The sequence below is a fragment of the Mya arenaria genome, chromosome 4 (assembly GCF_026914265.1).
Source record: "Mya arenaria isolate MELC-2E11 chromosome 4, ASM2691426v1".
Taxonomy (NCBI): Eukaryota; Metazoa; Mollusca; class Bivalvia; order Myida; family Myidae; genus Mya; species Mya arenaria.
This window is the reverse complement of record NC_069125.1, coordinates 12,291,675-12,415,567: the sequence shown is the minus strand read 5'-3', so window position 1 is coordinate 12,415,567 and position 123,893 is coordinate 12,291,675. Positions and strand designations below refer to the sequence as shown.

Genomic DNA, 123,893 nt, shown 5'->3' with positions numbered 1-123,893 from the left:
TACATGGTGATTGCCATTTGATACTTTTTCTTGTCCGGAGCATAACTTGAAAACTACTGATGGGATTGAAATAAAACTTGGTTTAAAGATATATGGAGGTGAGAGGAAGTGCACAAGCACCATTATCCTATCTTCTTCTTTTTTATAGTAGCAGACACCCCTAATGAAAACATCCAATGAAAACTCTTCGATTGTAATGCTTTAGCCTATATTGTTAAGCACTGGACAACATTTTTTAGGGTTTCATCGTAGCAGTTTGAATTGTTCCAGAAGCATTTTTTTCTTTAATTTTTTCAGTATCTAACATTTTTTACAGAAGCTTATATTTTATTTTCATTGAACAGTAATACTCACAGAGTTATTGCCCTTTGTTATTTTTCCTTGAGTGGAGCATAACTTGAAAACTGATTGATGGGATTCATACAATGGTAAAGCAAAATGAGAGGAAGTGCAGTGTACAATTAACATCCTTCTTTGTGTATGTTGTATGCAAATGTGAAAACCCTTCTTTGCCTATGTTGTATGCATTACTCTATTTCTTTGTTGTATGCATTTCGCACTGCGCCCAATTACTCTATTTCAGCTAATCACAGAGTTACTGCCCTTTGTTACTTTTTCTTGTCCGGAGCATAACTTGAAAACTACTGGATGAAATTTAAACTTTGTACAATGGTAAAGGCTAAAGCACAATAAGAGGAATACAAGAAGAAAGTATGAAGATCAGAAATGCAGTGTACAATAACCTCGGAGTTATGGCATTTTTTCAAAGAAATAGTTTGCCATTCCTGTGTCCATGCAGCATTCGGGGGTAGTCTAAAATAATAGAAGTGTTATACGGGATTCTTCCAATCCCTACTGTAACGTCTAAACGGGAATGTGCAAAAAATGTTTGGGATGTTTGAAATTGTTTTAAGTGAAGTTTTTATGGTTAAAATTGATCATAAAGAGTTATATTAATATTTTACCATGTAAGTGAAATGTTATTATGCACTAAACAAGCATTTAAGTTGTTTACCTTTCTAATAAAACAAAGTTGACTGACACAGACAACAATTATGCGAAGGGGAACAACTCGATACAATCGTAATAACTCGGCCTCCTCCGACAATGCTTCGAGATCGACCTCGTTATACAATTGTAACAACTCGGCCATGGCCGAAATGTTCCGAGCGATTTAAAACGGTGCCCTGAAGCCTTGCAGGTGCCCTTCATGTATATGTATTGTTATGTTTTGACAGAATGAAATGAAGAAAAGCCGCCAAACTCATAATTATAAATTGGATATTTATTTTTTGTGTACGGAACTAATATAAAATAACATTATCTGGTAATATTTCTTGTTTTTATTATATTTTATAGACGCTATATGCTTTAACCCGGAATCCTGATCGGAACAACTACCCACTTTTGATACTAAACAATTTGTACGTGATGGATTTGCCATATCAAAAATCTAAAAAAAAAATCCGTCAACGTACAATTATTTGGACTACATTCGGGGTTATTCGTCACTCCTGTGACAGCTCTAGTTAAAAATTAAGTATATTAATGATGGTCAAAACAAGTTTCATTTCTTAAATCGGTATTTCCTTCTCTCTTGATTTTATAGCAATATATTATAATTAGTACCTTTATTATTGCAAACAAAATGGTGAAGAAGAATAAAGTTAATTCAAGGAAATATAACACACATTATAGGGGGTTCAGTTTGCGACGTCAAATATGTAATTGACGTTAAATTTTACAAAAGATGGACTTTTATTTTTGTTAACTGCAAACGATTGCCTGACATTTTCATGACATGTTTTACATTTCTACACCGATTAAGACTTCTTTTTTATGTAAATTTTAAAATAAACTAACTTAGATTTTACAAATACCGCCTTGTAAAGCAATGTTACTATTCGCCGTTTTTTTCCGAGCTCCGTTTTAAACGGTCACGAAATTCACGCGTTTGACGATGGTGTAACCGAGGCACACCGAGGCAGCTGCCTCGGTTAAAATTTGCAGAGCAAAAATTAAAAAAAAATACATAAAAAGGCAATGAAAAATAAGTAAATTTGCACTCGGAATTCGAGACCCAACTACAATATAACAGAACTATGAACAATTAATTAACCATTATATTGTGATGCTGAATGCACTCGCTTGAAAACTTTCGTGCATCATAATTAATTTATTGCTGAATGGTGTTTCGGGGTAAGCAGATAACAAAACGAATTTTTTCGTTTTATGCAGTGTCTGCGTCTTATCATATAAATTTACGGTGCGCGTTCGCCAATACTTGCGGAAAATATATACTGATATACTTCGATAACATATTCGTCCGAAATGTCTATGAATCAATCTCAATATCGGCGGATTTTTCAATTAATAACTGTTCATGGAATAACCTATAATGAAAATGTTGAACTGTTGATGCTACAGCAGTTAAGTTTGAGCGTTCAGGCACTACCACCAAGACCGTCAACAGTGGTTGCAGTTCCACCAACACAGGAAACAACCGAAGTGGTTTACAATTTACCAGAACCAAACCTCCCTGCATGAGTGCGATGTATGCAAGGATTTTCATCTGGATTAATGTACAAAATTAATAGAAATTGGATTAAAAAAAATATACAAAACTGGATGAATTAATTTGAAGACACCAAGTCATTTATACTTGTTTTATAAACAGTTGGTCTATATTACTCTCGTTCATTGGAGGTGTTAGTTGAATGATACCACAGTATGTTTGTCTTAGACAGAAATGGATTTTTCATGCCGGACTATCTTTTAGAAGCGATCATCGACTTCAGGTTTGTTTCTTTAACCATTTTTGACGAAATGTGTCGAAAAATTCACATTCAGTGAACAGTGAACCTAAACCATCTCTGTGTCACGGGCTTATTTTGGACTCTTTTGCACGCGACGTTAGTGTTGGTCATTAAACGATCTTATATATCATTTAAACTGGCTCTTGGTTCGTCTCAGATCATTTGCTTAGGACAATTCTGAGTAACCAGGGGGGCTCTAAAAGACCATAAACACACCAGATGCAAGGAGTCGATGGGCAGGCCGACCCCCGCCCCCCCCCCCGGACCCATATTAACTCATCGTACTCCCACCTTGAATCAAATTGTGTTAACAAATTTAAATAAATGAGCATCAATTTCGTACAATATCAACCCTGATAAACTGGAAATATAGCCGCTCCTATAGTTATAAGATTTTGCACTATTCAATCTATATATATTCAGAATATAATATCAAGTTTCAAGAGGAATTTCCGATTACGCAATAATCGGAAGTCGGCCATCTTGGAGGCACTTGCGCAATAACGCTTCCGCATAGATACAGTACAGTGCACAAATACAATACCACAGCTGTCAATTGGTAAACATCCTACGGCAAAATGGTGATTAAATGTGCTGTTTTGGGCTGTTCAAATAGGAAAGATCGTGAAAACGACTTTCAATACTATAGATTGCCTGCAATTGTCAGCAATCAGGGCATACATGCCATATTTTTTGGAGACCATTCCATGAGATTTGGTCAAAAGGCTTAAAATTTAGGGGGATTTGGAAAGTATTCCGGGGGATTTTATATCGAAAGTATAAGTTCACGAAATATCAATTTTTTGTATTTTATTCACATAATTATATAAAAATATTCATTCAATATTGCAATGACAACTGAACTAACATCAATTCATAATATATTATGCATATAACACTTCAATGTATTTATATAAAATGTTAAATAATAAAAAAAGTAAATTTTTACAAAAAGCACTACTAAAAAAAATGAATTTTTAGGCACTTCACAGAACTAAGTAAGCACTACTAAAAAAATTCATTTTTAGGCACTTCACAGCACTAGGTCCACATGACAATCAGGATAGCAAACACATGCACAATTAATTGCATGAATTGGTTGATTTATATAGCATGTCCTTGGAAGGAACAATTAAATGAGCTGCAAATGTTATGTTCATTAAACTTTACACTCAGCAGATTGTGAATTGTTTCTGAAGTCAATCTTGACCTTGAGTCTGTCTGAATTTTTCTCAATATGCTGAAACAACGCTCAGCTCAGCGTTTCAGTTTGATGGTGACTGTACTGATATGAATTTAGAATAATCCATCATTATCAGAAACACTACAGTATACCGTAACATTTTCACACGTCGGAAAATTGTCCAATAGTTGCGTGTTAACATCTTCATTTGTAATTTAATGTCAACACCCTTACAGGGTTAAAAACAAACAAACAATTAGTGACACCTGTACAAATTTATTGCGACCTTTCGATCGTATAACGCAGAGATCAAAGGCGCTATTATGGCACACTGTGTAACAATCAAAACATGTACCCTACTGATTGGCAGTTTGTGCAAGGCTGTATACACACCATCAATCGATAATCCAGATGCAAAATACAGCGCATCAAATTCCTTACCGTAAACACGCGGATCAAATCTCGGGTAATAAAACCAGTGACAACACGCTCGTAAGCGGAGGTTTAAAAAAAAAAATCTTTTTTTTTTTGGAAATTCCGGGGGATTTGCATCTCCCGCCAGGAGACCGGGGGATGGACCGAAATTCCGGGGGATTTTTTCCCCCTCCGGGGGATATGGCATGTATGATACAGATCATGTAACAACGTTCCTGCGCCTCCTCATAAGCAGAAAGGAACTTGGTCTGAAAACAAGGTAATGTGAAAATAACTTTGTTGAAAAATAACTAAAAAACATAGGAGTTGTATGTGAAAGCAAGCTAGAAATTCCCCAATGAAAGCTTTCATTAACTCCCATTCTGTTCACAACATTGTTTTTTCTATAAAAAAAAATCCCTTTTTCCTCTCAAACAAAACAAGATTGTACATGAATTCTGGAAGTAGTATTTGTTATTGGTCCCAAATGAATTGTACGATTTGATTCCCCATGGCGAATTTGGTGATAAATATAAGATAGCTCTTCCTCTGTAAAGCATGTTGGTCAATGCAAGCTTTGTCATTTGAACCAATCTTTTAAAAACCTTTTTCGCCCAAAACCTGTCAAATTTGGGAAGATAAGCACATAAAATTAACGATTGGTTGCTGGCACAGGTATGTTGAAAGAGTTATGCACCAGTCAATTGTAACCACGGCCCCTCAGGTCCGGGGGTATACTGGGGATAGCTGGGGAAATGGGCCGTGTTTTTACCTTTCAGATGGCCCTGCAGTGCCGGGTGAATGCGGTGGTTTTGTCTTCACACAAAATATAGCAGGGAATGGGCCTTACCTAGGGTCCCTGGAGTGCGGGGGCATTTGGTGGGGATTATACCATCGATTTGTCCCCGCAGCCCAGGGATTTTTCCCCGGGGTTGGCTGGACCGAAAGTCAAAGTCCCCACTATTCCCTGGACCTGGGGGGGCCATGGTTACAATTGACTGGTGCATTACCTGCTCAGAATGTTAACCTTTGCACCTTCATTTAGATTTAAAAACAGTATACAATTGTATCTTATTTTATCAATAGAAATAATACATCTCTTCTGGAAAATCCACTCCAGTAGGAGTAAACATATTGAACTTCATCTAGAAAAATGATTCCTCGCTTCGTGATCGCACAATATTATGTCTTATGTAACAGTGATATATTGAACATGTTTAAAACAACTTTGGGACGTTCATCCATTTAAATATTCCACAGCTTATTTCAGAATTGGTCCACCAGTATTAATATGATTTCAGCTCTGACCATAACATGAACCATAACCCTTAAAGAGAAATACCTAAATTTCCTGAAGAAATTTTGAAATAGACAGTATATGTTTGAGAGATAATTTAGAATCTATAGCAATTCATGTGGCAGATGGATTGTACACTCTAGCCAAGACAAACATACTGGGAAAATACATCAGATTAACATGTCGCACTTAGCTGTTCAAAAAAAAAGTAGACAACTCAGGAGTGGAACAGAACAGTTGAGTCAGGTTCTGAATTATGTTGAAATAAATCTTGAGGAAGTAAACTCTTGCGTTCCAACAAGGTCGGTTTATCATTTTGTAAACTACATTTTACCTGAAGAGCCCTATAGAAAGGATTGATATCTAATTCGTCTATATCGGTCATCATTCAAATTATCTCATTCATATGAATATATGAAGTTTGTATGTATTTATATTCATTTTATGAGTTTTTTTTAAGAAAAACTAAAGAAATAATTGATTATTTTAAGCCTTTAATTCTATGAAGTCACACAGGTGCACATGCTGGTCTCCATGATTGTCTTTGGAACATGGAAAACTTTCAGAAACTATTGGCCCGATTTCAAAATATTTTCACAGATATGTTCCTTATGTGACCCTTTTATCAATGTTTTTTTTATGATTAATTATTTGTTTTACAATCATTGAAGATATCACCTTCTAACTTCCTAAACTTATTCACACTTACAATGTGCTCTTTTGTAACAAGTTATATAACTCCAATATAAATATTGTAAGAGTAATGGCCCTTTGTAACATTTTAAACAAATACATATTTTCATGATTTTATAAGCCTCATTAAAAAGGGACATATTATAGCCTCACCTGCGGGTTCATGCGGGTGTGTGCCAGTATGTTGTCCTATCAGTAACTTTAGCACCCTCTGTCCAAGGTGAGCGCCATAGGGCCATCTTGGCCCTCTTGTTTGCAGTTAGAAGCTATCCTTAAAGTTTTAAAAGGCTGTTTGGATTGATGTTTTGTGTTTTTGTTAACAACCTAGATCTCTGGCTGTCCCTAATTGAATGTTTCATTCAAGAGCAATGGCATTTAGGTTATAAGGGTTATAGGACAATAGTCTCCTCTGTGTATACTTCTGTTGATTTAAGTGATATGTTTTACTTGTTTCAGCTGGATGAAGATGTGAGAGTCCTAGTTCAAAGATTTGATGCTGAGACAGCTGATGAGGATGAAAACAAAAGTAAGGGCATTAACGCGCATATGATATAGATATGACATAGTAAATTAGAAATCTTTTGGTCATTTCATTCAAAATCATTTTGTATTTCTACACGTGCTACCATTGCAATCCTTTCTTTGGTTTAAAATTGCTCCTTGGATTCTTAAACGGCAAATGCATTTTATTAATGCAGCAACTGAAGCCCATTTTGTGTTATTTCAGTTACAACCAGTGTTTTCAATTTGTTTTACATTTCACACTAGAAATTTAAATATTGATGACAACATTCATGATTGAAATCTTCAATTTCAGATTCCAATGTATTTGTAAAGCTTGTTTTTGCTGGATATGTGTGCATTAAGATTAGGTAAAAGCATCTTGAAGTGGATACAACTGGCTTTGCAAACAATTTCAACAAGAGTATAATCCCCATAGCCCTGAACCCTTCATTTGCTTATTTTCAAATTTAGTTTTGATGTTGGGATTTTTGTCTAGTATCAAAATAAGATTGCATCGGGAGGTTTAAAAATTCTAACTCTTTGTTTCAGACCAGAGCACGGAGACAACATCGTTCCTGGCACTGCTGTCCACCTGGGACAGACAGGAACTGGAACAGCGTCTGGGACAGCGGGTGGAGTTCTCCAAGCGAGCCATTGGGAAACTCCTCCAGGCCTTCGACAGGTTGCTTCAGAGGAACGAGAAACTCCACACCTCTCTCCGTGAAAAGGCAGAACAGGTGAGCACTTCTGTTGTGCCCATGTTTCGCATGTGTAATTTTCTGCTGTACTAGTGATGTTCCCATGATTGATTATAATAGAAAATTTATGGGCTGGGCTTGAAATTTTCTCTCATTATTTGCATTCAGTTAATTTCCACCAATTTTCTAGATTTCATTAATACATACAGAAAATGTTTAGATGTTATTGTAAACCATATCGCCAAAAGCAACAACAACACGTAATAGCTTAAAACAATTCATAACATAAGCATTGTTAAGGATAACGAGTTATTATACAAGAATAAAACTACAATTAAGGTATTGTCAAAAACCGATTGTACTATTGATAATTGGTTACTTGAGTGGAACCAATTATCAGTAGTCGAACTGGAACCGATTCTCAACACTTAACCGTCTGTTGTTTATCGAAGTTATGCCAAAAATGAATGGTTTTGGCCTAATAATTGTTCTGGGATGTTTGTCATTGTTCATATTGGCTAGGCAACAGGCATAACCTTGCTCAATTTTAACCCGAGTTTAATTTAATGAATTATATGAAATAAATATGGTTTACCAAATCTACTTAGTTTTTAGTCCGTCTGAACTTAGATTGCAGAAATAAAAAGAGTTTAAAATTGAAGCTGTTTGTGCAGTGATTCATTTCGAAATATGCGTGATTGATTCTTTGGAATGCATGTTTCAGGACCTTAGATCCTGATAAAAGGATGAGAGTCCTGAGTAAGGTTTTGTTCACAAATTACTTTTAACGAAATTCATCCTGCTGATACACATGGTTAAAATAATAAGACCCCAGGGAAGCCAGGAGAATAGGACTCCGCACGTGCAGCAAACTGTGATGGCAAATTGCAATTTCTTTTAATTATATTCTAGGAAGAGGACCTAAAGTCTGATGTGCCACTTGTGTCAGCCTCATCTGATATACAGCGTCAAGAGATATCACCCATTAAACAGGAGCCTGAGGTTAAGAAGGAGTCTGAAGAAGGGTCAGAGGTGAAACAGGAGCCCGAAGAGGTTAAACAGGGGTCAGAGGGCACAGATGGGGCTGAGGTCAAAACTGAACAGGCCAAGGGTGAGTAGAGAAGATGGTGGTGGTGGCAGCGGTGGTAATGGTGGTAGTGGTGGTGGTGGTGGTGCTGTTTATGATAGCGAAGAAACTGATTATTGAGATTATGATTATGATAATGATGGTGATGGTTTTGTTGGTTGTGGTGGTGGTGGCGATGTTGTTGATGATAGCGAAGGAACAGATAAATGTGGTTATGATGGTGGTGGTGGTGGTGGTGCTGCCGCTGCTGCTGCTGATGATGATGATGATGACTGGGTTTCTTTATCATGGCCTGTCAATAAGGCTGCCAGTACAGGTTTCTATCCAGGAAATGGATTCTTGAGGATTCTTGTCAGCTTTCAGCTGTCGTCACAATCAAGCTTAAATAAATAAGTATGAACTTAACTCATAACATTGTAATGCTTGTTGATAATTAATAATCTCCTGGTCCCAATTTCTCGAAACATCTTAAGTCCCTTATAACAGGATTAAGCTAAGCTTGCTATTTTTGTTTTTCAATAATTTGTGTAATATTTACTTTTTTAACAACTGTTATACTTTAGATAGGAATTGAATTTATGATTATCACAATAAACCATTTTCCTTTCTTAAAGGTTCAATTTAAGTATTATTTTACCGTAGCTAATTTAAACAAGCTACTTAAGCCAGGAAAGCTTAAAACATTTCAAGAATTTGGGGCCTGACGATGTTTGTGATCAGCTGAAAATGGAAGGTTAATTTGTCTTTCAGCAGGAGAGGAGGATCAGAAGCCAGTTAAGCAGGAGGTGAACGATGCGAAGGCCGGAGGTGATGTGAAGGTGGAGGTGAAAGAGGAGCCGATGGAGTCTGAGCCCGCAGAGACATCCCACAGCACGGCCCTTGCGTCTGCCATGAGGGAAGAGCTACAGGAACTACAGATGGAGAACAAGCGCCTTCACAATCTTGTCACTGACCTACATCAGAGGCACCACCAACACACTCTCAAGGTACATGCCTGGTCAGGAGGTAAAGACCTCTTTTATATGCCCATGTGAAATACTTGGTAGCCACAACATTGACAGCTGTCTAACTTGATAAACAGATTTTACGGGTATCAATTGTTTTCCAAACATGCTCACCAACTTTCATCAGAGACACCACCAACACACTCAATGAACATGTTCAGGTAATAACTCTTTTTTGAATTTGCCTATAAGCAATACTGGCCATCCACACCATTGCCAACTTTCTTATTTCAACAGATTGTGTCCAATGTTTACTAAACTTGGTTATAGTGTGTATCCGCAGTATCTCAGACAAGATAGATTACAAGCCATATTGCTTTTGGTGATCCTGTGTTGTATTGCATCAAAAGTGTCAAAATTTGATAGAATTTGTCCTATTTCATAACCTGTATAGTTCAATTTCACTTAAATATACACTGGTTAAGGTAGTCAAGCTAATATACAAGTTTTATTTATTAAAGTTCTGTGAAATATGCTGTCATATTGACCAAAAAATCATAATTGACCAAGGTGATAGCCAAGGTCAATAATGATTTTGTGGTCAATATGAACTGTGTATTTCACAGCTAAAAAGTAAATAACTGTTTTATTCCACATAAAGCATGATATTTTATAACCTCATGTGATAAATAGTTAAAAATACAGGTCAATATGAGTTTCTGAAGTGAGTTTTCCAGCGTTATTATGACATCATATCATAAACTGTTTCCAGTCTATAAATAGACAGGTCAATATGGCTTTTTTTTGTCTTTGAAGATTGCTCTTCGTCCAATCATGGATGGTTTATTTATAGTTCATGTAATGAAACAGATAAAAATAAACAAAGAACTTAAATCTGAATTCCATCTAGTTCCTTCTGTGACCCCTGTACAGGTAGCGGAGCTGCAGGACAAGTTGACAGCTGCTGAGACAGAGATTGCCGAGTTGAAGAACAAGGTGGAGGATGCCGAGTATAACTACCAGGTGTCGTCCGCACGCGCTGAAAAACTCGACCGATACCTCTCAGACGCCCTCCAAAAACTTCAGAACTATGAAGATAAGAACGTTATCCAGCTTGAAGGTGGCAAGTCTGTCACAGGTGTCTCCAAAAATAAGGTAAAGATTTTGTGGGAAAGGCTGATGATATCGAAATCAATAAGAAATTATATTGAATTAGATTTATTCATAAATGTATGGCCTTATAAAATAGTCCAATTCATTTTGGTAGAACATTTAAAGTAGAAGAATAAGTATTAGTGGTACGGAAATAGAATGCTTGACTTGAAATCTGGTAATGAATAAAAATAAGAATCTTGAATGGAGCAATAAAATAAACCCCAAAAACAACAAATATTTGAAACTGAAACAATTTCAAGTAGATCGGTAACAATTAAAAATTACTCAGTTTGACCTTTTTACACTTTTTAGAAGTCATGAGGACTTCTGTGAACTGGTCAGGATAATCCAAACAAACTATTTTTTCAATTGTTGCCGAATGTTTGTTGTTTGTCTTCCATGCAGTTTGATGAGATTCTGTCCGACCTGGAGGAGCAGCGGGAGCTGGCAACCAATCGGCTTGTAGAGCTCGAGAAACTGCAGAAGGACCACCAGAAGGCTCTTAAAGATATTGAGCAACTGAAACTGGATGTAAGTGCTGCATGTCGGATCAAAAGATTATTGTGAAGTTAAGTGATCTAAACACTACACAGTAAGTATGTATTGAATGTGTAAACTTTGAGAATGGTAGAAAGATTGAAAAATCTTTTAAGGTTTAAGGGCACTTTAAAAGCAAAACAATAATGCTTAAAGGGGTTAGACACTAGATGGTCCCAAAATCGGCCAAAAATTCTCAGCTGAGTTTACTCTTATTAGGATAGCGCATAATGGTTTCCCAGTTTAAAGTATTAAAGTATTTTAAGCATGTGAAAGTCACATGATAAGTGCAGATACATTTACCGACATTTAAAAAAAAATAGCTGGTATTCTTGTGATAGACAAACCCAGATAATTTCAAATTGGAAAAATATGCGAAAGATACATGTGTCATAAGTGATGTAATACATCAGTTAGTAAGATTCAATGCGTTGTATACAACGATATCAATTTTGTGTAAGTTTTTGACAATTTTCTTTTTTTTTGCAATTGTATCATCTGGTTTCTAGTCCTTTTAAAGTAAAAGGTAATAGTTATCCATGAAAGCAGTATTCAAGTTTGTAGATATAGAAGTTCTAAAACAGAATTGGTGTTTAAAGCATACAGTGCAGTATAACTGCAGAACAAAACTATTTACAGGTTACAGCACACTATTAAGCTAGGTTACATTACACCATTATACCTAGGTTACATTGTTCTATTACAGCTGCAGCATCTTCCTGAGAGTGTTATTGTTGAGACGACTGAGTACAAGTGTCTTCAGTCACAGTTTTCCGTGCTCTACAATGAGAGTTTGCAGATGAAGACGCTGCTTGATGAGTCAAGGACACTGGTTCTTACCAACAAGAATGCACACCTCCGCCAGATTGAACAAATGGAGGTCAGTGTTATGGCAGAACTTCTTGAATTTGTTTCATTTTTAGCTATACTATCGTAGTATAACAAGACTGTACTACTCTCCCCAGCGCTCGCGCCAGGTTTTAGGTCAAGATGGCATTTTCACTTATAACTCCAATACCCATCATTTATTTCACTTAATGCTTCACACAGTTGTTTGGGACCATCACACAGGTTACATAACTTATCCGAAGTACAAATAATGGCTCCTGATTGATTTGGAACTTAAATTTAAACTTTTCAAGTTTTTGTCAGGTAAGTTTTAGGGCAAGTTGGGGCTTTTACTTATAACTTATATACCTTCTATTCAATTGACTTAATACTTTACACATTATTGACAATCATCTTACAATTAAACTACATAACACCATTTCATCCTTAATATAAATTATGGCCCTTGATAATTGACTTAGGAACTTAGATTAAAGTTTTAGAGCACAATGTGTTTGGTTAAAGTTTTAGGGCAAGTTGGAATTTTCACTAATTACTTCTATACCCTTCATTCAATTGACTTATTACTCCACATAGTTGTGAACAGACATCACACAATTAGGTTACACAATTATATATTATCCTTGTAATTAAGGCCCTTGGTCAACTTAAAAATTTTGGTTAAAGTTATACGGTTCATTCAATGGCCTTTATTCTCTGCACAGTAACCATTACACAATAAGTTTACAGAACATCATATCAACTCTAAAAACAAATTATGGCCCTTGATTTACTTTTTTATTGCTTTTGACAGGCACATTATTATATCTTATACCAGGTTTTAATAATGTGTACTTAATAACTTTAAACATGGTTGCTATATTGTGACCAAACTTGGTATGAAAAAGAGTTTGTAGAGGACTTCCATGGGATTGCATTTTAGGATCAAGGCTAAGGTCACTGTAACTAAAAATAGCAAAAAAAAAGAGTTGAAACTGAATCTCACAACAAAGGCTGAAAGTCAAGACAAACCGCCCTGTATTCAAGCACGCTGTCCTCAGACAGGTCTTATGGGTACTGAAAATGAAAATACTCATTTACTATTTGCTAGAGTAGAGAATGACCTTGGTACTATTTTGCTAGAGTGATGAGTTGAGCAACCAGAAGAAGCTGCGCACGGAGGTGATCCAGCTAGAAGATGCCCTTGGTCAGGTACGCAAGGCCTATGAGATGTTAAGGATTGAGTTTGAGCAGACGCTCGCCGCACACGAGCAGACAGGTAATCAATATGTTTGAATTCTATGAGGCGTTATATGATCTTTTATTCATTTTAAACAATTAATGACAAAGAATCTTAAGATAATAGATATCATTTATGTTTTGGGAAAAATACTTACAATACTTACCAATATATTGGACTTGCTTGTTTAATAAATCTACTCGGCATTCTTGTCAAATTTGATTATGTAGTGATTTCTTATCCTTTGAGAGCATAGAATAAAAAACAACAATTTTCACACACAAAAGTGTCAGAAGACAATATGTACATGTGTAGAAAGGCCAGTGTAGTACTGGATTTAGTTCATGCAAAAGACCCACTTTTAACTTTTATAACACAACAACAAACAAGCTTTGAAGTCTGCTGGAGATGTTTTTGCATCTAACAGTTTGTAAAACCTTTTGAAACTGTGGCTCCAGGTTCGATCAACCAGGACATATGTAAACCCCTTCTTACTATATTTACAACAACAATAGGCAAGCTTTGTTTTCTGCTCGAGTTACAGTTTTGCTTCTTACAGTTCTTAAAACCTTTCGTAACATTGGCTTCAGGTTCGATCAACCAGGAGATGCGTAACCTGATCCAGTCTCTTCAGAAGCACAACCAGCAGCTCAAGGCCGAAGCCCAGCGGAACAGGCGCAAGGTCAAGGAATGCCAATCTGAGATTAATAAGGTACGCCATTAATGTGATAGCTATTAACCAAGCCAAAATAGTATAACACAAACCTGTTAACTTGGTGAGGTTCTGGAAGTTTAGAAAGTCCGAGTGGAACATACGCTAGGTCAAGGAATGCCAATCGGAGATAAACAAGGTACGCAGTTAATGTTATAGCTATGTACCTTCACTGTAAATTTGATAACTATGTACCGAGCCAAAACAATATAACACAAACCTGTTAACTTGTTGAGGTTCTGGAAGTTAAGAAAGTCCAAGCGGAACATACGCTATGTCAAGAAATGCCAATCAGAGATAAACAACGTATGCCGTTATTGTGATAGCTATGTACCAAGCCAAACCAGTAAAACACAAACCTGTTAACTTGGTGATGTTCTGGAAGTTAACAAAGTTCCAGTGGAATATAGACAAGGTCAAGGAATGCCAATCTGGGATTAATAAGGAATGCGGTTAATGTGATAGCTATGTACCAAACCAAACCTGTTAACTTGGGGAGGTTCTGGAAGTTTAGAAAGTCATTAGATGTATGCATATTCTGAGATCCTATGGAATGGATGCTATGTCAAGAAATGTCTGGCTGAAATTAACATGATAGGGGGCAAATCAAATCTTTAGATTTCTGTATATGTTTATGGAAATGTTATCATATAAACCATAGGCCACCTAAAATAACATGAAATACCGAGAAAGGGTAGGATTCTTCAAATGGTAAACAAATATAATTTTATGATGTTGTCCTAAGATATTACAATACATGTTTTTAGACTTTAAATTATCCTGGGCAGACTGTACATGTACTACTCAGTAATAATCAAACTCAGATATTGACTGTGTTTTGTTTATGCTGCAGTTGAAGGAGAAAATGGAAGAGCTACAGGGTGCTAACAAGGATGCAGGTGGAGAGGAAGGGGGCAGCTCTGCGACAGGGGAGGGGGGTAGGGCCAAGTCACCCCGTGGGGAGGGCTCCGAACCCTTTGTCTTGCCACGCGATGACGACAATGACGACCTCGAGAAAGAACGGGAGAAAGGGAAATCCGATGCCGAGATCTTTAAGGACCTCAAGGCTCAGCTGAAGTAGGTCCAGAATCTATGCAACCCTTTCTGAACTTAAATACAAAATATACATTTTAGAGTGACTTTTGTGACCTTCAATTACAAACAGCCCAAAAAATAACAGAATTGCTTGCATGTGTGACATTATATAGACATATTCACATTGGTGACATCATACAGATATATTGACATGATTGACCCTATACAGACATGCTAGCATGTGACTTTATTCTGACATGATTGACAATATCCAGACTAACTGACGTTGGTGACATTGTACATATAAATTGACATAAGTGATATACAAACATATAAGGTTGTCATTATACTGACACGGGTGACATTGTAAAGACGTACTGACAAAAGTTACATACACACATGATGACAAGAATTACATTATACAGACATGGGTGAGATTGTACAGACATACTGACATTGTACAGACATACTGGCATTGTACAGACATACTGGCATTGTACAGACATACCGACATTGTACAGACATACCGACATTGTACAGACATACTGACATTGTACAGACATACTGGCATTGTACAGACATACTGGCATTGTACAGACATACCGACATTGTACAGACATACTGGCATTGTACAGACATACTGGCATTGTACAGACATACTGGCATTGTACAGACATACTGGCATTGTACAGACATACTGGCATTGTACAGACATACTGGCATTGTACAGACATACTGGCATTGTACAGACATACTGGCATTGTACAGACATACTGGCATTGTACAGACATACTGGCATTGTACAGGCATACTGGCATTGTACAGGCATACTGGCATTGTACAGACATACTGGCATTGTACAGGCATACTGGCATTGTACAGACATACTGGCATTGTACAGACATACTGGCATTGTACAGACATACTGGCATTGTACAGACATACCGACATTGTACAGGCATACTGGCATTGTACAGACATACTGGCATTGTACAGACATACTGGCATTGTACAGGCATACTGGCATTGTACAGACATACTGACATTGTACAGACATACTGGCATTGTACAGACATACTGACATTGTACAGACATACTGGCATTGTACAGACATACTGACATTGTACAGACATACCGACATTGTACAGACATACTGGCATTGTACAGACATACTGGCATTGTACAGGCATACTGGCATTGTACAGACATACTGGCATTGTACAGGCATGCTGACATTGTACAGACATACTGGCATTGTACAGGCATGCTGACATTGTACAGGCATGCTGACATTGTACAGACATACTGGCATTGTACAGACATACTGGCATTGTACAGACATACTGGCATTGTACAGGCATGCTGACATAAGTGACATACAGACATATAATAAGTGACGTTTTACAGACATACCGAACTGATAGATTTATGATCATTAATGATGGGTATAAATCTATGAACCATAACATCTATTCATCATGGCAAGCCATGTAACACCTAGGGAAGGTAAAAAATATAATTGTCAATCTATTAAATTTTTAAAAAGAACTACTATTTTGTATAAATAGATATAAACTAAATGAATTACATGATGAAATATTAATGATTGATACTACCTTGTGTTTGTGCTGTCAGGAAGTCTCAGGATGCACAGAAGGAACTTAAGCTGCTACTCGACATGTACAAGGCTGCACCAAAGGAACAGAGGGATAAAGTACAGGTACACCGCCCTCCATATAACATGTGGCACAATGAAGGAATTGCTTTTTACTCTAATTATTATGCCTTTTTGTGTCTCCTTAATGCGCACATGGAAGAAACATAGGGATTATACTTTCATTTCCAATCAGTTACTTCTGAACATTTGTTGTGGAGTCTGCAAAACTTGTATGCACATTTGGCATGGTCTGTAGTTGACCGACCCCTATTGAATTTTGAGTCAAAGGACAAGGTCAAGATGACCTTAACTATAAATATTAACCGTGTTTAAAATCAATAAATTGCAAAATTTTGTGTGTTAATTTTTTTTAATTGTTTTTTTTTTTCTTTGTATGGAAATTGGGAATGTTCATAAGATGGCCCCTTATGATTTTGGGGTCAAAGGTCATGATCATAATGACCTTCGCTAAATATATATGGGTGCTACCAACAGGCGACACATCCAAAAATGTGAAAATTGAGTTTAGTAGAAAAGCTTATAAAGCTATAAGCCTATAGTCCAAGAATGATGAAATCATTATGATAAAGCATATTTGGCAGTCATATTTTAACATGTATATGAAGAAAAATAATGAATAAGTTTATAACAATTATAATGATTATCTTTTGGAGGTTTGTAACCAGAAATATTGCTTAGTCACTCATGAATTATGCCCCTTAAAATGTCAACGTAATGTGATTTTCAGTTGATGGCTTGTGAGAAGCGTCTAAACAAGGAGATAGATGATCTGAGGCAACACATCAAGAAGATGCAGGAGTCCGAGAGACGGGAACGTAAGAAGCTGGCTGAAGAGGACGCTCTTCGTAAGATCAAGAAACTCGAGGAGACAATACAGGACCTACAGAAAAATCTTGCCACACAGAAACAGGTATGGTGAGCACTTGAACTGGGATATATTACTTCTCACTTTATACTTATGTACTGAAGAAATGTCTAAATACATCATCATACAACCTGCTTTAAAGAGACTCGCTCATGGTTTGTAAAATGCACTTTTTATGTAAAAAAACAAAATGAAATCAAGTTTAGCAAATCATTAGGAGTGTCAAAACTAAGATACTGACAGCTTGAACCCTTTAACAAATGTTGATATTCATTCAAATAATGTCTTTGAATACCACAATTTTGAATACAGTAATGCTATTCAGCAAATAATTTAGGGCGATTGGTTGATGAATATTAACACTTGATGTTTCCAATGTATTCCATAAAGCTTAAAATATACAAAAGCTACTATAGAAGACCATGTGGCTCAGTGGTGAAGGGTCTGTTTCCTTATAAAATCTTGACTGTATGGGCATGGGTTAGCTCCCCACTACAACCACACTATTTTTTATACTTTGATTGTATTTTGCTGCAATTTCGGTAAAACAGAGGAAAATAATTATAAAATAAGTGTTTTCAGATGCATTATCAGGAAAAATATTTTTTGGTCCAAAATCATGAGCGTGTCAAGTCCCTTTAATGCCGGAAGATTAAGTTACTTGGGGACAATGGCATTATGAAAGCTTTACTAGCCATAAAAAAGATGCCTATATCATTAGTATGTACAGATATAGATGATTTAAACAGTGTAAAATCAAGCCATTTTAAACCAATTTTGTTGAATGAATCATGAATAATTTAGAATGACAAGGTGCTTTATTGTATGTATAGAGGTAAACATAATGATGCTGTACATATGTATGAATGTGACTGTTGAATATACATGTACTGTTTTTATATCAGCGTGAGGATGTTTTGCTGAGTGAGATGGACGCCACGGGGCAGGCGTTCGAAGACATGCAGGAACAGAACACGCGTCTCCTTCAACAGCTACGTGAGAAAGACGATGCAAACTTCAAACTTATGTCAGAGGTAATGTCCACAAATATAGTGACATTAAAGGCAGTCCTTATAGATATTAGTGTTTAAAAACAATAATATACTGCTTAATTGTCTAGATTATAGAGCATTTCCCAAAAGGTGAAATTCCGTGAATTATCACTGATAATACTGACTGTTTTAAGTTTATATGCGTAAAGTAAAAGATAACTACTGATTGACTGGTTGTGTGGTTTTAGTGTATCAAGATAAAAAACCAGACTGGTTGAATGTATGCAGCGTATCAAGGTTGACCAAACTGGTAGTGTGTTTTCAGCGTAACAAGATAACCAGACTGGTAGTGTGTTTTCAGCGTATCAAGATAACCAGACTGGTTGTGTGTTTGCAGCGTATCAAGGGTAACAAGCCTGATTGAGTGTTTTCAGCGTATCAAGGGTAACCAGACTGGTTGTGTGTTTTCAGCGTATCAAGGGTAACCAGACTGAGTGAGTGTTTTCTGTGAATCAAGGATAACCAGGCTGGTTGTGTGTTTTCAGCGTATCAAGGGTAACAAGCCTGATTGAGTGTTTTCAGCGTATCAAGGGTAACCAGACTGGTAGTGTGTTTTCAGCGTATCAAGATAACCAGACTGGTTGTGTGTTTTCAGCGTAACAAGATAACCAGACTGGTTGTGTGTTTTCAGCGTATCAAGGGTAACAAGCCTGATTGAGTGTTTTCAGCGTATCAAGGGTAACCAGACTGGTAGTGTGTTTTCAGCGTAACAAGATAACCAGGCTGGTTGTGTGTTTTCAGCGCATCAAGGGTAACAAGCCTGATTGAGTGTTTTCAGCGTATCAAGAGTAACCAGACTGGTTGTGTGTTTTCAGCGTATCAAGGGTAACCAGACTGAGTGAGTGTTTTCTGTGAATCAAGGATAACCAGACTGGTTGTGTGTTTTCAGCGAATTAAGGGTAACCAAATCCAGAAGTTACTGCGCGAGGAGAAGGAGGTCCTCGGGGAGCAGGTGTCCACCATCCATCTCCAGGTTGAGGCTCATATCCTTGTGGTCCGTAAACTAGAGGAGAAGGAACGTGTCCTTCACAACAACATCGCCACTATGGAGAAGGAAATGGCGTAAGTAATGCTGTGGTGCACTTGTTAACCAGATTTTCACAGAGTAAAATCTTGTTATTAGAATGACATATGTCATTGTTCAGGCCAAGGGTGGCATCAAACTCTCCTATGGTATTGAATAATTTTGATTAGGATTGCCATAATATATAGTAACCAAACTTGGTATATATGAAGAGTTTATGGAGATCTTTCATAGGATTGTGTTTTGGGCCCCTAGGGTCAGGGTCAAGGTCAAGGTCACTGGTACTTCAAAAAAGAAAAATGCTTGTTACTGTATAACTTAAATAGTAAGGGCTGACATATTATGATCAAACCTGTTTTAGAATATACTTTGAATAAGTTTTGGTTTGTAATGAAAGACTCTCAGCTCTGTTTCACTTTCTGTTTACTATTGAAGTTGAGGCAACTATTATGGTAATATGCCACCACATAAAAGGCTTCCCCATTTAAATACAGCCTACCTCAGAAAGGTGCTTTCAAATTGGAGTGTCCCCCATTTTGAATTTTTTTCAACTTGTTGTGGAAAAAACAAGCAGGAGTCCTTATAGATTTTATTAATTTTGCTTTCCCGTGGTGAGTTGTATGTTTAAATTGGCGATTTCATATTATGTAATAGACCGAAGCATAATATAATTTTGTACATGAACAGGTTAACTCAGCAGGCCATGGAGTTGCACAAGCGCAAAGCAGTGGAGAGCGCCCAGACTGCCGCCGATCTCAAGCTTCATCTGGACAAATACCAGGCCCAGTTACGTGAGGCTCAGGTGGCCGTCGCAGAGAAGACTGGTGCCATCGAGCAGGAAGCTTACAAGTACAAAAGAACGCAGGTACACACTTAGGGTTTAATCACAGCATTGTTGAAGGTCACTCTAGGAATTTTGTTGAAACTGCTCTATAGTCCAAAACACTCAGTGATGTACAATAGTTTTGATATGGGAGTGTTTATAAATGAAGAAAATCATCAAAATTATAATGATTCGCCAAAAATAAATAAAAATTACTTGGAGTCTGCTTTTTTTAAGTAAATAATACAGTCCTTTTGTAATTATGCAAAATAAAAATGTCATTATTAGTGGTTAGTTTCATATAAATGAGTCAAATTGTTCTTGATATAAGGTAGAATAAATCTTTTGGAAACAGGACTTGCTTACAAGTATTAGAAAAAAGTAGTACAGCTAACTAGTGCTAAATATTCAATTTGATAATAAGTTAAGATCTTCCTTTGCACACAATGTTTCAAAATGTGAAGTTTTTACTGAAAACATGTATGGTACAAGGTTTGGTTAGCTTGCTACAAGTGTTAATTATGTGAGTTCTCAACAGACTTCTTTTTTTTTTTTGTAATGTAGGAGGAGATAGCAAAACTACAGCGCAAGTTGGAGCGAAGTAAGAAGATTGAGATGGCTGGAGCCGCAGACGAGGTGCTCATGGCTGAGATTGCCGAGTATAAGGTAACTAGTAACTACATACTGGGGCCATATTATCAAATCAAGTATCGTATGATTATTTTTTTTCTTTCAAACTACCGGTAATACTTCTGAATGGTTTGATATCAATTAAGAAAGGGCTTATTGATCAGTTTATTTCATTTTGCAAGGAAAAGGTTTGGTTATATTTGTAAGTCTCTGTTGCAATATTTTGTTTAAAGCTGTTTGATAAGATGATCACAATGTCACTGATTTCACTTAGAATTAGATTTTACGGCTGTTTCCATTAGAATTAGTTTTACCTCTGTTTCACTAAGAATTAGGTCTTACGGCCGTTTCACTCGGCTGTTTCACTAAGAAATATGTCTTACGGCTGTTTCACTTTAAATTAGGTCTTATGAGTGTAACAATGCAGCTTGTTGGGGTATAAATCAAATGCATTGATAACCATTGTTTTGATGAAAGCTATTCCTTCTAAACATACAACCCAACTCAGGAAAGCAAAATAAAGAATTTCTGTTTGTGGAGGTTCCTGCTGGTTTTTCAACCAGTTAAGGCTGAATAAATTGAAGCAAGATGGTTTAGTTTGGAAGTGCCTTCCTGTGGTGGGTGGTATGTGAAAATGAAATTGCCATATACATTCAGTTAAACTCATATATTTTACAATGATTGTGAAACAAGAGATTGCAAAATTATATAAATCACTCGCGTTGGCATGAGTTTACACGAGAGTGTGATCTTGTGTTGTGGGGGGAACCCAAGTACCTGGAGGAAACCCACTTGTCTGGCTTGGTGACCACAAACCAAACTCATATGCATACAGGCTGAGAATCGAACCCAAGTCGCATAGGTGCCCTCATACAAAAATATATTGAGTTTATGTCCAGGGATATGGTGTGACAATGAATTGTTTCACAATAACAAATGTTTATATCATGGCATTATAACTTACACACAAATTTCTCACTTCAGGAGCAGTTGACATGCCCCTCATGTAAGGTGAACAGAAAGGACGCAGTGCTGACCAAGTGTTTCCACGTATTTTGTCTCGAGTGTCTCAAGACAAGATACGAGACTCGACAGAGAAAGTGCCCCAAATGTAACGCAGGGTTTGGGGCCAATGACTATCATAGACTCTATCTGACTTGATAGATCTGTTAGATCTGAAGAAAATTGTTTTTATTTGGTGGTACCCAAAGTTCATATTTATACTTCCGTAAAGTGGTCACATTACAAATGATTTACACTCTAAATGACTGAATTAAAGGCATTGATGCCAAAATCAGCTGATTCAGAGGGATTCGTCAGCGTTTTATAAGGTTGGACATCAAACATTTTAATGTCAAGTGTAATGTGAATGGTATTGTACCTTGTGTTCAATGATGTATAGATATCTCCTCTTTCAATAGAGCCAGCATTTACGGCCACTCAGAACTATGGTTTCTATGAAGTCATGTCCAGGGTTGTCGCAAAGCTTGCGTTTTAGATATTTCTACTCTTTATTATGTTTCTCTGTTTGGATGCTGTTTCGCTTCTTTATTAAGTAGGGATTAATGGAGACAGCAACCTTAGTTTAAAGCTGCACTCTCACAGATTGAACATTTTTAAACTTTTATTTTTATTTTTTGTCTTGGAACAAGCCGATTTTTGCGAAAATGCATGGAAACTGGTTATATAAGACTACAGACAAAAAAATAGAATGCTGATTTTTATATTTAAGTTCAAAAATTGATGTTTTATGCATTTTTCTTAAAAGCCATAAAACATTCAGATCAGCAATCTTTTATCATTGGTTTGCTGATTTTTATGCAAAAATGTGCTCTTTTCAAGACAAAAAAATAAAAAAAGTTGTAAAAATGGTATATCTGTGAGAGTGCAGCTTTAAAGTGTTTTTTAAAATTAAAATGTTATCTCAAAGAATTTGTTAGCGAAAGAATTTTAGAAATCAACTAAAAATGGCTTGAGTTCTGGGCATTTTAATATCTCTTGCATGGGGATGCTATTGTTCGGCTACGTTTTAGTCAATATTGTGTTCAGGAAATAAGTATTGCGCATGTAAACCATTTTAGAAGATGAGAGAGGTATAGGTGTCCGCCTCACACGGAAGAGGTTGTGGGTTCGATCCCCATGAGGAGAAATTTCTCATGGCAGCTCAAACCAGTACAGGGGCCATGATTACATTCTTAAGTGTGTGTGTCTAAACATAGACTCAGAAAATCACCTTTATTATATTAAAAATCATCTTTTTCCATTTGTTTTACACAAATTTAGGTAAGGAATTGATCAATTTAAATAGTAATAAAATTCATCCAATTTCATCATCAATTCTGAACAAGAAAGAAAATTACAATGAAATGATTTGTCGTTATGCCACTTGAGTCTGAACTCAGACTTGAGATTGTCACATTCGTCACAATCAAGCAAAAGGAAATATTAAAGCATAAACTTATTAACTTAACCATTATGGATTAAGAAAAAAGGTGTTTTGATGAAATAGATATATTAGTTTTAATATTGGTGAATGTCCTTCAAACATGTTTCCGAATGTGAATGATTTCCATTATTTGTTTTGGAAAAGGTATAGGATAAATATTGTTAACATTGATACAGAGAAAATGTTGTGTTTTGTATGTGACCAGTTAGATTTCCACAATACTACATTCATGAAGAGCGATTGGTATACATGGTTTTATTTTATTGCATTTTGTCGATGTGCGATTTTTGATGAATAAATTATTTTTAAATGATTATCAGTCTGTTTATATTTACTGTAATTACGGGCTCAGTCAATGGTAGTCGTATACATGAAATATACACATTCTGATGAAATATCCAAAGAAAGATAGATTAAATACAGCCCATCTCGTGAAGCAACTCAAGTTTAATTTCCAACTTGGTGGAAAATTTCCTTTTCTTAAGTTGTATTCAAAGAAAATTAACAATGTTTGAAAACCAAAAATATGAAAATGGTCTCAACTATAAATGCATATATGAATACATTAAACAAAATTAGTAATGGTCTTGGTCTCAACTGTAGTCTTATATGTAGTGTTTTAGAGTTGTATTTATTGATCTTAGTTTAAATTGATGTCAGTGAAGTGTATGATTGCAAACATAATTAAGAGTTAAGTCATAAAATTTAACTGCTAAAAATTACTACGCGATCTACTTGCAGCGGATTAAACGTACCACTTTTCAAATCAAATCAAATCAAATTTTATTTTCAGTCGGTATGACATAACAGAGAAAACATTAGCTATGAATAGCTATTGACCTACTACATATATATATATATTATTACAAGCATATATCTATATAAAATATTTAAGTATTAAAACGATTGAATCTAATTAAGAATTAGCACATTATTAAGACAAGATATAGATATCACATACTAATACATATGTACGTATAAAATATTAAAATATGTAAGAAATTGTACCTAACTAAAAGTAAATTAGCACATGATTAAGACAAAAATACAGATATCACATACAGTATACACATTTAAAAACTGGGATGCTGGCGCTAATCTTGACCGTAGTCTAAAAAGATCTTAAGATGAAAATTTATAAAAAACTGAGAAGAAAAAATAGCACAAGTGTGCGTGTCTTAAAAGGATACTAAAACACATATCAGCTTGAATCAGATTCAAGATGACCTGATTAGCACCAGCCTCTCAGAAGTTGCAGCAAACATTTATGATCGCTTCCGTGCTCAAAGTTAATTCATGTCGGAAATGGTCATATTCATTATTTCTATGTAAATAAAGGCCCGTGCAATAATCTCAAGTTTCATATGTTGGCATGTCTGGTTTTAAAATTTCAAAGTCACAATCGGGTTAAGTAGATATCCATTTGTTAGTACAAAGACAACAATAAAGTACAATAAGTTAGTTTTCAATTCGAGGATAGGTTTACCGCTTTAATCATATTCACTGAGTGCACTCGCATTTCTTGAGAAAATATATACTGATATACTACGATCACATATTAGTCTGAAATGTCTATGAATCAATCTCAATATCACTGGAATTTTCAATTAATAACTGTTCATGGAATACCCGAGAATGAAAATGTTGAACAGTTGATGCTGCAGCGGTTTAGTTTGAGCGTTCAGCAGCTACCGCCTAGACTGTCAACAGTGGTTGCAGTTCCACCAACACAGGAAACAACCGAAGTGGTTTACAATTTACCAGAACCAAATCTTCCTGCATGAGTGCGATGCATGCAAGGATTTACATCTGGATTAATGTGCAAAATAAAAACTGGATTGATATTCAAAACTGCATGAATTAATTTGAAGTCACCAAGTCATTTATACTTTATAATTTATACTTTATAATTCATTTCTAAACAACATGTCTCTATACATTATTCTAGTTCATTGGACGTGTCAGTTGAAGGATACCACAGTATGCATTTCCTAGACATAAACTGATTTTTCTTATATTAGTTTAAACGTGAAACAAACACGATGGTGTTCGTCGGTGGTGGATCATCTTTCGTGCCGGACTATCTTTTAGAAACGATCATCGACGACAGGTTTGTTTCTTTAACCATTTTTGACGAAAGTTGTCGAAAAAATCATATTCAGTCAACAATGAACTTAAACCATCTATTAACTCATCGTACTCCCACCTTGAATCAAATTGTGTTAACAAATTTAAATAAATGAGCATCAATTTCGTACAATATCAACGAGGATAAATAATTATTTCAGCTACCAATCGAAATTGTATAAGAACTTTCAAATCCGACCAATCAGGAAACTGGAAATATAGCAAGTATCACTAAGTGACTTACTTAAGCATTCTCAAAACGACCTAGATAATACAGATCTTGCAGTATATATCCTTTCAAATACCGCTACCGTACATCGACGCGCTACCGTAGCCGCCTAATGCAGACCAATTTTTCAAGGGTGCTGGTTACCGCTACTGTTTTACTGTAGGAATACTGTAGACGACTGAAACGTACTGAAAAAGTAGGTACGTCCAGTTCCACAGCCGCAAAATGCACATTTTCCACAAATTTGTGGTACGTTTTTCATTAAAATAAGAAGGATTGTGAATTTTAAAAACAGCATTAATACGCTATGGTACTTTGTCTTAGAAACAGTTACTACACTACGGAATTTCTTTCAAATATAATAACCATGCAAAAATAGCAACGGTATTTCTTTAAAAATCGTCATTCAACATTATTCGCCTCTGGCTTTTATAAATTTGCTTTAATAAAACAGCATGGTTATGCTTTTCCTTGTATCAGAAGTACGCTGTGGTATCACTGTTAAATTTAAGAAATGAGCAAAACTGCGCAGTGGTATTACTGTGATATTTGTTTTACGGACTGTGTGTTAACTTCGATAAGGTAGACATTTCATGTTTGAATTAAACTAAATCAGTCACTTAAGTGCACTTTGGTAGCGTTCTTGAATCTAGAAGTATGCAAAACTACGCAGCGGTATTTTCTGTATAAACATAATACGTAATCAACATAGCACAACCCATTTCAAAGGCGACGTTGCCTTTGAAGGTCATTTAACGCTAGTAAAGCTTCCTTTTAAAACTGTTGAAATATATGCTATAACTTTCATATAAATCCAACCGGACATCTATTACGTGATCGCTATAAAGTTATCATGGATAGTGACTGCAAATATATCAACAGAACATCCATTACAAAATAGCTGTCACAATTGCCATGAAAACCACTGCAATAGACAATAAACCAACAGGACAAATATCACAAGGTCGCAAAAGGTTACATTGGAACTACAGTGACCCCTGTTATGAAAGTTCTACAGGAAAGGAGCATGACTTAATACAACATGCATCAATACATATCTGTCGATGAAGCATTGATCAAATGTCACGGTCACCATTCAAGAATCGTTGGTGCTCCGTGTGTCATGGGGTATCTCAGGAATTACCAGGCTCACTTAAGTCGAAAGATAGAAGTAATGTTGACTCAAACAGTTGTAGAGAACTGTAGAGAAAACATCACAGGATGATCATGTTGTATTTGCCGACAAGTTTAAAACATCAGTTCCTCTGGCGTTTGGAAAAAGATCTATACATTCGTGTCACGCATTAAACACCGGAAGGACATATTGGTCAATAGCAAAATCAGTCCACGAAAAGAGATGGCAAAGTTAGGATGCTCAGCAGAGGGGAACACATGGCATGAAATATTTCCGACTGGAAGCTTATGTCCACTGCATGGGAATAATCAAAACATGTGTGCAACCCGATGACATGTTTCAATCCTATCATAAATAGCCGGCAGAACAAGGTTTTGACGGAAGAAGTAAATACAAAAGGAAAGTGGGAAAAAACATGCATCAAAGTATTTTTTATTAAAAAAGAGCATGGGTGTTACAGTCAACATTTACAGTGTACCAACACAAAGTGCTTATTTGTGGACCTAATTTGTGTGGTCTGCCGTGGACATCTCGCTTGTGATTCATCATGTATAAAGCGTCAACCCTCCGGCTACCGGCTAAGCTGTTTGAGAGAATGGTACTACTTTTTTACAGTATATTACAAACATGCTGTAGAATGTTAAATAGTAACCATAATCAGGTTTAATAACACATTGATCGTTGCATGTACCAGCAAAATGAAACATGAACAACATCTTTTAAAATCAATCAGCTGTTTAATGTTTTATGTTTCTGTTTTTAGCTTGCACGAGTATAATTCTAATGTCTATAAACTAAAACTCAAATGAAATGTTATTTTATTTAAGGGAATGTTTTATTTAGTATCGTGGCATTACCTCTAAAAAAGGCCAAATGTGGAGGTCGAGTCCAACAAGACTATGGCTCCAGAAACACAGATGAACAAAAAAAAAAACTCGTGTATGTAAAACATTTTCAAAAATATATGTGTTTTTTTATATAGTTGCATTTTGAAATGACCCTTTCAATCGAAACAATGAGCGGTCTCTGAAGTTCATGAAAATGCATACATTAAATTAGTTCTACTGTTTAATGGCACATCTTGAATTTCATAGTCTAGTACAAGAAAGCGCCGTTTAGATCAATCATGTATTTAAATAAATTTTCAATATAGTATTGATGAAATAATCATAACAAAATGGTGTTCAGGTATCAACCTTTTCTTCCTGAAGGGACGAATAATGTTTGTTTTAATGTTTTTTTATAGAATTAAACATTTCATGCTTAAAATGAGAACATATTTTTCGAAATAACACATATACGATGCAATTGTCGCTAACAACGTGTCTTTATAACAAATATTCATCAATATGTGATTTCTTTTTACAGACCGATGCTATTGCATTGCACCAGAAACTCCACTAGACTGTTGCCGTTTCATTAATCGCATGCTGTGATTATACTGGTGTTGTTTCCCGTGACAAATCTTGCGATATTTTTAGCAATATAATAGTTACAGTCAAAACTTTGATTGATATTTTGGTCTATATTTTTCTATTATACAATTATGTACATGTGTTCTTTGTTGATATGAGAAAAAATATTATCATTATTGATTTTCGTCATGTTTGATTTTATCCTTATGTATTCCTCGAGTTCCTATGATGTAAATAAATGATCTATACATTTTATAACCATGATATATGAATGAATTATGAATCCGTATTTGGATTTTAGTCCTATAAGTATACATTTATATGGGAAATGAATGAACATGTGTGTAAAATATCATGATAGAGAATCGTTATTGTAATTTCTTTCTGATTTATTTGATAAAAAAACATATTATTTTGTAATCGCTCTATGCATGTGTAAATACTAGAATAAACAAAAATATGTAAAATATAATGAAAACAACAGGGACAAGACCATTAGTCGAACAGTAAAAAATAGGCCCTGTTAAGGGTTACACGTCAAGGACCCAAATAACGATGAACTCTGGACACAAACATTGTTACACCACTTCTTAAATCATAAGTTTCACTTTTTGTTTTATTACTGAATTTTACATAGAATGAGACGTGCCTGAAAAACTGTGATAGTGTGATGTCTGCATTAAAATTAAGCAGGCTAAATTAGCGTATTCAAGCACACACATGCATAATATGATTGAAATAATAAAAACATTTTGCAACGTTGCCTTACATCCATCTTTTTAAGCATTGTACTTTTGAAATATTTTGGAAAACCTTTTTCTACTACTGTAGTACAAAATTGTATTTATGAGGAAAACGACAGACATAAATATCGAGTTACTACAAAAGTTCAAACTGCCATAGTGTATCTATGCATGCACATGTGGTATAATTCCAAGATTGATCATAACATTAAACGTCTGCGGCAATTTTGAAATACATTTACCTGAAAGGTTTGTACTAGAACTACCAGAGTGTATTAATGCATAACATTATCCTTTATGTTCTTAACAAATTGTTCAAATAAGTAATTCCTATCTACAAAACTCGCCTATAGTAGTTTTATAAACATTAAAAAGTAGCCAATACCGAAGATGAAAAATACCACAACCTACATATCACAGGATTACCATTGCGCTGTTTTGCATGTGCGTTTACCTACTGATGATTGTCTTCAGTCAAATTACTACAACACACGTCTACGGTTATTTCTACATTTGTTCTAAATTCATCATATCCGTAGTGTATTAATGTGAGTTTTGTATTTTTCCGAAGTCAACCAGAGCGTAGTTATGCCGATTTGTCATATTTTTAATAAGTGAATATTTTAGTTGCCATTACATAATAAAACCAATAAAATGCATTTTATTGTATTATTGTGTCTATTAAAGGGTTTAAGTATAAGGAAAAATGTACATTTTCACTAGAACATTACCTAATTAGGGATAATGTATATGTCACTAATTCGTGAAATGCAAACTTGATTTATAAGGGTGTTATGTTATATAATTTTATGTACTATATAATGTTTGTAATTAATTTCTTTAATTGTGTTATAAATTTGTACTGTTTCAAAATTGATAAACATTTTATCTAATTGCTAACGCATTTTAATCAGGAGATTTAAGTCTCTGCTTTTAGCAAAACATGTACAAGATTATAAAAATAAGCGGTATTCCCACGCTGTACGATAGCGGTAATCAGAAGCCGAAAATTTGAGTACGGTTTACACTGCTGTGGTAGTTCGCCGGTGTATGATAGAGGTAATGGGGACACCCAATTTTAGGGTCTGCATTAGGCGGCTATGGTAGCGGAAAGGATATGGATGAGATAACATGAGTGTCATATGGGGAGATGATTAACCAGGGACGGCTCACGATTTCTATGTTAGAGGGGGCGTCACTTAGGGGCATAACCTTTCACTAGCGTCCCTGACTCAGAACCGAAATTAATTTTATTGAAAGTGTTGGCAGGAGGATATATGTAACAATTTCTAGTCGTGGGCGTATTTCATTATTTTTTTCTCAGATATTGAAATAAAAGTAAATTTTAGACGATTATTTTTTGTGGGGGGATGGGGCGCCGAATGCGACCCCGTCCCCTTAATACGCATGTGATAATAAGTTCAATTGATAACTGTAGTAGAAAAATGAATTAATTGTAAAGATAGTTCTGTCTATTTTACCCAGTTACGGTCTTTGTTTCATCTGCCGAATATATTATATATGTATTGCCATATTGTATATGTGTATTGCCATATTGTATATGTGTATTGCCGTATTGTATATATGTATTGCCATATTGTATATATGTATTGCCATATTGTATATGTGTATTGCCGTATTGTATATATGTATTTCCATATTGTATATATGTATTGCCATATTGTATATATGTATTGCCATATTGTATATGTGTATTGCCGTATTGTATATGTGTATTGCTGTATTGTATATATGTATTGCCATATTGTATATATGTATTGCCGTATTGTATTTATGTATTGCCATATTGTATATATGTATTGCCGTATTGTATATATGTATTGTCAAATTGTATATATGTATTGCCGTATTGTATATATGTATTGCCATATTGTATATATGTATTGCCGTATTGTATATATGTATTGTCAAATTGTATATATGTATTGCCGTATTGTATATATGTATTGTCAAATTGTATATATGTATTGCCGTATTGTATTTATGTATTGTCAAATTGTATATATGTATTGCCGTATTGTGTTTATGGTAGTGACTACAATATTTAACAATGAAACGGTTACTTAATGTTGCTATAAATCCTTCCCAGGAATTCACCAGATCACACCACTAATAAAAAATGTTCGAAACAAAAATCCAATGCCCACACCCGTCCGCCGCCCCAAAGATATTTGCGTTCTTACGCGCCTCCCCTCGGTACCCGCAAATTGTTTCTTAAAAAAGCGTAAAACTAGTTTGTCGAGTTTAATACGGTGCGCACTCGCATTATTTGGGAAAACATAGACAACGATAACATCTTAGTCCAAAATGTCCATGAATCAATTTCAATATCGGCGGATTTTTCAATTAATAACTGTTCATGGAATAACCTATAATGAAAATGTTGAACTGTTGATGCTACAGCAGTTAAGTTTGAGCGTTCAGGCACTACCACCAAGACCGTCAACAGTGGTTGCAGTTCCACCAACACAGGAAACAACCGAAGTGGTTTACAATTTACCAGAACCAAACCTCCCTGCATGAGTGCGATGCATGCAAGGATTTTCATCTGGATTAATGTACAAAATTAATAGAAATTGGATTAAAAAAAATATACAAAACTGGATGAATTAATTTGAAGTAACCAAGTCATTTATACTTGTTTTATAAACAGTTTGTCTATATTACTCTCGTTCATTGGAGGTGTTAGTTGAATGATACCACAGTATGTTTGTCTTCGACAGAAATGGATTTTTCATGCCGGACTATCTTTTAGAAGCGATCATCGACGTCAGGTTTGTTTCTTTAACCAATTCTGACGAAATGTGTCGAAAAATTCACATTCAGTGAACAGTGAACCTAAACCATCTCTGTGTCACGGGCTTATTTTGGACTCTTTTGCACGCGACGTTAGTGTTGGTCATTAAACGTTCTTATATATCATTTAAACTGGCTCTTGGTTCGTCTCAGATCATTTGCTTAGGACAATTCTGAGTAACCAGGGGGGCTCTAAAAGACCATAAACACACCAGATGCAAGGAGTCGATGGGCAGGCCGACCCCCGCCCCCCCCCGGACCCATATTAACTCATCGTACTCCCACCTTGAATCAAATTGTGTTAACAAATTTAAATAAATGAGCATCAATTTCGTACAATATCAACCCTGATAAACTGGAAATATAGCCGCTCCTATAGTTATAAGAATTTGCACTATTCAATCTATATATATTCAGAATATAATATCAAGTTTCTATAGTTTGCCTACAATAATTGATACAATAAGAAATTGCAAACTACGAAATAATAATAGTTTCTTTAATGTTGACTGAATTCCTGACAGAACAGTTTTTTTCAAAGTATTTTATTTCAGCAGCAATAAATTTATATTATCAATTAGAACACAATAATACAACCTCATCATCAATTTCGTCATTTAACGCAATTTAACAGCCCTTAACCAAATCTTGTCCCATTTGAGGGGTGAAAGCGAAAAGGTCCTATCTTCTTCTTTATTTAATGTCATTTAGAACCTTTTCGCATTCACCCCTCATCATCATTGCAAACTAGAGAACAATTGTGCCTAATTAAAAGTCCTAACACTTTTTAAATACCTAAAATCGGTCTTGTCCGATCAATAACTTTAGAAGCCTTTGCCCAATCATCATCAATTTTTTTCAGAATGTGTATGGGCATAATATTTCGGACAAAGTCGATAACCAGCTATATTGATGTTGTCACTCAAGAGTTAGCGCAGTTTAATGCTATAATTATAAATAAGGTGAAGTACGGTCTTGTTCGAACAATATTAACTTTTGAAGTATTTGTCAAATCATCAAGTTTTGTCAAAATGTGAATGGTTATTATAATTCAGACAAGTTTATTAAGAGGCCATCTTACTCGAGACAATGCAGAGTACTCGCCCTTTAAATTCTAGAAATTACCCGAAAATCAGTAGTCCGATCAATAACATTAAACGCCTTTTGTCCAATCATTATTATGGTGCCATACTTCTGCCACCAGATAACCACTTAATTAACTAGTTAGTCATCGGGTTAACTTGTTACGTAACTAGTTAACCACTTAATTAACTAGTTAGTTATTTGGTTATCTGGTGGCAGAAGTATGCCACCATACATTATAGTTAAACTTGTCAGATTGTATATGGCCATGGTATCTCAAATAAAGTCGATAAGCTGCCATATTCCTCTAGTCACTCCAGAGTAATCACCCTTAAATGATATCAGTAACGTTAGACGCATTGGTTTCAATCATTATAAATTTTGGTCACAATGTGCATGAGCATATTATTGCGGTCAAATTTTATAACCAGCCATATTGCTCGAGTTTTGCGAAACTTAATATATAATTGCCCTTTTATTACCTTAATTCGGTCCTGTCTGACAATAACTTAACAAGAGTTCGTCCAATCATCACTGAATTTGGTCAGGATGTGTATGGACATATTATCTAGAACAAGTTCGTTAATCAGCCATACTACTCGTCATTCAATAATTATCGCCCTTGATTATTTAAAGCTATTGATCGGACAAGAGTCGATAAGTAACCATATAACAAATCATACTCCGAGATACAGTGTATGCTCCTGAAACGCAACTTCCACATCTCAAACGAGGAGACAAAAGTCCGTGCATACATACATGAAGCTCTGCCGGTGCGGTCCCATATTAAGTATTGCTCCATAGTCTGGAACCCTTACATAAAAACTCACTCTAGGAGGCTTGAAATGGTGCAGAGAATGACAGCGGGTATGTTACAAACATCACAACACAAGCAGTGTGATGTCTATAGAAACACGGGAGTCGCTGGAAACACGTAGGACCAAAGCCCAGTCACCCATGGTGTACAAGACAGTCAACAACTTAATTCATACTATCAATCATTCATATATATTCATTAATTCATTCATTTGTTCAGTTTATACATTGAAAAACTTGACATTTCTGAAGGCAAAAGACATAAGAAGCGAGCCGGTTTCAAGATAAGAGCCTTATATTTTCCCTTCACGCATTAAAGCAAAAAACCTATTTACACTCAAATTTAATGCCTTAAAACACTAATTTATTGTTTATTTCTATAGCCAGTCTCGTTTCTGAAGCCACGGTGGTATTTTTTGTTAAGGACAAAAAACGGGCCCAACAAGAACCAAATGCTGGTCAAAACGTGGTCTTGTGATGGAATTCTTTACCGGTTCTCGGCAAGGATTTTCGAGAAAGGAATACCGTCTCCAAGTAAAAAGGAATTCTAAGCATATGTCTGGTTTCAACACTTTCAAAATGCATCTGGGTACTCAATTAGTTGAGATTGACCTTTGAGTTGTTAAAAACTGATTGCAAAATGTCCAAAAGACTATATATTTCATAAATTTTGTCATTAAAATCTTTGAATTCATGAATTAAAACGGGGCCCTGATCGATATTAAAAATTTAGGCTGATTCACTTCCGCCAACCGCTCCATAAAACCCTCAAACACCATGAAGTAAAGACAAATTTCTTCATCTGTTTTACCACAAGTTCTCATCCTTGAACGGACTATGTGTGGAACAAGCTATGTACATGTATCATCCGAAGTCGTTGAAGCCCTAGACTCGGTATCTATCCTTCGAGCAGCGGCTGTTAACAATCGCATTCGACTCAACAATTTAGAACAGCACGGGGATAACGAAGTAGAGTCGCCAAATGAAGAATCGTCAAAGACTCTGAAACGGCTGTTTATATGGACTAGGGGATAACGATTGTTGTCTGAAATATGTATAATAATGGTGTCCTTCCGAAGCACGTGTGTGCCGCAATTATACAACATACGGAACCCCTTGTCCATTTTCGATCGAAAACAACAATAGACCAGTACCCTACGTTATTTTTCTACAAAAAAATATTTTGGAGAAAAGAGAATGAGGGTTTTTGTCTAAGTTGTTTTCGATCGAAAATGGCCGAGGTGTTCCGAATGAGATACAAAATGTCATTCGGAACACCTTGTCTATTTTCCATCGAAATAACAATGAAAATAACCAAGGAATTCCAATTGATCAACTCAATCTCAAACATTTCCGGGTTAGCAAGTTGAACTTTGAAACCAAAACAATCTCTACGAAATTGGCAATTTTGACACAACTGTGTAAGTAAAACATATTTTAGACTAATTAATATTTTAACTCGAAAAGTAGAGATAATAAAATTAAAATTAAGTTTCTTACACACTATGGTAACAAACCTGTTTGTGTTATTGGTTACCAAATAAAGGCGTTCGGATATCATCTCAGTTTTCGGATGTTTACGCTTTTTAACTAATAAAGTTACATTTGCTTGAGTGCGTGTGTTCAAGAACAGGAAAAAAGACAGAAATACTCGATAGATAAAGTTCTAAATGAAAGATTTTGGTGAACTACATGCACATTTTTGCTTCCTCGTCACAAACCCATTATGAAATGCTGCAGATGGCACAGTTAAAGAATCCCTTAGAAAGTATGGTGAATACTCATAGTTGATTGGCTTTAAAATTACATGGTTGAAACCCTCTGCTTGAGGGTTTATATAAATTCAGGGGCTTTTGCTTGTTCTATGCTTATGTAGGGAAGAATCAGTTTTGGTAGTAGTTTAGTGTGACGAAGAAACCGACTGCTCTATGAACTTCCACCTTGAGGAGTGTGACCTTTCCAATGGAGTGAAATTTTGCTGATGAAAAATGGCCACTTAGCCGTGTTGAACATTGTAAGCTGGGCCTTATACTCCTACTTCCACCTAAATGCCTGTTATGGCTGACCATGATTTGGTTTTTCCCATCCCAAATGCTCCAGCTTTTTGGTTACACTGCAAGTGTTCTGATATTAGTTAGTTACAATGCTTCCAGCCTCATGTACCATCTACAGCTTAGTTTTGAGAAACTTGATGGGTGGTTTCCAGACTGATGAGCAGTACTTAGTTAATACAAAGTGAGTCAAACGAGGGAGAAATTTCCTTTGATTTGACATCATTTTTTTTCAAAATAGTTTAATAGTTAATGGCGTAGAAAGCCCCTAATGCTGTTTCCTCTGACTTTACAATATATATATCAGTGTTTAGTGTATCTGGTAGTGGTATCGATGGGTTGAATAGGGGATTGCTCTCTGTGAACTTGAAAGATGTTGCAAATTCTCTTAGTGAAAGCATGGCTAAAATGATACACTATAAGCAAAAACTTCTATCTACAATGTATGAGACAAATTTCAAAATCAAAAAGAATCATTGAAATAGTCTTTTTAGTGTGACAAGTAGAATTGATTTCTAGGCAGGGCTTTTATTTTTGGACTGGCTAAAATTGACAAGCACCTAGACACACAACTGCTTTTTTAATTTTCCAATACACAATGCCGAGTGTTCAATTGAAATCTTACCAGAACATGGCAAAAGAAGGACAAATCCATGTAATATGGTAAATGAGGTTGTAAATGTGCTAAATTTTGCCCAACCATGAACAATATAAAAGATTTTGTTGAGTCAACAAGTTTGACAACCTTTTACTAGATTTTACATGTTCAAAAGATTTTTCTGCAAAAAGATGCCCCGTATAACTAAAATAATGCAAAATGCGTTTTCCCTGAATCTATGTTATCGAGTTATTCCCCCACAACATGTTAAGATTTCTATAGCAATCTTGTCCAAGTTCTTAATTTTTTTCTTACAAAATTTAAAAGTTAAGCATTTGATTATTACTTTCAAATTGTAGTTGATACGTACACCAATGTGATAAATTTTAACATGTACTCAGTAATTACTACTAAAAACAATCATATTCATTTGTAAACAGAATAATACCCTTTTTTAGGAGGATATGCAACAAATATTATTTGTAGTGAGAATATGTCATCAGTAGAGCTATCAGATGACGTCTACAGTAGCGAGGATGAGGATGTTGTACTGGCCAAGATGGAAACATACTCCGGACTTCCCGGAAGAACATCCTCCATGACGGGCACTGTGCAAGGTAAGTGTAAACCAGTCTAATAAGCTGAGTTGACCCTTTGATTTACTTGACTTGACCAACTCAAACAACAGTAATTAAAGGAACTAGACACCAGATGATACAATTGCAAGAAATTATTTTTTTTGTCAATAACTGACATAAAATTTATATTGTTGTGAACAAAGCTTTGAATAGTTTTTTACTGATGTATCACATTGCTTACAACACATGTATGTATATTTCACAGTTATTGCGTTTTTTAAAATATAATATTTACTGGTTTTGTTTTGTTAGTATATAAATCTGTATTACCAGTACTCATGTGACTTTCACAATCTAATTATTTACACTAAAAACTAGGAAATGAGTGCACTATTTTTGAACGTGTAAACTAACAAAAATATTCTTTTAATCATGTAAGGTAATGTATTTTAGGCCTTCTCCTTGCTCGTATTGACAAATCTAGGCTTGTTCTGAGAAAATCTTTTTTGGCAAATTTTGGGACCATTCTGTTGTCTAGTATCTTTAGAGGTACTCACTTACAGATTTTGTTGGCAACAATGTCTTTTAAACTTTGTTGAAATTGTGTTATTTTACTTACTTTTATGGCAAAAACATACTAAAAAACTTTTTAGAATGATGTGAATAAATGCAGAGTTTATCAAGAAAAACAGATGTATAAAGTAAACATAATTATGCTCAGTTGAATAAGGAAAACTGTGTTAGAGGGTGTATATGCTCTCTCATTTGCAATTTCATTGGAAAAGGAAACAATTCTGTAACTCATGATTAGTTGCCAAATAGATTATGTAATTAAAGCTGCACTCTCACAGATTTACTGGTTTTACAACTTTTCTTTTTTTATCTTGGAAAGATTTTTTTCGTGTAAATATCTTCAAACCAATGATATAAGATTGCAGCAATGCTGACAAAAAATCAGATCGTAGATTTTCATATTTCCATTCGAAAAATAAAGTTTTATGGCTTAAACCATTACTAACGGTTTAAGAAAAATGCATAAAACATCATTTTTGTACTTAGATATTAAAATCTGCGATCTGATTTTTTGCCAGCAGTCTTATATAACTGGTTTCTATGTATTTTTGCAAAAATTGGCTTGTTCCAAGACAAAATATAAAAAAGTTGTCAATACGTTCAATCTGGGAGACTGCAGCTTTAATGCAAGCGTCATAATTGAAATAACATACAATCATTGTTTGGCACCTTATATCATCAAATTTTCATTAAACTTTATTTTTTTTATTTATTTTTTAAATGTGTGTGTACATGTATGTTAAGATTGAGACATAGCATCATATATCCAGTGCTATGAATGTACAAAAAATAATTCATATTTTTTGCCATTCAGTATTTTGGGCTACTTTTGAAATAAATATTTCATATATGAGTTGTTGAAATAGATATGAATGGTATTTTCTTACCAATATTTAGTATGAAAATTCCTTTTGATTATTTTCGATTCAAGAGTTGATAATGGTTGTCCATTTTGATTGAATGATCTATTTTGAAATTTGTCAGATTATCCAACACTCTGGATGAAATGTAGTCACCCTGCTTCTTTGCTTTGTAGATCTGATTGTTTATCGTTGTAAAATAAAAAATGTTTTCTCTAGATCCAAGCAAAACAGCTACAAAGATGCTGCATTCAGAGACTTCGGTTGCCAAGGTAACCATGAGTGGAGGTGTGATGCGACAGGGCACAAATTTGTATGATACAGACGAGTCCGAGGATGAAGACATAATGAAAAACTTGACTGAAAACATGAAAAATTCTAACCCCAACAGGACCAGTTCAATTCTGTCAAGAAAGAGCACTGGCAAAACGTCTTCCGACTCTATGACATCGTCTATGAACACTATAAAGTCTTCCAAAACTGGATCCATTAATTCATTAGGTGCTTTATCGGACTTAACCACAAATGGTGATCATGAAAGAACCGGTGATAAAACGGCTGTTATAAATGGCAGAATAGGGAATCGGCAAAGCTCCACTGGGTCAGATGTGGATTCAGAGGCACAGTCAAGTTATAAAGACTCAAGGTTTAACCCCTTTGACAGGGATTTACACGTGGAAGAGGACCACTTTGAGGACGACAGATTTGACCAAGAATCAGGGACCAATACAGGGAGATTAAAATCAGGTACTAGTCATTCATTCACACACTGCGTAAAGAAAATTGACATTTTTAGTTATTGACCTTTGTTCATTTTCATTGTTATCCTTTGTCATAAGAGAAAGTTGATACTTGATTTGGCAGGGGATATGGCAGTCTGTGACTGCTCTTGTTTAAATGTAGGAAATGTCATTTTTTTTACTGTGCAAGATTATGCTGTTAATGTAAATTAACATTGACAGACTCAAATGCGAGTTCTTCGTCGACGCAGCCGAATGCCCGAACATCACAGAGCAGTGATGACGTCACCTTTGCCGACCTTGGACTCTCTGAGGACCACTTCTCGCAACCAGAGGTCAGAGTCAAACTTTTTTGACAGTTTGTGTTACAGTCGAACCTCGTTGGCTTGAACTATAGCTCGATTTCTTCGTTGGCTTGAACTGGATGAAAAGGACCAATTTTGTTCTATTAAATGTATATGATATTCCCCGAGGCTCGAAATATTTTTGCTGGTCCCTGGAATATCAAGCCATGGGTTTCGACCATTAATGAATATATTTCACATATCAGATTGAGAGTTTTACTTTCAAAATCAAATAAACTTTGCAAAAACTGACCATTGAAGCTCTTTGTTCCATAATAGATATTATAGCTTGTAAAAAAAATATCTAAATTAAAAAAATAAAGACATCCAAACCTTCCTTTGATGGGATATCCCTAGGAATTAAACAAATTTATTTTTAATTTTATTTCGCTTGAATACCCTGGTATACTTCTTAACTCGTAATCCCAGTAAAGGTTTAAACAGCTTTCTTTCCTGTGACAGGGGTATTTTGGTATGAGCGGCTCAGAGGAGCTGGAGTTGGCCATCGACACCTGTAAGGACCTGATTCTACGCGCCACCAAAGACTCGGACAAGCAGAAAAATCTTGTACGAAAACTCATACAGCTACGCATGAAATTACAGGAACTTAGGGTAGGCAAGTGAAAAGTTAGATGCAATATCTTATTCTGAAGAGTTCTCATTCAATTTAAAATACTACTGCTTGCAAAAGAGTCATTTCAAGGGTTGAAAGCATTGACTTGTTGCAATGCAGTTTTTTTTTCCAGCTTTTTTGGGGGCTGAAATTCGGTCCAATTCGCCTCTTGAAAAGGTATATATTTTCCTCCTTTGAAATAAAAGATAATTTATCTCTTAACATTTAGAAAATTTAGTTACATAGTGCCTGCCACGAATATGTTGATAGGATGGTTGAATAAAAGATTTGGAAACAAGTTGTGCATTATATGAATTCTGTTACTATTTTCCCCCTTTTTCCCAAAACAATGCTATTTCTCCTCTATCAAAGGGCCCCGCCACCATTTTCTTAAAAGTGGAAAAAGCACTGTAATGTTATCCATGGAGATCATGTGTTGATGCTCAAAGGAGGGCTGGCAATGGCCACATACATAGCATGATTTAAGCAAACTTAAAAAACTGCCATACTGAGCTGATACTAAAATCCAAGATATCTCAGTGTGCCACTAAGGTTTCTGACATAACTGAATGCCAAACCATCATTTTAGAAACCCATTTAAATTGTCAGGGAATTGCGCGGATGTAATGGCTCCAGAGACCCCCCCCCCCCCCCCCAAGCTAAACCTCAAAAGAGCTTCTAAAAAGCCATTTTTCTTCTACAGCAGTGCACTTTTGATCCCAAGGCCAAGAGCGCCCCATAAACCCATGGCCGAAAATGTTTCAGCCCTCCAGCTGCCAGGTCAATCACATCCCTGATTGCTCAGTCTGCCTGCTCTTAACTGTTTGTGCGGTACAACATATCCTTATCTGGAGTAGAATTGCATTGTGAATATGCTTTGTTCTAACAAAAAAAGAAATCCACAAACAGAACCATGCATGTGTTCAATAATTTTATTGATATCTCCGAGTTCATTCTCCATATTTCTTGTTAAAGGCTTGATGACTGGGTGCTATAGTGATGAAATAGATGTATAGCACTAGATCAGTATTTGTCTGTCAGCCTTAATTGAGGAAAAGTGAGAGTTGAAACTAGGTTTAAAATACATGTACTTTTCTTGCATCGCGAAGCACTCCAAATAGTTTACATTCATAAATTTTCTTCACTGTAGGAGGGACCAGAACCAGTGAAGGAAGGAGTCAAGCTTGTTGTAGGTCACAAGTTTGTGTTGAACTCAGGGGCCGGCTCAAAACATTACTGCGAGAGATGCAATGCTGTGATATGGGGAGTGCTCCAACAATGGTACAAATGCTCAGGTTGGTCAACTGTAGAAGGTCACATGTTTATGTTGAATTTGGGGGCTGGCTCAAAACATTACTGCGAGAGGTGCAATGCTGTGATATGGGGGTTGCTCCAACAATGGTACAAATGCTCAGGTAGGTCAACACTCGAAAGTCGGCAGTCTGCTAAAATACTACTGTGATCTTGGGGGAGGGGGAGAGGGACACAAACAATGGTACTAATGCTCAGGTTGGTCAACTGTAGAAGGTCACATGTTTATGTTGAATTTGGGGGCAAGCTCAAAACATTACTGCGAGCGATGCAATGCTGTGATATGGGGGTTGCTCCAACAATGGTACAAAAGCTCAGGTAGGTCAACACTTGAAAGTCTCAAGTTTATTTTGAACATAGCAGCCTGCTAATATACTACTGTGATAGGTGAAATGCTTTGATCTAGGGAGGAGGGATCCAAACAATGGCACCAATGCTCAGGTTGGGCAACTCTGAATGTCCCAAGTTTTTGTTGAACTTCGGGGGCCAGTTCAAGACATAACTGTTAGAGGTGCAATGCTGTGATATGGGGGATTGCTCCAACAATAGTACAAATGCTCAGGATGGTCACAAAATTGTGTTGAACTCAGGGGCGAGAGGTGCAATGCTGTGATATTGGGAAAGCTTCAACAATGGTACAAATACTCAGGTAGGTCAACTCTAGATCTCAAGTTTGTTTTTGAACTTGGCAGCCTGCTCAGACACTACTGTGATAGGTGAAATGCTGTGAAATGGGGGGTTCTCGAACAATGTCACAAATGCCCAGGTAGGTCCACTCTAGAAGGTCACATGCTTGTGTTGAGCTCGGGCCAGCTCAAAACACTAAAGTGAGAGCTGCAATGCTGTTGTGATATGGGGTTGGTGGGGTGCTCCAACAATGGTACGAAATTTAATGTTCATGTTTGTGTATGTTAGGTCTTTTAAAGGAATAATGCTGTTCCTTTTTCACACAATGTCTTGTCAACTGACATCCTTTATACTGTATACTGTTTAAATTCTGACTGCTGTCGAGCCAAGTGATATCGAGCGAATGGGTTTTGACTGTTCATAAAATAATGAATGGTACTTTTTTCAGAGTGTGGATATTGCGCCCATGAAAAGTGCCTTAATCAGATTACACGGAAATGTGCTTGTGTGCGGGTGCAGGAGGACCCGAGCTACAATCTTGCCATCTGTGAAGAAAGAGGCCTCTCTGTCCAAAACTACCGCTGTGCTGAGTGCCGCGCAGAGATTTCATATAGTGCGTTCAATAGTCATTTTAGATTTGGGATGCATACAAGTTACAAATGTTAATTGTTAAATTAAAAGTTGAACTATTCTTATAGCATCAATTCTTTTTCTTATATTATGAGCTACTAGTATTGTTGTAGATATACTAACATCTTTAATGTTGTTGGTTATAATGTTTTATTAATATTTTGCCTTCTGAAGCATTCTCATACCTACATACCTCCTCCAAACATAAAGTACTTAATTTACATGACTATTTCACATTTTTACAATTTCAGTAACACTGTTTAACACTACCATGTTTTTGAACTGGATTATTTACCCTTTCAATTCCTATGTACATTCTTGAGGGCTTGTTTGCACTAGCTGAGGGTAAATATATTTATTACAGAGTCGGGATTCAGTGAGCCGCGACTGTGTGACTACTCAGGTAGCTACTACTGTGAGCTGTGTCACTGGAATGATAACATGCTCATGCCGGCCAGGGTTCTCCACAACTGGGATTTTGAGGAATGGAAGGTACTCATTTTAAATTTTAATCAATGAGTTAATCAGCACAATTTTAAAACAATTCAAAATGTTTTCAAAAGTTTGCAGTTTATAAAAATGATTTGAGGGGACATCTTTTTAAAATTCATTTTTGGCCTCAGAATTGGTAAAAGATCATTAATTTTTTAGACTTATTCTTTACATATATACATGATCCAGGGTTTAAGCTAACCAGAAATGGAAGGGTGCTTCACCCTGTCCTATTTTGGTAGAACCCTTCTGTCCTCATGGAGACAAGCATTGGCACCCTTCTGTCTTCAAAAAAATGAAATGCTTTTAATAATGAGATATTTCCTTTCTTTTGATTAAAGCTTATACTATGAATAGATCCATAAAGTCTTTGAATTTTTGGCATTTGAAAACTGTTTTTACTTTCATTAAACAGAATCCTAACATTTTCTGTCAAATTCATTATGTTTAATTTTAATTTTAGCATGCTGTCCTTTTTCTGCAGCACCCTGCCCTTTATAAAACCTGGCTAAATCTCAAGGAATCCTGTACATGTATTTATGTTGTCCTGTGTATGTTGCAGGTGTGTCGTGCCTCAAAACAGTTCCTGAAGCTGATGGAGACACGGGCAGTGATACGGATACAGGACATAAACCCCATGCTGTTCTCCTTTGTCGAGGAGCTTAACCAGGTCAAGGTAGGGACATCATTTTTGAGTTATGCCCTTTTTCAAATGATAATACCAGCAACAGATGAGTGATGGCGCTCTCTCATTCAGAACACCTTGGTCATTTCCAATAGAAAACAACCTCTGATGTATGCCAGTACATCAGTAGAAGTAGTTCATAAGATTTTAAATAATAGTATTAATTAATTGTAGTGTTTTAACTTGCATTTTGTATATTTAAGTTTAGATATTGATTGTCAGTGAATTGTATAATTGCATAAATAATTAAGATTCCCAAAAGTAAAGTCCTTAAGTTTAAATGCTAAATTAAATTCCTACGCAATCTAATAGCAGCTTAGTTAAATGTAAAGATTTCTGGCATTGTAATGCGCCCATATACATCCGATGTTGTTTTCGAAAGATATGGCCGAGAAGATCCAAATGTGCATTCTCTCTGCACTACAGTTGTCTTTAAATATGTTATAGCAAACTAATAAGACTATAATTCTCATGACAAATATAAATATTTCCAAAAGTTGATTGTAACAAACTCCAAGTTGAGGCAATTTGGCCAAGATTTAACAAATTTAGAGGCTATTCGTGTCGCCTTCAAGCATGGCAGACACATTGGGACAGCTTTGTATGGTGTCTTTTTTGTTCACGTCGTTTCACTATCCATTCTGAACAATGACATGACAAGTTGTTATAGAGTTTTTAGGCATCGTTGTTGTCCGCATCGATTTACTATCGTTTCTGACCAATGACTTGGTGTGAGTCTTCAAACACAGTTGCCATGGCCAGTAGATAAACTGAATGATTATGAGGCCAACGATCAACCTTTAATCCACAAATAATGGGTACATGTGTTACCAACATTGTTTCGCTAAAAAGATAAAGGGGTTTCCTATCATTTACTTTTGAACACTGGTGTAGATATTTAAAACTTGGTTTACATATTCATTATGGTCAATAGATAACTACTTGGGTCTTTGACCTTAATGGGCAAGGTCATAGTGACCTTCCTAAAAAAATTGATGGGCTCTTTTTTCTGATTATTATTTTGGGGTCAAGACCATGGTAACTTTTACTTGAAAAACTGCACCCAACAGTTGTTGGCAATTGTTTCTCTTACTACAGGAAATTTATTAATCACTGATACCTGGACTTTATTTTCTAACATCTGCCTTTCATCTGAATATGGGTGATCTACCCAAAACAGCCAAAAAACCTTGACATACATTACAACTTGATTTCAGAAACTGCGTGAGGAGCTGTTGATCATGAAGAAGTACATTCTGCGGTGTGGGACAGCCATGCAGCTTAAGTTGCTGCTTGATCTGCAGACCCGCCAGCACTTTGTCGAGAGTTCCGACGTATACTGTATGCGGGATCTTATTGACGTTCAGCATGACACATTGCTACCGGAGCTGGCCCAGGTTCACTCAAGCTGGGCCCAGCACATCAAGACTGACTGTGAGGTACATACCATTATGGTTCCCAGCTTTTCTTTCACCTGAGAATGTTTAACATTGTATGGTTACATCATACAGCCTATAATAATTACGCTCATCTTTATTTTAAAATTAAATAGATGATAATCGTTAGTTTCAGTGTGAGATTGTAATATATTTCACCGAGTAACCACCAAAATATACATTTCACTAGTTGCCTAGCCATGGGTGAAATATTCACTTTTGGTGTTCACGCAGTGAAACATATTTCAATCTTACACTGAAACAAACATATTTTTTTTATTAAATGCCTAAAATTGGAATTTAAGTCATTTAAATACACTTTTTTAGAAAATCATGCCAATTTGTATGTGCAACAACATAATTTCATAAATGACATCTTTGAAATTGTCTCCCAGCCCTGTGCGAGCTGACGTTTAATAAGAACTGAGAATGGGCTAAACTTTCAAAACAAAAAAAATATTAGTTTGATAATTTCACTGTTTGTCAGTGAAATATCAATTTTATTTTACTGATAAATCTATGAACTACCAGAAAGCATATAAGAAAATACAAATAATTGTCATAGCCTTTTGGTTGTTGACCTTGGCTTGCAAACACTTGAATCTTGGCCATTATGTCAAAATGAAACTTGGTCAACATGTTGCCTAGGAATATATAGGGTGTTGTATGACTGATTTTTTCCCCAATGATATGACATCTGCTTGTGATGCATTTGTTTGTGATGACAATAATCATAAAAACACAATATGGCCATCTTGAACTTTCTCAGTTACAGACTGTTGTTGAATAACCAAAAGAAATGTTCATAATTTATATAGATTCTTTTAAAACTAAGTGGAGTTTTTTACTTGAACCTAATTGGTACCTGGTAATAAATCTGTAAAAAATGCATTTTCATTGTTAATTATTTTTCCACTTAATGTAAGCTGGATAGTAGAATAATGTTCTTCATACTAGATTATCCAGTTTTAAGGGCAAATTTGATGATGCCCGAAAAAGGGTTGACATGTTATGACCAAATTTCGTATGTTGGAAGAGTTTATGGAGACCTTTCATGGGACTGAGTTATGGGCTCCAAGGGTCAAGGTCACTGTTACTAAAAATTCTTGCAACACAGGCTGAACTTCTTCTGACATTCATTGGAAACGTGGTTTTGTTGCATTGCAGCATTTCTTGTTTCTTATGATATTGCTTTTGATATCAAATAAGTTCACAATATCATTGTTGCTTATGGTATTCATTGATATCTTTGTAAGTACACTGTAAACATTGTGAAATGCTCATCATAGTGTTAATAAATTAACCAATGATATCTTACGCACTATATCTCGTGTTCCAGTCGTGTCGAGGGAAGGGGTTTGTGTGTGAGATTTGTAAGGTGGACGAGATCCTGTTTCCTTTCGACAACATCGCAGTAGTCTGCCCAGAGTGTTCACTTGTGCTGCATAGGTAATCACATTTAAGGCTAGATTTCTAGGCAATCATTGTTTTATGTTGTTCTCTGAGTTGGTAAAGTTAAAGGCTATTACAGTAAAATATAAATCCCACAAGGTAAGGCAATTATTTTCATAGTATACGGGTGGGTGTCTTTTTACTAATTATACTAAATATATAGGAGTGAGGTTGTCGGTCGGTCGGTCTGTCGGTTTTCATGGTTTCCGGACGATAACTCATGAAAGGCTTGACAGATTTGAACAATTTTTGGTACACATGTGTAACATCAGAAGATACAGGTCAAGTTTGATATTGGGGCTGGTGGGGCCAAAGTCAAAGTCACTGTTACTAAAAATAGAAAAACGGTTTCCCGACGATAAATCGTGAAACGCTTGACAGATTTGAACACTTTTTGGTACACAGGTGTAACATCAGAAGATACAGGGCAAGTTCGATATGGGGCTGGTGGGGGCCAAGGTCAAGGTCACTGTTACTAAAAATAGAAAAACGGTTTACGGACGATAACTCATGAAAGGCTAGACAGATTTGAAAATTTTTTGGTACACAGGTGTAACATCAGAAGATACAGGTCAAGTTCGATATTGGGACTTGTGGGGCCAAGGTCAAGGTCACTGTTACTAAAAATAGAAAGGTCAGAATCCAAGTGTTTTAATTGGACTGTAAAAATAACTGGCCAATGGACTAAATGAAGTCACTGAGGCGTGTCTAAGGACATAGATAAGAGTGATATTGAATACAGCCCCAGATTTTAATGGAAAATTGACTAATCCTTGCATTACAAAATACTTTTGAAAGGTTGTACAAAGTTAAAAATTGCCCCAGTATTAAAAATAGTATATAAAAATTTTGAGTTGAACAACAAGTAATTATAATGAACTTATTTTCAGAAGGTTATCTGTTTCCCAAAAAGGTGTGTCAGCACCATTTTGGTAGCCAAGTAAACTTTGACATTGTGCTAAAGATTTGCTATGACTTGGAAACTGAAAGACACTCACATTTTACTTGGTTTTTGTGTTGACAATGGCAATTAGCTTGAGTGCAGAATGAAGATATTTGTTAGGATCCTTGAATGGCTGATGAGTTTGACTGGATCTACATTGCACTGCCCATAGTGTGGGATGCGATACTAATAGTGGTACCTCTATAAAATCATTACTGTATTTCCAACATGATAAGCAGTAATGTGTCTTGTAAATATTCAAACGGAAGTGGAAAATAAGATATCATTCCTTTAATAGCAAATAAAATGGTAGAATCCGGGGGGGGGGGGGGAGGGGGGGTGACATGTTAAGTATGCCAGGCTTCCAAATTGATTATACATTACTTTTTATGTAAAGCATATTGCACATGATGCAAAAAGACAATTTTATCAATTTACTCTTAAGACATACAACTGATTGCTGCATTTATTTATATCAACTAAAAGAACAATGTTGTAAATCAAGTATGAAGCTTAGAGTATATTTGCTGCTAAAAAATGATTGTGTACTTTTTTCAGGCACTGTTTTGCAAAGAGAAATGGCGCATGTCCCAAGTGTGAACGACTGAATAAACGTCGTAATAACTAGGCGTGCAATAGAAAATAGAGAAGTGACCAAAATACCCAAATAAATACCAGTTAAGTTAATCAATTTGAATATTTCACCTGTTAAGTTTGTAATTGATAACCACATATGAAATTTAAGCACATACAATTCTGACTGGAATAGATTTACAGTACTGGAATTTGGACAATATTGTTTTTTTAGCTTGCAGGTATGAAGAATGAATTGTCTCATTTGTGAAATGACCGTCATATTTATGTTATGAGATTCATTTTAACTTAATCATTTTATTTACATTTTAATTCTGTAGTGTTTTAAATATTTTTATATATATTTTATACTGTAATTTATGCTGACAATAGTTTTACAACACTATTCAGCATTAAATCACTGTTGATGTTGCACAGTTGTATTTTCTGAGCCTAAAAACGAAGATTGGTGCTAATAGAATGCTTTCAATGACATTGTACAGAATGACGGGTGTCGAAAAATATGTAGCTCAGAATATAGCAAATTTATGCAACAAAACTTATAAGCCCAATTGTTCAGAAGTTTGTTAAAGTTAACAATGTGATTAACGACATCGTTGTTAACTTCTAAATATGAATTTTTTATGATGAGCTTAAATATTTAAATAAAACAGGTACAGCCTAAAAAGTTGTATCAAACCTTCTTAGAAATACTGCCGATCATAAGTGTATCCATTTAACTTCCAGAGCAGTAAAGATTTGAAAGTTAACAACAATGACGTTAACAATGTTGTTAACTTAACAAAGTTCGGAACCATCGACCAATAGATATATGTCTGTTTATGAGTGTAAGCTGTCTCCATTTGAGGAGAGCTTTAACAACCTTGTTTACTTCAACAAAGTTCAGAACGATGGGCCCATAGTTTTATGCAAGTTAATGAGTGTATGACTGCCTCCATTTGAGGTTAGCTAACAAACCGTCAAGTCCATAGCTTAACCAAATTGAATGGTGATATCTTCTCCAACTGATCTTGTGTTACATTAAGTGTATTTGTAAGAACATAGATGGTGAATGGGAACTAGATAATGAAAGGGTGTTGATATTTTGACAGTGTATGTGTGCTAACTCAGTTTGAATGAATGTGTTGAAACATTGATGTTTCTTAAACCTTGTGATATTTCATAGTTATTTTTGTTACTGAAATAAAGGCAATAAATTATACAAACTATTTTTTCTTTGTTGTATTTAGTCTTTGTTAGTTATAATTATTACTGTAGATTGCATTCTTTTTGTGACATTTTTTTGCGGTTTGTTGGTTTTGACCATATTGAGAAGGTATTTCATGCCACTACGGCAATATTTATCATTAGAAAGCAACTATAAATTTAATAAATTTTCAAGGTTTTCAATTCACAACATATATGCTTAGCAAAAATTGTGAAAATTCAATTGATTTGTAGTAACTACATTTAATGAAAATATATATGCTGTTGCCATTACAAAGTGTTAAATGCATACCCAGAATGATACAAGCGTTTTAACCAGAGACAGCACCAAGTTTGGCATTGGTTTCAACTGTAAAATGTTTCATCTCTATTTTAACCATGTGACCAAATGAAAATTGATGATTTAAATTTTTAGCAATTTCCTTAAGAATTTTCTTTTGAGAGCATGAAATGTTCGGAAGTAAATTAATTCAATTTTTCAACTGTACCCATCAGGTAAAAAACATTGTTTTTTAAACTCAAATAGTAAGCAAGGTAAGACAAAAATAAATTTTCATTCAACATTATACATTGTGTTGAATGCATACCAAAAAGGATACAAAAGGATTGACCAGAGACAGGCACCAGTTTTGGCATGGTTTGAACAGTCAAATGTTTTTAATTTTTTGGTCAATACTATAAAGAATTTTATTTTGAGAGCACATAAGTAAATTAATAAAATTTATTCCAATACCCATCAGGTAGAAAACAATGTTTTTTAACCAGGTTTTCACATAGTGAAACCTGGTTATTAGATTGACGAACATCGTTGTTTGGGTGGGCGGGCAGGCGGCGTCAAATCCCCCCTGAATAGTTTCAGTAAGGGTTGAAATGTCTTGACCAAACTTGGTCTATAGAAAGAGTTTATGGATACCTTCCATGGGATTGCGTTTGGGGTCCCTAGAGTCAAGGTCAAGGTCACTGTTACTAAAAAAGAAAAACGGTTTTAACTGAATTACTTTAGTGAGGGTTGACATGTCTTGACCCAACTTGGTATAAAGGAAGAGTTTATGGATACCTTTCATGGAATTGAGTTTGAGGTCCCTATAGTCAAGGTCAAGGTCACTGTTACTAAAAATAGAAAAAAGGTTTAGACTGAATAACTTTAGGTAGGGCACACATATTGTGACCAAACTTGGTATAAAGGAAGAGTTTATGGATACCTTTCATGGGATTGCGTTTGGTGTCCCTAGGGTCAAGGTCAAGGTCACTGTTACTTAAAATAAAAAAAACGGTTGAAACTGAATAACTGAAGTCAGGGTTCACATATCTTGACCAAACTTGGTATAAAGGAAGAGTTTATGGATACCTTTCATATGATTGCATTTGGGGTCCCTTTGGTCAAGGTCACTTTTACTTAAAATAGAAAAACAGACACAGGCTGAAGTTCTTCTGTCATTCATTGAAAACCTGGCTTCGTCGCATTGCCCCATTTATTTTTTTTATTTTTAAATAGTAAGCCAGGCAAGAGAACACTGTAATAAATATTGCAAAGCCATAAAATGTAGATTAGGTCATGTTTAGTGCTTTTACATTTATTTCGTAAGTAATAAATATATCGATCAACTCACAGAATCAAAAAGTTAAAAACGAGCAGTACCAATGATAATTCAGACCACCATACTTATTGATCTGTCTGAGACAGGCATAACTCATAATTTAATATGAAGTAAAGGCTTTGTTAGAATAAGCCCTTGAAACTTATTATGCACAGTACAACTGCTGAAACCAAGTAATAATTCCATGCATTGATGTCAGCTTATGTCATTCCATATTCATCTTCAAACCCACACATCGTTAATTCTGTGATTTGACAGAGCAGGCTTTAGCAGTGCACGTTTAACATCCTTTCAACTTCCAAGCATACTGAAGAGTTGAAAAGCTGAGTCCTGTATTGTCCGAACTAATGTCAGTCTTTCTTGCTGTCTCTGACAAACTGCATCTGGACATAGTTGGCCGTCTCCGGGTTGCACTTGTCTGGACTCTGTAAAAGTAAATAAGGATAATCACATAATGTTTCAATCAAGGTTTGTGTTAAATTTAATGTTCATACAATCAACTGAGAAATATTCTGGAAATCGGTGCTTATATTTTTTCACCTCATCTTGTTATTATTATATCTAACTAATGAATGCCACCCACTATAAACCTTGTTCCCTCTGGGCAAAAGTTATCCAGTTCCAACTTAGCATCAACCAACCACCAAATGTTACTCTCCTTACAAATATAACCAACCTGTCTGCTAAGGCCAATCACTTTCTTTATCTAACAAATATCCCCCATATTACTTCAACCCTGATATCATCCTTTTTAAAAATATCAACAACCATACATCCATCTTGATATCATCCTTCTTAGAAATATCACCCATCTAGCATTATACGCTGATATCAACAAATATTACCCACCTATTATCCCACCCTGATAGTATTCTCTACAAATATCACACATTCTTCATCCAATCCTAATATCACCCTTCTTACAAATATTACCAACCTTACATCCACCTTGATATCACCCTCTTTACAAATATCAGCATCCTTACATAAAACCCTCATTCAACCTAAATAACCCTACCGAACACCCACCCTGATATCATCTTCTTTACAAATGTCCTCACCTAGCATCCACCCTTCTTATAAAAATATCCCCAATCTTACATGCCACCCTGATATCACCTTTCTTATAAAAATAACACCCAACCGTACATGCCAACCTGATATCACCCTTCTTATAAAAATGTCCCAAATCTTACATACCACCCTTCTATCACCCTTCTCATTCAAATATCACCCACCTTATTTACCTGCCACTCAGCTATCACCATTCGTATGAAATATCCCCCCACTATGCTAACACCATTTGTATGGAATATCCCCCCACTCTGCTATCACCATTTTTATGGAATATCCCCCACCTTACATGTCACCCTGATATCACCCTTCTTATGGAATATCTCCACTTTACATGTCACCCTGATATCACCCCTCTTACAAGTATCACCCAACCTTATCTGTCACACTTCTTACAATATCGCCCAACCTTACCTGTCACCCTGATATCACCCTTCTTACAAATATCTCCCGACTTACATGCCACCCTAGCTGATGTCACCCTTTTTATAAATATTCCCCACCGTTCATGCCAATCTGATTACACCCTTCTTATGGAATATCCCCCACCTTACATGTCACGTTATATAATCAACCACCTGTGACCTTACAAATATCCCCACGTTACATGCAATCCTGATATCACCCCCACTATAAATTAACCCCACCTCACATGCCACCCTGAAAGCATTCTCTTTACAAATATCACACACCATGATATCAACCTCTTAGCAAATATCCCCCACTTTATATCACCCTCTTCAAAAAAAACACCTACCTTACATCCCACCCAGTACCGCCATCCTTACAATCACCCACAAACAACATACATCTCGCCCAGTATCGCTGGCCTTACCCACCTTACATCCTGCCTCCTTGCCAAGACCAATCACTTTCTCCACAAACATCTTCACTTGCTCCAGTTTCAGCTCCAGCATGTACCTGTAGAAAGATTTTTTTAAGAGTTTTTTTTTTAAATATTTGACAATGCTTTTAAATCTTCTTTTAATGTAGAACCTTACTATGTTCATCAAACTTATTTGTATTTCGACATAAATAGAAAAAAAAAGAACGTATCTACTATCTATATCAATTTGTGTATTTCCAGTTTTATATTATTTCCATATATGATAATTTAATAAACATGAAACTTGAATTTATTAAAATATTAGTTGCCTGATATAACTTTTTTTCATCCACAAATACTATTAAAACTACTCTTCAAAACACTAGCAAACTGCTGTCAGCTCTTGGGTGTTGTTTTTCATCCAAAAGGGGGCATAACTATGCAATTATTTAAGTCAGATTCATGGGCCTTCCTTCATGTCTGTTTTGCTGCTGGCAACATGTAAATGTTTTGTTTTGGCCAAGAGACAAGTTCTGACATAAATGCCAAGGTTATTACCGTACAAAACCTCGAAAATCTATCTACATAAAATGGACAAGCAAATAACTGTTAAACAAACAAAACATTCCATTACCTGGCCGACTCAATGACGACAGTTGCAGTGTCAGCGAATGCTGGAGCAACGTCAGGAGTGAGCAGGTGAACCATGCTGTTGGAAAAGTAGACGAGGTCAAATCGGCCCCGGTACTTGGCCTTCCGACCAAGGTCTGGTAGCGAGTTCATGGGCAGAAATGATATACTCACGTTGTTCAGTGGGAGGGGCTCTGAAATTTACATGATGAATTAAGCAGGTCACATGGGGTCAAAAACTAGGTCATTAGGTCAAATCTGAGAAAGTCTTTGAAAAAAAGAGATGCAATATATCCGCTCTACTGGAGATCTAGAATTTATGTCCCTCAGGTTATACAAAGATACTTATTTATACAATATACCGCTGTCTCAAAACAGTACTATTATGCCAGATAACCCCATATACTAGATACCAACACAACAGTGCTGTATTACCATATTCCTGATCCAGTGGCCTGATGTCACTGAGATCGGCCTTTTTTAATTCCTCGGCTACCTCGCGTTCTACCTGCTCTGATAACTTCTCAGCATCTGAAACATCAACAAACATGCTTTTCAGAAGGAATACATTACACTCATTATGATACGGATTAAGAGTATTATTTATCAGGTTTGTAGAAAATTGGATGAGAAATCCTTAAATCAAAAAGCAGACAAGATGTTTAACTTAAGACAATACAACGGCAATAACTCAAGTAAATGAATGTTTATCTAAATTATTTGAGAAAAGATGCCCATAAATATTTTCACCAAGTTTGGGAAAGATTGGATAAGAAACTCGCCAGTAATTTAGCAAATAAAATGAACTAGAAATTTTCTAATGGATGTAGTGATGACAGACCTTGAATATCTCCGAGCTGTAGCAGCCAAAAGTTATATACATACCAGTTTTGGAGTCTGTTTTATCATCTTCAGAAACTTCCTCTTCTGTAATTTCTGCAGGAAAAAAACGTGATTCATTCCATAAATTCTGCTCAGTACAGCTCCAATCATTGCATTGTTTGAATGGTCAATCATGCAATAAAACCTGACTAGATTTCTGATGTAAAGAAAAGGTTGCAGCAATCTAGATAGAATGCAAAATAATCCGTGAAGTACCTGTAATTTTGGGTCCATCCTTCTCGCCAGTTTCTTCTTTTTCAGCAGGTTTTGGTTGGACATACTTTGTCCTGTTAGCGATCTCGTGTAACATGGACATGACGTTGTACTCTGCCACATTGCATGCTGTCTGAAACCAGAAAAATGAGGTAACAGTTATCACACATATTCAACAGAAGAATTTGACCTACAGTCATGTTAGCTTATAGAAACAGGAAAAACCTGGCCTCAATTTCTTGAAATGTCTTAAGTCCCTTATAACGGCATTAAGTTAAGCTCACTATTTCTGTTTTTCAATTATTTGCTTAATATTTATAGGGAATGGGTCTACAACCTCTTGGTGACCTATACCATTGGACAACTCTCAGTCATTATGGCAGCTTATTAAATGTACAGTCAAACCCTATTGGTTTGAACTCCCAGGGACTGGGGAAAACACCTTTAAACTCGGAAAATTCGAGCCAAGTGGGAATGTTTACCTTCAGTATAAAGAAAACGGTCCTTAAAAATCAAGTTCGAGCCAGCAAGGAATTTGAGCAAAGCGAGTTTGAGTTTGACTGTATCACTAAAAAAAGCAAAACCTTGGTGTAGAAATATTTTGAGACTATGAAAAGCAACACTCTGTTTGCTTTTCCTTGCATAACTTGTTAAGCATAACATATTAATGCTGATTTGATGCTCATGTATTTTTTTTTATCTAAAGCTTGAGCATCATAGAACGGAAATGCAGTATTCACACAGGTCAGACAGTTTCCCTTTAATTTTGTCAGGGTAATTTTATTCAAAATCAAAAATGCAACAAAATATACATGGTCATTTCAGGTGTACCTTCATGTACTGCTTGTTGGATTTCTTGAAGAACTCTGTTTCTTCGCACTGTATCCCGAGGGTGACGTACGGACTGACAAGAATGTCCCCCCAGTAGCCGCGACGTGCATGTTTCTCTCCTTCCTACACATAAGTAAAGGCATGGTTTATAGAAGGACCCATAACATTTTCAATCGAAAAAATAAAATAAAATCCTATTCTCATTGGTCCATTAGTGCATACATTAAAGTGGTTTTAATTGAATCATTATGAGATTGATTCATTTTGAAATTCAGTTTGGTTGAAGACAATAAGAGACTACTGAATTAATAACCCAGTGTCCTCACTTTATATGTCATACAGTTGATAACTTAGTTTAAGTAACACAAGGGTATTAGCTAGAGGGTTATGGAAGGGAACTGCACCCTTTCCTTTTTTGGTAGCACTCTTCTGCCCTTATGGAGATCAGCATGGACACCCTCCTGCCTTCATAGATTTAAATGCCTAAATATTTCTTTTATTTGGTAAAAACTTAAAATGTGATTATAAATTCTTCAAAATTTGACATTTGACAATTCCCAACATTTACTTCAAATTCGTAATGATCCAATTCTTCACAATATGCCCCTTTCTCCCTTAGAACCCTGTCCTTTGTGCAGCACCATTCTCTTAATATAACCTGGCTAAAACCCTTGTAACACTCACATGAATGACTTTAAAAGAAGTAAAATCCACTACTTTAGACTGAGCAAATCCCACAGTGGAAATATTGAGGCTATGTTCATTTGTGGTTATTTTTACGTACATGTGTGAGAATTAAACCAGAGGCCATGGTTTTGTTTGGAATTTCGTAGTCAGCTTCCCGTACTTCAAAAGCCTGGCCGTTCTCCCTCCAATATTTATACTCATGGGAATGGATTATGTCAGCCTGAAATCAAAACAGTATGTAAAATTACCTTTGGTCTCCATTAAACAAAATAGTAAACAAACTAACAAACATGTACACATTATCCCCACTTAGCAAGCCCCTCTATATGTTTATCTTTAGATTAACCATATTTTATTCAACATAGATAGATATCATATACTGCAACATTGTATGTCATACTATTATATACATGATATACTGAAACGGATTTAAATGCAAGCAGAGCTTATGTATTTCTTTGAGATACACAATGGGTCCAGCTAATCAATGGGAGTATTGATTGTTAGAATATTGTTAGATCAAGAACTCTAGTTAACTATCTAGTGAGTGCCACAAATCAAACTTAAAGTTCAACTTGATCATTCAAATAACTTTGCCAAAGCTGACCAATAAAGCTTGATGTATCGAAACAGATCTTATAATAACTCAGAAACATTCATTTGAAAAAGCGATTGTATGATACTTGCATTGATAAGGCCAAAAGAAAAATGGTTTGGTAAGGGTTACATCCTTTTCAAAAACAGGTAGGGTAGGTCGGCTTTTTATTATTTTCATTTTATTTCTTTATTACCCGGTAGGCTTTATGTTGGAACGTTATTGTCATCAACGAATAATTGTGGCAAAGTAATATTCTGTAGAAAGCTTTAAAAGTTTTAAACTACATATTATGTATGTGTTTTATTCTAGGCATAAGATTGACCCATGGATGTTTCACTTTGTTTACACAGTTATCCTTGCTGAATATGAACAGTTTCTGAAACAGCTCTATACAGGCAGTCAGGCACTGAAAGTGTCTCTTTCAAAACAATTACATTTCTATGCTCATTAAAAAATAGCGGTCTGTGACCCGACATTTCTGACAAAATTCTTAATATCACAGAAATTAAATGCAACCATAAATTTGTCTATCTTCCCTACCTCTCTCTGCACCAGCCTCATCTGGTAGTCCCAGTCGTAAACATTTATCCGGGAGTCATACCTCGTACCCAACAACTTACGAATTCGCAAATCCCTGTTAAGAAAAAAGTTACTCAGTACGGCTTTTGGACAAATGTACATGTGTAAGCCATGTGCTATTTCATACCTGAAATGCTTATACTGTATGCATTATATTTAGTATCAGATGACGGACATCAATCTTTTCATTTTATGTATTTCATTTCTTAAATTACATCATTGCACTTTTGTTCACATCACAATATTCATAACAATACAAAAATTTCATAGCAAAGTCACAATCAACAATTATCAATAAAATGAGATCTAGTTATATAAAAAATTTGCATACATTATAACATAATAACTAAACTGAATTTTAATAACCTCATTTTATTGATTACTTAACAACAAAATATTCACTTAATAGTTTAACCAGTATTTATTTTAGATTATAATACATCAATCATGGAAAATGATACAGATAAATAACAAAAAATACACGGGTACAGTGAATTCATAATCATTAAGACCAAGAGTATAAGAGCTCTTACGAGCTAACAATAATATAAATGGTACTGTATTGAGAAATAAAAAATAAATAATTCTGAGTCACATTTTTATTATAAAATAATTTCTTGAATGAATGTACCTACAAAACATGTCGGATATACATACCAATATTTTGATACTTCAAATACCCCTGTGATCGCTGGATTTCTCCAAAATTTGAATATGGCATCCAAGAAATCTCTCTCCTTAAACTGCAAAATAAAGCCGGCAATTAGTGTCTTACTTCATATAAAGATTAATATCAGAAGACCAGAACAGTACAAACAGATTGTCATCTCAATGTTTTTGAATGATAAAGTTTGACTGGCTTAAAAATATTCCAGTGATGTACATAAAAAATATTTTCCTATGCATCAACTAGAATTCCGCAAATCAGAAGTGTTAACACGCCTGCCATCATTTTCAAGCAAAGCTCACCATGACCTTTAACCCTGATTGCAAAATCAATGGGATTATCTACTGATCATCAGGCCCCAATTTCTAGAAACTTCTTAAGCTTACCAGGCTTAAGTAGCTTATTTCAATGAGGCAAAGTACATTCTTATATTGGAATTTGATTAATGAAAAATGGTTTATTGTGATTATCATATTGATAATTTCCATCTAAAGCATAAAAACTCTTAAAGAAGTAAATATCATGCAAATTATTGAAAGACAAAAATAGTGAGCTTAGCTCAATCCTGTTAATAAGGGACTTAAGAAGTTTAGAGAAATTGGGGCCAAGGCTACTGTGATGGGGATTTTGGAAGTATTTATTACTCCCTAAAAATGGGCAACACTTTCAAAATTGAATCTTTGGAAGTACAGAAACTTCCAACATATTGAATAAAACTTCCAAAATTGAATGCTCAATGGAAGTACAAAAATAAAAAAATGTGGTGTTAATGTTACATTTCAGGCTATGTTTTCAGCAATTCTTGAAATGGTTTGTCTGAGCCCACTTTTGAAACTGGCTTGTTTTTTTGCAACTCATTTCAAAATAGTTGTACAATAAGGAAGAAATGTTTAGTGTTTAAAAAAATTCCAAAAATGAAGGCAAGAATTTCAAATTCTTAATAGAATCCCTGACTATGACCAACAAGCAGATAAAGTTTCATGACACTCAAAAGTTTTTTTTTATCAGAATACCAATATATTAAATATATATTCTTAAAAGTCACCATGACCTTGACCTATTGACCCCAAAATCAATATTTGGTCATGACCAAAGTGCACATTAAGTTTGAAGCCTATAAGCATAATTGATTGGCAATCAGGGTTCCCGCTGGCGATCGCCATTGTCGCCATTTGCGACAAAATCGCAAAAGTGGCGACAACTTTTCAAATTTGGCGAATTTATGGCTACAACGATTTTTTTCTAAAATATTTTCTTAAAATGACGTAAGTGGTGACCATGCGGCCTGCATGATAATCGATTCTGTCACTGTCATAAATCAAGCGCATCTGCTGGTGCGACAACAAAAATTAATCCGATAATTAGGGCAAGCAGTCACGGCCCAGTCAACACCTCGCTAATTATTGCAGAATTTTATTGCTTTCACGGATAAACAATGACATCCTTTAACTGTTATGTCTCTTATTAGCAAACAATTTTAATATTTAGCTCAACAGCCTTGTTGTTGCGTAATTATCGTGTTAGTTTTAAATATGCAAATCGTAGAATTTTATGTTGTCGGAAAGTCACGTGATATGCAAATTTCGTAATGACGTTTACGCGCTAAAAATAGACTTGCTTTCGGTTTTGTCGCAATTTGTAATTGCTATAAATGCAGCATTCTAAGAGTTCAAAAAGTGTCAAAAAGATTAACAGAAATCAAATAAGTAGGATAAGGCTTCTAATATGTTGGCTGGAGTAAAGAGTAGGTAGACAAATTTATATTAGGAAAGTTATGGCCCTAGTTTGACAATGTATATTTCTTTGAGTTTCCATTTTTTTTTAATTTATCTCATAATTTCACAAATGTATTCTTTTATTGTATGCAGGCATTAGACTGAAATCAACATATTGATGTTTATGTCACATTTTTTGCAATATTTTTTTATTTATATACTAGTCCATATACAATGAATTTTGTCAACAGAATAACAATTTGCTATTAATATCTTGTGCTTCATGTACAACAAAATGTTATGATTTGCACGACAATGTGCTAATTAAATGCAATTTAAGGCTCTTAAAATGCTTAAACCCCATGAGCTTCAGGGAGCTTTGCCCCCTTGGCCCCCAAAAGGGCGCTGCCCTGGACCCGTAAGGGGGCCTATCGCGGCCCCCTTAACCCCCCGCGAAAAAGTGGCGACAACTTTTTAGAACCCAGGGGGAACCCTGGGCAATGGAAGTGTGCCGCCACCACTGAGGGTGAGGCTGATTTTACAATATATAAAACCACATATGACAAATAAGAAGTGTAAAAGCCAGGGGGCCATTTCAAAAAAGGAGTTTAGTCATAACTTCAATTATCTTAAATCTGTATCAACCTCACAATGGCAACACATTGATTGTTTTTATTCCCTTAGATTTGTGACCATTTTTAATACTGGCTGAAGTTCAATTCACACAAATATGTAGCAAAATAATGAATATATGACTCTAAGATAAATTCAATTTACGCCTTAAATTGAGATCTTTTCTGAAACGACCCCCCAGATGCAAAAATGACATATTACAGAATATTACCTTTAACTGACTGAGATCAACAACAGGTAACTTCTTCTCCAAGTAACTAAAGTCAGTCACCATTCTGAAATGGAGTTGAACATAAATTGTTATGTTATGAACAGTTGCACTTTATCATCATATACTACATGTAACAGCCCTTCTCAAAAATGTGTATTAAACGCACATAAAATCTGCATTAAACGCAGCTGTATTGACTCCATATTTTGCAACATATTTTTCTTACCAAATTAAATTAAGAAAAATTCACTTAAAAAATGCCTTTAAGTGTAAAATGAACTTTAAATACACTTAAATACACCTTTTTTTGTTTAAATACACTTTTAGCAAAAATATAACATTATTTGAATGTCGTCATAAAAGTCGTCTTTGAAGGCATCATGGTCGAAGTCACCATATTTGTAGAAGTCATCATCATAGTGAAATTGGAAGTTGTTGTATTCATCGTGGTGGCTGTGGTAGTTGTGGTAGTAGTTGTAGACGTGATGTTACGTCATTAATAAAAATTGTTGACATTGGCCTCGCTATTTAAGCAATTTTGTACGGTAAGTGTTTATGATATAAATAGCATCTCAAAGTCATGGTCAATCAATACAAAATTCATAAAACTCATTTACTAAAATTGCAAAAAAAATTTGCCAAGGCGATTATAGAAAACTTGTTTAAATTATTCCATATTAACACAATAAATGAAGCAAGACTACTCACTTTATAAGTTCAGTGGACATCTTTTCTACATATTCAGTAGACTGTTTTCTGATTAAGATATTCCCAAATAATTCAAGGAACAGCTCTGTCTTTTCTGTAATAAAAGTATATTTGTTACATATAATTCATATAAATATACAAAAAAAATGTGTGGCTATTTAACTATGACACATTAAATTAAGACTGATACAAATTTGCAGATACAACCCAAAACTAGCAATCTAAGATATTAGGGTGCACCCACACACTTCCTAGAAGCAGAAAAATGACTTGCATTGCTTTATAAATGAAAAATACTACCCCGGTATAAGTATTATGAAAATAAAAGTGTTTTTGACTATGCATATCACAATACAATAACAACAATAACATTTTTGCATCTTGGAACAAAAAGAACTGTATTATAGTCTCAAAGAAATGCATAGGAGAATAAAAATTACAAATCTAAACTACAACTACAATCGAAAAGCTACGTAAGGCTTAATTAATGTTGCACGTTTCTGGAAGAAAGATGTCTTGCTCACCTTGTAAGCCCATGCGAGTCTGAGGCTCAAGAGCAATTGTAAGAAACAGCATGTCCCTTGCATACAGCTCCAAACTTCCCTCCAGGATGTGAAACTGAAAATGGTCATAGTGGTTTTTGTATAACAATTTTCCTGTTTGAGTAGTTTTATGATTTAAAGTCACTTGACTTAAAAAATATTTATTAAAGTATTTTTATGAGTGTAAGGCCAACGAAACTAATTATTAATTGTGGCCAAATCAGTACATTTTAACAGTCATCAAAATAAGACTTTTTGATGTAAAAGCCCGAATTCTAATACTATTGCTTGGCATTAATTTTTTTAACAAGCCCTGCTATATAAAATTTGAGCAAGCCCAGAAGACATTTTACCAGTGCAGGGCTTGCGGGCTTGTGTTAATTTCAACCACTATAGAGTACAAACAGAGGTCCAAACCAAATGTGCGAATATTAGCCTTAAATTTAACTAAATACTTTTGGTTCATTAAAAAAACAACTTGAAATTAAGCATTCAAATTTCATTGATTTATAATCGATACTTTGACATCAAAAACAAAACAAATCAACTCTTTTAGATTATTTATAAGATTGTGTACAATTATTACAAACTCTTATTAAAGGAGAAGCGCAAGGCTTGAACATATTTTCATTACATACTATAATTTAATAAGCTTAAAGAAATCCTCTATCCATTTATTGTTCCCTTACACAGAGTTTCCTTGGTGTATGCCTGTATTTGCGGGCAACGGTGAGCAGGACATGTCTCAAGTCACCGGCTCCGACCAGCAGGATATGCACAGGATCTGAAATGTCTACTTGTTAATACTCTTTCAATATAAAAGTATAACTTGTTTCTGAACAAAGCATCAACTGTTAAATTCAAACAAGGGGCTTTTTTGTAGAGAGAGAGAGAGAACACATACAAATAAAATAATATTTATATTTAACATTATTTCTTTATAATCACAAAAATATTTACTACTTTTTCTTACCATTTTCACAAGTTTTTCCTCCTGAACTCCCTGAAAGAAGCAGTGAATTATTTATATTCAGTGATTTTGAAATTCGTTGTGGCAAACAAAATTTCAGAAAAATCAAACTCTAAGCAAATTGGACCCACCTAAAAACCTATCATTGAAGTACTAATTGATAAATTGTATTCAAATGTGTGTTCCAAGAACTAGCTGTTAGCTCTGTTGGTGATTTTGACGAGTTGAAAGGATTCCTTTGTGGGTTTGTATTGGTTTGAAATAAGAGCACATTAATTTTTGTGCATCATACACAATATCCTCCAATATTTACAATCAACTAAGAGCCAGTGATTCCTTTTGCTAAACATTCATACCTACGGTAGTCCTATACTCATTTTTTTTTCCTGATAACCCAATATTCTTCAACATGTGCTTTAAAGGTTATCTGTGCACAGAACTATGCATGGGACTCTTAACTTTATGCTCAGGTCATATGATTTTGTAAGAGTCTGAAGGACACACTCATGTTAATTTGAAAATGAATCACTGAAGAGGAACAATACACTTAAAATAATATAAATATAAAAATAATATACCATGGTACATGTGTATATCTTGTTTTTGTTAAACTATGCAACTGTTTATGTATATGGTAATGCAATTATAGTTGTCATACGGTAGACCACCTCGATGGCCTAGTGGTCGAGCATCCACCGAAAGAAGCTTAAAAAGAAAGCTTTCCTTGCATGGCGCTCAGCATTAAAGGGTATCATTGACAAACTGCACCAAGCAGAGTTAATATTCTGGCATTATATTCTCAGTCAAAGGTAAAGAATTCATGTACAATTTTCATATTTGCCCTCCATCACCGAATCACCGGAAATATTTTGAAACAACTTTGCACAAATGTTTACCAAATTGAACTAAATCACTTGGCATAATATGTAATGATTCAAACCCGGGAAAATTGTCTCCTGTGTATTGGTCTTTCATCAGTCAAATCTAGTTAAAGAACCAAGTGGTCTATTTAAAAAGAAATTCTGGGTATTTATAAAAGTATCGGGAAAAATATTCAATAAAGTACATCGAGACGAAAGACGACAACGCCAATGCCATAATTCGATCAACAACAAAGGGTATTACCCTCAGATTCCAATGTTTCTAACTTGATTTCTTTCAATCTGCTGCCACTTCAGCAACTGTTTACTTCACACAAGTGGTTCAACATTAAAGGAAAATAGGTTTGGATAGAAATCAGAATGGACATATCCGACTACCATTCAACTTATTTAATTCATTCAACAAAACCACGACTATAACATAATAAAAAAAAACCCACACACCTTTTAAAATTTCTTGGAAATCGAGAGCGGGACTAAATCCCCACCAAGTTATCGCACCAAAACCGTCTGTCATCCTTTAACACCGCGACAAATATAAGTCAGATTATTTGCGTGTTGAGACGGGAGCAGACATTTGTAAACAAACCAGTCTCGCGGCAAATATAGCGGAGATACAAGTAGTTTTTCATAGAATATAAATTAGAGGAGTACATTCATAATTTTATTTGGAGTAATGCTCATTGACTTTAAAAAAAATATAATTCATAAATATAACGATTAATCTTTTTTGGGGTAACAAAATATTATCTGCGCGCCGTCAATATGTCAGCCCCCATCTGAAAATTTACTGCATTTTTTCTTCGCGTCGTTTTTTTGTGTAAAATAGAGCATAACTAATTAATTAAAACTTTGATTCTTCATTATTATCCTCTATTCGAATAAACAAATGTCATCGAAGCCATTAAGACTGTGCGTAAACGTTTTTTTACTCTGAAGATATGCCATTTGAGCTGTCAAAATTTGACTATGTTTACTTTGTCCTCTCTCATACTTTGTCCTCTTACAAATATTGACCAATGTATAGCACTGTCACACGGGACCCCCATTTCACGACCCTCCCAGAAGACATTAGCATTTGTTAAGTGGAATCGAACCTGTGACCAACTTGATTAACAGTCAAGTGTGTTACCACTACACCACGGATCCGCCACGAATGTGGTCACAATTTTTTAAGGCTTTATACCTTAACTGCTTTCAGTGAACAACTCTATCTCACACTCCACTTAGGTGTTTATGCTCCTTGAATGACAAATATTGAAAGATTATCACCATTTACTCAAATAATTTCTTACTCAGTATTTACCAAACTTGACAGCAAAATTTACTCTGTTACAATTGCACTGATTATGTATGGTTTGTTGATTTTTTTCTGCTAGGTAATGACAAGACTGTTATATATCCTTATAGATGAAGATGCCCAAATAGACTTGGGGTGGATGATTTTCGGGTGTTTTATCTAACTTTTGGGAATAGAACAATAATTATTCTGACTTACAACTGAAATATACAGCCTTTTTCTCAATAACACCATACTTATTTGCCACCATTTTGTTTTCAGTCAAATTATTTGCTGAATTATTTAATGTAATGTACCACCCAAAAGTGTAGGTTACGCAAAACTTTTATAATGAACAACATATTTTTGGCTCATAATAAGCATGCAGGGAGTTAAATTTTACATCAATTCTGTCCATTTATTAGGACAACATAAGTTTTAATTATCACGATTGTTTCAGACTTGTGAGCGGGGATGTGGATGGAAAGTTTGACACACTGTTCTCACGGATATCCAGCATTCAGAAGAAAAGTGGAGCTTTTGATGTTAGTATTGATTATTGAAAGGGACTCCCTAAAAGATAAGACAGTGCTATTTTGAGTTGGCAAGACATACATGTATATATAACATACATGGAACAGGGTATTGGGTATGAACGGCACTTATATTGTCTTGCTATTGAGGTAGCATTTATAGCAACGCAGTAGAGTGTCCCCCTGCAGAGCAAGGGGTTGTGGGTACAATCCCCACTAGATGCACATAGCATATCTGTGCAGTTTTGTCACATTTGGTGCCTAAGGTAAATCACACATAGTATGATAAGCCTCTAGATCAAGCAAATTGACCTTAGTCTCCGAAATTTGAGGATGATTTTCAAAAATTAAAGTGTGTAACTTGGTATTGGATAAGTAGCTACACTTATACTGATTTGCCACAGAACTAGCTTTTATAGCGACGCAGTAGAATGTCCGCCTGCAGAGTCAGGGCTGATGGGTTAGATTCCAACCAGATGCAAGAATCATTTTTGCGTAGTTTGTCACATACAAACATATGCTCTGTCAATGTCATGGTTTAGAAAAAGATCTAGCTCATTTTATTAATTTGCTTAAAAAGCACACAAGTAACTAAAAAAATAAATTTTATTTTAATGGAATTATAGAATTTAATTTTATTTTAGAAGTGACAGATACATTTTTATCTTTATTTGCTATTTATTAAATGTAGTTTAATGTAACTGTGGTTCAGTTAAGAAATTATTTGTTCTTGTTGTTTTAGCTACTTCTGTGTGTAGGTAACCTGTTTGGTGATTCCAATGATGAATGGAAGAAATACCGGGATGGATCTGCCAAAGGTATGTAGGGTAATGTTTTCTGCATTTTATACACACAAATAGTGCAATATACACAAGATTTCTATTTCTCATTGTATTTTATATGCCCATGGAATGCGCATTTGATAAAACTATTTTAGATGTATTGATGTATTTGTATTTTCTTGATCTTTTTTAAACTGATAAATATTATTATGTAAAATTTGATGTTAATTTTTGTGTTGTTTTCAGTGCCGATACCGATGCTGGTTTTAGGCCCAAACCAGTCTGAACATGTATCAATGTATGCAGATAGTAAAGGCGGGGACCTGTGTGAAAACATAACCTTCTTAGGTATGTATAGGACCCTGGTAAAGTAAGAGTCAACAAAATTTCTTAAGCATCTTATATGTTGTTTGTGTGTTAAAATGTAATTAAATAAAATAGATACAATTTATCAGAAAATGGTGAGAAATTCACCCTCGTGTGGGTGAAGTTTGTGCCCTAATGCAATAATTTGTGGAATTTGTTGCTGGTGATATAATTGGTGGGAATTCTATTCTCCTATGCAAAAATTGATGGGGGGGATTTTGTTTTCCTATCCAAAGAATAGAAGGAGGATTTTGTTCCCCAACGAAAAAAATGGATTGGTTTTGTTGCTCTTTGCAAGATTTGTAGAGGGGGGGACTGTTTGTCCGCAAATATTTATTTGTTCTTGTTACGATACATTTATGATAGTCCCTGTACATAAAAGTTGCAATTGCATCAATTTAAGATTAAGTCATAATTAGAAACATGATTTATCCTCCTAATACAGCTTAAAAATTACCGGACAATTACGGATAAACTAAAATATGTGATTTTTGCAGGCAAGAAGGGCATATACTCAGGAAGTTCTGGTCTTCAGCTGGCGTACCTGAGCGGGAAGGAGTCTGACATCATTTCTGATGACACAAGTTTCAATGCTGTTGACCTTTCCGCTCTCATTGATCCAGTGAAGAATGATACAAAGTTTAAAGGCGTTGACATACTGATAAATTCACAGTGGCCCAAAGGAGTGGAAAAATATGGAACAGAAGTGGTAAGAGGTTGTCCGTTTAAAAATCAGTTCTTATGACATAAAAGGAATATTATATTTCATTTGTATTTTATATACATACAGTGATTTTTTGGGGAATTATTTTTACCGCCTGTGCCTTGCAAATTGGGAAAAAAATGTTGCCTTTGGGAAAATACAAAATCAGGCCAAAATAGCTAATATAGTGGCAAATATACATGTTTTAACGGTTTTATGCATACATTATGCTTTGAAGGAGTAAGAATTGTCAAGATCTTGTTTATATTTCAAGAAATTCATTGCTATTTTATTCATTTACGTAATGGACATTTATCAAATTGGGAAAGAATATAAAATTTTGGGAAAAATGGACAGTTTTTCACAAGGGGAAACAGCCTTTAGAAGGCAGTAAATTGCACCAAAAAATCACTGACATAATCAAAGCAATTAATAGTCATCATCATTGATTGTCATTGACTTAATTGTGCACAAGTTCTAATCTTCCACCATTGAAGTGAAGGCATGAAGTGGAGTGTGAAATAATTGACTGTCATAAATGAAAGATCCATTAAAGATGATAATAAGATGCCTCAATATATATGCAGCTAATCCCTTCACTAGAGCTAAGATATTTCTTTAGTAATGTCCCATGTTTGACTGCCTCATGCTGCTACTGCAAGCATAAGCCTTTGGAATCCATGGCAGTGTTCCTGGTTTAAACGATGATCTCAATATTCTTCAAATATGAATGGTTTCTGATTTTTTTTTTTATTTGTATATAACAACTGTGACTGCACTGACAATCATCTAACATTTTCCTACTGAACTTTGTGTAATTTTTTTTTAACAAATCTTAAAGCAATTACAGTCATTTTACAGTTCTCCTACTTAACTTAGTGTTTTAATTTATTTCTGTTTTTTCATAAGACAACTGAATGCTCCTCTTTAGCCAGGCTTCAAGTCTGATGAGTGTGGATCAGAGGCGATATCGCAGCTTGCCCTGGGCTTGAGGCCACGTTATCACTTCTGTGGACTGGAGGGTGTCCACTACGAAAGGCCCCCATACAGGAACCACAAGGTCCTGGCTGAACCTTCTAGACATGTAACACGCTTCATCGCCCTCGCTAATGTTGGCAACACTAAGAAACATAAGGTACATGTTGTTCAAAATGGTATTATTTGAAAGCGTCATTAATCCACACTCTTTAACATGTTTAAATTGAAATATGTTAATGTTGTTTGGCCAAGAAAGGCAGCTGACAAACTGTGCTTATCAACGCTTTTATACCAAATTCATTAAAAGTTATACACCAAGTGGTTTGGGATCAAAAATTGGCTCTAGTTTTATTGTATACTTATAGCTTCTTACTTTGAAGCTTTCTGTTCAATTGGTTTCCATAGTTATTGCTGTTAAGTTGTAACTTAAAGCTGCACTCTCACAGATTGAACGTTTTGACAACTTTTTATTTTTTATCTTGGAACGAGCCAATTTTTGCGAAAATCCATGTAAACCAGTTATATAAGACTGCTGACAAAAAAATTAGATCGCAGATTGTTATATTTAAGTTCAAAAATTGTTGTTTTATACATTTTTCTTAAACCGTTAAAAAAGATGGCGAAACGTTCAATCTGTGAGAGTGCAGCTTTAAGAAAACTATGTTCCGAAGAAAACAGATAAGGAATTGCTATTACTTTGGTTATAGCTCAAAGACCATTCAAGCATAAAACTTGGTACCCACGTTAACAGGGACTATATGCTCATGTATAGCAAGGCTTCATTTATTATTGAGTTATGCCCCTTTGTTCAGCTGTTCAACTGAGAAAAGACAAGAACAGACTGGCAATCATTCTGCAGTACCGGTATTCTTGTTTAAGAAGTCTTCACTGATGGGTGATGTTTATTCCAGTACTTGTATGCCTTCAACATTACGCCACTATCTGATATGGAGCCTGCTGATCTCAATTCACAGCCGCAGGATGTTACCGAGTGTCCGTACAATTCCAAGGCTTTTCAGTCACAGCAACCAGACACACAGGTACAGAGTAAGGCTTGGGTTGTAGTAATGTCATTGTCTTAATTTTGAAAGGTTCAGTGCACTAAAACTTAAACCTTGGCTATACCTTCAAAATAAAAAAGTGTAGAGTTTTAACCAGGATTTAAAAAGGACAGGGTGCTGCAGAAAAGAGACAGGATGCTAAGGGTAAAAAGGGCACATTAAATTAGGCTATGAAGAACTTGAACGTTATGATTTGGCAGAAAATGTTAGAGCTTGTGTTAAATTGAAGTAATATTAGGATTCAACTGCCAGACGTGTAAAGCGTGTATGTATTTATAATCTTGTTAAAAGAAATCTTTGACTGTCTTTAGCATTTATTTCTATTAAGGCAAAAGGGTACCCATGCTGGTCTCCATGAGGACATGGGTGATACTGAAAAGGGATAGGGTACAGCTCCCTTCCATAACCCTTCAGCTAATACCCTAAAAAGCTATTAAGTTAGTTAAATGAAACTTGGTACACTTGTTGTACATGTGTATCAAAGCCTACAGCTCTGGTTTAACTATTTTCAACAGTATTTACAATCTCAATGATACATTAGCTTTAAGTGATGATAAGTGACCTATCAGAAAGTAATCTAATTTCTGTTTCCCTTTAAAAGTTGACAATTCACACTGCTGGCCATTGCAAGATGTGAAATTAAATACTGTTTGTTTGTTATGTGACAGGCGCAGCAGTTTTTCTATGCCACACAGGAGGGAGGGAAGAAACGCCCGGGCAAGGCTGGCGGAGACAGGCCACAGAAGAAACATAAACGTACATAATAATTATTGTCTCACTCTTACTTCTGAATTCAACTTTTTGATATCAATAACTTGATGTCTCTTATTTTTGACATTAGTGCAGCAGCAGGTTACTACCAAGAAAGAACAAGTTCAATGTAGTTTATTATTCCATCAGCAATAGTAGATTGGTAGTTATTAAATATTATTATCACAACAAACAGTTCATTTATATGGTGTTTTATTGTTTTGTCCAAAAACCATGTTGTTCATTCCTTTAAATCTACCTTGAAAATAGCCATGCCTTTTGTTACGGACATTAGTACTGGGGTGAGTTCATAGGCAAAGTTCTAATTGAGTACCACTAGAGCTCTCATAACTTAAAGAACGACTTATCTTGTCAAAAATAGAATATATGTAAACAATTAAAAAAGAGGAGGAAAGGTTAAGCTTTGCCTCATTCAAATGATGAAAAAGTGATTTTACTATGCAGATTTTCGATGCAATGACCTAGATTTATAACAATATATGACTGCGAGGCACACAAATTCTTGCCATGAGGACCTTGGCTGTGCCCTATGCTAACTTAGGTATTAAGTAGGATAGGAATTGGCTATATAGCCCTCAGAAAACAGCTATAGCAAACACAACACAATAATATAATATTACTTCCAAGAATACAAACTTGAGCATGATGTTATGAGCCTTCAACAGAAGCATAATTAGATTTCCCCTGATTTTAGCGGTGTCGACGGGACCATGTTGGTTCTGCCTGGGGAGCCCCGAGGTGGAGAAACATCTTGTTGTCAGCGTAGGAGAAGAGGTACGTACATTGTTGGGCTCTTCTAATATACCCACCTATCAGTGATATTTGTGCAATTTTTGCTGAAAAATCTTTGATATTTTGTGCTTGCAAATATTATATTATTTTATTGTAAATTACTGTATTGAGGACAATGTTGTTGGATAATTGCTAGTACAGGCATGAAGACATGAGATTTTGGGACCATTCAAATTTTTAATAACATTGTCACTTAAACAGTATAGAATATAGAACAATATACCATTTATGAAAATTTAGTAATTCTCCAGAGGTTAGAGAAATTTTGCAATTAGTCAAACTGAGTTTGTTATAAGTTAGTCAAGCTATTGCAATAATTCATTTTTTAATAAAAACTTCTTATTTTTAAAAACTTCTTATAAAAATAAAAAAACAGAACCTTAGCCATCTTATGTGCAGCCACATTCGAACATGGACTAAAATAAAAATGAACCCATCGAATTATTACAACATACAGCATTTAATAGGGTTACTGTGTATTACAGACATACCTGGCCCTCGCCAAGGGTGGATTGGTGGCCGATCATATCCTCATACTGCCTATTGGTCACTATCAGTCCAGTGTCACCGCTCCTGAGGAAGTCATCAATGAAATAGACAAGTATCCGGTCTTCTTTGTGTTTAATTTGTTAAAATTTTATTCCATGTATTCCATGAACGTGTAAGCATGTTGTTAACTTTTCTTGTAGTGAATAGAGTGGTTGCAAAGGTATCACATTCTGAATATAAGGGGGTGGGGGGGGGGTGTTATCAAGCATTTCAACTTACATGTTTTGACTTCAGAATTTCAATGTACGTGAAGGCATTGTTTCAATTTTCAGGTTAGAAAATAAATCTCTGAGTTCTTCAGGCAGTTTTTTAATATTTAAAGAATTACACAGAAAATCAACATTGTTAAGCCAGGGGAAGTAAATCTTGTAGTATTAATTTAAATTATCAAGGGAGGCCATTGTTGTCCTCACTCTTTCAGAAGGTGTTTTGTTATGGTAGTGGAGTGTTGCTTATTCTTAGGAATGTGTTACAGTATAAGGAACATAAATAAGATATGATCTTCTTTTATACAACATACAAGTACGTTCATGTATATACACATATGCTTACTGTTAATGATAGGATAACTCACTAGGACGTTTAAATAATAAAAACACCTCCTTTTAGGTCAATTATAATCTCCCTTGATGATTTAAATTAATCCTACATGATTTTTTCCCTTATATTAACACTTGCTATACCTCTTTCAGATACAAGAAATCACTGAAGAAGTATTTTAAGAAACAAGGAAAGGCTGTTGTTTTCTTTGAAAGGAACTTCAAAACTCAACATTTGCAAATACAAGTAAGTAGCTTTTGGTTTTGTATTTATGGTACAAGTAAATTTGCACTAAAGTGGAGGCAGTTTCTTTTCATCATTTTGTTATTTAATAAAAAAATGCTTTAAAATCACTAAAAATGGGCCTTGATGAGTTTTCCCAATTAGAAACGGGTTTGATTAATGTATTCAGTTGTTCTTATTTCATGGTCATTGATTTGATTATCTACATGCATGTTTATTCAAATATCCATTTCTTACCTGTTCATATAAACAAATGTACTAGTAGCACACACAAACATTAGTTTTACCATAAACCTACCATTTTTCTTCAATAAACAATTGACATTATGGCGAACCACCCTGATATAAACATTCACTTCTGTTAAGCCAATGGAGAGGTATACAGGTCACATAATAACCCTAGACAAACAAATATTCGTGAACTATGAATTCATCATATTTTTTGGTAAACAAAGTAGGTAATAAACGTGGGCGATCTTTATACAATTTAGAGTTATTGCAATTAAACAGCCTCAGTCTGTATTTATTTCAAGTTTCCAACGAGTCTTTCTTCCAGGATTTATAACAACACAAGCAATTTGGTTTACAAGACAAGTCACTTGTAATGACATTTCTAATGTTATAACATAAGTTGTTCATGAATCACAGTCATACAAAGTTATATATTCATACATGCATGTGATAATGGAATAATGCTGTTAATGTATATATAATTCTATTACGAGGGGTTCCATTGAACATTACATAGAGAAACAGGTAGAACTTTTGCACCTTCATTCCTTGATATGGAATTATAGTCGAAACCTGTTGGCTTGATTTCCTTGTTGGCTTGAACTGTATGTAGAAACAGATTTTGTTTTACTCTGTGTAAATTTTTATTTCTGCTTGGCTTGATATTCGCAGGGCTCGAAGTGTTTTGGCTGTCCCCTGGGATATCGAGCAAACTGTTTCTCAAAATTTGAAGGCACTATTTTATGATCACATGTGTGTCCATATATAATGTGACATTTAATGGAAAAATGATTATTATTGAGATTAAATTCACGTTTTCATTATTATGCCTAAGCTCTTAAAGTCAAACTGCAATTTTGTTACAAGGAATAAGGCCAGTCTCATGGATTAGCTGTATTTCACCCATCACTGATACAAATATTAGAGGCCCTCATAGTTGATTTATCCAGACAACATCTTTTTATTAATCAATGGACACAGGTTATTGCTGATGACTTTCACACATGTTAAACAACAAATAGATTTGATCAGGGTCTTGCAAAAGTGAGTCGCAATTATGATCATGGAACTCGTATGTCTTACATTGAGAACTTTGTATATGCTGTTCAATTAAATATAGAAGGAAATGCGATGAGCTTTGACATTTAAGAATCAATACAATTTGTGTTACTTATTTATCATATCTCTTGGATGTATCTTAATTTTGGACAGTCTCCACCATCTCATTATTGCTGACGACATCCAGATAAATGATTTTTATTCATGGATCTTTTACCGTCTGCAGGCTGTTCCCGTGCCCAATGACTGTATCCAGGAAGTAAAGGACACTTTCATGGAGTGTGCGGAGGAGGAAGGCATCGAGATCAACGAGATACCAACACACTCAGACATCAAACAGGTACTTAGGGAATCTGACCCACAAATAAGCGAGTTAACTAATAGCTCCTCCATTAACCATACTGTGTAATTTTTAGGGATTCAAACAGATATTTGAATGTTTGAATATTCTATCAAATGTTTGGTATTTAAATGTCAAAATCAGTCATGGAATATTCAATGTTTTTTTTTTTAATAAATAAACATTATACCTACAACTGTGTTGTTGTGTATAAACTGTCATTTCTTTTATGATTGGCCTCCTAATACCATGTGTCATATGGGACATATCGTCGGGAATTATAAACAGTTCCCAAAATTTACAATAACTGGCTATTAGACAAATGACATTAAATCAAATTCCAATTATTTTTGGTACATTTTTATGACCATGCCAATTTAGGGTTTAAGGAATCGGCCTTCACACCAATGTGTTGTCTTGACTACCAATTAATCTTTGCAATATTGCTCATTTCCTGTATTGCTGTACAATAGACAAGTCAAAATCCATGTTTGTTTTCGTTTTCCATAGTCATATTTAGAAAAGTTAAATCCCAGAACAAGGCTGCAAGTCCCATGGAACGACCCTCTGTTGGCGCATTAAGTCATATAACCTGGAACTTACGAATTTCGCCGATCCAATTTTGCATTGTTTACAAATATGAACGCAGTTGGATTGAAATAATTTGATTTTGTTTGTTCAAAAGGTATTGTCTTTTGTTGGGATTTATTCTGAAAATGATTTTATTCAAACTGATCTTATAATAAGTGTTACCGGTAGTACCTGCATGTGGGTGCATTTGTTTGCATTTGTTTTAAATACTGTAAATAATTTCAGATTGCCCAGATAGGGGTGCCATATTTTTATGCAGAGTTGCCAATTGGAGAGAAGATGTTCTGTAGAATACAGGCTTCCAAAAAGTTCCCATTACAGTTTGGAAGGTAAGACTTTCACACATTTTCTTGTTCATCTTTTATTGTTTAACTTAGAAGGGTTAGGTGCTCAAGTGGCACCTTCCAACATTGGCTTGTTGTGGTATCATTTAATTAACCCTTTACTTCATGTAAACCTAAGCCATTTCAGGCTGCCAGTTCATGGCTTATCAGTTCATATCAGTACCCCTACTTCATAGGAGATTATTGATATTATTGGAATTTTAACCCTAATGTATTACAAACCTATTTTCTTAGTATTTCTTTTGGTTTAATCAATAAGTCATCAATGTAAAGTTTATAGAGAATTAAATTTCCAATCCAGTCATATAAATTTTATTTTGTTATCTAAATTATTTCCGCATGATATTCATAAACAAACAGAAAAATATGTCAAATTTGATGAAAATTAATTTTTATTACACTTTTATTTATCAAACATAACACGAAATATTATATAAACAACATATTTTTATAATTCATTTAATGCAACCTGAATTGAAACAAAGATGGACAGAATTAAAAAATAGTTCACAACAAAGAAGCACGGTATATTTATATATATGATACAGAAGAAAAAAAAAGTTGATCAACAGTCACAGTACGTATAACTTTCTGTTATTTAACACTACAATGAGCAAATAAAGTTATTATTCAACTACTAAATGAGGCCTGCATGTTATTGTTTACTAAATTTATATCGTTTATTGCATGTCCATGTATTGTCATTTGGGTTTGATTTTAAAAATCCTCATTTCTCGTATCCTTGTGTGCGTGATGCCGAGGTCTGAATTCTCGACGTCGTACTCAATGTCTCAAACTCATTTTAATTGAAGCCAGAATGTTCCGATTCGTCAGACAAACACTGAAATATAAATGACATTATTCAGGAATGTTGTTTTAAACTGAAGTTAACAAGGGCAGAAATTAGCTCTACATTGCATTCTTGTGTATTCGAAAACACGTGTTTCAACAGCTGATCGATGTTAAATTGGGTCATGTCAAAGTTTAACAATAGGGATAGTCATTATTTTATAACACATTTGTACTTACTTTCAATTTGTAGAAGCAGATGCGCATTTTTATGACCGGATTAGCGAAACAGAAGTGACACATATGTCCCATATAATGATTTATGGCCTTTGTTTATACAAGCCAGATGATTTTTTGTTTATCCAACATGGTCGACATTTTGACACGTTTTCGAACCATGACCTGTGACGTCAGGCGCGTGATCAATAAAATATAGTTGTATTATTGGTAGTTAATTATAACTTGCAGTATTGTGTAAATTTCCACGAGGAAAACGAGACAGGAATGCCCACAAACCTGCGCAGTCAACGTTTTACGCATGTTTGATACCAGTGACCTTATTTCGCGATTTTCCGAAATTCTTTAAATAGTAACATAGTGTTTTTTTTAGTGCATTGTATTTATCGATGTTTATACTTCATGAATATGAATTTATAGCGCATAAACAAGCATCAGGTATGAAAATAAATGCCCCTACATTACGAATACGTAGGATTACGTATCTATGAAGCTATGGATAAAACGTTAAGATCCGTATCTATGAAGCTATGGATAGATAAGTAAAATTGCGTATCTATGAAGTAAAGGGTTAAAGGTTATATATTAAGGAACCATACCACTTCATAACCTGTGTGTAGTTAACACAGCATTGTTAAGCCAACGAAAATCTTTATTGGGTATTCCTGACCTGCATCGTTTAGACTGTTGCTGTTCTTTCTACCATTGTTCCAGTTTAGTTTTAAACAGTTGGCAGTCAGGTTCAGATGTTTTGACACTTACATCAAAATACTGTATTCAAAAATCCTTGAATCAGGCTTTCTCTGATACTTAATTAAATATAATCAGTTATGTCCCCAGAAATCCTTGATTATGACTTTGTTTGCCACTTAATTAAAAAAAAAGTTTTGTCTTTAAAAATCCTTGTTCTGGCCTTTTTAGCTCATATAACTTCTGAGTAATGACCCCAAATAACATTGAATATGGCTTTCTTTGACACTTAAATAAAAATCTTGAGTTATCATCATTGAATCTGACTCTCTTTAACACTTCTAACAAAAATAGTTAGTTACTCATTCAAAAAACTCCTTGTATCTGGCTTTCTGTTTGTTCAGGGAGGTGTTAGCAAGCCCGAGTATCCTTGACATGACCGAGCGGGTGGACTGGAAGGTTTGCAATGTGGCCAAACACCAGGAAACGGAAATGGCTGCCACATTTAAGGAAAAGTTCAAAAAATATGACTTCACTCTCGACGAGTAGGTTAATCATACAACAGATACACAGGAATCATTATATACCCTGGTGCTTAAAGGGGAACTAGTGCCTTCTATGGCCTGGTCATATGGGTCCATATTCAACATGCACTAGGCTTGTTTGCAAAAGAAAAACACCATGACAAGTCTGGCTTGCCAATAAAATCAAGTCTAAGGACTGAAATGCAATGATCTCAAATCAGCATTCTAAATGCGGAAAACACAAGCTGTATTTCTTTGTTCATGAGGAATCAGGATTTCTGTCATATTAAACTGCATACTTATTAATTTTTGAATTTTGTTGTGGGGGGGGGGGGGGAATAAATATTGTTGTTGGTAATGAAATTTATTGTTGTTGGTACCATTTACCATACTGACCATCATGTTGCACTATTATTTGTACAAGGCAATAGTTTACCTGGGGAACTTTCTTGGCAACATTAATATTTTCTGAATGTGTATGCATGTAAAAAATACCAGGTAAACATACTGGCGCCATCTTGATTACGACCAACTATGGTATGAGGAAGTTTTTCATGTCAATGTCAGCGTTACAAATAAAATTGAACGTTTTGTCTGCCAAATCCAATAAACTATGGCTGAACTGACAAATACATCTGTAACTTCGAAAAAATATATTCATATGAAGATACGGTCATCAATAAGATGGCCCCACTTAGTACACAATAAAATAATTCTCTGAAATGAAATGTTAACTCGACCTACCCAGCCTGTTTAATGTCATCATGTATTACAGAAATCACAACATCATTTTTATTGAGCCATAAGTAACAACCTTCCATAGATGTAGGTCCTAGTATGACTTATTAAAATGTGGAGATAAGTTTGAGCTACTGGTACTTTGGGACGATGTTGATCGTAATGATAAAAAACAACAAAAACACGGATATTAGCTTCTAGCACTACATTTATTGCAACATATGAAAGATGTTCAAAAAACATGAAATTCATATGATCATGAAATTATTTTCTTAAAGGAAGTTTATATATCAAGTGGTCAAAATGTTTAAAACATTGATAACATGAAAATAGGAGTAAGATCCATGTCTTAATTTAACCTGTGGCATATAACAAAAGATAGTTGCTTAATCCAATTTGTAATATTTTTGCAACTTTCTTATATTATATTCCACATCTGAATCAATTTTTTTTTTTAATTTGGTGAAATATTTACATTGTTTTGTAAGTAATTAACTAAAATGTAGATCTGTTTTTGGTGCATAAAATATTGCATAATCTATCTTTATAATATATTTGCAATGAAATGTAAATATACAGTGTATATATTTTCTTAAAAATTGAACTTGAACAATGATTAAACTTTCTTTTATTGAGATTCCTCCCTCGTTACCTTTTCTTATATAGTTCGTAATTCATTATTGTTTTCAGCTTGTGACTAAAAATTAATTGGTTTCAAGATTTCATAATAACTTGATAAAACACAAAATGTACATTTTAAGTTAATTGCGGGCAAAAAAAGCATTTCATTTGTTAGTGCATTTCATAAGGCAAGATAATTATGTAACCCGTAATTTTATCACATAAATGGGGTTTTCTTATGCGGGTACAAATAAAAAGTAATATTCAGGCTATTGAAATTCATTTACCAGATTACTTTATTTTTTCAGAAGTAATTACAATGTTGTTTGTAACAGAGAATAACCCGGGGAATATCAGAATATTTATAATTCTGGGGCCGTATTCAATATCCATCTTATTCTTATCCTTAGACATGCCTCAGTGAGTCCATTTAGTCCATTGGTCATTTATTTTTACAGTCCAATCAAAACACTTGAATCCTAATTTCAAAATTAAGAGAAATCTTAGGTGGCTATAGAATATGGCCCCCGGCTTGAACTATTCAGAAACATTTGATTATTTAATATAAATATGTCATAATATTCAGAAAATACCGAATAAAAGTTATTTTTATAAATACCCAAAATCTGCCAGCAGAGAAAGTAAACATATACAATGTACATAAAGCGACACTGTCAGACACCAATTTGGTCTACACTGCCACTAAATATTGCAAGGCTTGCAATATGTAATGTAAAAATTGTAATCAAAATTATAATCACTAACATTATGTAAAGTTGGTGAAAAAATACCATATCAACATGTTTCTGTATACTTTCAGTTTCACACAGTTTCAATTGTGTACAATTTTATCAAAATTCATAAAACAATACGGTTTCACTTATTTCATTGAAAAATGTACATGCTTTGATGAGATACATGTATGAAGATTGTATTATGCATATATCTACTGGATTTCTTCAAGTTCTTTCAAAATGATAACATTTTGTTTTGTCTTTCATTCACCACAAAATCTTATTTGTTTAAGTGCCTTCCACATTGCAGAAGTTGTTTGTTTTTTGGTCCAAAATCTGATCAAATTTTCTTTATTAAAAATTGGTCAACTCGGTATTACCCCAAAACATGTCACAATGGATGAATGTTTAACTCCCTTAAAACATTGTTCCCTAAAACTAAATAAAACATGAACATTTGAAACATTTTTATTTTTGGCCTTCCCCACCCACTTTTGCACTGTGGATGGCCCTTGATGAAATAAATATTCAGCAAACAAATTCTACAATGAAAGTTGTGTAATGATTAAATATAACTTGAGAATTCTCTAAAAAGTTGCTTTCACAATACTAAATACAAACTATATTGCATATATACAGCACCGACACTTCTACTGATGGGACCATAACAATGACAAAAAAACGAAAATGAAACAAAATTATTGTGAAACAATTTATTTCTGTATGGAGAAGTTTTCTTTGTTTGCCTAGTCATAATGATTATTATTTAGTGTTCAGGCTCATGCCTCGGCCAATAGGATTGCCAGCCAGATTCACAATTAATCATTTAGAAGAGGTTTAAGATCAATTAAGCAGATTACAAAACCACCAAATTTTCCTTTCATTTAATCATTAATTGGTTTTATAAACTGAGGTACTTTGAAGCTTACATGTTCGCACTGGTTGATATAAAAGCATTCACATGGCATTTAGCACTAAACACTAAGAAAGTTAGCCGTACCTGGCCCCCAAACTTAATCATTTAGATGACCATAATAAACACTATCTATCACCAGTGGTTGAAATTAACACAAGCCCGCAAGCTCTGCACTTGTAAATTGTTTTCCGAGCTTTCTCAAATTATGAATTTTATATAGCAGGGTTTGTTTAAAAATTTGTTCTAGCATTAGTATAAGAATTTGGGCTTGTTCATCGGGAATTCTAAATGGCTCTATTACCTATTGATTATTTGCTTTGGCTGGTCCAAACTGTAATAATTTTGATGCATATATTGAAAAAATATAAACATAATTATGTAAAAGAGTCATCATTATTTATAAACATTGTAGGTTTGACAGCAGGGAGCCCTAGACAGCCTGTGAAAGTCAACTGTTCTGTAGCCCAAATAATAAAGTTCAAGCTTTTAATGGATGGGGATTGAAGTCAAATCTCTATCACAACACTGAACACAGTATATACAAAAAGCCATGTGTGTTTCCTGTAAACTCATTGCTGGTTTTTATCAAGAATAGAACTTCCATAGCCGACAAAGTAAGATAGGTTCATTCCGACCCTAGCGTAGGGTGTTTTGGGCAAACGAGGTTTACCGAGTTTCCGCAAAACACCTTGTGCAAGGGTGGGGATGAACCTATCTAACGCGAGCGGCTATGGTAGATGCTTTTTCTCCCACCTCAGTTAAACAAAATTAAGTAAAAATGTTTTTTTTTGCTGGAACTCTTTTGTGCTTAGTGAAAATAATTGCGTATATATATGGGATAATTCGTGGTTGTCATGGATATGCGCCCAGTGATACAGATTATGGTCAAATCGCTCTTTAAATAGTTCTAAGGAGAGTGAAGCATTATTTCTTGATAGGTGCGTGAGAACTGTTTTATGGTGACATTTGAAGCGAGAAATAAATAATAAGCGTTCTAAATATTGCCACAAGACAAGGTTTCCATGAAGCTACAGACGACAGTCTTCAACAAGGGAGGTAACCATTAAAAAGGAGTTCCATACAGGCATTTTATCTTCGCCCGTGGGCAGGATAAGAATTTCTAGCATGGTTTAATAATTGGATCTACTTATCTGAGGTGGGAGAAACCAGTATCTATCCCGAATGCTCTCTCGGTTCATAACTTCTGAGAGGGTTATTGCAGTCAAAAAATAACCTTGGTCTCCATAGCAACCAAAAACAACGGTAGCAAAATAATCAGTCAAGTTGCCTATCTGCCATGACAGTAAATCACGCTAGTGACAATCTTTTTTTAGAAGAAAGTTTGGAAGAAATTAAAACCCATTGAAAAATCATAATTTTTGGCATACTAGATAAAATTATTTTTGGGCATATCATATGAAATAATATTTCATTTGCAATTATGTCTGAAGGCGTGAAATACTGCTCATGTTTGCTTAGATATATTTCATGAGTCTAACCTTCAACCAGCTTACAAGAAACATGGGGCTAATACCAACATGTTTATATATAAAAGTGTACATGGCCATGAATAAGCAATATACAGTCATGTACTTTTATTTACAAACAATATGGTTGAAAAACTAATCTCAAAACTATCTTATATTATAACCTACATTTCCAACCAATGGCATCAGCCTTCAAAAAGTACCATACTTAATCCTTATGATTTGTACTTTAACATCTGTCTGTTTCCCGCCTGGTGAAAACAGATTAAAATCTAGGACATTTATAACATTTAAGGCAAGGTATTTACATTCGCCTAGTCCTTTGTATAAATGAATCTTGACGTTAATATTGTATAACATGCAAGGAGCTATAACTTAATTGTTTGTTTCAAAATTGCGCTTCGATTGGATTAGCGCGACATCATTTAACCAATGATATTCGACGTTACAAAAATCAGCTATTCTTTTATTCAAACGTATGTTTTCGGTTACAGTTCTTTCAAAACAAAATTAATACTCAATTTCAGAAGACATTGCTAATTTTCAAATGAAACTGGTAATGAATGATGATTTAAAAACTTAATAGAAGTATTGATCACATTTTTCTTGCGATTAAGCTGTATGAATGCAGTAGGGCAAGCAAGCAAAATTTAATGATCAAGTAGCGCTTTTGTGCATCATGGAATATGCTTGCGTGCCCTACTATGTTCGTTCAAAATAAATGGTAGAAAAAAATGGGATCAATCATTAAATATTGACAACTTAAAATGCCTCACTCACTTTAAGATTTACCTTATATGTTCTAACTATTACTTGTATGTTTTGCGTTTCGGTACACTAGTACTATCAACTTATTAATGATGACTTTAGTTATGATGACATTGGGATAATGAAATACTTATCAGATACTTCTAGTTATAATGAAAGGTATCTTAATTTTAATAGAAACTTGTCCATGTTAGCTAGGCAAATTTTACTATTTAATAATTCACACACGAGTTATAACCACAGGTCATTTCAATATACAGCAAACTGCTGGTGAAGTGCAAACAAAATACTATACAGTAAAAATGGCACAAATGTCAAAATTTTACAAAAAAAGAACATCAACTTAATATTAAATAAACCATAATTTAGAGTTCATTTGGTTTCACACTTAAAGCACAACATTTTATAAAATTTAAGACAATGCAAAACAAACAATAAATACATGGTTAGGGTTAATACAAAACTGTAAAAAGATCACAGCACGAATATTCACCTTCTTGTCTTTTGTTATTATTTAAAGATTAACAGTGATCAACTATCGTCTCATAAGGTAGAAATATCCTGTCTTCTGCACCTTTCTTTCAACACAGTATCCTTCATAAGAACCATTGTTTTCGATATTTATTCACCCTTTTTGGTAAATAAATTTTATCTTATTAATTGGTACTGCTTATTTGGGAGTAATAATGCATCTTTAAAAAGTGCAAAAAACAGATGAATTTCTACAATTTTACATTAACCTTGCTATATGTAAGCCACAACCACTGAATCACAGTTTTGAAAAAAAAAACAGCCATAAAAATCTAACTTTAAATCAGTATAAATGTATAGAAATGTATAAATGATATGACAGATGTACATAAATTTGTAATATGTGAACATAAACAAAATGTTTGATTTTAAACTGGAAGACAGCACAAAAATACTTGCCAAACAACACAAACTTTTTGGCATAGAATTCAGCAGTAGATATTACGGAACAATAAAGTCTGTAATGGCATGCAGATTTGAAGATCTTGATTTAAATGCCCCCAAAAATAACAGAAACCTTTTTAAAACAAGATCTGTCACAGAGACATCGCGCTTAACTATGTCATTGCTTTTAATCACAATTTCTAAGTAGAATAATAATTACATTACATACAAAATAATTATCTGACTTAATAGTTAAGTAAGTTTGGTAGTAAGGATCCCTTGTATTCAAGTCCAATTCAAAAGTAATTGCTGATACATTTCCATGCAACACCTTAACCAGAATTTATTAGTCAATTAATAAAGGGACATAATTAGCATTATATGCAAAATACAGTTATCTAATTTGATTAATTAAGTCGTTTTAATGGATGGGAACTCGTGTCTTAAGTTAAGAGGCAATACACAACGTATTTGGTAAGATATAGATTTAAGTAATCTTACATTGAAACCTTAACCAAGGTGTGACGCCAAAGCTGATGCTAAGGTGAGTGGAAAAGCTCTCATATTCTTTGAATAGTCAAGCTTAAAATGATCATACAAGTGTAAAAAAGCCTTCCATGGTAATATATGTAATTAACAAAAAAGTCCAATGTAAATAACAAGCAAATTTTTGACAAAACATTACTTATGATAAAATATCAGTTCATCAGACCCTGTTTAACCTCACTAACGAGACCCAATACACAACATTTTCATCAACAACAATAATAAATGAAAATTTCACATACATGTAAAACAATAAATCAATTTACTGGCACTCATTTAATAAGTTTATTTTATTATAAAAGTATTGAACCGTGATTACTACCATCTGGGATGATAAAGGACCCAAAGTCCAAATCCCGAAAAATACAGTTCAAAATTCGGGAAGTCCGACTCCATGACCTATGAGTAAATTGTTTCTAATGCAATGTATATCCATTACAAAGTGCTTTCTACTATTGTTAATGCAACTATCGAGCAAAAGATATTCTTTACAACTGTACATTGGAAGGTCTCAATCATGGTATCAGAATGAATGCACTTAAATAACCCTGTACAATATATTTTTTAAAGGGTACAACTAGTTCTGACCATTTGGAAATTTCAAAGGATTGGCCTGGTTATAAATTTATCAATCAATGATTATCATCTGGGATTTTTTTTAAATCATTGGAGGTAAATCTAAGATTTGGTAAAAAAGTTGTTCACGGGTGAAAAAATTACACATTATAATTACAGTCCAATGGGTAGACATCATTGCCTTAATTAATGGGCTGATAATAGTTGATGGTAGACTTGGCATCGAAGGCTTTTAATGCCATCCTCTCATAGCGTGAGAGCCATGGTGGTGTGGAGAATGTCGGGGAAGGCTGTGTTCTAACGTTGTTTATAACTGTTGTCCCAATCCAATTATATATATACATATATATATATATGTATATCAACATTGTATGTTAAAACAAAAACCATATTTTCTACATTTACCGTACAATAAATTATTATTAAACAGAAAATGGCGTACATAGTCCAGAACTATTGGGGATATTCAGTGTGAATTCATCAAAATTAGACTTTTAGAAGCCTGAATTCTTAAACTATAACTTGACTTTAGAAATTGTAAGAAGCCCTATTCCATAAAATTCGAATTAAAAATCATGTGGGCTTGTACTTATTCGACCACCCAACTGTTGGGGTAGACAGAGGATAGCTGAGTCTAGGATTAAGTGGGCGATGTAGAAAAACGAGAGTATGCAGCCTGGGCCTGGATAGTGATCAGCCCCCTACACCCTTGGTAGCTGGAAAGTCCTCGTGAGATGGAGATAGGTGTGTCTAATCAAGGTGGGTGAGGCTGACATAGGCCTGTCTAGTCCATGGCAGCCTTACTTGCGAAGGCCTGGATAGCAGACCCCTCAGAGTTGGAGGGCAGGTAGGTCAGCTGGACCTCCTCCTCACGACTGTTCTCATCGGACACACCTGAACAAGAAACAAAAGCTAGCAGTGATTAGTCAGTCTCGATTTTGTGACAACAAAAAATAAGAATATAACATCACAAAATCAAAGCCATTTTTATTTATCCCACTAGAATACTTGAAACATATCCCAAAAGCTCATCCATATTTTTAGGTGCCCGTCATATTATGTTTTCATCTTAGGTGAGCGGAGGTGGCGGGCAGCACGCTTTAAGTTGTCCACTCTCCGGAGCTGTTGTCCAATCATCACCAAACCTTGGATGTTTATGGGCAGAATATTTTGGATAAGATCACTAATTAGCTGTGAAGCTCCGGTCACTTCAGAGTTGTAACCCATGAATTGCTTCAATCACAGAAACTTAATGTTGTCCATTGGGAGCATTTATCCAATCATCAAGAAACTTGGATAATATGTGAATAGGCAGGTTTGAAAACCAGCCAAGTCGCCCTAATAACTAAGGTGTTATGACCCGTGAAATTCTTAAATTTAACCAACATGAAAAAGAGTGCCAACTATCTCAAACTACGCCTGTCCTCTTTTATGGACACCAAGTTTAATGATAAGTGGTTCTACAATAAGTCAAGTTTAGAGACCGGATACTGTGAATAGTTATTGCCAATTCAAGGGTCATAACTCTGGAGTGACTGAGGCGGCATGGCTGGAAATTGAACCTGACCGAGATTTTCTGCCCAATCACATTCTGACCAAATTTGTTGATGAATGGACAAAGGCTTCTAAAGTTATTGATCCAATTTTAAGTTATTTCTATAATTATAGGATGAAAACGCATGATTGTCTATAGCGATATGGCTGGTTATTAAAATTATATTAAGCTCATACACATTCTGACCAAATTTGGTGATGATTAGATAAAGACTTATTATAAAGTTATTGATCGGACAACATGCTGGAAACCGCTGCCCGCCCGTCCGCCGTGTGTGAATCTACAATACGTCCCTTCCTATAAACAGGAGAATTACAACTATGATGAGCATAACTTGTGACTGTTTGCCTCTCTTGTTCTGAGTTGTTCAAGGGGCATAACTCCACAACATTTTTGGCCTGAAATTATCTTACGGCACATATGCAAGGGGTTTCAACAAAACAGCTATGTGTACTTACTTGTCGGGGCAAACTGCTTGTGTGAGGGAGCGTACAACGACAGCAGGCCGATCACATACACATTCCACATCCCATACACCCCTGTAATCACATCAACATGGATGATAACAAACTGAATATCCAAGACCTGAAAATCTAGATTGAGTATGAGGGATTCAGACCCAAAGCAGGGTTAAAGGGCTTAGAATCCTTAAAAGCCATCTATATTCATTTCAAGGTACTTCATATTATTTCTAATGCAAATGTCACGCAAATAACAAACTTAACAACCATACAGCAATCTTAGAAAGAAAGCCCTCAATCCTAAATTTTATTATCCATGAATGAAACATGCTTAGTAAGTCAATGAAAAGGATATAAATCCTGCTATCTAGCAAAGGACATCTGCACAACCAAGTAGAATGATATCAATACTGCTAACTAAATATGTACATACCGGTATATACAAACAAGTTGGCAAACATTGTTTTTCCGTGACGTGCTGAGTGCTAAGGTATAATGCTGTTCCCTTAGAAGTCTTAAATTAGACATGGCCTTAGAAACTGCCCGTTATAAATATAGAGTAAACATACAATTTAGATCTCACACACATGAAGAAAGGTAAACAATAATTATTGGGTTGAACGGTCGTGGGGTTGGATGACTTTTCAAAACACAAAACATTAACCAATATGGTCATCAATCACAAGATGTAAATGGAACTTTTATCTTTTCAAAGAAGACAGGGGAGTTAACCTATCCAGAGCGTAGTAGTGCGAATCTAAACGCTAGTCTGTTTTAGTCCAAGAAGGGCCCTCGCTAACTGAACAAATATTATAGCCAGACTAACGGACCATGCTATATGGGTGTGTATTGTCTCTGGCAACATATGTACCAAGTTTCATGTGAATATGTTGAACAGTTTATAGCTTATTTGTGGATGACAATGCTGACGGTGACACATATGCTTTAACGATACTTCAACTTAAAAAAAAAAGAACAAAAACACACAAAAAAGAATGAGCTTAAAATGTGTTGTGGTGTAGCTGTTTAGTGGTGTGAATAATCTAACCTGTGAAGAAAGCGCTGGTGTAGTGCAGTGCGGGAGACTGTTCCATCCACTGCCACTGGCCCTCGCTAAGCTGGCTGAGGATGAAGAAGACGACGGTCAAAGCGGAGCACACCAGGGTCACCAACATCAGGAACTTGAATCTGTAAATCAGGCCCTGAGGAGAAAAAGATGATACTTAGTTGTATTTGGTATTATTTGGCATAAAATGCTATCGCTCTGTGAAGGATAAGATTAGCATTACTAAGTTGTATTTGGTAAAACTTACCAAATAATAGCACAAAATGCTATCACTCCATGAAGAATAATATATAAGTAATTATCTATCATGCATGTTTTTATTTTGTCTCCAACTTTAGGGTACTTGGGGGATGTGATTTGAGTTTTATGATTTAATGTAATTTCAAGCAATAAACCAGCTCCTTCCTGATACCTTTAGCAATGTAAAGATGGTCTCAGAACGCTATCGTATACATGTATCAATGTAAACTAGAGCTATCACTGAAGGTGATTAATATCCCCGAATGCCGCCTCTCATTATGATTTATCATTGTATGAAGTCTTATGAAATTCCATCTAGTAGTTTTCAAGTTACTGTACGGATAAAAGTTTGACAAAAAAAAAACCAACACAAAAAAAGACAATAACTCTGTAATTTGCTAAAATAGTGTAATGATTCATGTACACTGAACTCCTTCTCATTGTGCTGTACGATTGTATAAAGTTTTATTACATTCTATCCGGTAGTTTTCAAGTTATGCTGAGGACAATAAAAAAGTAACAACGGGCAATTACTTTGTAATTGGCTGAAATAGAATTGTAGTTCCTGTACACTGCACTTCCTCTCATTTATGATCTATCACTGTATGAAGCTTTATTAAATTCCATCCAATAGTCTTCAAGTTATGCTCCGGACAAGAAAAAAGTAACAAAGGGCAGTAACTCTGTAATTAGCTGAAATAGAATTACAATTCCTGTACACTACACTCCCTCTCATTATGATCTATAACAAAGGCAGGAACGTCGACGCTGCATTGCTGTGATCAACAGTCAGGGTGGACACACACGTTATTAGACTTGGTCAAATTCAACCGTTGGTGTCAGATTCTCTTTTTTTTATGTATTGTGACATTTACATTTTACGCGTCATCACATTTATTGATTTTTGTGTGTTTAAATCTGATCATTTATGAAATGTAATAAATAAAACAACATACCGTATATCTAAGCAATATTTGTTGAAAATTTCAGCCAAATCAGGCCAGTATTTACCGAGATATGAGCATATTTATACCTGTATACTTATAAGTTTTGTTAAGTGTATTGTTACAGAAATAATTACAGAATTAATTGATTAACCTTGAAAGCTGGGTAATGGTGAAAGGGCTATATGTAATATTGCATGTCGCCCAGTATGACAGTACATATTGTCAACACTCCGGTAAATACTGTTACCATCAGTTTCACCTCAGGTAAGAGTATTTCCCTAATGTTTACAATATGCACTGTCACACTGGAAGCCATGCGATATTTATTTATTAAAGCATGAAGAAATGTGCCCTTTAATTAAGAAGGATGAGGCAATAGTTACTTCATTGAAATATATTCACATTAATTTTCTTGATAATGTTACTTCCTCCACAGAAATCATTTTTGCCGATGTCGTCACAAAGGTAAACACAGTGTTGACACTAATGGGTAAGCAGCTTACCAGATAGTAGAGTCTCCGGCCGGATGTCATGGAGGGCAGGGCAGTACGCTTAGCGCTGATGTTGCGGAACACCAGAAAGATCATGTAGCACAGGAAGAAGAAATATCCCGCTGCCGATATGGCGGCAATGATGATGAATGATAACTGTATTTGTAAGTCAAGGAAACATCTCCATTTTACATTACTGAAATGCAGTCAAGTACGTATACAATTTAGCAATTTCGGAAAACTACAATTAAATGTCCTTTTATAACCTTTTTACGCATATAAGGTAACAAAAATTAAGTAAAGCTTTTGGGTCTCACTCTGGGATATTGTTATCATACACTGAAATGAACAATTATCCTCTATGTGTCCATTGAGGAAAAGCTGTCATCATTTTTCACCAGGTAAACAGATGTACTGTGTAGACACCAGGTATATACTCAACACTAAGTTACCATAATTAAAGAACAACATGTTGAAAAACATGCTGTAATTCTGTTTTATTGTAACAGTTATTGCATTCAATTATAATAGTTATTGCATTCAATAGTATTAGAATTGTTAACTACCCGTACATACATATTATCAGAGACTGATTGGCCTTGATATATAAATTTGTGTATTGTATCTTGCAACATGTGTACCAAGTTTCATTTGAATAACTTAAATGGTTTGTTTAGAAAGTTTTTGCATGATGCAGACACTCAGGAATTTAATAAACTTAGTAGCTGAAGGGCTGAAGCTATTTTGGTGTGGGGTTTGGGTGGGGGTGGGGGGGGGGGCAAATGAGTGTCAAGGGGGTAAATCACCCTGCTGCAGAAACTAAACTGAAATCTGCTGATATATGTGACAAATTAACATACCTGACATTGCCACTTACAATGACACTAATTTTTAAGACCCTGCCTACATATCACTTAGAAAACAATGTCGGGTAGTGGCAAAAGTTAAGGATACAGCAAGACGTGCCCCCAAGTCTGTCACCCAGATGCTGAAAAACGGGTTCACCAGCTGAACTCCCCTGAAACAAGGAATCGAGACACCAATGAAATATTGATGACTAGATATTGTACCATAAAAACAAAAGCCAACACTGAGAATTCATTTAAGGTGTTGAACTACATGCATAAAGCAATAAAACAACACTCAATCTTAGACAATTTTTAAAAAGTGTTAAACAACATTTATTAAAGTAAAGAAAATTGGTTCAATATTCTCTAAATGTTGTATGTGTATTTCATAGAATAACTGTTCCATAAAAGTTGATTCTAAAACCGCCTCACATCAAATCAGCAGTACTCCGAAATAATCCTGTTTTAAAGATGCACTCTTATTCCCAATTAATATTTACCACAATTAATACAATTGTTTTGAGTTACCAAAAAGGTGAATAAATGCTGAAAAAAAATGGTTCTTATGAAGGATACCCATGTTAATTTGAAAGAAAGATGCAGAAAACATGGTATTTTTACCTTATGAGACTAAAGAAGATCACAGTAAATCTTTTAGCACTCACCAATCATTTAATATTCTTGCGTTTTCAGCTATTGAATACACGATTACAATCTTATTTCCAGTAATTTATTTTTTCCATAATTGCATTAATTAGTAAGTAGTTATAGATGTATTACTCAAAATTTATGTTTGTTATACATGTGTATGTATTGATTTTGAATAAGAGTGTCACTTTAAAGTAAATGTCTAAATGCTTACATACATATGCATTGACAGTAAATTGGTACCAACCTTTCAGAGAGTTCAAAGAGGAGGAGGCAGAAGCAGCCAATGATCACGGCCAGGAGATGTTTCCAGTACACAACCAGTCGATTACGCTCCGTCGTGTCCTGTAACAATCAATAATTAGTTTAAAGCTATTGATATATTTCTACAATTGGTAAAACTTTACGAGAAGTAAACATTATGAAAAAGAAATGTAAATATTGTAAATTGTTGACTATAAGTTGTATTTCAAGTATGTATGATTGCTTGTGAAGGTATAGATATATGTATTGATAGTTTTCAAAATAACAATAAAATAGGCCTTGATAAACAGTAAAGGTTGACCTGGAAAAGAAAGAAAATACTCCTCATTTTGCTTGAGTTCAAGCACAAGCTACTGTAGTTATGGTTCATGACAAAGTGGTTCAATTTAAAGCTATAGTAGTTATGGTCAATTACAAAAAACAGTTTAGGTCGACTGATCTTTTTACATTTCCTTCAAAGACAAGAGTTCAAAGATAATATGCTTGTGACAAAGAAACTACACATTAATTGAAGTCTTTGACTTAATAGGCTGAAACATTACACATTTATAGATTCTGTTGATACTACGAAATCATTTAACTTACCATGATGTGTTCCCCTGTAAAGATTATCCAGAACGAGAGCAGCATGGCATAGAAGTATCCCTGACGTATGTCCGTCAACAGCAGCATGTACGGCATGTCAAATGCCAAGGAGAAGTACTCCAGAGGACCTGAAATTGAAAACAAGTTAACTAAAGTTTTCTAACAAGAGTTACAATGCAGAGCATAATATACCTGCCACATGAGTCATAATCCGAATGGCTTTCATTAAAAAAGAGTGCCACAAGGGCCATTTTGTACAATTTAATCCCTTCTTTTCATTAAAACGACAACAACCCCGAACGGTCTAGTATAGATCCATTCAGCTATAATAACTTGATTGAGAAAGGTATTTGTTAAATAATATTTTAAACAACAATTCATGTAACAATAACTATTGCTTGAAGTAAATCCTATTATACACATGTGTTTTCGGCAACAAATTGAAAATAATCAAGCGTAAAAACCAAGAATGTAAACAATGCTACTTACAGTTAAGAACAGACATGGCAATGCCAAGGGCCAACAGCGTTCTCTCCAGGAGGTTTGGTTGGCGAGTAAGCTGCTGTATCCGACGCCAGAACCAGATCATCACAGCTATTATCAATGGGAACATCACTGACTTGATGCTGATCCACACCTTCGTAAAACCACCATTTTGGTGGATTGCCTGGTAAAGCAAGACATGCATAAATCAATCAAACTGGCATAAAGAGCAATGAAATATGTTTGCTGTGTTCTGGCCTATATCTATTATTAATCCCTATCAAATCTGTAAGAATTATAAAGACATTCACAAAATTAAGACTAAAGTAATTTTTAACAAGAAACTTGTTTATGCTTTTTTAGTTTTACAACATAATTAATGCAGAAAGCCTGCAAGTTGTTGTTTTTTCGGTGATTTTTATAGCCAATATTCAGATGTTCCCAGTGCCAAGAAGTGGGTGAGAGTGGTCTTATGGTATAGCTGTCCACCCCTCACCCAAGAGGGTGTGGGTTCGGTTCCTGTTCTTTTGGCCTCTTAAAAATCGACACAAGTACTGGCTTTTACCCAGGAAACGGCCTCTTTAAGCTGTCATTACAATCAGGCTGGTTAATCACTGTTGTGAACTTACTACGATTTACTCTATTTATAAATATAGCATTGCACATGTACTTTTAAATGCCAGCTTTTTTGCATGTTTTTTTTTCGATGCTTACTCACCTGGGTCAGGCCTATGTAAAACACAAATTTAAAATTCTCAATAATGTAAATACAAGGACTGACTCTTATTTTGTGTGTTCATGCAGGATGAAAATTCAGGCGCAATTTTGTTAATTTTCCCAAAACCCTGATCTGCTTCATGGATTTGCAAAATCTAGCCGAGGGTTCATACAGCATGAACGACACCAAAACAAGAATTTGTCCTTAAGTAAACACAGTGCCAGTACTAACCACTAGATGGAGATCCTCGAGTTTGCCAATGGCCTGGTTCATGCCTTCTCGCCTGTCCAGCACCACCGGGTCTGTCGGGATCCTTATGTTCACAAGGTAGTAGTCATGGTGTAGACTCCCCAGCTCGAAGAATGCCAACGCCTCACAGTTGTACTGGTACTTCTCCACCTTCTGTTCAACAACAAAGCAGTTCAATATTAAGTATGTAGCTTAAATTCAGTTCACAAAAACCTGTAGCAAAATAATGAAAATATTACATTAAGATCATTTCAATTTATAACTAAGATCGTTAATAAAACAAGCCCCATAATCCCATAATATAGTCAAAGGGTTCTAACAGCTGATAATCATCAATCCTGAAAAAAAGCCAGGGGTTTGTTTGAGTATGGCTTAGACCCCTTTTGAAATTGTTTCAAAGTCATTAAATTAATGACTTTGAAACAATTTCAAAAGGGGTCTAAGCCATGATTAATAATCATTGCCAAGGTACTTTCTATGATTTTAATGTCCATGTAAAATACAATCTTTACAACTATTCAATAGTCTGCAGATACAATCTGCCAATCCTGTTTCAGCATTAATCCCGAACTATTCGAGTTCCAAGAAGGAACAGGCTGCCAACCAAAAACAAAAGGGTTAAAGTGACGCTCTTATTCAAATTCAATACATACACATGTATAACAAACATAAATTTTGAGTGATAAACCTTTAACTACTTACTAAATAATGCATTTATGGAAAATATTAATTACTGATAACAAGATTGTAACCGTGTATTTAATAGCTGAAAACGCAAAAATATTAAATGATTGGTGAATGCTAAAAGATTTACTGTGATCTTCTATTGTGTCATAAGGTATAAATACCATGTTTTTTGCACCTTTCTTTCAAATTAAACTCGGTATTCTTCACAAGAATCATTGTTTTCAACATTTATTCATTCTTTTTGGTAAATTAAACAATGGTTTAAAATGTGGTAAATCATATTTGGGAGTAAGAGTTCATCTTTAACTGAGTTTAAGGTTGGTTCACATTTCCAAAAAACATTTTTTCTAAACCTCTAGAAGGTCAGTTACATTTGTATTTGGGACAATACAACCAAAACTTAGAGGATCCTGCTATATAGTCAGAGATGTAATTACACATAACATAAGCATATATAAAAGCCTAGTTTAATCCTTCTATAAGTGACCCCCCAAAACTACATGTATTGTACACAACTTTTGTGCGTTAATTTTATTCTAATTGCCTAATTGTCTTATCAGATCTCATATCTGAGTATCCTGCTGTGCAGTTTTGGATGTTTTATTATAGAAATGGACCCTAAATGACCCTGAGCCAATAAACATATAAACAGAAAATTGGCCCCTACTGTGACATCAGAGCAATCAGCAGGAGATGCACAGCAGGGGATTGCCATGCCAAACATTCATTAAACTAGGCCTTTTATTGCGAGTTATTGTATAAGAATAAAACTACAATTAAGGAATTGTCAAAAAACAATTGTACTATCGATAATCGGTTACTGGAACCTATTCCTAACACTAACCTTAGGAAGGAAGCAGTTGAGTTTCCTCTCCTCCAGTGACCTCGCCAGTTCCTTCCAATCATTTTTCCCATCTGTTTTCTCACGATACCCGATCCTTGCGTCTAATGTTAATATGGCGTCTTCCGCTAAGAATAAATGTATGAAACATTGATCACATTGTGATAATGGGGTAAACTCATTGGAACGAATTAATCCAAAACATTTCTTGCATGCTTGTATATGATAACACATGCACAGTCGAAACCTGTTGGCTCGAAATCGCTTGGCATGAAATCCTCGTTGGCTCAAACTAAATGCACAGGACCAATTTCTTTAAACTAAAGGTAAACGTTCCTGCTTGGTTGGAATTTTACCAGGCTCGAGGTATTCAAGGTCCCTGGGAGTTTGAGCGAACAGGGTTCGACTGTATTTTAAGCCTATATGACTGTATGAGATATGGATATTCATGTATCACACTGGAGTTCTAGCTGAAGCTGTGAAAATTGTTATAACAAGTTGGTCCATATGATTTAATTGCTAATTAACTGCATCCCAACTCACAGGATGGGGAACATGCACATATGATTTGTTTAAAGAGACTTGTTCATGGTTCACATTGAAAAAAAAAATGTGTGAAATACTTCTTGCAATGATTTTAAGAGCTCTAATGCTTAATGGTTATTAAACAAGATGCCTAATGTCACAAAATACAGACATCCTATTTATAGGATGCTAAGTGTGGTGATAACTGGTTGTAAGTTCACCAAATTTAGCGAGCGGGCCCTGTTCATACAGTTTTTGCCAATTCAAGGGTCATAACTCTGGATTGACTGAGGCAACATGACTAGTTATTGAACTTGACCAAGTTATTTTGCCATACACATTCGGAATACATTTGGTGATGATTGGACAAAGGCTTCTGAAAGTTATTAATTGTACTAGACGGATTTTACGTAATTTATATAATTAAAGAGCGCTTACTCTGAAGTGACTTGAGCGATTTGGCTGGTAATCAAACCTGTCCAAGATATGCAAAAACACATTCTGACCCACAAAAAGTTATTGATCAGACAAAGAACTGGACTAATGATTGAGTTAGTTGACTAATTTTATTAATTAGATGCCAGTAAGGTACTCACCCAGGGGAATGTCTTCATTGTATGAGATGTCCACCTGGAGAACAGCAATCATGTACTGCTGCCAAGGACTGAAGTCCAGCTGCTTGCCTTCCCGCAGGTGGGGCAACCAGAAAGAAAACACCACCTACATATATAAATGGGAAAGTTAGATTATGGGCTTCTGCCAATGAACAAAGACCAGCTGCTTGCCTTCCCGCAGGTGGGGCAGCCAGAAAGAAAACACCACCTACATTTTATATAAATGGGAAAGTTAGATTATGTACTGCAGCCAATGAATAAAGTCCAGCTGCTTGCCTTCCCACAGGTGAAGCAGCCAGAATGAAAACACTACCTACATGTATAATGGCATTATGCTAAAGTTAAATTATGTACTGCTGCAAAGAGCAAAATCCAGCTGCTTGCCTTTCCACAATTAAAATAACTTACACATAAATAAGTGGTTATGTAACAACGATGAATGACATCTTAAACTTTACACATCTGAGAGAAGAGAACAAAGGAGGGTCAGCCCCAGTTAAATCTGGGCTGTCCATGATCTGTTGGCTTCAAATTGGTTCTCATTCTACAGAGGTTTGACAATGATAAATCTAACTCTTTCACATTGTACACATAACATCATCGCTCTGGTATACAAGAATGTGGTAAGGTTGCTATGAAACACACCCAAGGGAGACTCAGAGCCAAAACTTGGACTATCATCCTATCTGACAATAATCTGAGTCATTCAGGAATTGAATTCTGGCTGTCTTACCTGGCCAGATCTGACATGGTGATCACGGATGTAGGGATCTTCAAATGTGTCAACCTGCGTACACTTTTCAACACCCCCTCTGGGAATGAACCACTCAGAGCTGTTCCTCGAACCGGAGTCATCGATGCATGTTGTACCAGTAACATACACAAAGTTGGAAGGATTAGGGGCTGAAATTGAATCATTATCTCTGTTCTTGTCAGTATTTAAGATTATTAATGACAGCTATTATATGATGGCAATGATGACTTTTGCCACAATGAATATGATAATCAAATCTTCTTTTATAATACTAACATCAATTTTTTTTACATACATGTACACAGGAATAAAGATAGTCTATGGAATATATATATATACCAATGATTCATGCAAATAATATTATTAGGAAAAAAATCAATCCTGTTTTCTGTAGCTCAAAATAGCTATCAGGGGCCTGTTTTAATAACCATTTTTGTAAAGTAGAATTTTCTTAGTGTATTTTTTTTTGTATTTATTTGTAACAACTGAAATTTAATTATTTTTTAACTTGAAAACACACCTAAGGCAACAAGAACAGAAAACATGATGCCAACTATGACTTTCCAACAGATTTAAGATCTTTGAAGTTACTAAGAAAGTCCTTTATTGAAACAGGTGCGAGTTTGACAGCCTCTCTCTTGAGACCCCTTTTCGAATTCTCTCTCTAGCTTGATACTTGTGAACATACATGTGATAACGTCCCGGACGTCCGGGATTGTCCCGGAAATCGTATCTCTGTCACGGAGTCACGGAGGGTGCATGTTTGTCCCGGAAAGTCACGAAAAAAAAATAAAATCTCGGAATCGGAATCGATTATCTTAATTTTACCAATGTAAGTCAGCTATTTTGCCTGTCCGGTACACTGGTCGTAAAACACAGGACATGTTGACACTAATCCGTTAATTGGTACGTGTGTCGTCGAGGTCATCGTCAATCACCCGATAATTGATCTATCGGCCTATTGTTGTGCTTAACGAGTGGGGGAGGGTTCTTGTATACGAATTCATTGTTTTCATATGGATTTGTTTGGTCTTATGAATGATAGCTTTTAATTGATGAATTGATATTTTTCACACATTTTACCAACAAACGAGCATAAAGGTAAGTTCAAAGAAAGTGACAAAATGAGTAAAAAAAACAAAATTAAAACACGGAAAACATCCCATATTCCTTTCAAATTACAAAGTCGATACGTCGTTATACTTTTAACAACTTATGCGTCCATAAGGAATTTTAGTGTTTTGACCTTTTTTCCGAACTATCGTGTGTATTTTTACGCCGAAATAAAACTGACGATATGGGGTTTACAGGTGGTTATATAGTGCTTTAATCACGTGACCATGGTAAGTCACGTGATCGCTTTATACAGCCGATTGTTGACACGTCTCTATCAAAATTATATGCATCTCCAAACGGAAAAAAGCTCATCGACTGGAAAATCTTCTTTATCGTCTGAAAAATATTGTGTGTCATAAATTGCAAACGTTTTAAATGTGATAAAAAAATAAGTATTTTGTAACGCATGTTCTCAAAAGCGCGGGAAAACAGGTGCCCGTATAGTTGTTTATTTCCTGTTTTGATGAAACCGAAAGTAGACTGCATATCCTCCTGGTTAGCACTTCATTTAAAGCCTGGGAAAATATCTGGTGGTTTTATTTTTTCAAGAAAATGCAGAAAAAAAAACAACCATGTCAAGTAAAAAATACGTCTTGGCAGTCAAAATAGGTACATTTTCCCGACGTTAAAAACGACTAAAATAGCCCCAGATATGCTATAGAATGCACCACAGACGTTCCCCATTTAAAAAAAATTACGGGGGAGCATGCCCCCGGACCCCCCTAGTGTGCGTTGACATTACGATGGGTGTCCCGGAATCGACCCAAGAAATTATCACATGTATGCTTGTGAATATCAACATGAATTCTCTCTCTAGCTTGATACTTGTGAATATCAACACGAATTCTCTCTCTAGCTTGATACTTGTGAATATCAACACAAATTCTCTCTCTAGCTTGATACTTGTGAATATCAACATGAATTCTCTCTCTAGCTTGATACTTGTGAATATCAACACAAATTCTCTCTCTAGCTTGATACTTGTGAATATCAACATGAATTCTCTCTCTAGCTTGATACTTGTGAATATCAACATGAATTCTCTCTCTAGCTTGAAACTTGTGAATATCAACATAAGCGTTTCTTCTCAGATTATCTGGGCCCTTCCTTTTATCTGAGATAGACAAAGAGCTAGACTACAAGGGGAACATAGAATAAATGTCAAAATGTTAAGAAAGTTCCCCTCAAACACACAATTGAGGCTACTATTAATCTGTTAATGAAAGCCAGGACTCCTATAAACAAAAACAGTTCAGAGGTACAGATAAACTTTTCTGGATTATGTTTCTTTTCGATCCTTATTTTACGATTTTTGTTAATTCACACCAACTTCAAACACAAGAAAAATGTTATAAATTCTAGGATTGTTTTTCTTACCTACTAAACCACCGATCAGAAAGAAGGCAATAAGCAGTAATAACAATGAGATTCCTAAAATGATAAGTTTTTTCCAACTCAATGTTTCAAGGACAACGCCTGCCATTGTGTAAAATTACAAAAATGTTCTGAACACTCATAAAAATTAATTGCCGGAAATGTCAGTCATAATAAGAGTGGTTCCCGATACACCTCAAAGGGAACCAAGCACAAGTTTTATTAATTCACGGTCTCCGGTATCGGACCATAACCATTATCTGGGATATGTGCCAGTATGTAGAAAACCTCTCGGAACCCATGCTAATTTATTCCGATTACTTTAAGTATTTTAATACGTGAATAGTCAGCGTACCGAGGATGGCGGGAAAGGGCCTTCAAAATACAAACTTTAGCAAAACTGGTAATAAATATATTTATTATATAAAGCATATAATTTTTTGGAAGATAAAAAAAAACAAATTTGTATCTAAATGTAGTAGAGGAATATTGTTTGTTTCAATGTAAGAAAGTAATATAATTCTGAGCACCTGTCCTGGCCCCGCCCACTACACTAAAACCGTCCAAGTTTATTTTTATTTCATTTAAAGAGAAAAAAATACGCTTAAATTTTCGAAATATGTCCATGTAATAAAAATATCAGATCAAATAAAAGTCATATTAACGCTGAATGTACATATCAACAAAATCTTAATTGCGCCCCTGATACGCTGTGCCGAGGGTCACCCGACCACCATTTTTTTCTCCGTATTACAGTGCTAATACAAGCAGCGATGCAATATAAAGCCATGCCTACAGTACCCTGAACCTTTTACGCACATCTTGAACCCCGAATCCTGAATTGCGCCCCTGTCCACGTAATAAAAATATCAGATGAAATACAAGTCACATTAACTCCGAATGTACATATCAACAAAATCTTAATTACGCACCTGATACGCTGTGCCGAGGGTCACCCGACCAGTGACCACCAAAATATTTTCTCCGTATTACAGTGCTAATACAAGCAGAGTGGCAATCTAAAGCCATGCGGACAGTACCCTGAACCTTTTACGCACATCTTGAACCCCGAATCCTGAATTGCGCCCCTGATACGCTGTGCCGAGGGTCACCCGACCACCGAAATGTTTTCTCCGTATTACAGTGCTAATACAAGCAGTGTGGCAATCTAAAGCCATGCGGACAGTACCCTGAACCTTTTACGCACATCTTGAACCCCGAATCCTGAATTGCACCCCTGATACGCTGTGCCGAGGGTCACCCGACCACCAATTTTTTCTCTGTATTACAGTGCCAATACAAGCAGAGTGGCAATCTAAAGCCATGCGGACAGTACCCTGAACCTTTTACGTACCTCTTGAACACCGAATCCTGAATTGCGCCCCTGATACGCTGTGCCGAGGGTCACCCGACCACCAATTGTTTTTTCTCCGTATTACATTGCTAATACAAGCAGAGTGGCAATCTAAAGCCATGCAGACAGTACCCTGAACCTTTTAAGCACATCTTGAACCCCGAATCCTCAATTGCACCCCTGATACGCTGTGCCGAGGGTCACCCGACCACCAATTTTTTTTCAACGTATTACAGTGCTAATACAAGCAGAGTGGCAATCTTAAGCCATGCGGACAGTACCCTGAACCTTTTACGCACATCTTGAACCCCGAATCCTGAATTGCGCCCCTGATACGCTGTGCCGAGGGTCACCCGACCACCAAATATTTTTTTCTCCGTCTTACAGTGCTGATACAAGCAGAGTGGCAATCTATAGCCATGCGGACAGTACCCTGAACCTTTTACGCACATCTTGAACCCCGAATCCTGAATTGCGCCCCTGATACGCTGTGCCGAGGGTCACCCGACCACCATTTTTTTCTCCGTATTACAGTGCTAATACAAGCAGAGTGGCAATCTAAAGCCATGCGGACAGTACCCTGAACCTTTTACGCACATCTTGAACCCCGAATCCTGAATTGCGCCCCTGATACGCTGTGCCGAGGGTCACCCGACCACCATTTTTTTTTCTCCGTATTACAGTGCTAATACAAACAGAGTGGCAATCAAAAGCCATGCGGACAGTACCCTGAACCTTTTACGCACATCTTGAACCCCGAATCCTGAATTGCGCCCCTGATACGCTGTGCCGAGGGTCACCCGACCACCAATTTTTTTCGCTTCGTATTACAGTGCTAATACAAGCAGAGTGGCAATCTAAAGCCATGCGGACAGTACCCTGAACCTTTTACGCACATCTTGAACCCCGAATCCTGAATTGCGCCCCTGATACGCTGTGCCGAGGGTCACCCGACCCCCAAAACATTTTCTCCGTATTACAGTGCTAATACAAGCAGAGTGGCAATCTAAAGCCATGCGGACAGTACCCTGAACCTTTTACGCACATCTTGAACCCCGAATCCTGAATTGCGCCCCTGATACGCTGTGCCGAGGGTCACCCGACAACCATTTTTTTTCTCCGTATTACAGTGCTAATACAAGCAGAGTGGCAATCTAAAGCCATGCGGACAGTACCCTGAACCGTTTACGCACATCTTGAACCCTAAATCCTGAATTGTGCCCCTGATACGCTGTGCCGAGGGTCACCCGACCACCATTTTTTTCTCCGTATTTCATTGCTAATACAAGCAGAGTGGCAATCTAAAGCCATGCGGACAGTACCCTGAACCTTTTACGCACATCTTGAATCCCGAATCCTGAATTGCGCCCCTGATACGCTGTGCCGAGGGTCACCCGACCACCATTTTTTTTTCTCCGTAATACAGTGCTAATACAAGCAGAGTGGCAATCTAAAGCCATGCGGACAGTACCCTGAACCTTTTACGAACCTCTTGAACCCCGAATCCTGAATTGCGCCCCTGATACGCTGTGCCGAGGGTCACCCGACCACCATTTTTTTCTCCGTATTACATTGCTAATACAAGCAGAGTGGCAATCTAAAGCCATGCGGACAGTACCTTGAACCTTTTACACACATCTTGAACCCCGAATCCTGAATTGCGCCCCTGATACGCTGTGCCGAGGGTCACCCGACCACCAATTTTTTTCTCCGTATTACAGTGCTAATCCAAGCAGAGTGGCAATCTAAAGCCATGCGGACAGTACCCTGAAACTTTTACGCACATCTTGAACCCCGAATCCTGAATTGCGCCCCTGATACGCTGTGCCGAGGGTCACCAGACCACCAATTTTTTCTCTGTATTACTGTGCCAATACAAGCAGAGTGGCAATCTAAAGCCATGCGGACAGTACCCTGAACCTTTTACGTACCTCTTGAACCCCGAATCCTGAATTGCGCCCCTGATAAGCTGTGCCGAGGGTCACCCGACCACCAATTGTTTTTTCTCCGTATTACATTGCTAATACAAGCAGAGTGGCAATCTAAAGCCATGCGGACAGTACCCTGAACCCCAAATCCTGAATAGCACCTCTGATACGCTGTGCCGAGTGTCACCCGACCACCAAATTTATTTCTCCGTATTACATTGCTAATACAAGCAGAGTGGCAATCTAAAGCCATGCGGAATGTACCCTGAACCTTTTACGCACATCTTGAACCCCGAATCCTGAATTGCGCCCCTGATACGCTGTGCCGAGGGTCACCCGACCACCAAATCTTCTTCTTCGTATTACAATGTTAATACAAGAAGAGTGGCAATCTAAAGCCATGCGGACAGTACCCTAAACTTTTTACGCACATCTTGAACCCCGAATCCTGAATTGCGCCCCTGATACGCTGTGCCGAGGGTCACCCGACCACCAATTTTTTTTCTCCGTATTACAGTGCTAATACAAGCAGAGTGGCAATCTAAAGCCATGCGGACAGTACCCTGAACCTTTTACGCACATCTTGAACCCCGAATCCTGAATTGCGCCCCTGATACGCTGTGCCGAGGGTCACCCGACCACCAAAATTTTGACTCCGTACTATAATGCTAATACAAGCAGAGAGGAAATCTAAAGCCATGCGGACAGTACCCTGAACCTTTTACGCACATCTTCAACCCCGAATCATAAATTGCGCCCCTGATACGCTGTGCCGAGGATCATCCGACCACCATTTTTTCCCCCGTATTACAGTGCTAATATAAACAAAGCGGCAATTTAAGCCATGCGGACAGTACCCTGAACCTTTTACGCACATCTTGAACCCCGAATCCTGAATTGCGCCAATGATACGCTGTGCCAAGGGTCACCCGACCACCAATTTTTTCTCTTTATAACAGTGTCAATACAAGCAGAGTTGCAATCTAAAGCCATGCGGACAGTACCCTGAACCTTTTACGTACCTCTTGAACCCCGAATCCTGAATTGCGCCAATGATACGCTGTGCCGAGGGTCACCCGAATACCAAAACATTTTCTCCGTACTACATTGCTAATACAAGCAGAGTGGCAATCTAAAGCCATGCGGACAGTACCTTGAACCTTTTAAGCACATCTTGATCCCCGAATCTTGAAATGCGCCCCTGATACGCTGTGCCGAGGGTCGCCCGACCACCATTTTTTTTCAACGTATTACAGTGCTAATACAAGCAGAGTGGCAATCTAAAGCCATGCGGGCAGTAACCTGAACCTTTTACGCACATCTTGAACCCCGATTCCTGAATAGCGCCCATGAAACGCTGTGCCGAGTGTCACCCGACCAATTTTTTTTCTTCGTATTGCATTGCTTATAAAAGCAGAGTGGCAATCTAAAGCCATGCGGACAGTTCCCTGAACCGTTTACGCACATCTTGAACCCCGAATCCTGAATTGTGCCCCTGATACGCTGTGCCGAGGGTCACCCGACCACCAAATTTTTTACTCCGTATTACAGTGCTAATACAAGCAGAGAGGAAATCTAAAGCCATGCGGACAGTACCCTGAACCTTTTACGCACATCTTGAACCCCGAATCCTGAATTGCATCCCTGATACGCTGTGCCGAGGGTCACCCGACCACCAGTTTTTTTTCGTATTACAGTGCTAATACAAGTAAAGTGGCAATCTAAAGCCATGCAGACAGTACCCTGAACCTTTTATGCACATCTTGAACCCCGAATCCTGAATTGCGCCCCTGATACGCTGTACCGAGGGTCATCCGAACACCATTTTTCTCTCCGTATTATAGTGCTTATACAAGCAGAGTGGCAATCTAAAGCCATGCGGACAGAGCCCTGAACCTTTTACGCACATCTTGAACCCCGAATCCTGAATTGCGCCCCTGATACGCTGTGCCGAGGGTCACCCGAACACCAAAATATTTTCAACGTATTACAGTGCTAATACAAGCAGAGTGGCAATCTAAAGCCATGCGGACAGTACCCTGAACCTTTTACGCACATCTTGAACCCCGAATCCTGAATTGCGCCCCTGATACGCTGTGCCGAGGGTCACCCGAACACCAATTTTTTTTCTGCGTATTACAGTGCTAATACAAGCAGAGTGGCAATCTAAAGCCATGCGGACAGTACCCTGAACCTTTTACGCACATCTTGAACCCCGAATCCTGAATTGCGCCCCTGATACGCTGTGCCGAGGGTCACCCGACCACCAATTTTTTTTCTCCGTATTACAGTGCTAATACAAGCAGAGTGGCAATCTAAAGCCATGCGGACAGTACCCTGAACCTTTTACACACATCTTGAACCCCGAATCCTGAATTGCGCCCCTGATACGCTGTGCCGAGGGTCACCCGACCACCAAATCTTCTTCTCCGTATTACAATGTTAATACAAGCAGGGTGGCAATCTAAAGCCATGCGGACAGTACCCTGAACCTTTTACGCACATCTTGAACCCCGAATCCTGAATTGCGCCCCTGATACGCTGTGCCGAGGGTCACCCGACCACCAAATGTTTTTTCTCCGTATTACAGTGCTAATACAAGCAGAGTGGCAATCTAAAGCCATGCGGACAGTACCCTGAACCTTTTACGCACATCTTGAACCCCGAATCCTGAATTGTGCCCCTAATACGCTGTGATGAGGGTCACCCGACCACCAAATTTATTACTCCGTACTACAGTGCTAATATAAGAAGAGAGGAAATCTAAAGCCATGCGGACAGTACCCTGAACCTTTTACGCACATCTTGAACCCCGAATCCTGAATTGCGCCCCTGATACGCTGTGCCGAGGGTCACCCGACAACCAATTTTTTTCTCCGTATTACAGTGCTATTACAAGCAGAGTGGCAATCTAAAGCCATGCGGACAGTACCCTGAACCTTTTACGAACCTCTTGAACCCCGAATCCTGAATTGCGCCCCTGATACGATGTGCCGAGGGTCACCCGACCACCATTTTTTTTCTCCGTATTACATTGCTAATCCAAGCAGAGTGGCAATCTAAAGCCATGCGGACTGTACCCTGAACCTTTTACGCACATCTTGAACCCCGAATCCTGAATTGCGCCCCTGATACGCTGTGCCGAGGGTCACCCGACCACCATTTTTTTTCTCCGTATTACAGTTCTAATACAAGCAGAGTGGCAATCTAAAGCCATGCGGACAGTACCCTGAACCTTTTACGAACCTATTGAACCCCGAATCCTGAATTGCGCCCCTAATACGCTGTGCCGAGGATAATCCGGCCACTAATTTGTTTTCCCCGTATTACAGTGCTAATACAAACAGAGCGGCAATCTAAAGCCATGCAGGCAGTACCCTCAACATTTTACGCACATCTTGAACCACGAATCCTGAATAGCGCCCATGGTACGCTGTGCCGAGTGTCACCCGACCAACAATTTTTTTTCTTCGTATTGCATTGCTTATTAAAGCAGAGTGGCAATCTAAAGCCATGCGGACAGTACTCTGAACCGTTTACGCACATCTTGAACCCCGAATCCTGAATTGCGCCCCTGATACGCTGTGCCGAGGGTCACCCGACCACCAAAATATTTTTTCCGTATTACAGTGCTAATACAAGCAGAGTGGCAATCTAAAGCCATGCGGACAGTACCCTGAACCTTTTACACACATCTTGAACTCCAAATCCTGAATTGCGCCCCTGATACGCTGTGCCGAGGGTCACCCGACCACCAAATCTTTTTCTCCGTATTACAATGTTAATACAAGCAGGGTGGCAATCTAAAGCTATGCGGACAGTACCCTGAACCTTTTACGCACATCTTGAACCCCGAATCCTGAATTGTGCCCCTGATACGCTGTGCAGAGGGTCACCGGACCACCAAATGTTTTCTCCGTATTACAGTGCTAATACAAGCAGAGTGGCAATCTAAAGCCATGCGGACAGTACCCTGAACCTTTTACGCACATCTTGAACCCCGAATCCTGAATTGCGCCACTGATACGCTGTGCCGAGGGTCACACGACCACCATTTTTTTCTCCGTATTACAGTGCTAATACAAGCAGAGTGGCAATCTAAAGCCATGCGGACTGTACCCTGAACCTTTTACGCACATCTTGAACCCCGAATCCTGAATTGCGCCCCTGATACGCTGTGCCGAGGGTCACCCGACCACCAAAATTTTTACTCCGTACTACAGTGCTAATACAAGCAGAGAGGAAATCTAAAGCCATGCGAACCGTACCATGAACCTTTTACGCACATCTTGAACCCTGAATCATAAAGTGCGCCCCTGATACGCTGTGCCGAGGGTCACCCGACCACTATTTTTTTTTCTCCGTATTACAGTGCTAATACAAGTAAAGTGGCAATCTAAAGCCATGCGGACAGTACCCTGAACCTTTTACGCACATCTTGAACCCCGAATCCTGAATTGCGCCCCTGATACGCTGTGCCGAGGGTCACCCGACCACCATTTTTTTCTCCGTATTACAGTGCTAATCCAAGCAGAGTGGCAATCTAAAGCCATGCGGACAGTACCCTGAAACTTTTACGCACATCTTGAACCCCGAATCCTGAATTGCGCCCCTGATACGCTGTGCCGAGGGTCACCAGACCACCAATTTTTTTTCTCCGTATTACAGTGCTAATACAAGCAGAGTGGCAATCTAAAGCCATGCGGACAGTACCCTGAACCTTTTACGCACATCTTGAACCCCGAATCCTGAATTGCGCCCCTGATACGCTGTGCCGAGGGTCACCCGACCACCATTTTTTTCTCCGTATTACAGTGCTAATACAAGCAGAGTGGCAATCTAAAGCCATGCGGACAGTACCCTGAACCTTTTACGCACATCTTGAACACCGAATCCTGAATTGTGCCCCTGATACGCTGTGCCGAGGGTCACCCGACCACCAAATATTTTACTCCGTATTACAGTGCTAATACAAGCAGGGAGGAAATCTAAAGCCATGCGAACCGTACCCTAAACCTTTTACGCACATCTTGAACCCCGAATCCTGAATCCCGCCCCTGATACTCTGTGCCGAGGGTTACCCGACCACCATTTTTTTTCTCCATATTACAGTTCTAATGCAAGCAGAGTGGCAATCTAAAGCCATGCGGACAGTACTCTGAACCTTTTACGAACCTCTTGAACCCCGAATCCTGAATTCCGCACCTGATACGCTGTGCCGAGGGTCACCCGACCACCATTTTTTTTCTCCGTATTACAGTGCTAATCCAAGCAGAGTGGCAATCTAAAGCCATGCGGACAGTACCCTGAACCTTTTACGCACATCTTGAACCCTGAATTGCGCCCCTGATACGCTGTGCCGAGGGTCACACGACCACCATTTTTTTTTTCTCCGTACTACAGTGCTAATACAAGCAGAGTGGCAATCTAAAGCCATGCGGACAGTACCCTGAACCTTTTACGCACATCTTGAACCCCGAATCCTGAATTGCGCCCCTGATACGCTGTGCCGAGGGTCACCCGACCACCAAATTTTTACTCCGTTTTACAGTGCTAATACAAACAGAGCGGCAATCTAAAGCCATGCGGACAGTACCCTGAACCTTTTACGTACGTCTTGAACACCGAATCCTGAATTGCATCCCTGATACGCTGTGCCGAGGGTCACCCGACCACCATTTTTTCTCCGTATTACAGTGCTAATACAAGTAAAGTGGCAATCTAAAGCCATGCGGACAGTACCCTGAACCTTTTACGCACATCTTGAACCCCGAATCCTGAATTGCGCCCCTGATACGCTGTACCGAGGGTCACCCGAACACCAAAACATTTTCTCCGTATTACATTGCTAATACAAGCAGAGTGGCAATCTAAAGCCATGCGGACAGTACCCTGAACCTTTTACGCACATCTTGAACCCCGAATCCTGAATTGCGCCCCTGATACGCTGTGCCGAGGGTCACCCGACCACCATTTTTTTTCTCCGTATTACATTGCTAATACAAGCAGAGTGGCAATCTAAAGCCATGCGGACAGTTCCATGAACCTTTTACGCACATCTTGAACCCCGAATCCTGAATTGCGCCCCTGATACGCTGTGCCGAGGGTCACCCGACCACCAAATTTTTTTCTCCGTATTACAGTGCTAATACAAGCAGAGTGGCAATCTAAAGCCATGCGGACAGTACCCTGAACCTTTTACGAACCTCTTGAACCCCGAATCCTGAATTGCGCCCCTGATACGCTGTGCCGAGGGTCACCCGAACACCAAATTTTTTTCTCCGTATTACAGTGCTAATACAAGCAGAGTGGCAATCTAGAGCCATGCGGACAGTACCCTGAACCTTTTAAGCACATCTTGAACCCCGAATCCTGAATTGCGCCCCTGATACGCTGTGCCGAGGGTCACCCGACCACCAACATTTTTTCAACGTATTACAGTGCTAATACAAGCAGAGTGGCAATCTAAAGCCATGCGGAATGTACCCTGAACCTTTTACGCACATCTTGAACCCCGAATCCTGAATTGCGCCCCTGATACGCTGTGCCGAGGGTCACCCGACCACCAAATTTTTTTCTCCGTATTACAGTGCTAATACAAGCAGAGTGGCAATCTAAAGCCATGCGGACAGTACCCTGAACCTTTTACGCACATCTTGAACCCCGAATCCTGAATTGCGCCCCTGATACGCTGTGCCGAGGGTCACCCGACCACCAACATTTTTTCTCCGTATTACAGTGCTAATACAAGCAGAGTGGCAATCAAAACCCATGCGGACAGTACCCTGAACAGTTTACTCATATCTTGAACCCTGAATCATTAATTGCGCCCCTGATACGCTGTGCCGAAGATCATCCGACCACCATATATTTTCTCCGTATTACAGTGCTAATACAAGCAGAGTGGCAATCTAAAGCCATGCGGACAGTACCCTGAACCTTTTACGCACATCTTGAACCCCGAATCCTGAATTGCGCCCCTGATACGCTGTGCCGAGGGTCACCCGAACACCATTTTTTTTCTGCGTATTACAGTGCTAATACAAGCAGAGTGGCAATCTAAAGCCATGCGGACAGTACCCTGAACGTTTTACACACATCTTGAACCCCAAATCCTGAATTGCGCCCCTGATACGCTGTGCCGAGGGTCACCCGACCATCCATTTTTTTCCGTATTACAGTGCTAATACAAGCAGAGTGGCAATCTAAAGCCATGCGGACAGTACCCTGAACCTTTAACGCACATCTTGAACCCCGAATCCTGAATTGCGCCCCTGATACGCTGTGCCGAGGGTCACCCGAACACCATTTTTTTTCTCCTTATTACAGTGCTAATACAAACAGAGTGGCAATCTAAAGCCATGCGGACAGTACCCTGAACCTTTTAAGCACATCTTGAACCCCAAATCCTGAATTGCGCCCCTGATACGCTGTGCCGAGGGTCACCCGACCACCAATTTTTTTTCAACGTATTACAGTGCTAATACAAGCAGAGTGGCAATCTAAAGCCATGCGGACAGTACCCTGAACCTTTTACGCACATCTTGAACCCCGAATCCTGAATTGCGCCCCTGATACGCTGTGCCGAGTGTCACCCGACCAACAATTTTTTTTCTTCGTATTGCATTGCTTATAAAAGCAGAGTGGCAATCTAAAGCCATGCGGACAGTACCCTGAACCCTTTACGCACATCTTGAACCCCGAATCCTGAATTGCGCCCCTGATAAGCTGTGCCGAGGGTCACCCGACAACCATAATGTTTTCTCCGTATTACATTGCTAATACAAGCAGAGAGGAAATCTAAAGTCATGCGGACAGTACCCTGGACTTTTACGTACCTCTTGAACCACGATTCCTGAATTGCATCCCTAATACGCTGTGCCGAGGGTCACCCGACCACCAATTTTTTTTTCCGTATTACAGTGCTAATACAAGCAGGGTGGCAATCTAGAGCCATGCGGACAGTACCCTGAACCTTTTACGCACATCTTGAACCCCGAATCCTGAATTGCGCCCCTGATACGCTGTGCCGAGGGTCACCCGACCACCATTTTTTTTTCAACGTATTACAGTGCTAATACAAGCAGAGTGGCAATCTAAAGCCATGCGGACAGTACCCTGAACCTTTTACGCACATCTTGAACCCCGAATCCTGAATTGTGCCCCTGATACGCTGTGCCGAGGGTCACCCGACCACCAAAATTTTAACTCCGTATTACAGTGCTAATACAAGCAGAGTGGCAATCTAAAGCCATGCGGACAGTACCCTGAACCTTTTACGCACATCTTGAACCCCGAATCCTGAATTGCGCCCCTGATACGCTGTGCCGAGGGTCACCCGACAACCATTTTTTTTTCTCCGTATTACAGTGCTAATACAAGCAGAGTGGCAATCTAAAGCCATGCGGACAGTACCCTGAACCTTTTACGCACATCTTGAACCCCGAATCCTGAATTGCGCCCCTGATACGCTTTGCCGAGGGTCACCCGACGACCAATTTTTTTCTCCGTATTACAGTGCTAATACAAGCAGAGTGGCAATCTAAAGCCATGCGGACAGTACCCTGAACCTTTTACGAACCTCTTGAACCCCGAATCCTGAATTGCGCCCCTGATACGCTGTGCCGAGGGTCACCCGACCACCATTTTTTTTTCTCCGTATTACAGTGCTAATCCAAGCAGAGTGGCAATCTAAAGCCATGCGGACAGTACCCTGAACCTTTTACGCACATCTTGAACCCCGAATCCTGAATTGCGCCCCTGATACGCTGTGCCGAGGGTCACCCGACCACCAAATTTTTTTCTCCGTATTACAGTGCTAATACAAGCAGAGTGGCAATCTAAAGCCATGCGGACAGTACCCTGAACCTTTTACGCACATCTTGAACCCCGAATCCTGAATTGCGCCCCTGATACGCTGTGCCGAGGGTCACCCGACCACCAATTTTTTTTCTCCGTATTACAGTGCTAATACAAGCAGAGTGGCAATCTAGAGCCATGCAGACAGTACCCTGAACCTTTTACGCACATCTTGAACCCCGAATCCTGAATTGCGCCCCTGATACGCTGTGCCGAGGGTCACCCGACCACCAATTTTTTTTTCAACGTATTACAGTGCTAATACAAGCAGAGTGGCAATCTAAAGCCACGCGGAATGTACCCTGAAAGTTTTACGCACATCTTGAACCCCGAATCCTGAATTGCGCCCCTGATACGCTGTGCCGAGGGTCACCCGACCACCAAATATTTTTCTCCGTATTACAATGCTAATACAAGCAGAGTGGCAATCTAGAGCCATGCGGACAGTACCCTGAACCTTTTACGCACATCTTGAACCCCGAATCCTGAATTGCGCCCCTGATACGCTGTGCCGAGGGTCACCCGACCACCAAAATATTTACTCCGTATTACAGTGCTAATACAAGCAGAGAGGAAATCTAAAGCCATGCGGACAGTACCCTGAACTTTTACGTACCTCTTGAACCACGATTCCTGAATTGCATCCCTAATACGCTGTGCCGAGGGTCACCCGACCAACAATTTTTTTTCCGTATTATAGTGCTAATACAAACAGAGTGGCAATCTAAAGCCATGCGGACAGTACCCTGAACCTTTTACGCACATCTTGAACCCCGAATCCTGAATTGCGCCCCTGATACGCTGTGCCGAGTGTCACCCGACCACCAACAATTTTTCTCCGTATAACAGTGCTAATACAAGCAGGGTGGCAATCTAAAAACGAGCGAAATGTACCCTGAACCTTTTACGCACATCTTGAACCCCGAATCCTGAATTGCACCCCTGATACGCTGTGCCGAGGGTCACCCGACCACTAATTTTTTTTTCCGTATTACAGTGCTAATACAAGCAGAGTGGCAATCTATAGCCATGCAGACAGTACCCTGAATTTTTTACACACATCTTGAACCCCGAATCCTGAATTGCGCCCCTGATACGCTGTGCCGAGGGTCACCCGACCATCATTTTTTTTTTCTCCGTATAACAGTACTAATACAAGCAGGGTGGCAATCTAGAGCCATGCGGACAGTACCCTGAACCTTTCACGCACATCTTGAACCCCGAATCCTGAATTGTGCCCCTGATACGCTGTGCCGAGGGTTACCCGACCACCAATTGTTTTCTCCGTATTACATTGCTAATACAAGCAGAGTTGCAATCTAAAGCCATGCGGACAGTACCCTGAACCTTTTACGCACATCTTGAACCCCGAATCCTGAATTTCGCCCCTGATACGCTGTGCCGAGTGTCACCCGACCATCAATAATTTCTCTGTATTACAGTGCTAATACAAGCAGAGTGGCAATCTAAAGCCATGCGGACAGTACCCTGAACCTTTTACGCACATCTTGAACCCCGAATCCTGAATTGCGCCCCTGATACGCTGTGCCGAGGGTCACCCGACCACCAAAATTTTTTCTCCGTATTACAGTGCTAATACAAGCAGAGTGGAAATCTAAAGTCATGCGGACAGTACCCTGAACCTTTTACGCACATCTTGAACACCGAATCCTGAATTGAGCACCTGATACGCTGTGCCGAGTGTCACCCGACCACCAAAATTATAACTCCGTATTACAGTGCTAATACAAGCAGAGAGGCAATCTAAAGCCATGCGGACAGTACCCTGAACCTTTTACGCACATCTTGAACCCCGAATCCTGAATTGCGCCCCTGATACGCTGTACCGAGGGTCACCCGAACACCAAAACATTTTCTCCGTATTACATTGCTAATACAAGCAGAGTGGCAATCTAAAGCCATGCGGACAGTACCCTGAACCTTTTACGCACATCTTGAACCCTGAATCCTGAATTGCGCCCCTGATACGCTGTGCCGAGGGTCACCCGACCACCATTTTTTTTCAACGTATTACAGTGCTAATACAAGCAGAGTGGCAATCTAAAGCCATGCGGACAGTACCCTGAACCTTTTACGCACATCTTGAACCCCGAATCCTGAATTGCGCCCCTGATACGCTGTGCCGAGGGTCACCCGACCACCAAATTTTTTTCTCCGTATTACAGTGCTAATACAAGCAGAGTGGCAATCTAAAGCCATGCGGACAGTACCCTGAACCTTTTACGCACATCTTGAACCCCGAATCCTGAATTGCGCCCCTGATACGCTGTGCCGAGGGTCACCCGACCACCAAATTTTTTTCCTCCGTATTACAGTGCTAATACAAGCTGGGTGGCAATCTAGAGCCATGAGGACAGTACCCTGAACCTTTTACGCACATCTTGAACCCCGAATCCTGAATTGTGCCCCTGATACGCTGTGCCGAGGGTCACCCGAACACCATTTTTTTTCTCCGTATTACAGTGCTAATACAAGCAGAGTGGCAATCTAAAGCCATGCGGACAGTACCCTGAACCTTTTAAACACATCTTGAACCCCGAATCCTGAATTGCGCCCCTGATACGCTGTGCCGAGGGTCACCCGACCACCAACATTTTTTCTCCGTATTACAGTGCTAATACAAGCAGAGTGGCAATCTAAAAACGAGCGAAATGTACCCTGAACCTTTTACGCACATCTTGAACCCCGAATCCTGAATTGCACCCCTGATACGCTGTGCCGAGGGTTACCCGACCATCATTTTTTTTTCTCCGTATTACAGTGCTAATACAAGCAGGGTGGCAATCTAGAGCCATGCGGACAGTACCCTGAACCTTTTACGCACATCTTGAACCCCGAATCCTGAATTGCGCCCCTGATACGCTGTGCCGAGGGTCACCCGACCACCAATTTTTTTTTCTCCGTATTACAGTGCTAATACAAGCAGAGTGGCAATCTTAAGCCATGCGGACAGTACCCTGAAAATGTTCAAAGCACATCTTGAACCCCGAATCCTGAATTGCGCCCCTGATACGGTGTGCAGAGGGTCACCCGACCACCAATTTTTTTTCTCCGTATAACAGTGCTAATACAAACAGAGTGGCAATCAAAAGCCATGCGGACAGTACCCTGAACCTTTTACGCACATCTTGAACCCCGAATCCTTAAATGCGCCCCTGATACGCTGTGCCGAGTGTCACCTGACCACCATTTTTTTCTCCGTATTACAGTGCTAATACAAACAGAGTGGCAATCTAAAGCCATGCGGACAGTACCCTGAACCTTTTACGCACATCTTGAACCCCGAATCATGAATTGCGCCCCTGATACGCTGTGCCGAGGGTCACCCGACCACCAAATTTTTTCTCCGTATTACAGTGCTAATACAAGCAGGGTGGCAATCTAAAGCCATGCGGACAGTACCCTGAACCTTTTACGCACATCTTGAACCCCGAATCCTGAATTGCGCCCCTGATACGCTGTGCCGAGGGTCACCCGACCACCAATTTTTTTTCTCCGTATTACAGTGCTAATACAAGCAGGGTGGCAATCTAGAGCCATGCGGAATGTACCCTCAACCTTTTACGCACATCTTGAACCCCGAATCCTGAATTGCGCCCCTGATACGCTGTGCCGAGGGTCACCCGACCACCAACATTTTTTCTCCGTATTACAGTGCTAATACAAGCAGAGTGGCAATCTAAAGCCATGCGGACAGTACCCTGAACCTTTTACGCACATCTTGAACCCCGAATCCTGAATTGCACCCCTGATACGCTGTGCCGAGGGTCACCCGACCATCATTTTTTTTCTCCGTATTACAGTGCTAATACAAGCAGAGTGGCAATCTAAAGCCATGCGGACAGTACCCTGAACCTTTTACGCACATCTTGAACCCCGAATCCTGAATTGCGCCCCTGATACGCTGTGCCGAGGGTCACCCGACCACCATTTTTTTTCTCCGTATTACAGTGCTAATATAAGCAGAGCGGCAATCTAAAGCCATGCGGACAGTACCCTGAACCTTTTACGCACATCTTGAACCCCGAATCCTTAATTGCGCCCCTGATACGCTGTGCCGAGGGTCACCCGACCACCAAATCTTTTTCTCCGTATTACAGTGCTAATACAAGCAGAGTGGCAATCTAAAGCCATGCGGACAGTACCCTGAACCTTTTACGCACATCTTGAACCCCGAATCCTGAATTGCGCCCCTGATACGCTGTGCCGAGGGTCACCCGACCACCAAATCTTTTTCTCCGTATTACAGTGCTAATACAAGCAGAGTGGCAATCTAAAGCCATGCGGACAGTACCCTGAACCTTTTACGCACATCTTGAACTCCAAATCTTGAATTGCGCCCCTGATACGCTGTGTCGAGGGTTACCCGATCAACAATTTTTTTTCTCCGTATTACAGTGCTAATACAAACAGAGTGGCAATCAAAAGCCATGCGGACAGTACCCTGAACCGTTTACGCACATCTTGAACCCCGAATCCTGAATTGCGCCCCTGATACGCTGTGCCGTTGGTTACCCTACCACCAATTTTTTTCCGTATTACAGTGCTAATACAAGCAGAGTGGCAATCTAAAGCCATGCGGACAGTACCCTGAACCTTTTACGCACATCTTGAACCCCGAATCCTGAATTGCGCCCCTGATACGCTGTGCCGAGGGTCACCCGACCACCAATTTTTTTTCTACGTATTACAGTGCTAATACAAGCAGAAGTGCAATCAAAAGCCATGCGGACAGTACCCTGAACCTTTTACGAACCTCTTGAACCCCGAATCCTGAATTGCGCCCCTGATACGCTGTGCCGAGGGTCACCCGACCACCAATTTTTTTTCTCCGTATTACAGTGCTAATACAAGCAGAGTGGCAATCTAAAGCCATGCGGACAGTACCCTGAACCTTTTACGCACATCTTGAACCCCGAATCCTGAATTGCGCCCCTGATACGCTGTGCCGAGGGTCACCCGACCACCAATATTTTCTCTGTATTACAGTGCCAATACAAGCAGGGTGGCAATCTAGAGCCATGCGGACAGTACCCTGAACCTTTAACGCACATCTTGAAATCCGAATCCTGAATTGCGCCCCTGATACGCTGTGCCGAGGGTCACCCGAACACCATTTTTTTTTCTCCGTATTACAGTGCTAATACAAGCAGAGTGGCAATCTAAAGCCATGCGGACAGTACCCTGAACCTTTTACGCACATCTTGAACCCCGAATCCTGAATTGCGCCCCTGATACGCTGTGCCGAGGGTCACCCGACCACCAATATTTTCTCTGTATTACAGTGCTAATACAAGCAGAGTGGCAATCTAAAGCCATGCGGACAGTACCCTGAACCTTTTACGCACATCTTGAACCCCGAATCCTGAATTGCGCCCCTGATACGCTGTGCCGAGGGTCACCCGACCACCAAAATTTTTTCTCCGTATTACAGTGCTAATACAAGCAGAGTGGCAATCTAAAGCCATGCGGACAGTACCCTGGACCTTTTACGCACATCATGAACCCCGAATCCTGAATTGCGCCCCTGATACGCTGTGCCGAGTGTCACCCGACACCAAAATTTTAACTCCGTATTACAGTGCTAATACAAGCAGAGTGGCAATCTAAGCCATGCGGACAGTACCCCTGACCTTATACGCTCATCTTGAACCCGAATCCTGAAATGTGCCCCTGATACGCTGTGCGAGGGTCACCCGAACACCAAAATTTTCTCCGTATTACATTGCTAATACAAGCAGAGTGGCAATCTAAAGCCATGCGGACAGTACCCTGAATCTTTTAAGCAATCTTGAACCCTGAATCTGAATGCGCCCCTGATACGCTGTGCGAGGGTCACCCGACCACCATTTTTTTTCAACGTATTACAGTGCTAATACAAGCAGAGTGGCAATCTAAAGCCATGCGGACAGTACCCTGAACCTTTTACGCACATCTTGAACCCCGAATCCTGAATTGCGCCCCTGATACGCTGTGCCGAGGGTCACCCGACCACCAAATTTTTTTCTCCGTATTACAGTGCTAATACAAGCAGGGTGGCAATCTAGAGCCATGCGGACAGTACCCTGAACCTTTTACGCACATCTTGAACCCCGAATCCTGAATTGCGCCCCTGATACGCTGTGCCGAGGGTCACCCGACCACCAACATTTTTTCTCCGTATAACAGTGCTAATACAAGCAGAGTGGCAATCTAAAGCCATGCTGAATGTACCCTGAACATTTTACGCACATCTTGAACCCCGAATCCTGAATTGCACCCCTGATACGCTGTGCCGAGGGTCACCCGACCACCGTTTTTTTCTCTCCGTATTACAGTGCTAATACAAGCAGAGTGGCAATCTACAGCCATGCGGACAGTACCCTGAACCTTTTACGCACATCATGAACCCCGAATCCTGAATTGCGCCCCTGATACGCTGTGCCGAGGGTCACCCGACCACCAACATTTTTTCTCCGTATTACAGTGCTAATACAAGCAGAGTGGCAATCTAAAGCCATGCGGACAGTTCCATGAACCTTTTACGCACATCTTGAACCCCGAATCCTGAATTGCGCCCCTGATACGCTGTGCCGAGGGTCACCCGACCACCAAAACATTTTCTCCGTATTACATTGCTAATACAAGCAGAGTGGCAATCTAAAGCCATGCGGAATGTACCCTGAACCTTTTACGCACATCTTGAACCCCGAATCCTGAATTGCGCCCCTGATACGCTGTGCCGAGGATCACCCGACCACCAATTTTTTTTCTCCGTATTTCATTGCTAATACAAGCAGAATGGCAATCTAAAGCCATGCGGACAGTTCCATGAACCTTTTACGCACATCTTGAACCCCGAATCCTGAATTGCGCCCCTGATACGCTGTGCCGAGGGTCACCCGACCACTATTTTTTTTTCTCCGTATTACAGTGCTAATACAAGTAAAGTGGCAATCTAAAGCCATGCGGAATGTACACTCAACCTTTAACGCACATCTTGAACCCCGAATCCTGAATTGCGCCCCTGATTCGCTGTGCCGAGGGTCACCCGACCACCAACAATTTTTCTCCGTATAACAGTGTTAATACAAGCAGGGTGGCAATCTAAAGCCATGCGGAATGTACCCTCAACCTTTTACGCACATCTTGAACCCCGAATCCTGAATTGCGCCCCTGATACGCTGTGCCGAGGGTCACCCGACAACCAAATGTTTTTTCTCCGTATTACAGTGCTAATACAAGCAGTATGGCAATCTAAAGCCATGCGGACAGTTCCATGAACCTTTTACGCACATCTTGAACCCCGAATCCTGAATTGCGCCCCTGATACGCTGTGCCGAGGGTCACCCGACCACCAATTTTTTTTCTCCGTATAACAGTGCTAATACAAGCAGGGTGGCAATCTAAAGCCATGCGGAATGTACCCTCAACCTTTTACGCACATCTTGAACCCCGAATCCTGAATTGCGCCCCTGATACGCTGTGCCGAGGGTCACCCGACCACCAATTTTTTCTCCGTATTTCATTGCTAATACAAGCAGAATGGCAATCTAAAGCCATGCGGACAGTTCCATGAACCTTTTACGCACATCTTGAACCCCGAATCCTGAATTGCGCCCCTGATACGCTGTGCCGAGGGTCACCCGACCACCATTTTTTTCTCCGTATTACAGTGCTAATACAAGCAGGGTGGCAATCTAGAGCCATGCGGACAGTACCCTGAACCTTTTACGCACATCTTGAACCCCGAATCCTGAATAGCGCCCCTGATACGCTGTGCCGAGGGTCACCCGACCACCAACATTTTTTCTCCGTATTACAGTGCTAATACAAGCAGAGTGGCAATCTAAAGCCATGCTGAATGTACCCTCAACCTTTTACGCACATCTTGAACCCCGAATCCTGAATTGCACCCCTGATACGCTGTGCCGAGGGTCACCCGACCATCTTTTTTTTCTCCGTATTACAGTGCTAATACAAGCAGGGTTGCAATCTACAGCCATGCGGACAGTACCCTGAACCTTTTACGCACATCATGAACCCCGAATCCTGAATTGCGCCCCTGATACGCTGTGCCGAGGGTCACCCGACCACCAATTTTTTTCTCCGTATTACAGTGCTAATACAAGCAGAGTGGCAATCTAAAGCCATGCGGACAGTACCCTGAACCTTTTACGCACATCTTGAACCACGAATCCTGAATAGCGCCCCTGATACGCTGTGCCGAGGGTCACCCGACCACCAACATTTTTTCTCAGTTTTACAGTGCTAATACAAGCAGAGTGGCAATCTAAAGCCATGCTGAATGTACCCTGAACCTTTTACGCACATCTTGAACCCCGAATCCTGAATTGCACCCCTGATACGCTGTGCCGAGGGTCACCCGACCATCAGTTTTTTTTTCTCCGTATTACAGTGCTAATACAAGCAGGGTGGCAATCTACAGCCATGCGGACAGTACCCTGAACCTTTTACGCACATCTTGAACCCCGAATCCTGAATTGCGCCCCTGATACGCTGTGCCGAGGGTCACCCGACCACCAATTTTTTTCTCCGTATTACAGTGCTAATACAAGCAGAGTGGCAATCTAAAGCCATGCGGACAGTACCCTGAACCTTTTACGCACATCTTAAACCCAGAATCCTGAATAGCGCCCCTGATACGCTGTGCCGAGTGTCACCCGACCACCAAATTTTTTCACCCGTATTTCATTGCTAATACAAGCAGAATGGCAATCTAAAGCCATGCGGACAGTTCCATGAACCTTTTACGCACATCTTGAACCCCGAATCCTGAATTGCGCCCCTGATACGCTGTGCCGAGGGTCACCCGACCACTATTTTTTTTCTCCGTATTACAGTGCTAATACAAGTAAAGTGGCAATCTAAAGCCATGCGGAATGTACCCTCAACCTTTTACGCACATCTTGAACCCCGAATCCTGAATTGCGCCCCTGATACGCTGTGCCGAGGGTCACCCGACCACCATTTTTTTTCTTCGTATTACAGTGCTAATACAAGCAGAGTGGCAATCTAAAGCCATGCGGACAGTACCCTGAACCTTTTACGCACATCTTGAACCCCGAATCCTGAATTGCGCCCCTGATACGCTGTGCCGAGGGTCACCCGACCACCAAATGTTTTTTCTCCGTATTACATTGCTAATACAAGCAGAGTGGCAATCTAAAGCCATGCGGACAGTACCCTGAACCTTTTACGCACATCTTGAACCCCGAATCCTGAATTGCGCCCCTGATACGCTGTGCCGAGGGTCACCCGACCACCATTTTTTTTCTCCGTATTACATTGCTAATACAAGCAGAGTGGCAATCTAAAGCCATGCGGACAGTACCATGAACCTTTTACGCACATCTTGAACCCCGAATCCTGAATTGCGCCCCTGATACGCTGTGCCGAGGGTCACCCGACCACCATTTTTTTTCTCCGTATTACAGTGCTAATACAAGTAAAGTGGCAATCTAAAGCCATGCGGACAGTACCCTGAACCTTTTACGCACATCTTGAACCCCGAATCCTGAATTGCGCCCCTGATACGCTGTGCCGAGGGTCACCCGACCACCAACATTTTTTCTCCGTATTACAGTGCTAATACAAGCAGAGTGGCAATCTAAAGCCATGCCGAATGTACCCTGAACCTTTTACGCACATCTTGAACCCCGAATCCTGAATTGCACCCCTGATACGCTGTGCCGAGGGTCACCCGACCATCAATTTTTTTTCTCCGTATTACAGTGCTAATACAAGCAGAGTGGCAATCTAAAGCCATGCGGACAGTACCCTGAACCTTTTACGCACATCTTGAACCCCGAATCCTGAATTGCGCCCCTGATACGCTGTGCCGAGGGTCACCCGACCACCATTTTTTTTTCTCCGTATTACATTGCTAATACAAGCAGAGTGGCAATCTAAAGCCATGCGGACAGTTCCATGAACCTTTTACGCACATCTTGAACCCCGAATCCTGAATTGCGCCCCTGATACGCTGTGCCGAGGGTCACCCGACCACCAACAATTTTTCTCCGTATTACAGTGCTAATACAAGCAGAGTGGCAATCTTAAGCCATGCGGACAGTACCCTGAACCTTTTACGCACATCTTGAACCCCGAATCCTGAATTGCGCCCCTGATACGCTGTGCCGAGGGTCACCCGACCACCAATTTTTTTTCTCCGTATTACAGTGCTTATACAAGCAGGGTGGCAATCCAAAGCCATGCGGACAGTACCCTGAACCTTTTACGCACATCTTGAACCCCGAATCCTGAATTGCACCCCTGATACGCTGTGCCGAGGGTCACCCGACCACCAATTTTTTTCTCCGTATTACATTGCTAATACAAGCAGAGTGGCAATTTAAAGCCATGCGGACAGTACCCTGAACCTTTTACGCACATCTTGATCCCCGAATCCTGAATTGCGCCCCTGATACGCTGTGCCGAGGGTCACCCGACCACTAAATATTTTTCTCCGTATTACAGTGCTAATACAAGCAGAGTGGCAATCTAAAGCCATGCGGACAGTACCATGAACCTTTTACGCACATCTTGAACCCCGAATCCTGAATTGCGCCCCTGATACGCTGTGCCGAGGGTCACCCGACCACCAATTTTTTTTCTCCGTATTACAGTGCTAATACAAGCAGAGTGGCAATCTAAAGCCATGCGGACAGTACCCTGAACCTTTTACGCACATCTTGAACCCCGAATCCTGAATTGCGCCCCTGATACGCTGTGCCGAGTGTCACCCGACCACCAAATTTTTTTCTCCGTATTACAGTGCTAATACAAGCAGAGTGGCAATCTAAAGCCATGCGGACAGTACCCTGAACCTTTTACGCACATCTTGAACCCCGAATCCTGAATTGGGTCCAATTCAGGATCAGGGTTTACTACGTTCCTAAACTGTCGAGGTGATTGTCCGCATAACCTAAGAATGGAACTAAAGATTGGCTGGTTGGGTAAGCGGGTCGTCGGGTTATGGTGCAATTTAGATCTTTTTGTCAATACTGTGCCAAATCTGTTCGGGGACTTCCCATAGTTCTTTAGAATGCAACTGCAGGTGCATTAACATTATCCTGAAAAGTGTGTTATCATTCCTAAGATTTGTCTTTTTTAACATTTTGCTCAAAGCATTTAATAGTTTTGGTTTGAGCCGCAGATTTGAAATTGGAGAGCTGTCTTAAACGTGTTCAATAAAAGAGACAACGGTTTAAAGATAGTATTAATACATTTTAGACACAGCTGATGGCGAGATTGATGTGATTTGTTTTGCAAATAAAATATTGCAATCCCCAAAATCCCAAATTTCAAACTAATTCACATATGTCTGTATAAGCTGTAGACTGTTGACTGTTTCCGAAGATCGTTGTATCAAATTCGACAAAAGTATCGGCTAAATTAAACATGTTTTAGATTAAAACGGCACTATCCGTCTTGGACAATTACGAACATAACGTAGAAGATTAATGGCATAAGAGAGGAGCAAGAGTTTGTGGCACTAAGTTAAACGGTAGTCTGGGCGATCATGGTTCGGATATACAATAAAATGTTTGAATGGCATGAAATGCAAAAATCAAACTGAAAAATTATTAGTATTGCAAGTCTGATGTTCCCGAAAGAAGCCATGCCAGTCGTTCTCCCATGATTGGCTTATAAAGTCCACACAATTAACAGAGGAATGCCTTTTCTGGCAGTAAAGCTAAACATATGTAACTTTAAAAAATTCAAGTGGCAATGGTAATGGTAGTCAAACACTGGACATACATATTGGACTTTTTCATCAACCTTCTAATACGGTTTTCATTCATTCAGTTAAAGTTGAACTGAACCATAATTGACCACTGCCAACATTGCTTACCCTACTAAAAGTATATAATTTTAGTACTAAATAAATATGAAGGTATAGACACCAAACACAACTTTTGTTTCTTTTTCTCTAGAAGAATGACAAAAAGGCAGTTCTGTACCCAGAACCTAGTATGTTTAAATGTTGCAGTTGTTCTTGTTCTTGTTACAATATGTTTGTTTAACAGAAATTGAATAGATTTTGTCAGGCTGTTTTCATAATAGCTATGCCTTCAACTGAGTGTCAGTAGATGATAATTATTGTTTGTTTCAGTAAAATTAAAGTTTTATTTCATCAAGTGAGCACTTAAAAGTTATATTTTTACAAGCCATCAAAGAAAATGTGAACTTTCAGTATTCACGAGATTAGATAAAGTTGATATCACATTTTAACAACTTTTTAATTGCGCATAGGAATAAACATATGTGTATCTTGTCCGGGCTCGGTGATTTTTTACCTCTGCATCCTGCGTCCTGGACGCACAAATATCAGCGGGGACGCGTTTAATGTGTTCAATGTGCGTTTAGGGGACGCAACAAAATTGCCCTAAGAGAGACCAATCCATTTCGCTTTTTCCGATTTCTTAGTTTGGATTTTTTAACATACGCACCGTGTGTTTAATTTTGTAACGTCGATTGGATAATGATTACGCTTAACTAATAACATATTTTGATTGTGACAGTCGTTACGATATTAAGTAGTATGTAACCTAA

General features: G+C 37.5%; 5 protein-coding genes across 8 annotated transcripts; 3 read left to right on the top strand and 2 right to left on the bottom strand.

Moving 5' to 3' along the window:
• Positions 1 to 2,760: 2,760 nt before the first annotated feature.
• On the top strand, positions 2,761 to 23,975 carry LOC128230633 (E3 ubiquitin-protein ligase BRE1B-like). The gene is made up of 19 exons (XM_052943074.1): positions 2,761 to 2,798; positions 4,633 to 4,693; positions 6,860 to 6,929; positions 7,457 to 7,644; positions 8,518 to 8,716; positions 9,443 to 9,678; positions 10,570 to 10,791; positions 11,197 to 11,322; positions 12,035 to 12,208; positions 13,300 to 13,435; positions 13,987 to 14,108; positions 14,962 to 15,185; positions 16,779 to 16,863; positions 17,549 to 17,731; positions 18,592 to 18,720; positions 19,628 to 19,800; positions 20,450 to 20,627; positions 21,150 to 21,251; positions 22,200 to 23,975. Exons 1-19 carry the CDS (start codon positions 2,761 to 2,763, stop codon positions 22,374 to 22,376), a joined length of 2,823 nt encoding a protein of 940 aa, XP_052799034.1. The 3' UTR covers positions 22,377 to 23,975.
• Positions 23,976 to 35,362: 11,387 nt separating this feature from the next.
• Positions 35,363 to 49,761, top strand: LOC128232984 (differentially expressed in FDCP 8 homolog A-like). Of its 3 annotated transcripts, none has more exons than XM_052946814.1 (12): positions 35,363 to 35,447; positions 37,134 to 37,292; positions 38,906 to 39,433; positions 39,649 to 39,761; positions 40,233 to 40,337; positions 41,534 to 41,678; positions 42,770 to 42,934; positions 43,316 to 43,443; positions 44,006 to 44,119; positions 45,346 to 45,567; positions 46,904 to 47,013; positions 48,518 to 49,761. In XM_052946814.1, the coding sequence occupies exons 2-12, from the start codon at positions 37,169 to 37,171 to the stop codon at positions 48,585 to 48,587; spliced, it is 1,824 nt and encodes a 607-aa protein (XP_052802774.1). In that variant the 5' UTR covers positions 35,363 to 35,447; positions 37,134 to 37,168; the 3' UTR covers positions 48,588 to 49,761. The 3 variants fall into 3 exon arrangements, with proteins under 3 accessions (XP_052802774.1, XP_052802772.1, XP_052802773.1); XM_052946812.1 differs by having other exon boundaries at positions 40,233 to 40,382; XM_052946813.1 differs by having other exon boundaries at positions 35,388 to 35,447; positions 37,162 to 37,292; positions 40,233 to 40,382.
• A 1,551-nt stretch (positions 49,762 to 51,312) lies between these two features.
• On the bottom strand, positions 51,313 to 64,587 carry LOC128233085 (dynein axonemal assembly factor 3-like). Its single transcript, XM_052946965.1, has 16 exons — positions 64,449 to 64,587; positions 63,127 to 63,156; positions 62,843 to 62,937; positions 62,136 to 62,229; positions 61,612 to 61,705; positions 60,904 to 60,967; positions 58,335 to 58,420; positions 57,639 to 57,732; positions 56,598 to 56,720; positions 55,814 to 55,936; positions 54,986 to 55,115; positions 54,773 to 54,823; positions 54,323 to 54,418; positions 53,892 to 54,081; positions 53,271 to 53,352; positions 51,313 to 51,782 (listed from the first exon to the last, which is right to left on the bottom strand). The coding sequence occupies exons 1-16, from the start codon at positions 64,519 to 64,521 to the stop codon at positions 51,708 to 51,710; spliced, it is 1,500 nt and encodes a 499-aa protein (XP_052802925.1). The 5' UTR covers positions 64,522 to 64,587; the 3' UTR covers positions 51,313 to 51,707.
• Positions 59,595 to 77,712, top strand: LOC128233084 (CWF19-like protein 1). 2 transcript variants are annotated; one of them, XM_052946963.1, is made up of 14 exons: positions 59,595 to 60,088; positions 65,744 to 65,828; positions 66,559 to 66,634; positions 66,845 to 66,946; positions 67,462 to 67,673; positions 68,599 to 68,802; positions 69,557 to 69,685; positions 70,375 to 70,462; positions 71,172 to 71,251; positions 71,755 to 71,870; positions 72,511 to 72,604; positions 74,118 to 74,231; positions 75,048 to 75,151; positions 77,287 to 77,712. In XM_052946963.1, exons 4-14 carry the CDS (start codon positions 66,856 to 66,858, stop codon positions 77,429 to 77,431), a joined length of 1,377 nt encoding a protein of 458 aa, XP_052802923.1. In that variant the 5' UTR covers positions 59,595 to 60,088; positions 65,744 to 65,828; positions 66,559 to 66,634; positions 66,845 to 66,855; the 3' UTR covers positions 77,432 to 77,712. The 2 variants fall into 2 exon arrangements, with proteins under 2 accessions (XP_052802923.1, XP_052802922.1); XM_052946962.1 differs by lacking the exon at positions 59,595 to 60,088 and adding an exon at positions 64,764 to 64,916.
• A 622-nt stretch (positions 77,713 to 78,334) lies between these two features.
• LOC128233083 (protein wntless homolog B-like) lies at positions 78,335 to 99,340 on the bottom strand. The gene is made up of 13 exons (XM_052946961.1): positions 99,177 to 99,340; positions 96,663 to 96,832; positions 95,912 to 96,035; positions 94,794 to 94,918; positions 93,245 to 93,415; positions 92,302 to 92,479; positions 91,813 to 91,940; positions 91,211 to 91,308; positions 90,422 to 90,485; positions 89,480 to 89,623; positions 87,772 to 87,925; positions 86,721 to 86,801; positions 78,335 to 85,601 (listed from the first exon to the last, which is right to left on the bottom strand). The coding sequence occupies exons 1-13, from the start codon at positions 99,280 to 99,282 to the stop codon at positions 85,492 to 85,494; spliced, it is 1,653 nt and encodes a 550-aa protein (XP_052802921.1). The 5' UTR covers positions 99,283 to 99,340; the 3' UTR covers positions 78,335 to 85,491.
• Between the last annotated feature and the right edge of the window lie 24,553 nt (positions 99,341 to 123,893).

Bases quoted from the DNA above. Each gene is read 5' to 3' on its own strand.
- LOC128230633 (XM_052943074.1), top strand. From the start codon at position 2,761: ATGCCGGACTATCTTTTAGAAGCGATCATCGACTTCAG. The intron at 8,717-9,442 runs GTGAGTAGAGAA...TTTGTCTTTCAG, and splicing joins CAAAACTGAACAGGCCAAGG to CAGGAGAGGAGGATCAGAAG. The intron at 14,109-14,961 runs GTACGCCATTAA...TTTATGCTGCAG, and splicing joins GCCAATCTGAGATTAATAAG to TTGAAGGAGAAAATGGAAGA.
- LOC128232984 (XM_052946812.1), top strand. From the start codon at position 37,169: ATGTCATCAGTAGAGCTATCAGATGACGTCTACAGTAGCGAGGATGAG. The intron at 42,935-43,315 runs GTGCGTTCAATA...TATTTATTACAG, and splicing joins CCGCGCAGAGATTTCATATA to AGTCGGGATTCAGTGAGCCG. The intron at 43,444-44,005 runs GTACTCATTTTA...TGTATGTTGCAG, and splicing joins GGGATTTTGAGGAATGGAAG to GTGTGTCGTGCCTCAAAACA.
- LOC128233085 (XM_052946965.1), bottom strand. From the start codon at position 64,521: ATGACAGACGGTTTTGGTGCGATAACTTGGTGGGGATTTAGTCCCGCT. The intron at 63,157-64,448 runs GTGTGTGGGTTT...TGCTTCTTTCAG, and splicing joins TTTCCAAGAAATTTTAAAAG to GGAGTTCAGGAGGAAAAACT. The intron at 58,421-60,903 runs GTAATATTCTGT...TTTATTTTGCAG, and splicing joins TTGATCTCAGTCAGTTAAAG to TTTAAGGAGAGAGATTTCTT.
- LOC128233084 (XM_052946962.1), top strand. From the start codon at position 64,894: ATGTCATCGAAGCCATTAAGACT. The intron at 69,686-70,374 runs GTACAGAGTAAG...GTTATGTGACAG, and splicing joins CACAGCAACCAGACACACAG to GCGCAGCAGTTTTTCTATGC. The intron at 74,232-75,047 runs GTACTTAGGGAA...AAATAATTTCAG, and splicing joins CACACTCAGACATCAAACAG to ATTGCCCAGATAGGGGTGCC.
- LOC128233083 (XM_052946961.1), bottom strand. From the start codon at position 99,282: ATGGCAGGCGTTGTCCTTGAAACATTGAGTTGGAAAAAACTTATCATT. The intron at 93,416-94,793 runs GTTAGTGTTAGG...GTTGTTGAACAG, and splicing joins TCAACTGCTTCCTTCCTAAG to AAGGTGGAGAAGTACCAGTA. The intron at 86,802-87,771 runs GTTAGATTATTC...ATGTGATTACAG, and splicing joins CACCAGCGCTTTCTTCACAG to GGGTGTATGGGATGTGGAAT.